General features: G+C 36.8%; 1 protein-coding gene and 1 pseudogene across 5 annotated transcripts; one reads left to right on the top strand and one right to left on the bottom strand.

Moving 5' to 3' along the window:
• Positions 1 to 16,505: 16,505 nt before the first annotated feature.
• On the top strand, positions 16,506 to 99,776 carry LOC140138685 (TNF receptor-associated factor 2-like). 5 transcript variants are annotated; one of them, XM_072160431.1, is made up of 10 exons: positions 16,506 to 16,675; positions 32,292 to 32,422; positions 64,477 to 64,518; positions 65,988 to 66,175; positions 68,074 to 68,152; positions 72,917 to 73,015; positions 80,107 to 80,271; positions 86,805 to 86,876; positions 90,791 to 90,877; positions 95,898 to 99,776. In XM_072160431.1, the coding sequence occupies exons 4-10, from the start codon at positions 66,024 to 66,026 to the stop codon at positions 97,050 to 97,052; spliced, it is 1,809 nt and encodes a 602-aa protein (XP_072016532.1). In that variant the 5' UTR covers positions 16,506 to 16,675; positions 32,292 to 32,422; positions 64,477 to 64,518; positions 65,988 to 66,023; the 3' UTR covers positions 97,053 to 99,776. The 5 variants fall into 5 exon arrangements, with proteins under 5 accessions (XP_072016532.1, XP_072016536.1, XP_072016533.1 ...); XM_072160432.1 differs by lacking the exon at positions 16,506 to 16,675 and adding an exon at positions 21,571 to 21,698; XM_072160435.1 differs by lacking the exon at positions 32,292 to 32,422.
• LOC140140177 (small nucleolar RNA U3) lies at positions 54,310 to 54,429 on the bottom strand (annotated as a pseudogene).
• Positions 99,777 to 117,876: the final 18,100 nt, after the last annotated feature.

The following is a 117,876-nucleotide window of genomic DNA, read 5'->3' on the forward strand; positions in this document are numbered from 1 at the left end:
TTTGGGCAGGTTATCAATTTTGAGGTTTTTACATATCTTAAATAAAGAGATATTTTACTCCACAACGCCGTTTTCCCAGATGAAATCGATCATTTCTAAGCGAAGATATTGTGTTCATAAGTTATGGTATTATAAAATTGGAAATTGAGATATCGGCCTTTAAAAATATTATTGACAATGTTGGGAATAGGAAGTACCTTGAAAAATGTCTCAAAAAATACCAGATGCCGGTTATATTCCGGTCTGAAACTATCAGACAATATTTTAAACATAAATAACATCACAAATTCGCAACAAACCCAAATTATGAAAAAATCACCCGGGCAGATTTTTTGGCTATTTCTCCATTTACAATCCTGCCCAAAAGTGTCTTCTTTTGACATGACACGTCACATATAACCCGGGCATATAACTAGCTACCGCCTGTGAAAGGATGACTCCGGCAATCGCAACATTATGTCTTATATGTTTAAAAAAACAATCATTAAGTACGAATCACGTTTTTATTTGAAACTCAAACCGCCTCTCAACACGCGATATTCAAGATTCCAGGCCTCCCAAATCATGACATTGTCGAGTGCAATGACGTTTTACCTGGCTGACTACAATTGAGCACAAATAACCATTACTTCATTGCACTTACACTCTTCCCGCAGAAGTTAAGATTGCGCTGTTTAAGAAAAATAGTTTACGATTTTAAGCAATATCTGTTTAAAGGCACACATTTTCTTTTAAACAATTTGGTTTAACAGGTTTAAACAGAAAAGTTTAAGATCCTTTAACTTTTCACAAGTTAAAGCCTTTAAGCAAGTGGGTTAGTTACGGAAAAATCCTAGTTGTTTAAAGGGACACCGTCACAGATTTTGTGGGCATGGTCAGCGGACATTTTTAGAATGTTAATATTTTGATCTCATAATATGGTGCAATAAACTTGAAATAACAAATGAAAATTGCAACAACATTTATTTTGACAAAACAGCATGATTTGTGAAAGTTATGAATTTCTCATCACTAGGCCTATACTCAAAACTATATGTTTGTGTGTGTGTGTGTGAATATATCGTTTTGTTGCCAGCGTATTCTGATACAAGATAAAGTATAAAGTCTAAATTTTATAGCGGCAAATGCCTGCAATCCTAATAAAGGAATATTAATTCATGTGATCAATTAAGGCAGGACCTTGGAACGACCTGGGCATAACAGACATGATCACTTGACGTGCCAAAATAGTTTTCTTCATATTTAACTTTTCTAGTTTGTACTATAATGGTCGGTCATTATACAAGTCTTTTTGCAAACATTGAAAATTTACAAGAACATGCTGAATGTCCCATTAACGATACATCTCGCCCCGCGGAATTTTAACCAATTATTGTTTAAAATGACATAGACAAATGGCGGCCACACGTATGCTGGTCGTGCTGCTTATGGTCTCCTGAAACTTCGTTCAAATAGGTAGGTTTGAGTCAATCAGCTTGCACCCAACTCGAGATTCGTTTGATAACTGTTGATAAGTTATGCATAGACATCGTTGAGACTTAAAAGATGGATATTTATGGGTTTATTTGCTAGATTTATCAATCATTGGGATTGACATTCTAGCGATACTGTACTGTACTGTTCTACGTGCACGGTGCATGTATATCACCAATGTGTGTGCCGCGATGATGTTCAGTATAGGGCAAACGTACAATAGCTTACAACATGTACAATGTAGACGAGATGCATTGAAATATCGGTATGTGGGATATACCGTATCGAGTGTGTGAATTTATTAGGGTTGATGCATTGTACCGGTACTTTGGCATTGTATCGTAATGCATGCGAGAAAGAAAGGCTTACTAGATTTTAATTTTTTACTCGGATACATAGCCTGGATACATAGCGGGCTGAACTGATAAAAAAGAAACGAAAACAAACCAAAAATAAGTTTATGCATGAAATTAGATTTTTGAACGAGTCTCACAGTTGACCAAGATCTGATGACTTCAAATCTATCATGAATTATGTTTCAGTATAAAATAAAAGAAGAAAGAAAGAAAGCAAGTCCCAATCCTATTGACATATTCATATATTTAAGCAATTATTGTTTAAGACGAGCGTATTTTAAACAATAAACGTTTAAAATCTTTAAACAATTGGTGGTTTAAAGTCTTAAACGTGCAATTGTTTCAAGCTTTTATTGGGTTAAGGTTAAAGCAATAATTGTATAAGATTTTAAACAGTGGCAAAGTTTAAGGCTTTTAACCAATTATTAGAAGAAAGGGCCACGTAAACAGTGATTGGTTGAGAGTCGACTGTTTTTATTCGTTTTTATGGTCAATGTGACCCGTTACAGCAAAAGGTACCTTAAGTCGGGAGCTACGGATGCCTTATTTTGCTAGTAACAAATGCATTCTAAACCCAATCATTAATCCTATTGTTGTAGAGGATAATAAGCTTGTACATGTCTATAGAACTGTTTGTTATACAGCTCTAGTCTTTATTTGATATGGCTAATCCCTGTTCAAGTGGCGTGAGTGGTGGGTTACAAAAGCATTGTATTGTATTTGTATAGGTATGTAGCCACCCACTAACAATGAGAGGACATTCCTGAACCTCGTTGACTTGTAGATGATTTGAAATGACCGCCACTTCAGATTGTCATTATTGTTTGATATTTTCTGCCAACATTGGGGAAAAAGAGACACTTGTAGCAGCCGACATAAGGTACCTTTGTTTTAAATACAACCATGTGATTCGTGCTTGATAATTATTTTTCTAACATACAGGGTGTCCCCCCCCCAAAAAAAAGAGGCCCCTCATTGCGCCCTCTTTTTCTCCTATTTCTGAAAAGTTGATTAAATATATTTTGATATATAAAGAAACCTTTAATCGTTAGCTTTAAGGGCTGGGGTATGAACGTTTGGACAGTATTTATTTTGGGACATTAGAGCACATCAGACATATCGAATTGCATTCTGAATACGAAGAATGTCATTCTGATATCAAATAATTTTGATTTTTGAAATTCGCAATTTAATACACATTTTATGGCAAATCATTAAAATTGATATTTTTGATATTTAACAGTACTTGAAGTAAACTTTATAAATCTGATGATTTATACTTAAAGTGTATGTAGGTGGGATAAAAAGCCGACGATCAATTAAAATTTTGACCTTTCGTATTGAAGATATGGATTTTTTTCCCAAAACACCAAACAAAAATAAGGTCTTTTTGGGAAAAAACCCATATCTTCAATATGAAAGGTCCAAATTTTCAATTGACCGTCGGCTTTTCCTCCCTGCTACATACACTTTAAGAATATATCATTAGATTTATATAATTTACTTCGAGGACTGTTATATATCAAAAATGTGAAAAATATCAAATTTTTATAATTTGTCATAAAATTTGTATTATATTGTGATTTTGAAAAATGAAAATTATTTGATATCAGAAAGACATGCTTCGTATTCAGAATGCAATTCGATAGGTCTGAGGTGCTCTCATGTTCCACAAAAAATACTGTCGAAACGCAATAAACGCTCAGTTTGGATCCCTTAATAAACCAAAACAAATATTTCAATCGGCTCGCAATTTTTGAAGATATGCCCTTTTGAATAAAAGTATCCGTTTTTCACTCTGTCCACGGATAGCGAACAGAGTGGTTGGGATGGCTCATGCTGTGGAGTGGCCTGCACGATCATCAGACCTCACACTGCTTGATTTTTTTCCTTTGTAGCAAAATCCAAGATCTTCGCAAACGTATTACTGAATTCATTTGCAAGTATCCGGCGCACAAGGATGGTACGCAACGCAATTGATGCAATGAGGACCAGGGCTGAAACCTGTATTCGCCAAGGAGGCAACCAGGTAGAGGGCAGAGCAGCACAGTAAACTCACTTCAGAAGAACCAAAGACAACTCAAACAGCTTTTTAGGGCTACCTTTTATCCTAAAAAGAGAAATGACTTATGTTGTAAATAAAAAATAAAAAAAGCAAGAAACAACAAAGTAAGAAAGTAAGAAACATAATAAAACAAAAAAGGCGTAAATAACCAAGAAAAAATAAGTAATTGCAAGTAAAGCAAAAGAAGTCCCATTCGGCATCCATTTTACCCACAAATTAATGACACTATTAACAAAGTCCATTGCCCATAAACCCACCGGTAAAGCCCATTCCATAAATAAAGTTATCATTTGACGAAAGTTTGATATTCATGCATGGTATGTGTACTCCTTTTCAATCTTTGAAGTAGCCAAACCTTCTCCGTGGACAGAGTGAAAAACGGGTACATTTCTTTAAAAGAGCATATCTTCAAAAGTTTTGAGCTGATTGATATAATTGTTTTGGTTTATTAAAGCTAACGACTCAAGGTTTCTTTACATACCAAAATATATTTGATCAACTTTTTATAAATAGGAGAAAAAGAGGGCGCAATGTGGGGCCTCTTTATTTTGGGACACCCTGTATAAACGTGTTTCTTGTAACCGTAGTGTCTTCAAGAGACACATCAGGAAACATAATAACTACACATCAAGGGTTTTGACTTATAGTCCAGGGCCTTACGTAGCAAAATCGCCTCCCGTAGGACTTGCATGTTTATTTTGCTTTTTGAACTGAAATCCAATCTACATGGAGACTTGCTGGCAGTAATGTGATACACTGGGAAACATGAATTGGGGTCAAGGGTTGTAAAATTGGTCAAAATACGTAATTGAGAATAATATACTGTTTATAATAGCTGAGGTCTAAGGTCAAACAGAGGTCATCAAATTCAGAGGCCACCACCTGATTATCCGCCTGATAACTGTGAGGCTCCAAAATCTTTCTTATATCAGGTGGATTATAGTCTGTCTGATATACTGCGAAGCACCGATTTTGATATAAAATTGGATGGTTTGAACCCAATGCACAAATTTATTGGTCGAGCTATGAGTTTTAAAATATTGGACGAGACGTTTTTATTAAAAATACAAAATTCAAATTTTTTTCCGTGATTTTTTTTGGGGGGGAGGGGTCAAAATCGACTGATCTTACATGCCTAGAGCAACAAAAAAAATTCCGGCCTATTTCCGGACTTTTTTGGCCCTACTTCCGGAATTCCATAAGTTTCCGTAACATTTACATCAATGGAATCCATTTCACCAAAATTTATGACGATTCGTAGGGCTTCGTAAGTCTCAAAATCCATCGTAACTTTATAACGTATTGTAAAATACATTTCACTAAAATTATTTACTAATCTGCACTTCCCAGAGATTGCCTACCAACACTAGAGGAAAAAATGGGAAAAAATCCTATGTCTCATGAAGTTACGTACTCGTTCCGAGTCGTTCGTAAGTTGCGAAATGATATAATTGAATTATGAGGGTTAAAAATATGAAGTAATAAAGTGTTTATAATGATATTTGATAAACTGATAAGTAGCGTAACTTAAGCTACAAAAACCAGAGTGCAAGCCTGCAGCCACTGCAAGAGCCAAGGCAACAGTGCACTTGGGTGGACTATATTTGCCGATTTCATAAGCTTATCTAAAACCCTACCGTGTCTGTGCTAACATCATTCACACCTTACAGAGTCTTAAATTAGTTCAAAAAGTGATATTTGGCACTTGGCAGGTATAAATCCCCTGGTTTGGTCAGAAAATTTGATAATTTGTGATGTCCGAGCGTGTGAGATTGCCGAATTCTGCAGCTTTTACGTAGTGGTTTAGCACCGGTTTTTACTAGTTTTTTGTACTTTTCACAAATATTTAAACAAACCACATTAATTTCTTCATTTCTTACCAGCTGAAACATGCATTTAGTACACCACAACGTTGATTTTCAAGCCTCGAATCATGAAATTAAACATCTCTTTCCGCGTCCGTAAAAAATCAAATTCTCCCGGTTTGACAGCAAAATAAACAAAATCGAGTTCATGAATGAATAGTCTCATTCAGTGCGTTTATGTTCGCTAGTCTCACATACAGTCGTTGCTGTTTGCAATACGTTAAAATTGGCGGCAAAACATGATGCAGTCATGTCTACAGTAGAATTCATCTCGACCTTTGCAGGACTTAAACCCCATTAAAAGCTATTAAACCAAGATAACACTCATTGAAACAGCTCAACTGATTAAATCGGATCTTCTCTGGTTGTGCACATGTGTCTGTTTTATATGTGCGGTATCGCTATGAGGTGCTATAATACAGCTTCAGTTGGGTAACTGATTATAAAGGAAACACAAGGAAACAATGGTATGTGGACCTTTGTTCACGAAATGAGACAATGGCCTGCTTTTTGTTAACCAGCAGTCTTGAAAATGAGCAACATAATGATTGTTGACTTAACACGGTTTGGAAATAATTTCTTCATATTTTTGGTGTTATCTGTCGTTTACATATCCTTCCTAAAACACAAAAGTGCGACTATTTCCAAACACCTAAATTAGCTAAAACTTTAGGACATGTTACAAAACTATATTTTCTAGAATTTCATAGAATAGTTTAAATGTAGCTTGTACCGTTTTTTGTGGCATCCTTCAGAACGGAGCGGTCCGTTACCAATATAGCTCAATATTTTCGGTCAAATCTCCATTCAATTAACGCGGCTGTGTACTCAAGACGTTGTTTCTTTCGCAAAATTGAGTTTTTTTGATATTGTTACTTTGTTATGTTTTTTATAAATACAAGGAAAGAAAATCCAGATTTATAAACTCCAACTGCGCTATTTTATGGATTTTATTTCACTATTTCATTCGTGTTTGCAATTTTAAAAGAGAGAAAATCTTTGTTGTATCAGCGAGGTACACGCGCGCAACAACGCTACGCGCTGCGTATCGCGCAATTTGTTAACGCACAGATACGCTACGCATACGCGACGCTTATCTGCATTTTTTTCAAGTTCTCTCCCTCGATTTGAATATGAAGTTATGAATGGATTTCGCTCAAACTTCTCAACGGGCTGTGGATTTACCCGATGTTCACGTAATATAAGGTAGAAAAACGAAAACTGCCGCATTCTCCTGTGAGATTCGATGAAAGGGCAAAATGTGACCACTTTAAACTTCAACGGCCATTATTTCAATGTTCATTTTCTCGGTAAAATGACGATTTAGGTACACGATAACTCAATAAATACAGCATCTATAGGTAAGCAAATATGATCATCGTAAAAAGCATGATCGACTCAAGAAACGGTTTTCTCATTTTTTTATATTTTGGTCTATTTCCGATTTTAGGCATCATTTTGTGCAATAGGCGTTTGTGAATTTTAATAAGTTCATTTTGATGCCTTATATGGTCAATATCTCAAAAACTAAGGCCAATATCAAAAAAATAAAAATACCGTTTTTGGAATGGAGCCTCAAGATTAAGCTAAAAACAAAATAAAATATTTTGGAAATAGTGTTTTTTTGTTATGATGTACCTAACAAATATTGCCAAAAACTCACTTTTTTGTGATTTTCTTCATAATTGTTGTTTTTACCCCAAATCTGTATTTATATTAAGATTTATTGCTGTCTTGCCTTTATAAAAATGTATACTTTTATATGTCTTGCGCGAATAATTACAAAGTTATTGCACTTTTACTACATGCATGTCTGAGAGTACACAGCCACCTTAACACGGGGAGTTGGCTAGCTATGAGCTAGCTATGCTTTGCCCTCACTCATATTCTACGAAAGTGCGACTATTTCTGAACTTCTAACCTAGCTGTAATTTTAGGTCATGTTAGAGAAATATATTTGCTAGAAGTTTGGAGAATAGTTTAAATATTGGCCGGTTATTTTTCACACAGTGATGTTAACTAGGCAAACGCAATATACTTATAACATACACTATTTGTAAAGGTCGCGCGTCAATGGTGAGAGCACTGTGTATTGTGTATAGGAAAACGGACAGTAACTGCAGTATGATCGGCGATTTTAAAAATCACGGTGGATTGGGATCCAGGTGGCGCTATAAAATTGGATTCGAAATGCATCCAATATGCTATTTTTTTGACGTTTTAAACTGTGTGGAGAGGTATAGGAAGCAAGTTTCTGAAAACATAATAATGACCAAACTTGACTACAAGGGCACTAAGTTCTACACAGATAGGAGTCAAAGGTCTTCTAGCAGTATTAGGGTCATTTCGTGAAAATCTTAAAAATGCTACCTCTCCTTTAAATTACATGCTATGACCACCAAACTTGGTCATTAGAACCGCTGGCCCAGGCTTAATATAGGTTGTACACCAGCTTGCGGTCAAAGTTCATGTAAGGCTTATTATGGGTCATTTTGTGAAAATCTTTGTGTAAAATTGTATAAAGCAGCTATCATTAGGCACGCATGTATGCAGCTTTTTTTGGTAATAAGAGCCAACTAACGTTTGTTATGCTTGTGGTTTTACAAAATAAGACGTTTGTTTTGTCTCTTTGGATTTCCTGTAGTTACTATGCTAGTATTTAGATCACAGGAAATCATGCCTTCCCATGATCGGGACCCTGCAATTTCGGTCGGTGATTGGGGAAATTGTGGAAGGGCCGGCAGCATGGCCAGTGGGGTGGGGAAGGGGTGGTTGGGAGTGATCAAAATGTGATTAAACTTTGCCCAGGTCAAAGGTCATGTTAAATTTAAAGTTGCTCCGATGGGTTTGTAACTCGGGGAAAACAATTCCCTGCACTTGGGGAGTATGAGGTCATGAGGCAAAGGTCAGGTCAAATTTAAAGTTGCTCCAATTGGGCTGTAACTCGGGGAAACGACACTTGACACTTGGGGAGTATAAAACCACAAATGACATCCGAGGTCAAAGGTCAGGTCAAATTTAAAGTTTCTACGATCGGGCGGTAACTTGCAGAAAATGATCCCTCACACTTGGAGAGTATGAAACCGTAAAGTTCATCCGAGGTCAAGGTCAGGTCAAACGTAATGTTGCTCCGATTGGGGAAATGATTCCTGACACTTAGGGAGTATGAAGCCGCAACGTTTATCTCTAAGATCAAAGGTCAGGTCACATTTAAAGCTGCTCTGATCGTGCTTTAACTCTGAGAAAAACAATCCCTGTCACTTGGGGAGTATGAAACCGCAAAGGTCATCTGATGTCAACGTTCAGGTCAATTTCAAAGTTGCTCCGATTGGGCTTCAACTCGGGGAAAATGATCCTGACAATTAGGGAGTATGAAACCGCAAAGGTCATCCGAGGTCAAAGGTCAGGTCAAATTTAAAGTAGTACTGATCAGGTTGTAACTTGCGGAAAATGATCCCTGACACTTGGAGAGTATGAATTCGCAGAGGTCATGCGAGGTCAAATATCAGGTCAAATTTAAAGTTGCTCTGATTGGCCTGTTACTCGTGGGAAATGATCCCTGACACACACATTTTAAGCTGCTCCGATCAGGCTGTAACTTGCAGAAAATAATCCCTGACACTTGGGGAGTATAAACTGCAAAGGTCACCCAAGGTCAGGTCAAATTTAAAGTTGCACCGATCGGACTGAAACTTGGGGGGAAATGATACCTGACACTTGGGGAGTATGAAACCGTAAAGGCCACCCGAGGTCAAAGAAGAGGTAACATGTAACGTTGCTTTGATTGGGCTGTAACTTGGTTAAAATAATCCTAACACTTGGGGATTATGGAGCTGTAAAGGTCATTCAGGTCAAAGGTCAGGTCAAATTTAAAGTTGCTCCGATCGGAAAAACGATCCCCGGCACTTGGGGAGTATGACACTGCAAAGATCATCGGAGGTCAAAGGTCAGGTCAAATTTAAAAATGTTTCGATTGTTACTTGGGGAAATGATCCTTGACACTTGGGGAGTATGAAACCACAAAGGTCAACCGATGTCATAGGTCAGATCAAGTTTCAAGTTGCTTCACCCGGTCTGTAACTTACGGGAAATAATTCCTGACACTTGGGGAGTATAAATCCGCAAAGATCATCTGAGGTCAAAGATCAGGTCAAATGTAAAGTTGCTCCGATTAGCCTGTAATTCAGGGAAAACAATCCCTGATACAGCAGAAGTATAGAACCGCAAATGTCATCTGAAGTCAAAGGTCAGGTCAAATTTAAAAGATGCTCAGATTTGGCTGCAACTCGGGGGAAATGATGCCTGACACATCTGGAGTATGAAACCGCAAAGGTCATCTGAGGTCAAGTATCAGGTCAAATTTAAAACTTCTCTGATCGGCCTGTAACTCAGGGAAAACAATACCTGACACTTCAGGAGTATTAATCCGCAAATGTCATCTGAGGTCAAAGGTCAGGTCAAATGTTAAGTTGCTCCGATCAGCCCGTAACTCAGGGAAAACAATGCCTGACACTTCAGGTTGCTCCAATTGGGCTGCAACTCGAGAGAAATGATCCCTGACACTTCCGGAATATAAACCCGCAAAGGTCATTCAAGGTCAAAGGTCAGGTCAAATTTAAAGATGCTTTGATCGGGCTGTAACTTAAAAAAAATGATCCCTGACACTTGGGGAGTATGAAACCGCAAAGGTCATCCGAGGTCAAAGATCAGGTTATATTTAAAATTGCTCCGATCGAGCTGTAAGTTTGGGGAAATGATCCTTGACACTTTGGGGAGTATGAAACCGCAAAGGTCATCAGAGGTCAAAGGTCAGGTCAAATGTAGAGTTGCACCGATCGGACTTGAACTGGGGGAAATGATGCCTGACACTTGGGGAGTATGAAACCGTATAGGCCACCTGAGGTCAAAGGTAAGGTCAAATGTAACGTTGCTCTGATTGGGCTGTAACTTTTAAAATTAATCCTGACACTTGGGAGAGTATGGAGCTGTAAAGGTCATCCAAGGTCAAAGGCCAAGTCTAAGTTGCTCCAATTCGGCTGTAACTCGGAAGATGATCCCTGACACATGGGGAGTATGACACTGCAAAGGTCATCCGAGGTCAAAATTGAAGTTGCTCCGATCGGACCGTAACTCAGGGGGGAGTATGAAACCGCAAAGGTCATGTGCTGTCAAAGGTCAGGTCAAATTTAAGAATGCTCCGAATGTTACTTCAAGAAGTGATCCCTGATACTTGTGGAGTAAGAAACCATAAATTTCAACCGAGGTCAAAGCGCAGGTCAAGCTTGAAGTTGTTTCCTCCGGGCTGTAACTTGCGGGAAATAATTCGTGACCCTTGGGGAGTATAAATCCGCAAAGGTCATCTGAGGTCAGCCTGTAATTCAGGGAAAACAATCCCTGACGCTGCAGAAGTAATGAAACCGCAAAGGTCATCTGAAGTCAAAGGTCAGTTCAAATTTAAAAGATTCTCAAATTGGGCTGCAACTTGGGGAAAATGATGCCTGACACATCTGGAGTATGAAACCGCAAATGTCGTCTGAGGTCAAAGGTCAGGTCAAATGTAAAGTTGCTCCGATCAGCCTGTAAATCAGCCTGGAAAACAATCCCTGACACTTTAAATTGGGCTGCAACTCGGAAGAAATGATGCCTGACAAATCCGGACTATGAAACTGTAAAGGTCATCCCAGGTCAAAGGTCAGGTCAAATTTTAAGTTGCACCGATCGGACTGAAAAATTTGGGAAAATGATACTTGACACTTAGGGAGTATGAAAAATTAAAGCCACCCGAGGTCAAAGGTCAGGTCAAATGTAACGTTGCTCTGATTGGGCTGTAAATTTGTTAAAATATTCTGACACTTTTACAGTATGGAACTGTAAAGGTCATCCAAGGTCAAAGGTCAGGTCAAATTTAATGTTGCTCCGATTGGGGTTTAACTCGGTGAAAATGATCCTGACACTTGGAGAGTATGAAAAAGACTATTTTATAACCAACAAAGACATCCACACCTATGAACCCGTTTTTCGAATGACCTTCACGTAAGCCTTACCAATACCAAGCTGGCTGAAAATATCCTTCGGATCCAGGGTGCCCTGCTCTGGAACTCCCTTGATCAATCATTGAAACAGTCTCCAACATTGGCTATTTTCAAACATAGACTAAAAGATTATTTAATCGAATCTTATACCATAGCTGATTAAACTTCCGTTTTAGGGTATTTTCAAACTGCCCGTCTTACTTGGGTATGTCCTGTCCTGTCCTGTCTTGTCTTGTACTGTTCAGTCTGTCCATACCCCATTAATTTATCTGGCACAATATATTTGATTCCGATCTTGTCCAAATTATCTTCTAAGTAAGGGAATCATACGCTTCTGACCTTTCATTCAGCCTTGTGTTAAAATATGTTATTTATTATATATTTGTTTTTATTATTGTACTTTTAAGTATTATCTGATTTATTGATTCCGTTCAATTAAATTTCATTTATTCTTATTTCGGCCACATGATACATTCATTGTACATATTTTTTTTTGTAGCGTAAGTTAAATTTCCATCTTGTTCAGATTGGGTGCCACAAGTTTCACGCTTTGCATCTTTGCGGCATCCACATCTCCTCACTTTTCTTGTTCTTTTTGTGTTTCTATAAGTTATTGAAACCGCAAAGGTCATCAGAGGTCAAAGGTCAGGTCAAATGTAGAGTTGCACCGATCGGACTTGAACTGGGGGAAATGATGCCTGACACTTGGGGAGTATGAAACCGTATAGGCCACCCGAGGTCAAAGGTAAGGTCAAATGTAACGTTGCTCTGATTGGGCTGTAACTTTTAAAATTAATCCTGACACTTGGGAGAGTATGGAGCTGTAAAGGTCATCCAAGGTCAAAGGCCAAGTCTAAGTTGCTCCAATTCGGCTGTAACTCGGGAAGATGATCCCTGACACATGGGGAGTATGACACTGCAAAGGTCATCCGAGGTCAAAATTGAAGTTGCTCCGATCGGACCGTAACTCAGGGGGTAGTATGAAACCGCAAAGGTCATGTGCTGTCAAAGGTCAGGTCAAATTTAAAAATGCTCCGAATGTTACTTCAAGAAGTGATCCCTGATACTTGTGGAGTAAGAAACCATAAATTTCAACCGAGGTCAAAGCGCAGGTCAAGCTTGAAGTTGCTTCCTCCGGGCTGTAACTTGCGGGAAATAATTCGTGACCCTTGGGGAGTATAAATCCGCAAAGGTCATCTGAGGTCAGCCTGTAATTCAGGGAAAACAATCCCTGACGCTGCAGAAGTAATGAAACCGCAAAGGTCATCTGAAGTCAAAGGTCAGTTCAAATTTAAAAGATTCTCAAATTGGGCTGCAACTTGGGGAAAATGATGCCTGACACATCTGGAGTATGAAACCGCAAATGTCGTCTGAGGTCAAAGGTCAGGTCAAATGTAAAGTTGCTCCGATCAGCCTGTAAATCAGCCTGGAAAACAATCCCTGACACTTTAAATTGGGCTGCAACTCGGAAGAAATGATGCCTGACAAATCCGGAGTATGAAACTGTAAAGGTCATCCCAGGTCAAAGGTCAGGTCAAATTTTAAGTTGCACCGATCGGACTGAAAAATTTGGGAAAATGATACTTGACACTTAGGGAGTATGAAACCTTAAAGCCACCCGAGGTCAAAGGTCAGGTCAAATGTAACGTTGCTCTGATTGGGCTGTAAATTTGTTAAAATATTCTGACACTTTTACAGTATGGAACTGTAAAGGTCATCCAAGGTCAAAGGTCAGGTCAAATTTAATGTTGCTCCGATTGGGGTTTAACTCGGTGAAAATGATCCTGACACTTGGAGAGTATGAAAAAGACTATTTTATAACCAACAAAGACATCCACACCTATGAACCCGTTTTTCGAATGACCTTCACGTAAGCCTTACCAATACCAAGCTGGCTGAAAATATCCTTCGGATCCAGGGTGCCCTGCTCTGGAACTCCCTTGATCAATCATTGAAACAGTCTCCAACATTGGCTATTTTCAAACATAGACTAAAAGATTATTTAATCGAATCTTATACCATAACTGATTAAACTTCCGTTTTAGGGTATTTTCAAACTGCCCGTCTTACTTGGGTATGTCCTGTCCTGTCCTGTCTTGTCTTGTACTGTTCAGTCTGTCCATACCCCATTAATTTATCTGGCACAATATATTTGATTCCGATCTTGTCCAAATTATCTTCTAAGTAAGGGAATCATACGCTTCTGACCTTTCATTCAGCCTTGTGTTAAAATATGTTATTTATTATATATTTGTTTTTATTATTGTACTTTTAAGTATTATCTGATTTATTGATTCCGTTCAATTAAATTTCATTTATTCTTATTTCGGCCACATGATACATTCATTGTACATATTTTTTTTTGTTTCGTAAGTTAAATTTCCATCTTGTTCAGATTGGGTGCCACAAGTTTCACGCTTTGCATCTTTGCGGCATCCACATCTCCTCACTTTTCTTGTTCTTTTTGTGTTTCTATAAGTTATTTCATTATGTTTTCCTTATCTTTAATTTCCATTTGTATAATTTTGTTGTGAATTGAGATGAAAACAAGACCTGATCAAAGGTCAGGCCAAGCTCCAACCGGGCTGTAACTTGCGGACAATAATTCCTGACACTTGGCAGTATGAAACCCTAAAGGCCATCAAAGGTCAGGGGAGGTCAAATGTTAAAATGGGCCCGATTGAACTTAAATGTGATGCAAATTATTCTTGATTGAAGCGTGAGTAGTCAACCCGAGTTCACCCGAGGTCAAATGTCAAATGAGGTCAACCAGAAGCCACCGCATGTAGTTCATATTCTATTCCAGTTGCCTTCAACTTGATTTCCGTTGTTTTTCCTTTTATTGTTACTGTTTTATAATATTTCCTGTTCTGAGTCTTGATTCTTTATAATATTCTCTTTATCTGAACTTTTCTCATTTTTGATTTTCTCTCTGTTAATCTATTTCGTCTGTCGTTTCTTCTTTCATTCATTTAAACTATTTTTTCTGCTTTGAAATTATCTTGCCGATTCCTGATTCTTGCGCTCTCAGTTTATTGAGTCTTTTATTTGTTCATGTTTGTTTTCCTGGCCTAATGATCAGCGTTGTTATGATCCCCGTTTTTTTTTTGTTTTACTGTCACCAAAAGGCCTGAATTTTGAACAAATTTTTGATAATTTCTCCCGAATAACCTGTTTTTTTTTCTTTAATTTTCCTCAAATTTTTCCCAGTTTCACGGAAAGATCCCCTTCTTTGGCAAACCTTTCTTTCACAGACCCCCATTTTGGTAAATATTTTCCACCACTCGTACAGAAAGATCCTCTTCGGGACCTTCTCACCAAATGCATATGGTGTCAAGTCCCAATAAAATGTTATAAACGTATTATTAGCATTCTTTGGTTTTATTCACAACGTTTTCAAATAAATACATACCTGACCAATCTGGAGCGTTGCCACATTGATAGTATCTGCCGTGTTGGGCGCCATTGCTGTCCGAGTGACAGTAAATGTATCCACACGCCCCCTATATGCACATCGTTATTACGTTGAATTTATTATTCCTACTACTTTGTACACGTTTCTCGTTATTTTATTATACATTTATTAGTTTTTCTCTCTGTCTGTCTCTCATTTTTATACATCTTTTTAAGGTAAATTTGATGCAGGCCTAACATTGCTTCGGTGGAGGCAATTTGTGTTGCTGCCGGTATTTATATTATTGAGCTCCCCGGTTGAGCTATACAGTATTATCATATCTCTTAATATATATACAGTAACAAATTATATAAATTGCATGTAGATGATTGTTGTTTTAAAGATGTGTAGCATAAAATGCTCAATCCCTAAAAGGGAGAGCGTGTAAATATTCATCTTTATCGTAATAGCTTTTTAAGTTTTTATGACAATATTGTTTTTCTGGTAAGATATTATTTTAGCTTTTTAATCATTGCTATAACTCTAGTTCACATCAATGTAATATGATAATGTGCTCAGATATTACAAACATGTCGTACCAATAACATATTGAAGCTAAAGCACGACGCAGCCAAATATGCATTTGCTATCAAACGTATGGCTAAAACGTTTTTATATTTATGCTATGGAAAGCTATGAACCTTTGTTGAAATGGGATATAAAACCCTGCATGCTCTGAATAAGGGTCTTGATAAAAAATAGTCGATTATAACTTGTTACACCATTGCAACAGTTGTAGAAATTACATTTAGTATAGTTAGAATCCGTAGAGAATGTACGAATGAAAAGAAGAGGGCGATAGGCCTACTAAAGCCATAATGTACGATCTTATAATATAAAAATATGGTTTTTTGGTTGGTTTTTTTTTCAAAACTGATTTTGTGCTTATTTGTCGCATTCATGCCTACACATGTCCCAATTCACTATGTTGGTAGGTCAACAAAGCAATTTCCAACATAATGTCATAATTCACACATAGAGCTCTACGTTAAACGGCCAAAATAGCCATTGAGGTTTCTGTCACTTTACCTCGTAATTTCTGCTTAAAATGGGCAGAATCCTTTCCCGACAGTTAGGGCCTATTACTAATATTATTTTAACTTTTCGGTAAATAATAACAACATTTTGACGAAAATCGTACAAATATGGCTTGATACATAAGAGCTGAACTTGTTATATGGAGTGAGGCGGTTGTGGGTGTGTCTACGGTTATGATCATGTCAACTACATATAGTTCGGCGTGCAATAATTGCAGTAGTCACTCTACGTCATGTCATAGTAAAGTATTGTTACCTTAGTGATCATGTGTATATACCAAGTCTTACTAAAGGAAAATATTGGTCGCTGATGGATATTAAAAGAAGTGATCGACTGAGGTGCCTAGTTTGTCTTTTGCCACAAGTTATTGCCATTGTTTTTTTCCAAAACAGGTATGTAGATATTAATCTATGTTGTTCCTCACACACATATCCCCACACACCCCTACATGTTAATCCAAAACAAGTATAATACTTTCATGTAGTCAACCAAATGTACCTTTTATTCGAATAAACTGACGTTGCGACTGGAATTTTTTGCGACTGGAGTTTTTAGTAGAGTTGGTACGCTATTGACCTTGGTAGCACAAACAGGCTTGTGATATCATCACACCTCTACTAAAACCTGATAATTTCAGTTGCAACATCAGTTCATCCGAAAAGTAGATACATCTGGCTGACTACATTAAAGTATTATACTAGTTTAGCATTAACATGAGAGCCAAGTTCAGTTTTAAATGTAAAATAACTTTTACTTTACATGTGCAATATATTATATATATATTATTTCTATCTGCCGGTTATTCTTTTTTTTTCTTTCTTATTTATTTATATTTATTTATTTATTTATCATTTATTTATTTTTCTTTCTTTCTTTTTCTTTCTTTCTTTCTTTCTTACTTTCTTTCCTTTCCTTTCTTTTTCTTTCTTTCTTTCTTTCTTTCTATCTTTTATTTTCTTATATTATTTATATCTGCCTGATATTATTTCTTTCTTATTTATTTATTTATCATTTATTTATTTATTCTTTCTTTTTTATTTCTTTCTTTTCTTTCGTTCGTTTCTTTCGTTCGTTTTTTCTTTCTATCTATCTTTCTTTTCTTTTCTTCATTTTTCTTTTTTTTTTTTCTTTTTTTTCTTTCTTTCTTTCTTTCTTTCTTTCTTTCTTTCTTCTATATTTCTTTCTTTCCGATTCAATTTTTTTTGCCAGTTTAGCTCAGTAGCTGCACCGTTGGGTTTTTTTTTTCACTCTTTCTTTCTTTTATCTTTCTTTCTTTTTTCGTTCTCTCTTTCTGCCTGTTATTCTTTCCTTTCTTCCGTTTTTTCTCTCTTTCTCTTTCTTTATTTCGTTCTTTCTTACTTTTTATTAATTAATTAATTAATTAATTAATTAATTAATTTATTTATTTATTTATTTATTTATTTATTTATTTATTTATTTATTTATTTATTTATTTATTTATTTATTTATTTATTTATTTATTTGTTTATTTATTTATATATTTATTTGCGCGAGTTTGCTAAAAGTTACGACTGCTGCCATTTAGTAGTAGGAATATTTTCCCCCTAAGCTTAACATTTTCCGGTTTGGGGAATATTAAAGGTTTTAAAAATATTTCATATTTCATATGATGGTCGGCTTTTCATCCCATCTTCATACACTGTAAGTATATAACATTAACTTTATTCTAAAACTTAACCTAGTTTTGTTTAAAATCTGCATTTTAGAAATATTCCTCTGATACAGGGACATACGATTCTTGATTACAACAGCAATAGGCTTTAGCCACAGATCCTATATCGCATCATGCATCATGTGAACGAACCGCATAGACTGCGCGGTCTATTGTGGTATTTATTTATTTATTCACTCTGTCAAACTATAATACACTTCATTGGTAGTTAATTTGTTATTTACTGATATTCTACGGTACTTCTATTTTGATTTGACATCGTATAGGCCTACAGCTGTATATTTGATACTGCAGCATGGATTTTTTCCACCGAGGTTATCAAAGATTTAAATCGCATTTTTTCTACATTTGTTGTAAAGATATGAATATGTGTTTCAATGTGAATTTAAAATGTCTTACTTTTTAAGGTATAAAGAGGTAACATATATTATATCGACTTATATGATTATTTTTACTTCATACATTTATGTTGATGAAAACACTCTCCCTCTGCATGGAATCTAACGGCGGATGGGTACATGGCAGTAGGGTAGCCAGTGAGTGCCTCCTGACAAAAAAATTAAGGGGAAAAGTGCCCCTCCCCCGACCATAAAAATGAAAGAAAAATCGGGAAGGCAAAGGAAAAGAAACGTATGAAAGGAGCACGTATTCCACCAAAATTGTCCCCGACCATGGGCGAACATAATGCAACAGGGAAATGTTTTTTGTCTTTGTCCAAAACTTTTAGTTTGCCCTTCCCCTATATGGAAAGGTTTGGCTAAAAAACGTTTTCTCTTATAAACGCAGCGCATCTATGCACGGTTTCCACCTCGATGCACATGAGCACACAAGCAAGTAGTGAATTGATTGTCCTCACAGTCTTTGTTTAGACAACACGGTTGAGTGTATAGCAGCATAAGAGTTGTGTGAGCTTCTAGCTGGTGACTAGTGGAAAATAGGCATCTGTGATTGGTTTTTATCAAAACCCCGGGGTCAATACCTTAGTGTTTCTTTCACCCAATCAGATTTTTTTTAAATATCGAACGAAAGCTAACACTTCCCCTTAAGGGGTAATACACCCCTGACCAATTTTGGGTCTATTTTTGCATTTTGCTGAAAAATTATAGCGCATTGGTGACAAGTAAGATATGTATATTATAGGGGCAAGGACTACAACTACTGCACTGAAAATTCAGCAACTCAAGGCAAGTAGTTATTGATTTATTGATCAAATATTGGTTATCCCTCATTTTTGACTCTAACTCTACAACTGTTGTCTGTGCTGAAATAAAATTTCCAGTGCAGTAGTTGTAGTCCTTGCCCCTATAATATACATATCTTAATTGTCACCAATGCTCTATAATTTTTGAGGAAAATGCTAAAACAGGCACAAAATTGGGCAGGGGTGTAGTACCCCCTTAAAAACACCTTTTCCCCATTACGTCAACAGATAACGCAATTCAATGTTTATAGCAAGGCGAATGTGGTAAATCTGTTGAAAACGACCTATTCAAGCACAAATTTTGACCAAATGTAGGTTTTAAAAGTCAGAACCTCAAGTGATTTTTACTATACTTTTTAGATTTTTAAGTCATTAATTGTCCATATACTAGCTTCATTTCAATGAGCAATGACCGATTCTCTTTAAATTGCGAATCTTGTGCGAAAAGTTACTAGTTTCGCCTGTTTTGTCATACAGGTGGAAATTCAATGAACCAAGAGCTTCCAAGCTCACAAATCCATATGAATGAAGACTGTTGGCTACGCCCATGGTACATGGGAGACCTCATAAGCAAATCGCTCGCCTATAGATGAGTTGTTTTGTGCCTGGCAGTATGCGCGCGCATCATATTTTGTTCAGAGCTCGTGTTTTTAAAACTCCCGCCACATCACATAAGACTATTGAACAGTGTAGTGGTTGCATGGGGTTCACTCAAGCATAAAGATACACCAGTCCCTTGTCTTTGTTGATAAACATTGAGGTCAACTCATCTATAATCGGCTTTGTTATTATGACCTCGATATAGCCGAGGTCATTCGAAAAATTTATTACAATTAAAGATTGTTTTTATAAAAACCAGTAGATTGGTGGTGAAATGATGGTAAAACTAACCAACTGACGTTTCATCCGTCTAGACCAGTTGAATTTCTTCAATGTTGTGAAGATCTGTTACGGCGGGAACTCGTGTTGTTGGTCCCTTTGTAGCAGAGGATTGTAAAGATTTTTTAATAGTTGCACAGTAAGAAACCTGATGAATCTCTACGGAAATGTATCACTAGTTTAACATGTATCTTTCCAATATCATTTCTAATGTGTGGTTGGTTTCAGTAAACTGTAGGAAATAATGTGGCTAGTTTCTTGGTTCCAAAGCTTTATACTTTTAAAAATATCGGGATTGACGCAAGCGACCTCTAGGGTGTGTAAAAGACAATGAAAAGAGTGTTCATTAGTCAAAATCACGAACAGTAATATCTACAATAAATATATATATAGATTCCAAGCTGAAATGCTTTTTAAAACATACCACCTTCAGTGGCGTACCGTGGCCGCCCCAACCCCGGGGGGCTGAAGAAGAAACAATTTTGCCGCCCCTTCCTTAACATCCCGAAAAGGTTGACCCAAATTTTTTCACGGTCGTTTGAAAAAGTGAAGAGCAAAAAAAAAAAAAAAAAAAAAAAAGGATTTCAGGCGCTAGCGCCCTAAAAGCAACATTTTTAAAAATTTTATATGCTTTTTCAATTTTTGCGCCCTTTTATTTCCTAATTCGTTTTGCCGCCCCTTTCGTTTTTGCCGCCCATGTTTTTGCCGACCCTTCTTCTTCCGCCGCCCCTTCGTTTTTGCCGCCCCCTACTTTTACCCCGGGGGGCTGGCGCCCCCAAAGCCCCCCCAAAATACGCGCATGACCTTTTCCCGGCAATCGTCATGGATCCAAATATGCAAAACCAGACAGTCTGTACAAGAGTTCGTGAGCTTTAAGTGGCTATTAACACGGGACATCACAACAAATGTTTAAATTATGTCAGACCTGTTATGTTATGATAATACAAAGTTTAGAATTATCCCTTAAAACGGCTTTCATCCTATTTATATAAAAAGTACCTTGCTCTAAATGAAAAGAGCCTGCAATTTAACAAAGTTACTAAATATATATATTTTTCGGAAAACTTGGAGGGGAAGCTTGAGTCAGCGAGGTTTTTGAAGTCCAATAATTTACTCACAGAGGCTGTTCTCTTGATCACAGATGTATTCCTCAACAACGTTAAAAACAGCCATACATGTACTAAGAAATAACATTCTTTCTTTCTTTTTTTTCTCTATTATTTCAATGAGAACATCGTATGTGGAGAATTTGTTCTTGGATACTTTGGATAAGTTTGTACGTTCTTCAACAACAGCTGGATAAAACGTTGTTCAGAATGTTTCTGATGATGATAGAAGAATCCTATCAGCAATGCTGTCATTTTGTGGTGACATCTGCTAAATCCCTGTCTTCTGTAATCAGAATACTACCTCCATGGTTCGATGCAGGTTCCCGGTGTAGGTTAATGCAGCAAGTTGCAAGTGAGGACGGTTGTGGTGCATTCCAAATATGTTAGTATCTTATGGCTTGAGGTGATGCAGGAACTTGTGGATAGACATTATGTAAATCTGTGATTGGGTACAGGTGTTCAAGGGTCCAATTCATCGTATGTTCCAAAATTGCAACATGTACGGATTTTACAAGCAACATATACCACAATGCGTAAGTAGAGTATATACAGGGGGGTCAAAATGATCTGTACCGAACTTTACAATTATTTTCTCTAGCATCTTTGAACACACTTAATAAAACTTAACATTTTCGCATGATGCAATGGTGTTTCATTTGCCATAGAAATTTTGAATTTTACCTACCTGGGTAATAATGTTATAACCTTCGTCAAAAATCACGTTATTCACAAATCATTACACTTATCATGCTGTTGCATCACTATCTGAATGTATTCGGGTAATTTCTTCGGCATAGTTTCGTTGAAACCGATCCAAATTCCAAAAGACAATAATAATAGATTATATGCATTTACATTTGTGTGTGTAAATATGAAACTGAAATAATTACCAAAATCGTGATTATACCATGTTTTTGCTTAAACGAGCAATTGATTAATGTTTTTTTAAAAAGATTTTTGTAAAGTTGGGTACAGATCATTTTGACTTGCACTATATCATGTATAGTACGTGTATTTAAGAGAACCACGCAAAAGTAAAGTAAATGTAGTTAAATTTTAACAAATTCAAGATTCTTAAAACAATACTTGCAAAACAGTATCCTTAACCTTTCCCTACACAACAAAATAATTATTGACTTCAGAGGTTCACATTAAAGGTACCTGATGCGGTTACGCATCAGGTTCACACTGATGCGTAACCGCATAAAACAACTTTAGTCGGCCACAACATAAATTTCACCTCTGCTGTCGCCAAATTAGTTCCTGGCAGAAATCGTAAGGGACGCATCATTTGACATCCATGCTGGAGGTTGAGATTGGCGCATTTTTTTACACTAGGTGTTTCTTTCTCTCTCTCATTGAATGGGCGATTTTTTTTCAACAAATGTCCAGCCCCTCGCCTTGGATATCGAATGGTGCGTCCCTAAGAATTTGTACATATAGGGGCTTTAAGGTATTCCAAGTACATTACAACAAACCTACGGAAACAAAAATCTAACCAGCTGTTTTGTGAGGAAAGGTCATGGCCCCTTATAGGGGTCAAGTTACAAACACCAAAAAACCACACCAATGTGTTCTCATTATGAATTACTATGTAAAGAGGAATAATATACAACCATTTGATAAAATATGAGAAAGTTGTCAAATTTGGCCCCTGTGGAGGTCAAACTTTTACCTCTTTTTGCTCATAACACGACAACGGTAGGCTTACATCACAGATTGGTCAAACTATTCTTTTCCTGAATCGTTATGACCTGAAGAATACCATGGTGTAGTTTTTGACACAATTTGAGCACCTCTGTTATTTGCCCCCTGAATAAGGGGCTGTGACTTTTCTCTGCAAAACGGTTGGTCAAGTTTTGTTATCGGCATACCTTAATGCCCGTATGTGCAAATTCGTTTGAATTATGTTGCGGCCGACACAAGTTACCGTACGTTGTAACGCATCATTACTGATCATTATTAAGTACCTTAATAATGTGTACCTCTGTAGTCAATAATTATTTTATTGTATTGGGAAAGGTTAACGGGAAAGCTCTGAAGGATTTTGTGGTAATGATCCTGGAGTATAGTAGAGTGATCAGTGATTGTGTCGGAGGTTAAGTTGCTTTACGTAAACATACAAATCGGTAAAAGATATATCATATACATATTATAATAACATGAACCCATGTTTAAAGGCCAGTATCGTGCGACGGTTTAAGTGTGTTTTCCGTTGCGTTGTTTCATTTTCGATTCTTCAAAAAAAATTTCACTGCGTGTGTCTAAAAAAATACGCCAAATGTCGAACTGAATAATTTTTCCAGCTATTTCAAATATTTTTGGAATCTGGTTTTAAAAACTCACAGTAGTAGTGTGAAAGTAACGTATGGATCCGAGAAGGTGAAGGTGTATTGTCATGATTGTGAAGTGTGCCGTGTAAAACTTGGCACTTGAGAGATGGGCCGGATGTTTGGTGGGATTATTTTACTGTACACTATTATTATCTGGTTGCTTACAGATATGCTCTAAATTTAGACGAGGGTCAGCCACTCTTTAGATAGCGTATCTTGCTTAAATTACAAGAAACGATTAGAAGGCAGTTTATATTTGTTGCTTTATTATATAAGTGATCTCAAATTATGTTTGCATGTGGCCAAAATATAGGTAACAATGCATTCATTAAATTTATTTGGCTGTATGTTCGAATACCTACCATTTTGACAATCACATTCGTATGTGCAAATACCGTTCTTTGAGAGTCCCCAATTTATTCTTGTTATACTTCCTAATTATTCATGAAGCCAGGGGCACTACTCGGATCAAGATGTGGAATGAGTTACATAAGATAAATGTTCAATCCCAGTTACACAAGATAAACGTTCAATCCCAGTTATCACTGATAGCCAGACTAGAGTCATGTGACTCTCTAAGTGAAGTAAACTAGCACTGATTTTCAAAAGGAGTCACCTGAGTGTCAGTTGACTCTACTTGTGGAGTCAGATGACTCTACCTGCGGAGTTGAAGAAATTTATGACTCTTTAAGAGAGTCAGACTCTGGAATAGTTTGGTTGTTGACACCATGGAATGTATATTCTCCCATTCGTAAATGATGGTGGTTCAGTCAAAAAAATTTCATCCTATCGTCTAACAATCGCCTCTATATGGGGTGAAATTCAAAGTAAAGTCTCCTATTCCGGTAGGAATATACTTTGAATATTTTATCTTGATGTGCACAGTGCATCTATGTGCATCATTATTTTGTGCTATTTCCGAACTGTCGGAGGACCCTGTAATGGAGTCAGGGTTACTCTACCAGCAGAGTCCAGCCACTACGCGACTCTTTGTCTAAAATGACTCCATATTGGGAGTTAAATGACTCCTGTGTAGAGTCATCAACGGTGACTCTTCCGTGGAGTCAATAAATTTATGACTGTTCAAGGGAGTCAGATGACTCCCAATATAGAGTCATTTTAGACATAGAGTCGCAGAGTGGCTGGACTCTACTTTTAGAGTCACCATGACTCCAGTTTGGCTTTCAGTGTACACAAGGAAAGTTCAATTTGCCTGAGGTAATTGGGGTAAATCTTGTATATGGCCAAGATATGGTAGTGAATTACATAAGATGTAAATCAAAAATCAAATTTGAAGAATTTTGGTAATTCGTTAAAGGCGCTGGTAACGTAATGTTCTGTTATATTGGGCGCCTGTATAATTGCACTTTGGTCATGTTGGTGTTTACTTTTTGGAAAGTAAATTGACTTAACAAAAATTTAAGACCGAATCAGGGCTAGTTCAACCTTAACGACACTGTTTGGCACGGTTCTATGGGTAATTCGGAATAAATATACTTGCAATTGTTTACTGAGTTGGCATACAAGTTGCCCTTAATGGTTGAATGGTGGTTTATATTATTGGTCTTTCGCTGCAAAAGGGTTTTGTCAGCGTATACACCAAAGAAATGTACATTAGGGTAATCACTATATCGGTTATTGTTTGGAATATTTAAAATAAGAAAAACCTACTAAATCAAATGATTTGCGTGAATCTTTGTGGGAAATTATATGGATAGCGAGTTAAACTTAGTTTAATTTGCCATTATGCTCACTCATAGAAAACTTTTCAATACTGTAATTGTTATAGCCTTTAATTTTGTGCTATATGTGGTCACATATGTTAGATAATTATCAAAGATCACCATGATCACGCTTTTCACAAATCACTGATCATGCTGTTGCATCAGTCTGAATATGGGGTAATTTCCGTTAGCATATTTTCGTTGAAACCGATCCAAATTCAAAAGGGCAACCTAATAGATTGCACTTTCCTGATACTTCTATATTGTTGGTGTAAATGTGAAGCTGATACCACAATCGTGATTATACCGTGTTTTGTAAGTGCTATAATCTTTGCGATAATTTACATTTAAAGATATAGTACGTACTTGTAAAAAATGTATCCAAGTCGAAAAAAAAGTAAATTTCTTAAAAATATTTCTGATGACTAAAAAATACCTTTAATAAAAAAAAACATCCAATAATATAAACAAAATTACACAAAATAGGCTAATATGCGATTTTTATACGCTACGCACGCGGCCTCTTGAGACAACCCAGTTTTGGCCTAAAGAGTGTATACTTTATAAAGGTAAAACAAGCATAATATGAACAAGTATAATAATTAACTTATGTAAGTGTAACTTATAAATCAGATTCGTTGAACACACATGCAATTTATATTATCGTAATATGAACAAGTATAATAAATAACTTATGTAACTTATAAAAAATCAGATTCGTTGAACACACGTGAAATTTATAATTATTATACGACGTACATGCCAGAATAACCCATAAAAATGGTTATTGTCACGTGTAGGGTAATTTATGTTGTTGTGGCAGTCTGTGCCTGTTGTCGTAAATGTAAAATACGCAGAATTAAAATAGTTGTGATGTAAACGGTGTATGACAAAATCTCAAATTAAAAATTGGCGTAACATTTGTTGATAAATCATATTAAACCGCAAGTAAAATCCAACACCAGTCATCCAAGACATAATTATTTTAGCAAAAGGGCGGACTCGTCGAGAGTTCAAATGTATGAACTTTGTTCAACATTCTTATTTTAATAATATTAAAGAAATGTGTAATAGTCCAGCCGCATAGTGCAATATAGTGTACAAATCAGAGGAAAAGCACAATATTTGCATTATGTGTTGTTTGAATATGCTGAATAATTCTGGACTTGGGGCCGAAGTGAAGTTATTTGTACTCAATTTGCTTTTATTAAACTTATATAGTTGGACTAAATTATAATTCTGTTCAACTTATAAACTTACTTTTAAACTCATAGTCATGTTGACATTTTGATTTAAAAATTGAGTATTGAAAAAGTTCACTCGGCACAATTATTCAGCATATCGAACTCTACATCTGTGCCTAATTTCGTATTTGTCCTTAAAAAGTGCATTATCATTACACCACATGTCATACGGCCATGACGTTTGAGTGACTATCAAGTATTTAAATAATAAGATGTTTTACAGCCGTTGTAATAAAGTACAACACAATGTGAAGATTGGATAATAAAGGTTGATAAAATTTTGACTTGAGTTTGATACTAATTATGACTAAGGGGGCTGGCATTTTCTTCGGAAGGGGGGGGGTCACAAATATACTGGGGGGGTCATAGAATTTTCAGACCAAAAATAGGGGGTTATAATTTTTTAACACCCAAAATAGGGGGGTTATAGAATTATTTAGGGCTGGTGACTTAAAATTTTCGCGCGCTGCGCGCGCACTCTTTAACTTCGCAGTCGAAATGTGCGTACAATCTATGCAAAATTTTTACACGCTCTGCGCGCCTTATTTACACTTACAATAAAAATTTTACCGCGCTCCACACACTTTCTTCACTTTGAAGTTTTGACGCGCTCCGCGCCTTAGTTCCAGCAATGAATAATTTTTCTTGAGTCTGTGTAGTTGGAAGGGGGGTCATAAAATTTTCGACCCAAGATGGGGGGGTCGTAAAATAATTTTGCCCGCGATAGGGGGGGGTCATAAAAATTGAATCCGGTCACCGACATATTTGTGACCCCCCTCTTCCGAAGAAAATGCCAGCCCCCTAAGTAGAGACAAATATGAGACACAACTCATAACAGTTGATGACTATGCTTTTTCAGGCGGGGTTATTGAGATATAATAAAACAAATAGGTTGATTAGTTTCAGAATCTATTGATAACTGTGTTGCTTAAATAAAGATAATATTAATATAATTTTATTATTGTTTCTAACTTCTCATTACGGCGGATTCCCGTGGTGTATTATTCTCCCAGTGGGCACACCTGACGTTGAAATCATGTTGAAATTTCCACGTTGAAATCAGGTTGAAATCATGTTGTATTTACAAATGAACTTCAACCTGGTGGACTTCAACCTGATTTCAACGTGATTTCAACCTAGAGGTTAGTTGAAATCAGGTTGAAATGTCAACGTTGTATCAACGTCGAAATTTTAACCTGATTTCAACTAACTTCTAGATTGAAATCAGGTTATAGGTTGAAACTTCGACGTTTTATCAACGTTGATTCAACGTCAAAATCCTAACCTGTGCCCATTGGAATCTTATTAATGTGAACGTTAATTGGAAAATGTATTTTCAAGTCACAGTTAACCTACGTCAGGAACACAATGTTGGCATTTAATGGAAGTTTCTTTTGCTACTTTTGGGCAAAAATAAGAAAGTCGCATTTAATTTTTTTTAAACGGTATGCTCCTCTTGCCAAGATACATAAACATTTTCTATCATTTATATATAATTTTCAAATCCATTTGATTTCTATAAACGTTGGGGTTTTTGTCTGGCAAAATAATTAACCAGATTGTATAATATGGTAAAGCTTTATTCCCAAACCATTGACCATTTCTATCAACCTTGTACCAATACAAACAATTGCGGAACACTTTCAAACCTGTAATTTTATTTCCTTATGCATAGAAGTTATAGAATTATGTTGTATGTCATGACCTCCGCGAAGCATAAATTTGCTTGCTAGGTTGTAAAATATAGGTCTACCTTTCAAACTAATATTACGCCTGAACAAATAAAACAATTTTCCTGAATCTCCATTACACTAGCAATGCCGCTTTTCAATTAAAGCCGACCATTGCACATTATACCCATGACATTTTACACAACTAACTTTGTTCGACTCATGTTATAACAGCAACAATTACGGTATTCGGTTGTTGATGCGTACAAGTCCGAACTTATGGTCGCGTAAATTCACATTGTTGGGCGCCAGTTATGCATTACGCAAAGCGCAACTAACGTTTGTTCGGATAACATGACTAATAATTGACTCATAACATCGTGTATTGGTATAGAATGGCGTGCACGCAGTTCGGCGCGGCACTTACGCTACGGTTGTGCGTTGCATATTGCGTGACTGGTGCGAGCTTATGTAAATTGTTGGGACATATAATTGGCGCTCACAGTAACAATTTTCGCCAACTATACGCTGAACAAACTATAGCGTAGGTACTGCGTCCTACTTCGTGTACGCCGTAATATTAAAGAGCTATTGATATTGATAAAGCACCAACAACCAAGGTCCCTGTGCTTTGTATGCTGAGGGTTCACGCATATTCATGAGAGCCGATCGTTCGATTGACAGTAGAGGGGTTGCGATGTTCCGTATACACTTTGCCCCTTACGGTACCATGGTTATAAAAACTGTTTTGGAGATCGGGTCACTACGTGCGTCATTATCAAAATTATACTTTTTAAGGGGACAAATAGTCACGTTGTATAAGCCGCCGGCCAGTACAAAACGATAATTTCAACGTCTTGCGGGCGTTACGCAGCTAAGTTCGTGTCAAAGATTCACATATTGTATTATACGGACAGATCACGCCGATACAAGTCAATGGACAATCTGCGCGTAGCCTTATGTACCAGTATCAATGAAGTCCAATTTTCACACTTCATTGTAGTTTCAGTCCTTCGTATATTCAGCGTCCTTGAATATTTAATATATGTGACGTGTCATGTCAAAAGGATACACTTTTGGGCAGGATTGTAAATGGAGAAATATACAAAAATCTGCCCGGGGTGATTTTTTCACAATTTGGGTTTGTTGCAAATTTGTGATGTTATTAATGTTAAAAATATTGTCTGATAGTTTCAGACCGGAATATAACTGTCATCTTGTATTTTTTGGGACATTTTCAAGGTAATTCCTACTCTCAACATTGTCAATAATATTTTTAAAGGCCGATATCAAAATTTGAAAGTTTAAAAAACCATAACTTACGAACTCAATATCTACGCTTAGGAATGTCCGGTTTCATTGGGAAAAACGGCGTTGTGTAGCAAAATATCTCTATATTTAAGATATGTAAAAACCTCAAAATTGATAACCTGCCCAAAAGTGTCTCCTTTTGACATGACACGTCACATATTGTAAAATGGGCACAAGCTATGAATGTTCTGCTTCGTCTGTGCGTTCATTTTGTACGTGCAAAATATACCACCTCGCTCCGTCACAGGAGAGTGGTTTTGAATAGTTTGATGGGCGTATGGAAATCGCAACCTTTTTAGTAGTGGCTGACAAATGATGCACGCGTTGCGTGCGTGTACTTACGTTTACGCGAAAGACGCGAACAATGGTCCTCATTAACAGATGATATTGGACTTTGTCAGTTGGTGAATCGTGTGAAGTTTAAACTAGTCTATGGTGCATGTGTACGCCTAATGATTCTATATCAATCCACGATGTTATGAGTCGTTGCCATGTCATTTATAAGTCGAACAAAGTATATGAAGACCTGAGTGCAAGAAGACCGTAAGTCAATGATGTAGGAAAACATAGATCGCTGAGCTCGAACTGGTACGTTGCCGTTTCATTGACAATCACACACTGAATAAGCCATTATGAAATGAAGGGACCTAACAAAATCAGCATCAAATACAACTAAAATGGGAACTGAATTTATTCTAGCATGTATGGATTAATAAAATTAAATAAATTACTTGTTTTAGCAGATTCAACTTTACTGTGTACCATTTTTTTAATCAAAAAATTGCTGAATAACAAAGGCAAGCACGCTCCTAAATCTAGTTCATTCGCCCGTTGCCATGAGGGCTCTACAGGAACGGCGACTGAAGGCGAAATTTCGAAAAGTGGTAGAGTTGTTTAGCGTGGCAACACTGGTGATATACCAGATTCAGGCGTGCTTGCCTTTATTCAGCATTGTTTTGATAAAAACAATGGTATACTGGGAAATTTAATGCGTTTGAATACATGATTTGTTCAACTTTGTGTATTTATACAGCACGCAAACCGGGACCCAAACCGGCTTTACAGATTCGGCGAGCGGGGCACTCTATCATTTCTACCTCATTACCGTAAGTCCACTTGGCCCCTCAACATGTATACACTAAAGTTTAGTTTCTTAGGGTTTTATAATGTTTAATACATGTTCCAGGGTGAAAAAATCATGAAAGGTTGTGAAAGATTGGTTTTGGCCCTTGAACATGTATAAGACATTACCAAACTATACGAAACTATACGCAACTTTAGTGTATACATGTTGAGGGGCCAAGTGGACTTGCGGTCTTCTTGGGCTCAGGTCTTCATATAATGTCGATATTCATAATAACTCTATAGCGAGAAACCCCGCCCCGTAATGATTCGAATGCTTCTAGTGCTCGCATTTGACTTTTTATCAACTTACCCGTTGCCCAATTGGACCTGTTGCTACTTTTCACGGCTTGTTTACCGGCACTTTAAGTTCTCTGATTCTTGACAGGGGTTCTTAGCAGATTCCTTCAATTTCCCAAAGGCATTATAAGATGGATAAAGATTAACGTTGGTATTGCTCAAAGTTTTTAAGCTAAATTTATACTCGATTACTTTTGCAGAAAAGCGAATCGTACGCATGCTCTTATATTTATTTGTTTAGTTCCGTGATTGACATGGTCGTGTGCAGTATCTTGTTAGCTCAAATTCGATACCGCATTTGCGACCAAAAGCTCTCTAAGACTCTAAAGTGACAAAGATTGATGAAATTTGATGCATTTTCAAAAGTTGCAAATCAAAAGCAATCACGCAATCAGAATTCTAGACATGGCCAAGCCCGCGACGAACCACTGTCGACTATCCTAAGTGCCAGGTTTATTCAATTGTTAATCTAAAACGCATGGATTATATTGTTACAGTGTATGGGGAACATGCGATCGATTTTATGTAGCGGTCGTTTCGAGATATGGCATGGTCACGCACTGCGATTCACCTCTACTACTCCTTTTTAAATTTGCAACTTTTACAAATGCACCAAATTTCATATAGGCTACTGGTATCAATCTTTATCAAAGTGGTATCAAATTAGAGCTAACAAGATGTTGCTTACGATTGTGTCATTCAAATCGTCAAATACCGGTTTAGATTTTTGGCGGATAATATAAGTGAGAACTTTCTTTTTTGTGTTGTGTTTATCATCAACTTTTGGAAATGAATTAATCAAAAAACAATCGTCGCAATTTAACTTGATTCGTATAAACATAAAGCGCAAGCAATGTATTGCTTTTCACGAGCGATATTGATGTCGCTTTTCAATAAGCTTTCGATCGAGTGTAAATTCAGCTTTAGACAAAGCGGTTGTTTCAACTTACCCAACACCTATGCAAGACAGAATTGACAACGTGAAAGTGCAAACACCTAGCCTAGTCCAAGTTCTGAATCATTGTAATGTAAATTCTTATATAAATCTACAGCTGCTACAGGTTGTATCAAAATGAATAATGTCCGTATGATGTGACTCTTATCATAAAATATTCTGCGTTTCTCTACCGGAAGTCAGTTTGTACCGAAATTCCTTCACACAAATGCGAATAATTGCATAACAATAGATAGAGCTTGGAGCTAATCCATCTCTTTTGTTGTGAAATACGCATATTGTACAATTGCGGGAAGCAACTTCGGTACAAATTGATTTCAGAAGGACAAACTCATGATCCAGGTAGATGATGTAACAAATTATGTAAGAAACTTTGGATGGGTACATGATCATTTTTATACAGCATGAGCACAAACACCGTTTACACATTTTCTTCACAAAGTTTATCTATCATATTTTACATACAGGATATGGGGGAATCGGACTTGTCACATTATGACGTTACCAACATTGTGTCAAAACTCGCAAGAGGGCAAAAAAACGAATCACCCAATAAATCGCATTGTGGTCAGTTGCACTCGTCTTTGTTATCAATGGGGTAAGCGCTATTTTCATAAATACATGCAAAATTTCTGTACATGATTTTGTGCCTTTGAAAGAATGCCAGTCTTAATGTTGACCCTGTGTGGAAGAATATATCACTTCCGGCGATTCTTTCTGCTGTGTTTCTGTTGCTCCCATCTCTCTTGTCTTTTGCATGCCGTATTACTTCCACGTGAGATTGTCTCCCAGAACGTATAATGTGAACAAAACGAGTATACACCAAACCCTATATTTTTAATTCGATATCTTGTAGCAATAATTAATGTTGTTTTATCAGTACCACAAATACCGTGGGTGATAAAACGTTCTATTCCAATTCACATATTGCTGACACATACTCAAATTCAAATGTGATATAACTGGTTATATACCACTATTAGGTCTGGGCGATATGCATTAAAATACGAGGCACTATTTGTTTGTGGGCCATCTGAAAAGGCTGTTTGAAAATCCCTGAAATTGACAAGTTAAATAGCAAAAAAGTACATTTTGGGTTTTGATGCTTTGAAATGGTATATTTTCTCTGTTGATATTGGTTTTTAGTAAATATTCGCCCTACTTAATTGTAACTTTCAGCTTCAAGGGCGATCTGCTATTTTAAGGCATCTCATCTAGCATCATCTGGTATTCAGTGTTGTCGTTTAACTGAGAGAGTTCTGAAAATGAGAAAATTCCGCCCGATATTATCCATTTTTTCATTGAAAACTGTGTAATAAGCATCATTTCCACCGGTTCCGAATGCCCATATCATGTTGCCAGGTTTGATAACAGGGCAATTATTGATTTATTTAATATTAGAATCGCCCCTGAACAATGTCGCTTAAAATGATAAAATGTGTAATTTTGTTGGTAAACCATTTGCCTTCTATAAAATGTATTATTTTTGTCATCTCTCATCCTAACTAAGTTATCCACTAAAGCCATTAATCTGATCCAGATAATATGATACAACGGTACATGTATTCGAGATGGTTTTATATATTCCCATTCTATTTCATGGTGATTGGAAGCTAGCTGAGTTGTTGGAGTAAGGCAAGTTGTTGGGTCTTGTCAGCAACATTTAACAACACGGAGTTATTTTTTTAAACAAAGCTGCAAGCTGGGACTGCAAGGTGTATTAGAAACTATGGTTATGAAACATATATACTGGGTACTTCAAAATTTTCTGCGTATTTTGATACCTCATTCTGCATTATACAACTTAATTTTCATAATAGCAATTTGACCCGGAAATGGTTCTTATACAACTGTTACTGAGCTATTAATTTGTTCTATTCTGCGTCTGTATGCACAACCGCGTTAGATCGGGTCTAAAGTTACATCTGGTGTAAGCGGAATTTAGTCCAAGGAGAGAAAACATTTTCCTTTACACTTGCTTAAATTATTTTGTATTATTTTTGATCTTTGCATTTAAATCTTTAGAAGTTGCCAGCTAGCTACTTTAGGAAGGAAATAAGAGTAAAGGACCATTCCTGATGGAACTATATTCCACTTAGACCACGTCTAACCTAACTCTTTTATGCGTACGGTAGAACACCATCGAAGTCACCTTCGGAGCCTTATATGATCACATTAGGCGTCCAAACCACTTTGGGCGCCGCCTCTAGAAGGTTTGTGTGCTTGTGCCCAAAGTGGGACAAATCAGCTCACCCTTGGGTTGTGTGAGAACAATGGTCCCATTTTCTCAAGTGGTGCGCTTAATAACTTTATATTTATCACTTATTGACAGTCACCTGCCAGGAAAAGCGTTAATATGCTGTCGGGTCAGTGACCAAAAGCAGAACTCATTTGTTAACCCCATAACACCATGTTTTGGGCCAAAATGGGGTAAATTGCACTTTTACTTGACATTTGTGAGCGAAGCGGGCGAAAAAGTCAATTTCAGTCTGTTTTCGCCCGCTTCGCTCACAAATGTCAAGTAAAATCCAAACAAAAAATATACTTGGCTCCCTCTAAATTATTATGCTTCCCCGCTTCTGTTGATGTTATACGTAAACCAAAATTTGCCATTTGAGTGCATATGCCTTCCAACATTGAGTTTGGGGGCCTCCAAATTTTGTCCGGGCCCAGGGCCCCAAAAGGCAAATCTGGCCCTGTTTTCATTGACGTATTATGTATAAATTTGACTTACCAAACAGTGGTAAATTTTCAAGTCCTAAGAAGCATTGTAGCAAAGTGATGGGCGATATCTGATGCGTATTGCAACTTATAGGGATGGGAGTATTGACATTATTCCTGATATATCACACTCCTCCTTTCATAGCTTTCGAATCCCGTTTATAAATCGTTAACTGCTTATACCATCTTAGTTCATAAGTTCTTCTTAACACGAACAGTTTATAAATTCTTTCAACTCCAAACATGTAGAACACCGTATAGTAACTTGTCTAACTTTAATTTTAACAATTGTAACGTATACTAGAGCAACTGTGCCCTTTGCAAGGGCACGAGGTAAGTTAGGCTGATGACTGTGACGATCTGATCAAGCAGCAATACTGTGCTGGATAGGATTAATGTTAATCAATTGCTGTTTTAATATACCTTGATCGCGAAAAGCTGACATTTTGAACACTTGACCTTTGTATGACCCCCTCAATGACCTTAAATGAATTTTAAAATATTTCATTGCATTTACATTTCAGCTCAATTGGAGCATTTGGAAAAACTTGACCTTTGACCCCTTTATGGCCCCTTAATGACCTTAAATGAATTTTTAAAATATTTTTAAAATGTTTAGAATGTTAGAAACATTTTAAAATGTTTAGAAGGATCATTGCATTTAAATTTCTGCTCAATTGGAGCATTTTTAATATCTTGACCTTTGACCCCTTAATGACCTTAAATGAATTTTATTTTTAAAATGTTTAGGATGTCATAAGGATTATTGCATTTAAATTTCAGCTCAATTGAAGCATTTTGAAAAACTTGACCTTTGACCCCTTTATGACCCCCTTGATGACCTTAAATGAATTTTAAAATATTTTAAACATGTTTAGAATGTCATAGGGCACGGTGTTTGATGTGATCATTTATTAGTTTTTTCAAACAAGACATCATGTACAACACAATTTTTAGGCTTAAACAGCTTAAAGCCGTATCATACTAATGTATACAAATGCTTTTGAGTCATTTTCAACTTAAATTTCCCCTTATTTACAACATTATTCACTTTCACAGCATTTTTAAAGCTTTTTCGGATATAAAATGTATCTATTTATGACAAGATTGGTGGCGCTATTTAGATACTGGAAATTACTCTTTCAGGCTTTTAATAAAAATAATTCCTTTTATTTTTTGATGAAATATGTTTATAAAATTTCTTTGTTGCTTGTTTCACCTATTCCATCTGTTTAAATGGCAGTTTTTATTACCTATACCTTAAAAATTAAGAAATATGATTTATGATAAATAGCGCCATCTATAGTTTGCATTTTCTTAATAATGAAGCCAATTCTATATAAATCAAAAAACCGTGAGGGATCATTGCATATAAATTTCAGCTCAATTGGAGTATTTTCGGTTAAAATGACCTTTTTTGACCCCTGTGACCCCCTGGATGACCTTCGACGTTAAACAACCCATAACTTTTGTAGCCAGCTACCCAATACTGCTTGTGACCGAGTTTGGTCGAAATCCGATTACGGATGTGGAAGTAGTAGCAAATTGTGAGAAAGAAAGAAGAAAGAAAGAAAGAAATGGCAAGAAAGAAATAAGTTAGGCTGCACGCCTAACTTAAATACATGTTGCTTGTAGTTCCGCCTTGAACTTCTTCTACATCTCTTCTACCAGCCTTTTGAGGAGGCTTTCTAATTCTCTGCGGCTGTCGCCTCTGAGTATCACTTGCTTGGGCCATACTAGTTGATGCTGGTGTTGATCTAGCTGTGTGTGTATTTTCAATTTCTGGAACATCAGACTGTGGACTCTGTGTAACTTCATTTCTGTTCTTCCCTGCACACCGACATCGCCCGGTTAATAATTACATTATACAGCCAGAGACACTGAAATGAATACCCGGGATCGATACACGTGAATGTGCTATGCACGATTGATATTAAGACGCTAAATATTTGGATACTGGGGTAGAAAATGATGAATATCTCCCGTAAATGATTTCGTATAAAGAAACCAGATTTGGTTCCTTGCACTTGAACATACATGTTCAACGGATATTATCGTCGTTAGCTAGCGTCTTGAGAAAGAAGCGAGCGTCTTGAACTCAAAAACTGACAGAAACATTTTGATTTTCTGATGTGAGCGCTCACTCACATGGCGTATACAATTCACTTACACACAGAGAAGTCAATTACCGAGCTATTGTCTCAAAGGTCGGAACAAAATGGCCATGCGTGGCTGTGGATTCAACTTACCATGGCGATTTCTGCCATGAAGATATCGGGGCGATGACACTGTGCCCTGGTTGCTTAGTCTTGGCCTTTCACGTTCAAATATGTTCTCTTTGTGTATGACTTATAGGTACAACTTCCTTTGGTGTTGTTACTACTTTACGCCTCTTCAACTGATCCACGTGTCTCTTCCATACTCTGCCATCTGTCAAACTGACGATATATGACTTTGGTGCTGACCGCTCTGCAATGTAATCAGGCCACCATGTTTGCTCCTTACGACAATCTTTCACCAGTACTATATCACCAGTAGTAGGTTATGGTAGACGTCACCGGTGGAAATTTAAAAGAGAATTCTTTCAAATCGATGAGAATTGGACAAAACTATGAGAATGAGAAAATTTTCAATTCTCATACTTTTGTCTAATTCACATCGCTTTGAAAGAATTCTCATTGTAAATTTCTACTAGTGCGTGACAAGACATTTGCTAGCGCGTTCTGCTTCGCTATGATGTCCTCGATCTCATATGTGAATGCTGAAAGCATAATAGCCCATCGTGGCAGACGTTGTGCAGCTAATGTTGGTATACCTGTCTTCGTTCCAAAGGCTTGTGATCAATGAGCATTGTGAACTTCCTTGCATAAAGGTACGTTCTGAACTTCTTGTGTCTAAACATGATTGCTAATGCTTCTTTGTCGAGTTTCGAGTAACCCTTTTCATGCTTGTCCATACTTTGTCTCGGACCCAGCCGGTTTGTGTTCCTCCGTCACTACACAAAACGTCTGGCGACAACCCGTGAAATGACGATTGCTGATTGGTTAATGACTTTCCAAATAAAACTGTTTCAATTGGCTATAAGACGTGATTTGTACAAGTGACACTAAACATCATAGACCCCCACTATTTGCAGCCCGGATTTGCAGATACCGTAAACGCAAAATAATGATATGCTAGCTAAGCAGCCACTGAGGCGCCAATCGTCTGATATCGCCTTTCATGTCAGCGAATCGTAGCCCGTACTCACGTACGTCGTGTGGATTTTAGTAACCGCATAGCTGTCCATCGCCGCTGCATGCGCTGAAGCCCAGCTCTGATTGACAACCAATTCTCAGTCTTAACATTTTCTGATGACGATGATTGGCGAATCAGAAAAGACGTACTATGAGGTTGTCGCCACACGGTTTGTTTAGTGACGAAGGAGCACAAATCGGCTGGGACGGAGATTAGTTCAGACTTCGTGATTAGATCGTCGTGATCCGTCTTTGTAAACATGCATGATCAGCGCTCCAACACCGTATGGCGACGCGTCCGCTGCCAAAATGGCAATTGTGGGTAGAGGTGTGTTAGTATCTTTTCAGATACCATGTGTTCTTCACTGTATCAAAGCTGTCGTGCAAGCATCCGTTCATTTCCATGGTTTATCCCGGGGGTTTATCACACCACATTTCTTTCAGTTGATGTATCACCGTAGCCAGATGAGGTACGAACTGAGCTTGGAAATGCACCATGCCTACGAATTATCTCACTTCTGTAACATTCTGCGGTTGTGGTGCGTCCTCAATAGTGATCCGTAGGTCGAAATACCTGAGCTGAGATTCTTATGCCCATGTACTCCACTTAGTACATTCTGCAGTCGTTGAAGTACTTTCTTCAGATTGTGAAGATTTTCTTCGTTGTTCCTTCTTGTTACTAAATTGTCGTCTATGATCGCACATGTGTAATCCAATCCTGCCAAAGCTTGGTTTATCATTTTATGTAACGTTACCAAATTGCAGGTAAAGAGGAGATTCCGAAGGTAATTCCCTTCCATGTGGATATTATCACAAACTCTTGAGATTATACATCTAACAACATCTGTTCCAAAGTACATTTCAGATCAACTTTGGTAAATTTCTCACCTCCCTCCATCTTGCTGAATACTTCTTCTGGCGTCGGCATTAAAATTTAGCTGTATGTATGGCTTGGTTGACGCTGACTTTATAATCTCAACATAATCTCACCGTTCCGTCTTGTTTTGGCATGCAAACCAGTGGTGTTGCCCACCCACTAAAATCTAGGAACGATAATACCTTCATCTTGAGCCGTATGGTACAGGTCGTACCTTGTTAAATACTGAAACACTGTATCCAGTCCTGATTGAAATACCTTACAATACTCCTTTGCCGGCATTGTTGTACTCATACATGTTTGAATAATGAAAGCGGTTAAGTAATTATTTAGACGATAGATCAATATTACAATACGATACAATACAATAGGCAACAACAACAACAACAACTTTCAAATGCATTAACATGAAATATACAGGCAAAAAAAAGAACTATTATGGAAATAGTTTGTTTAAAAGCCCGGAGTGATCTGACAGAACGGATGGCATGAGTTAAGAATATTCCACAATGATGGAGCTGCAAGGTAAAATGTCAATATCAGCAATAGATTTGAGAGTTCTGTTCTGGACCTTGTTCTCTTCTACGCGAGTGATGTCAGATGATAAACACAGCCCCTCCCCACGGGCTGGACAGTATAACTTCTATAAGGTAAAGGTAAAGGAATCGAATATGATTTTTCTTTTACAGGACGGAGTGCCCATCTTTCTTTCGTTAGCGATAAGTCCAGACTCGACCGTGAAACGTTCCTCCACATCGAGTCTGTTACCTTCCCAGCATTTAAATGCCGGTACTTGGGTGGGGAGGACTAATTGCTTAGTAGTGCCTTACTCAACTAGGGCACAACACGATGGCGTCATTATACCTTCTGTACACATACATAAGGGTGGTTCATTCCAGGCAAAAGAGATAACAAAACAAGCAGGTGCATTTTAATACATAAAAATGATCATAAAGGCGAAACGCTCCTTGACGTTGTCATATTTGGTGACACAGACGATCAATTTGGCACTCCAGTTCTGAAGACGTTGAAGTCCGGAAATGTCGGTAAGATTGACATCCCATGAAGATAACATTTCCTGTGCACACGACACGCCGTGGACCGTCGTGGACCAACGACTAGTGATGTCCCAATGCTGGAACTTCTTTCTTGCTTTTTTGAAATATGTGACTTAAAGCCAAGTTATAGTCCGACATCTTACGGACAATTTTCCGTCGGGACAGACACATCGGCATATTGGCCGCCAACGTCTGCCGCAGTAGTTGAAAGTTTCCGCCACTGAAAATCGCCTCGCAAAAAAGCCGGGACTATGTCTTTAACTAATTTGTCATCTAAAAAAATGCCATCATCGTTCCAACGATTAAAACTACCAACTTTAAAGCCCGGGCCACTCAAATATGAGAGTGTACCTATGCGTGACCATATTTTTTTCAAACACCCGCTAAACCAGGTTTCCTCTGTAACCCCATGCGCAAGTTTTTAGCGCGCTTTCCCCACAAAATTGACCCCTGAACAAGTTTTTGTCAAATTTTGACCCCTAAACAAGTTCTTGTCCAAATTTGACCCACTATAGAAGTTTTGATGAATTTTGACAACTTGGACGATTTTTTGGACTAACTAATATGTTATTATACACTGAACAAGTCTACCCCATCCGGGTATACCACTTTAAATAATAAATAAAATAATGACACGATGAATTCATAAAATACCATCCAGACCTCAGATTCGTAGGTTGTTACGTGAATCTGATGAGATTATCCAGGCCTGGAGGATATTGTGAACATTACTACGGGTACTTCCGGCAGGGAATACACTCCTTTCGAAATCACACCACTCCACGCCATACATAAATTCTCCCAGTCACATGTCCCCAATATGAAATTTAAAAAAAGGAAAATTAAATTTGGCAGAGGCGGGGTTCGAACTCACGGCGCACCGCTTTGGATACTCTATGAGCCTAGCGCCTTAGACCGCTCGGCCACTTGTCTTGTTACTTATTTGAACATAATCGCAACTTCAACATAGGTCTACCACGTGACAAGCAAAGGCAGAAAATGTACCATATTTTGGAATTGTATTTGCCTAAAAACATTAATGTGTATTAATAGCGCTCAATTGTTGTTAACTGCGTGTTCTACATACAGAAATCCACCAATAAATGGGCCTATACATGGACAATACATTATATCGATTTTGACTCGCCGGACACATGCGCTCGTACATCGTATATACATGTGTGTCAGTATGTTACTATAGTGGATCCTACCATTTTTCTCGTATAGATGTTTTTATCATTTATATAAAAATTCCACATTAGACCTCAAGTTTTTTCCAGGAAATAAAAGATTAGATTATCATAAAAACGAAACAGTAATCTTTGGCGGGGTCTAATGTAATTTTTACATAGAATTTTCAACGTTTTTTCTATCCTTATTCTTGCTCAATTAAAAAATATTTTGGCGTATAAAAATTGAAATAAAATTCTCTGCTTCTTAAACGACATCAAATGTGCCACAATTGGGTATACATAGGATGCTTCAATTTTGACACAAAAAACATTTCATTGAAAACCCTCTTACTCGGCTATTTAAAAAAAGGTAACCACGCTTCCCTGGAATGTGCAATAAATTAGCATTAAAAGTTTTCTTATTTTAGCAGCATTCCAGAAACACTTGTCGTTTGGCGAAAAGAGGAGTATTTCGAAATCGAAGTGTCAGCACATTTGAGAAGCGGACAAAAAAGATACCCTAATCCGGGCCATAAATGCGTTACAAACTACCCCTTTTCATGAAAATCAGTGGTTTTAGTTTTGCCCCCTTAACGCGTCACGTTCCCAACCTAAGAAAAACACCCCTTTTCAACGCTTCCCCGCGAGCCTTACCGTCCATACTTGGGCCATAGCTATCAAGTTACTCCCCTCAGGTTGGGCAGGGCCTCTGTTGTGTACATAGTCCTACAGGTACTTTTATAATAGGCGGAACCCCTTTTTTAATATTTTCCTTTCAGTGCAGTATAATTATTCATATCAGGTCACCATAGATGGAATAACCACCACATACACTAAGTGAGTTTTTCCATTTGAAATCCGAACACCTGATATGGAAGACATGACTTTAATCTCCCACACAGGGGTGTAGATTTAAAATGGGTCATCCACTTTTTTTCGCAATAAATCCATCCCAAATCCAGATGTCAGCGATCGTTTCTGCTCACTTTTGCACTGCGTACAGTACTTGCTGGACCTGGTCTATCAAGCTTTCGGATATTGAGGTTAGTATTTTTGCGTCTGTACATGTAATGCAGGATTCATATCAAATTTCACAAACGTGTCGGCAACATACCGAAACCATACATCTAAATCTAGAAGGCATGGATGAACTACACGAATCACCAAAAATATTTGACACCTATAATCATCCAATATATTAAAATATTGATTTAATATTTCAGTGCGCTTTATATATTTGTACATTATAGTCCTTTCTTATTAATAAATTCAAGGCTCCAATACTATCTTCTTGGTTCCTTTCTAGAAATAGAAGAAAACGTGCACCCGTCTCAAATTCCTACACAGAATTGCCATGGGGAAAATCTGATGAACATCTCATTGGCTAATTATGACCAGTGCAACTCAATGAAGACCGATTCACACACAAAACCCCACGATGAAAAGGAGATCACGATACATAATATGTATATAAATACAAAGTATCGGCTGACATCCTCCCCCATCAGGGTTACACTATGGTTTTGATTAGCAATTGGCCCAGATAGATGACATGACATGAAGAATGAGGGGTATCCAAGAGGGTGAGATGGAATAAGGGCAATTATGAGTGGGCACAAATAATGCCGACTTGGGATACTATAGACGAATCCAACGAGCCAAGTCATGGTCAGGATTTGGTCGGCCATTTGCGGGTCCCCGCTAGCACCAACCTGGTGTTTTGAGCGCCCCAATGCAAATAAAAGCCGCCTAACACCTAGAGAAGATGCAAGGACGAGGAGGGTTAATAGAATAATATATACAATAGAGATATTTCCGCAGGTAATCCCGTCGCATCTATTCATACATAGTCCTTTTGTTCGCAAGTACATCCATTTGTAGCGTTTGATATGGTGTATGAGACCGCCATGGTTGATCAATTTGCAAGCTGGAATTGTAAATATTTCCAATTATGTTTCTATAGATAATTTGTTGGAAAGTATTAAAGACCCCCCCTCCAAAAAAAAATTAATAATTTTGTAAATATAGGCCTATAAGTTTATGATTGTTAGCATTTTTCAGAGAAGTGATGATTATTGATCATTTTTATTTAGTTTTTTCTGTATTTTCGGTGGTTTCCTGAAGCCTGATAAAAAAGATATTCTGGTATAGACGAATCCAACGAGCCATGTCATGGTCAGGATTTGGTCGGCCATATTTGGGTACCCGCATGCACCAAACAGGTGTTGTGAGTACCCAATTGGGTGGATTAAACCCGCTTAAAATTCGATGTTAGATTATTTTGTGTTGTAAACTGTCATCATTCTTTTGTCTACGTGTTACACGGGTGATATAATGCAGTTTATAATACCCTTCAAGGCCGCATCATCCCACATTTTTGGTGGGATAGTTAATGGGTACCCGTCGCGGCCAATGGCTGTCATTGAGGAGCAGGAATGCGTGAAATTGGATTCGTCTATAAGCACTACAAGCAGGCTGCACTCATCACCTGTGTATGTCTGCAATCATAGATTGAATAAAATACCGCTTTTTTTTCAAAGATACTTATCGTACAGGTGCGAGTGATCAGAATGATATGGTTCAATGCATAGATACCGCGTGTAGTTAATCCGATTATTTACCACTTCAACAGCGAATAGACCATGTAGAAGCTGTGTGTTTTGCCGAAGGGAACTGTGTTGTAAACTTCAATCATTATTTTGTCTTGTTTGAAGGTGTAAAACGGGTGATGGAATGCAGTTTAAAATGTCCGCCAAGGCCGAATCATTTCACATTTTGGGTGCATTGTAGCCGACGGGGACCCAACTAAAGGCTGCTATAGTCAGGTGTAGGAATGCGTGAATTTGGATTCGTCTATTGCATGCGTGTTCGTCAACTAGCTTTAGTCTCCTCCGCCTTGGCAGCACGCCGGTTTAATTCCACACACTATGTAGAGTGAGCGCGGAATCACACTGACGACGGAGAATTATCTTGATTATACGTCTAATTCTATCAAGTATAATACCTCAACAATCACCGTCATATTCCATTAATTTACTACAGAATATATTGTAAACACAAAATGGTATAAAAAAAAAGCTCACTTTTGCACATAAAGCATGTAAAGTAGTTGCTGGTCCGGGATTATAAAACTCAAAACATTGCGTCCGTGTATGCAAGATTCATATCAAATTCACAAACGTGTCGGCGACATACCGAAACCATGCATCTAAATCTAGACAGTATGAATGAACAACACGAACCACCAATAGTATTTGACACCAGAACACACCTGGTGTCAAAATCACCCCAACTATCAAAATATTACTAGAAAATTTCAATGTGCTTTAATATATAATTGTACAATAGTCCTTTCTCATTAATAAATTCAATCTTAGAATTAGACCGTCTGAACTGACCAGCTAGTATTCTCCACCGCCGTCAGTGTGATTCCCCTGGGTGATTAAACGTTCTCCCAGGGCCGTCGCTAGACCATTTCCTCTGGGGGAGAGAAATTACCTTTGCGGTTCATACCCCCAAGTGCCGGGGATTGTTTTTCCCGAGTTACAGCCCGATCGGGGCTACTCTAAATTTGTCATAACCTTTCTCGGATGACTTTGATGGTTTCATACTCCGCAAGTGTCAGGGATCATTCAGCACGATCAGAGCATTTTCAATTTTGTCCTGACCTTTGACCTCAGATGACCTCTACGGTTTCACACTACCCAAGTGTCAGGGGTCATTTTCCGCTAGTTATAGCTCGATATCCGATCATAGCAATTTCAAACTTGACCTGACCTTTGACCGCGGATGACCTTTGCGGTTTTATACTCCCCAAGTGTCTAGGATCATTTTTCCCGGGCTACATATACAGCCCAATCTGAGCAACTTAGACTTAGACTTTGACCTGACCTTTGCCCTCGGATAACCTAAGAAATGCAAACGTGCTCTATCTCGGGCCAAGTCACACCTATGACACCAAGTTTGAGGACCATGCGACGACCTGTCAGTTCCGAGAATAAGACGAACATACAGACTGACATATAAAAAAAACTTCAGATAACTGTCGAAAGATTAAAAAAAAACTTCAGATAATACCTGTGAATCCTACCCTCAGAAATGAATGCAATCCGCAAGTGTCAGGATCATTCTCCGCAAGTTACAGCACGATCAGAGCAACTTCAAAGTTGTCCTGACCTTTGACCTCGGATGACCTAAACGGTATCAAAGTACCCAAGTGTCAGGGATCATTTTCCACAAGTTATAGCTCGATCAGAGCAACATCAAACTGGACCTGACCTTTGACCTAAATAACCTTTCCGGTTTCATACTCCCCAAGTGCCGGGGATCGTTTCTCCTGAGTTACAGCCGATCGAAGCAACTTCAAATTTGACCTGACCTTTGCCCTCGGATGACCTAACAAATGCAACTTGCTCTGTCTCGGTCCGAGTTACACCTACACACCAAGTTTGAAGAACATGCGACCTGTCAGTTCAGAGAATCCAGGTGAACATACATACTCACATATCAAACAAGAAGAGTCTTTCAAAAAGACACAGTTCACGGATCAGGCGTATAGAAATGTGTTCTTCCATTTTCATATCTAACCTGCTCTGCACTGATCTTACAATAAATTAGTGATTTGAGGCATAATGACTCCTACATCCTCTGGCTATATAACTCTCCATCCAGCAAGAAACTCATTATCACTATCATAGGCTTATTGAAATTCAATTAATATACCATGCAGATAATAACCTTGGCCCAATAATTATTTGGGATCCAATTAAGATAAGCAAACATTACTGGGTAGATAACAGGAATTAAGTTTTGTCAGTTGAAAGGAATTGAGTAAATCGCCTGTATCAAAATAGCAGTGTATTTTTCATATATGCAGTAATATGCTCAGCCTTATCACAAAATAAACAATAGCATTGACCTTACCCGCCAATCAGTAAAGCCTATTATAATCATGTGATGGCTCAATCCAATAGTAAACATGCTAAGAAAAAAAAAAAAAAAAAATAGTCCTGGCTGCCATTGTCTCAATACAAGATAAGATGTGCTAAAAAGTCCTTGTCATGTGGGGCCGGATTAGATAAAGGGATACAAACCTGGGTATGAGGCATTAGGAATTATTTCCTAGCCTCATAATCACAAGGTTGATGGGCTACAATAGTTATTCAAGACACAGTGTATGTAAGGGATAAACTGTGCATATGAGATATGGGTTCAAGTGGGGGAAATGTTCACTGCCGTGAACAAAAACTTATAATACCTGTGAATACTACCCTCAGAAATGATTAATGTAAAACCATTAACCAGTTAGTATTATCAGAGGCAATTAACTTTTACTGACATAAAAGAGTTAAAATACTGGCTCTGGAGCCACAGAGAGAGAGAGAGATACAAAGTTGGCCGTTTTAGTAGTATCATACATGACCAAATTAATGTAGTTTTAACACCCCTCTCACCCCTCCCCCTCTTCCACATCTCCCTCTCCCCCTCCCTCCTATCTTCCCTTCTGTTTCTCCATTTCTCCCTCTCTCTTTTGTTTTTTAGGGATCGCCAGGGTTGTCGATCCCCCGCCCCACTCCATGGTATGGCCCTGCCGGTACTTCACATAATGAAACGAGCCCGGCTTATCGCGAAGGCGTGATGCATCAAAATCTTGGAGTTGTCGAAATTCTGGATCTTGAACAATTTCAGGTTTCGGACGCAGCCTGTCAAAAACTTGGAATTGTCAAAATTCTGGACTTGTGTCAGCGCCCTTCTAGAATTTTGACAGTTCCAAGTTTTTGATAGGCTGCATCAAAAACCTGGAACTGTAGAAATTCTGGAATTACGAAGAAGGCGCTGTCACAAAATCTTGAAATGATGACTATTTGTATCATTTGACACGCGTCACGAAACAGGAACGAAATGACCTCCGTGCGTTTTGTGTAGAAGGTCCATGCTGTCAAACCGTGCTTGTCAATATATAAAAAATAATGATGTAGGATAAGTTCTTCTAAATTTAAAAAGTACGCAAATAAAATCTTGCAATAAAGGAACAATTTATTAAATACATTGTAGTTAGTAATATTATGTATCTGAAGTCCAGCATTGTTTGCAACCAGTCATCCGACATTTGCCTTAAATGACTCTTATGCTCCTGATTTAGAGTCAGGTTTTAAAAAAAGTGAGGGCGCTGTTTGCGGGCTCGTACCGAGAAAACGAGGTGAAGATTCACCCATATATTGGCTATGGAACATGTTCAACTTTCATCGATTCGCAATCGCGGCTGGTAATTATTATAAAATATTTCATTGCCAAGAATCATTAAATCAGGATATGACAATTGGTCATTAGCATGTGTCCAATTGTTATTAAAAACACATATTAAAATGATGATCTGACCTTGATATAGGGCGCTAACAATGTATACGGACAGAGCTTGACTCGAATTCTGTGTTGGGTTACGCCAATATGCGCAATCTGTTATATGATCGGTTTTCCACAGTAGAAGCATTTTGTTATAAACAAGAAATGTCTTTAAAAAAGACAATGCCTCAAGAGATTCCAGCGGGGAACCATCTGTTATTTGCCATAAGAGATACTTGAAATGCTAGCTTTAAGCCTAGTACAAGGAACTTATACGATGTCCTCATTCACAAACTGATACTATCTGTCCATCGTATAAGACTATTACCGTAAGGCAGCGTATTATGAATATTAAACAGTCAAGAATAAGCTCCGCCACCCGCTGTTTCGGATCCCTCACTGCCTCCCAAAACATCAAAAGCGTTGCACGTATACTTACTTAAGACTGTCCTTTTAATAAACAAAGATAATAAACAAATATTTAATATAGCGCCCTATGCAGAAAAGCCTCAAGGCGCTTTACACAGAAAATAATGCAAAACCTAAAACTGCCATATATAACTTAAACGTACACATGATTCAACATAATATAATACACACAAAATATAATAATATTACTAATACATAATAATATAGAAAGCAATTAAATATAGGCACATTTTAAAATCAGTACAAGTAGCAAGTATATATAATTAATACAATGTACAAAGTAAAATACAAAATAAGATATCATGAAAACACAATTGGTGATGTGACCGGCACATTAACATGAAAAGCGTGATAACCCAGGAGAGGAGAGGTTGCCAGCACTTACACTCTCAGCGAAGATCAACAGCATCTTGCTCCCATTGAATGGTAAGTTGGGCTGGGTGTTAATTGAAGTAACATATGAATTAAACAATAATATAAAGTATGAAAGTTAAGCGAATGTGACCGGCACATGAGGCGAAGAAATAACCCAGGAGAGGAGAGGTTACTAGCACGTGCACTCTCAGCAAGATAAAGGCAACAGCATCTTGCTCCCATTGAATGGTAAAGTTGGGCTGGGTGTTAATTGCACATTATGAAGTAACAATAAAGCTTTTTCACATAACGCAGACAAAGTAAGGCCAACTTGCCTACAAATGGTCAAATTTTGGCAAGAAATATCTGTGTAATCCTATGCAAGTCCCACATCACATCCATCACATCGATATCGGCGATCGTATTTTTTTTACTGAAGTTAGGCTAGGCTGGTTACCACCAGCGTCATGCACGTGACGTGACACAGCTAAAATAATCGACCGGAAATCGGGATCATTAAAACGTCAACAATTTCAAAATACGCAATGACAGTAAACTTAATGGCGAGCGGTCCGATTTTTGAGCCATACAAGTTTACGTGGTGAACTAGCTTTATTTAAGCCATCTTGCAATGGTAATAATTCTGATGTATTTAATGCAGGAATACTTGCATGCCGGGTGGTAATCCGAATAATCAGTCCCAAAACAAAATATTCATTTACTGACATGATCGATGGACCCTGCATTTTACAATACATTGATGCTGTAGCCTTCGTACAGAGTGAAGAAGGCTACACACAAGGAAGGCTATAATCACGTATCATGTGCCCCAGATGCGTATAGATAATAGAGGCCCTCCTTCAACTCCCAACTTGTGACCACGGAAATAGCTTAATAACTGTGTAGGAAATTTGAAATTTGGACACCAGAAACTTCAGGTTGAAAGTCAAAAAGTGTCAATTGGTACACCTTGATACAGAAGTTATCATACAGTGATAGTAAGATTTTTTCAAATAAAATCTCTTTTCTGTAAAATTGATTGCTGTGCTGAAAAATGTTGCATATAATGGGTACTTGCTTTTTTGTACAGTAATTCATTGTAAGGTACCATCAATGATGGTCACAGAGTTCGGAAAAATACATTTGTCCATAACTTTGCTAATTTTTTTCCTACAGATATGGTTGACCCTTCATTTTTCAAGTTAAGTAATCACCTTTCTAAACAAAACAATTTCAATGTGAAATATCCTACTTGCAGGGTTGTCACCAGGACCAAAAAAAACTAAAAAGGCTACTTGGAAATTTGATGATCATACCTAGCATCAAGGGCTTAGGCAGCCAGCCGTGTAGGGAGTGTTTTACACACCCAAATTTGTAAATACACACCCAGTTTTTGCCCACTTTGTACATAAATTTTAAATTTACACACCCCAGTTTTTTTAAATTTACACACCCAAACCTTCTGATCCTGCCCAAGACCCTGCCTAGCATGGAGGACAGGCCTAGGCAAAATAAACCCTTTTTCTAATAATTTCTCCATAGCGTCATTTATGTCGACAAATTGTTCGCAAATCCACAGCAAGGTTGCAAATATACCATATGTCACTCGGAGTGCGACAATTTGTACAGATAAATTTATCACAGGTATTTTTCTATTAATTTGGCCATTCGTCTGCATATTACCAAAAATATTGCATTTTGGGCGACTGTTTCTCCGCGAACGTTATTTATGTCAACTAATTGTTCGCAAATCCACCACAGGGTTGCAAATATACCACACTCGGAGTGCGACAATGTGTACAGATAAATTTATGACAGGTATTTTTCTATTAATTTGACCATTCGTCTGCATATTACCAAATATAACCCATTTTGGCCTACCGTTTCACCGCGAACGTCATTTATTGCGACAAATTGTTCGCAAATCCACGTTAGTTTTAAGAATATAATACATGGCATAAAATGTGACAATTTATCAAAATAAATTGATAATGAACGCTTTTGTGGATATTTGCCAATACAATTATACATCTGACATGTACATGGTATATGAATTATGATTATGTCTTCAGGCTGTCTTCAGTCAGTAGGAATTCAGATGAGTACATGCAGCTGAGACTAGTCTCAGGTTGTAGTAAGCTACAAATTTCAAATGTTGGAGGACTTGTTCTCATTGCTTACCTGTGTTTCACATCATATTTTGTGGTCAAAATGATTACAAATGTGTAATTTGCAATCATTTCCGACGGCTAGTAAGGATTTGAATGCACACTAAACCCCGGGCCGTGACACTCGTATTCAATCCCTGTATAAAAGTGAATTCACTTTTCGGCAGTTGACACATCGTAAGTTTGAGTGACATTTGCTAGGCATTTTAAATACACATAGTAACACTTAGCCTAAAATGTACGTACGTATGTACGACGAACGTATTGCGTACTACTTCAGTAGTGAAACAGACTTATCCCCGTATTTAATTGACAATTCCATATTTGATTGCACCAAACAAAGATGGCGGATGTCGATCGAGTACGTGCTAAAGTCCAGAATCAAGTCAAACATTTTTATAATCACTCTTCAAGGCAAACATTTTACTACAACCCCGTATAAAGAATTTATGACCGTCCCTGCCATTTTTTTTTCTAATGCATAATTCATTAGCCCGAAATGCAGACTTATTGAGCATTTTGTACCGTAAGAACTTCGTGGCAACATGGAAAACGTAGCCCAAATGTACTTGACAGAATGATTTGTCATGGCAATCCGGCTATTTTTTCGCCCAATAGTCGTGTTTCATGTTCCAATTCCAATACATACTGCTTTCGGCAGAAAAAATAAATGTTTTACCGTTCAATTTATCATGTTTATTGTGTGTAAACTTTGAAACGTGTACGTGATTATCAATGAATCTAAAGTCGACCGAGTTCAGGTGAAATCTAGCTAAATATGATGGTGTCAAATTCATCTGTGTCGCCCCTTTTGATTCCATGGGCAGGTTTTGGCTTGGGTTCCTTTTATACTGGTCGCGAGAGAGTCACCTCCTCCTTTGATCGGTGCGAGTCTGTCTTGATGCAAATTTGTATTTAGGCCATACCAGGTGAGTATATTCCTAGTCTGTAAGGAACTAACACAAAGCCTCACAATGTGAGTGCTTTCTTGTTCCTTTAAGACTGGGGAATATACTTTTTACTCACCTGGTATGGCCTACCCTCCCTCCCACCCGCTGACTCTCTCTCTCCGGGACCCTTATCTGTAGGGGGTAGAGAGAAGAGGAAGTAGGCTGGGCACGGAGGTGCATTGTGGGGCCTCTGGCACGCCGGGGGTGCCCTTTTTATTTATGATAGGGATCATATTGAAGCCTTAATTGCATCGGGGCCTGAGATTGGAATTCCAGTTTCCTTTCTCACGAAGTAAGGGCTAAGAGTAAAATTGTACAATTGTGTTTGGGAGTGGCCTTCTCTCTTTTCTCTTTTTCCTAGCTATTTTCTTCCATTTCTTGCTTTGTTTATCAAAGCTATCTAGGCCAGCATGCATATATTAGCTTACACTGGCTATCCAGGCTTGTGCATTTGTATGAGCTTAATTGGAACGGTCCATGGTTTTCCATGGATTAGCATGTGTTCCTCACGGACCAACCTGGGTAAACAAACAAACAAACAAACAAACATATTAGGTACTTAATGGAGGTTCTGTATCCCGGGAGAGGATGTAGGCCTAAACAGGCCTACATTTTAACCAGTCGCGAATCTTAAAATAATGGCCCACACGATTTCCTAAAGTCACTGCATCCTGTGACCTCAGGTAGACTTGCCCAAAATTTGGTTCATTGGTGCTTTACTTTGACGCCGTAGTCAATTGTTTCTTAAATTCTTTACATAGGCCTAGGGCCTAGGCCTACTTATAAAATCAATAATTAATGCCGGGAGCCAAAGTAGCATAGGCCTATAGGCCTAAACCTACCGCATTATGTCTGCAGTGCACGAGGACACCTAGGCCTATACGAACAAACAGACAAATACGACAACATGATGATGAGGTGTAAAAATGTTTGTATAGGCCTACTAGTTCAAATAGGCCTACTAGTTATATTTCGATCATATCTATATTCAGGGCCGGATTTACCATTCGGCCAGATGGGCCCGGGCCCAGGGCCCCCAAAATCTGGGGGCCCCCAAAATTGCCCTATAGGCCTACCTACAGTAGGCCTAAGATGGGGTAAGTGGGACAGTGGGGTAAGTGGGACTATAGATCGTCATTAGGTCTCACTGCAGCACTAAATCCACCAATACGATACCGAATGGTGACTTACCCCATTGCATATAGGCCCTATATGTAGGCCTATGTTATAATTTCACTGCTCAATATTGGAGTTTATTTGGCATTTGAGCTGCGGGAGATGCTTGAGACCAACACTACCTTGATGTGGCGGCCAACTTTGAGGAATTATACTTATTTATTACCAAATATTTAAAAGTCTTTGCTGAGATTTAGGAGAAATTGAGAGATAATATATTTCATTTATCATGAAAAAGAACGCTTTTTACAAGCAGAAAATCATGATGAAATCATGCAATTTAGCCAATTACGGCCTATTTAGCATGGTGTCCCACTTACCCCATCCACTTGGGGTAGGTGGGACAGTGGTTCTTGAAATTAATTTTTGATACAAAAATAACAAAATTACTAAGTTAAATTGCATATAATGCCGCCAACAAGCTCAAAAATTAAATTAATACTGAAAACGCATATTGAATGACTTGATTATTGATTTTGTGGCTGAAAATCGCAAATCATGTTTTTGGGGGGGGGTCACCAAAACCAAGTATCGCCCCAAAACTAACACCAGACATTGTCCTAGGTTTATAGGCCTAGGCCTACTTGAATTATAAAAACATATTAAGTCCGATCCGGGGTCCGATCTTCATTCACTTACATGAGTTTTATATCCAATAATATCCTTAAGTGTCCCACTTACCCCATCTTGTACCCTACATGTTCCTTTTTAGCCCGAAAACACCATGTTTTGGACCAAATAATGAAAAAAATTTGCGACCTTCGCGCACTGGCCTTTTGCACAACAAAATTCACTTTCATTGGGCAACCTAAGCCTATATGCAATAATAAGCCCTGGTGGCCGGATTGGGGGGGAAAGGAGAGAAATTCCATGGGCCCCAAGGGTTCAGGGGCCCCGAGCACAAAAGCGAAAATTAAATAGGCCTAAGGGCTGATAGTGGAGAGCAGGGCCGGATTTAAACCTACCATTGGGCCAGATGGGCCCGGGTCCAGGGCCCCTTCTTGAAGTTTCCTATAATTTTTTTTAAGGGAATGAAAAAACACCAACCGAAATCAAAACATGTGAAAAACAAACAATTGAAGAAAGCGCGCAAATTGAGGCCTACCGGCACCGTGGATAGGCAGGCCGCGTCGGCAAGGGCCCATCGCGGGTAGGCCTATAAAGCAATAAGCCTACCGTAGCTTTGATTTGCAATTTTTGAAAATGCACTCAACTTTCATGCCTACTGATAGGCCTAATGGTATCAATCTGTAGACCTCAGTAATAGTAGGCCTACGTTTGCCCGGGGGGTCACTCCCATTGTGGCCTGTAAGGCCTACACCATCCGCGATAAATTCCGATAATGAAAACACGTAAAAAGGGTAGTTTTTCGTGGGTAGGCCTAAGCACGATACGCGCGCGTTTTTAACGCGTTTAGGGTGTCAAAAACATGAAATATTGGAAAAAAGGGTAGCAAAATTGCAATTGCTAATAGGCCCTATGCTTAGGCCTACGTTTGGTACCGTATAGCAAATGAATTTGGTATGACACAGAGCTATAAAACCTAACCCGGAGCTCAACAAGATTCTGCAATCAAATTGTCATCACAAGATCAGGTTTTGGTGTAGGATTAGGCCTAAAAAAATTGTTTGATTGGCGTAACATAAAAAAATTTTAGGGTAGGCTACCCAGATAGCATATGGCAATGGTGGCCCAATGAAGGGCCAAGGTTTGAGTTCAATTGGCCCAACATTGGCTGACAGTATTGGGCCAATCATGTTTTGCTCATGGGCCCAAGGTTGGCTCAATATTGGGCTTGGGCCAATGTTGGCCCCAGCTTGGCCCAAACCTTGTCACAGTTATTGAACCAACATTGGGCCTGTACCTATTTCTCATTGGCAAACAATTGGCTGCCAATGTTTTAACAATATGTAATTTTAGTATTGGGCCAATATTGATGCAATGGATTACTTTAATTATTGGACGTTATTGGCTCGGAAAAGACGATATGTATCATCTCTTGCCCGCTTCGCGGTAAGAGAGGAACATTAGCGACTCATCACCGTGGTGTTGAATAGCCATCAAGAGTATTTGATAGCATGGTGACACATACTTTAGAAATTATCTTTAAAAGTATGGTCTTAGAATTGAAATTGCCGTGTATTTTCTTTAAAATAAATAATCCGTGGTGTTAAATAGCGTTTGCCCTGCGTTGTATCATCCGTGGTTTTGTTTCCTATTATTTCAACTTAGTATAATATTTAGGATTTAAATAAGGTCTTCCAAACACTAGTACTCATCACAATAATTATTTGTTACCATATTGTTACCCAATTTGTTACCGAAATTGGTGTGATAACCTATATTGGCTGCCAACATGATGCCAATGTAAAAATTGCCAATTGAAAGCCAAGATTGGCCCAATATTATACTGATGTAATGCCAATCAAACGATAGGCCTATATAAAAGGCCAACATTAAACCAATGATTGGTTTATTATTGGCCCGAGAGCAGCTGCCAATGAATGGTGAACCAATATTGGCCCAATATTATATACTGATGTAATGCCAATGCAACTTTTTGCCAATATTGGCAATATCTGGGTAGGTAGGCCTACAGAGTAACAGAGCTAGGCTAGGTAGGCCTAGGTCGGGATTCTTTTTTTTTTTAACTTTTTAAGCTGTAAATTTCGTTTGATAAAGGCTTTGGAAAATTTTTTTCTTAATTGATTTATTTAATTTTTTTTTTTTTAATTTAATTTTTTTTTTTGCAAAAAATAAATAAAAATAGGCCTAGTAGCTAAATAGGCCTATAGTTAGGGTCGCCTAATTTTATGGTAGGTCGGTACGCCAATCAGACAATTTTAGGCCTTACATTAACTGTGGACTCCCGATGCATGGTGTGGACTGATATTTGAGAATTGAAAGCTTAATGTCCTGGTTAGGCCTGTTCTATTGGCCCTACAGTGCAACAGTGCTGAATAAAGTTTGAACATTTCCCGCCATGATTTCATAAACCGGAACTTGACCTCGCATGACCTGACCTCGTATGACCTCAATTTGGGAATTCCCATCGACGCATCAGTTTTGCCTGAGTTTTGCATTTTGTCAGGAAATAAATAAGATTGATTTTGTCTGCAGGTTGTGTCACAAAAGGTAAAATATTCCATGCTTCATTGAAGTAGGCCAAAAAGGTATATCGAGTTCTTTTTTGACATAATAATGTACTAGGCCTTCGCTGGTGAAATGCAGTTTGAGTTTAGAAGAAGAAGCTTATCCCGGACGCGGACCGGGCAATGCCGGGAAGCTTTAGTTGTTTAGTACTTAGGAACTTATTATACGATGTCCTCATTCACAAACTGATACTATCTGTCCATCGTATAAGACTGTTACCGCACGGCAACTGGTTGAAGGAATATTACACAGTCAAGAATTAGTACAAGGAACTTATACGATGTCCTCATTCACAAACTGATACTATCTGTCCATCGTATAAGGCTATTACCGTACGATAATGTGCTGAAGGAATATTTAGGTATGCTAGGTGAATTCAAATTTGCCATCAAACTGCATCATTTTATATATCAAATCAAAGCCCTTGAGTAAACAAAGCCAAAACTGAAATCCATGTTTTCATAGCACTTTCCGTAGCAAAGTTACATCTTGTCAAAGATTGACTTTCATCAAAAAGTTTCAGCTAGCAAAATTCCCCAAAACGGCATTTCGGGGGTGTTTCTAGATCTTAGTCTCATTATGATAGCAGCTTTTTTAATGGAACTGCTATCCAAATCCTCTAAAATTCCATGTGCGAGTGACTTATCACCATAAAAATCATATATTTGGGTCAAGTGAAGTATAGAAAACATATTTATGTAGGTTTCCTTCTTCGCCAGTTGTTTTAAATTTCTATGTAAGGGCTATTTCATTATAAATGACACGTTCACAAAAATGGCTTTTATCATATCTGGTTGATATAATTAGGGTGATAATGCAGTGTTATTAACTTAATTCTAAGTATGCCACAAACTACAAGCTACATGAGCATTTTTACAGAATTCTGTCTATTTTTTGTATAAAAAATTGCCAAAAGGTACATTTTAACCCAATTTTGGAGTCCCATTTCATTTTGCCCATGTATTCTGAATTAATTCTTTGAAAAATTAGGTACATTCTATGGCAATGTGCTTGTTGCAATGAAAATATGATATGTGTGGAACATCATGCAAGTTGAATGGTGAAAATTGGTGCAAAAATGTTAAAATTCAGAGATTCTTGCAAAATTGGCATTTTATGTTAAATAAAAAATGAGTGTCCTCTCCAATTCATGCCTCCATTTTTGTTAACATTAAAGAGGAAATATAAACCCTTACCCTACCTGTATAATCTGTGTTATATTACCAATTGATGGGACAGGGCACTGATTGAGGAATTCATTTATTTTACATACAGTAGACCACTTGTTCTTGATACCACAGTTCCGCGTTAAAAATTTGTCCTCTCCAGAACTGAAGTTAATTACTAATTGTTGAAATAAGAAGGATTATATCATAGAATGTGAAATTTGTAGAGGAAGAGTGGTCTTCCTTCTACCAAGGTGGCACATGATTTGGTATTTGTTGCATTTTTGCAAGCCTGTATCCACGATTCTGTTTGCAATTTAACAAATGTCCTCTCCAGCACAATTATGTCATTTCCATGAATTGGTAAACAAACTAAAAAATAAAAATTTCAAAGAGCCAAACCCACAAGAAATTTTTGCATTTTATTGCAAATTATGCTTACAAACCACTTTAGTGTTCAAATTATTGTCCAGTTGTTGAGAACACATATGATATTATTCTGCATTGAAAAAAAAAAAAAAAAAAATTGCAATATTCCTAATTTAACCAGAATATTAACCCTGTTTGTAGTGGATTTTAAATGCTGGGGATCTTTTATGCAATAATATTGATGCAATAATATTGATGCAGCTATTTCTAAAGTTAAAGTATGCTTTATTATGTGTTAAAAAATGTGTCCTATCCAGAACAAATGACACAGGAGGGTCTTTTATTTTAGGTTTTCCATGACTAGTACAACAGATTGACGAGAATACTCACTTATGCATCAGTGTAGCTATTGGGCAGGACAAAATGACTATTTCATGAATTTTTCATGTGAAGATAAAGTTTATCCTTAAAATATGTAGTAATTTTGCACCATTTATCTGGATTAGTATCAATTTACTAATTGTTTTATATTGAAACTGGCATATTTAAGACACTGAAGTGTAAAGGAACATACAACAATTATTACAGACTAAATATGAATAAGTATGAACCCAATGTTGGTTACATATACTCTTTCAAAGTTGTGTATTAAATTGTTTAAAAAAATGTCCCCTCCAGACGGCAGCTATGTTTTACACAGCAAAAATTCAATTTAATTTTTTTAATGGTTCCTGAGGGTTTGACGCTCTAATATTTTGAGAATTATTGACACACCATCTGAACTTTGAAATGATAATGAATTTGCATGAAATAAATGAGTTTGAATTTTGACCCCTTTTGGGACTCAATGTTGTCATTTATAATGAAATAGCCCGTAAATATGCATTGACATTGTCGGCGCATTTGGCTGACTAGCAAATGTGTTAACTAAGGTTTGCCTGGGTTACCTAGAATATTACACAGTCAAGAATAGGCTCCATCATTTTTTGATTCTGAACCCTCCCAGTCTCCCAAAACATCAAAACATCAAACGCATTGTACATTTACTTACTTAAGACTGTCCTTTTTCATATAGCTCAGACAAAGTAGTGCCAAGCTAAATAGAAATGGTCAAATTTTGGCAAAATATCTCTCTGTGTAACAAAGGTCTATGACTATGACCGAAAATTCGTGTTTAATTTTGCTACGCAAATAAATTTATACAAATGTGGTTTGACACCAAATATTTCTGCTCTTGGACTCTTTTACTACTCTCTGTGTAATCCTATGTAAGTCCATTCGTCGAATTATGGAAATTGACCTCAATCAATGACGTCATGGACGTAGATGACCTGAATTCAGAAATATTGGGTTTTTGTATGCGTACAAAATATAATCTAAAATGTTTTACAATAATTAAAACAAATATAAAAAATATTAGTATTGTATAAATTAATTATTTAGTATTTTTAATGATCAACATTATGACAATATTAAGAAAATTAATAATAATTACGTCAATTTTTCCGATATATGTCAGAGGTCAAAGTGTCCCAAAACTGCTCTCAAAAACCGGAAGTTAGAATGGCGATTGGTCTAGTGCCGTAGAGTCATATGGGCACGTATTTTTCACTGAAATTTCTCCGTAATGAGAATTTGTTTTATTTTGTGAAGTAGCAGGATATATTAATGACTTTCTCTAGAACACCTGTGGACTGTATGTGAGTATGAAAAAAAACATCAACCGCCTGGAAATACACTATGTCAGTAAACTTATTGGCGAGCGGTCCGAATTTTGAGCCATACAAGTTTACGTGGTGAACTAGTCAAGAATAGGCTCCATCATTTTTTTGTTCTGATCCTCCCAGTCTTCCAAAACATCAAAACATCAAAAGCGTTGCACATTTACTTACTTAAGTCCAGACTGTCCTTTTTCATATAACGCAGACAAAGTAGGGCCAAGCTACCTAGAAATGGTCAAATTTTGGCAAGAAATATCTCTCTGTAATCCTATGTAAGTCCCATAATCACATCGTTAATATCGGCGATCGCGATTTTTTTTCCCTGAAGTTTCGCTGGTACCCAGTAGCGTCATGCATGTGACGTGACACAGCTAAAATAATCGACCGGAAATCGGGGATCATTAAAACGTCAACCAATTTCAAAACACAGAAAGCAGTAAACTTAATGGCGAGCGGTCCGAATTTTGAGCCATACAAGTTTACGTGGTGAACTAGGGAAGCTTATTTATTTATCGTCATACGGTCATCATTCATAGTAGACAGTAGGGGAGATTGGGGTTAGTTGAAACATTTTTCACAAAATTGTCTTTTTAACGCAAACCGATTACTTTCAAGAAACACTAACCATATCAGTATAAACATATACATACATGCTACAAATACAGCCTTAAACTTTATTGGACCTGCTTATGATTATTCATATAATCCAATTTGAAAATTTGAAAAAAAGTGTTTCAACTAACCCCACCCCTGGGGTAAGATGAAACATAGGGTGGGGTTAGTTGAAACACGGCTTGTAAAAATTTCAAAATAATTATTATGGTGTTGTTAGGGTTATACTTCTCTTGAAGGCACCCTTTAACATACAATCAGTGTGAAAAAATGAATAAATAAATATGTGGGAGTGCGGGTCAATACTTTGGACACAAGGTGACGAGTGTCACCATGGATCAAAATATGAAAAGCCTAAAATATTATAAAATGTACTTCCTGTGTGCACTTTTTGCTTGTATTATTGCTTTTTAGGCCGTGTAAAATTAATATTTTGGTTCTCGTCCCCTCCCTCCTCAATTTCTGGGATTTGTCCGATTTTTTTTTTTTTTTAGATTTTTCAATTTTTTAGACTTTGGAATGATTTATGAAATCTTCATACATATAAATAAGTTTATTAGAGAACAAGCATCACTTCCAAGTCTTTTTGTGGTACTCTAGGGGGTTTATCCCACAGAATCTCAAAAATAAAAAAAAAAAGGGCCTCATCGTTTCCTCGAGCACTGTTGGAGAAGACCGAAAACTACTGACAATGCTAATTTTACATTGAAAAAAACAACAACAAAAAAACACCTCCCTCCCTCATCAATTCATGAAAATCCTCTGGACGAGAACCAAAACATTAATTTTATACGGCCTTAACCATATTAAAGCAATATTGAAGAAATGGTAAACATGTTACAAATTTTTAAAAAGTCAAATTTTTAACCATATTTTTCTATGCGATTTTCATGTGTCAACTAACCCCACCTCAAAAGTTCCAACTAACCCCGATGCCTATTTTTACATTTCAAAGTTCATTACACAAAATAAGAAATACAATAAAACTTTTATTTAACATTATTCTGGGACCTACTACTAGTGCTTATGATACTAAAAAAATAATCCCCTGAATCTTCAAACAACATGGAGATAACGCATCTTTTCTGAGGGGTATAAAAATTAGTCAGTAAGTTAAAAAACAGATATTCCTTTCCCAAGCCAACACTGGTGGGGCATCAGTGCTGTTGCTAATTTGGTGGATGACCCTTACTAATACCTATTACTAGGTGCCAGTATTTTACCAAATTAATTTTTTGTGTCAGAAAAAAATACAATGTTTCAACTTACCCCGCGTTCCAACTTCCAACTAACCCCAATCTCCCCTACTCTCTGTGTTAGCCCGAGGTACTCACACCTCCATGCCTCCGTCACTATGATTTCCACTGTCCTTCTCCGTACGAAGGTCTGAGACTCCTGAGCATAGCTGGTCCAGGGTACACATAAAATACCACTTTTTCTCATAAATATCACTTCCTACCATTCCTCACATGAAGATGACAAAACATATTTGGTGCATGTTCGTAAATTTTGAGCACATTTGAGGATGTAAAAGACCAGACTTGTGACTGTTATCATCGCCGTGTTTTGAATTCTTCCTATAAATAGATGCCGTCAGTGCAGTGTGACGTCATCACCGCGACGTGAGTCAGTGCCCCGTTTTTACGTACGTATGGCACTCGTGGCCCTAGAGGTAGTGAGGAAGGAACAGGTGATGTTTCGGGCTAACTCTCTGTCTGACTTAACTTTCGCGAAGGCACCATCCATGTCAACAATGGCAATGCCTAGAAAAGTTGCTTTTTGCCTTGTAGATTCAAGATTCTTTTATTGTTGAAAACCTTTACTAATACAAGGTACAGAACATAAGCACTTTTATTAACATAAAATTTCAGTACGGCACAACAATTTCAGTTATTACAACATAATACAGAACAAAATTTTACATTTATATAAAAATAAACATACGCAATAAAATAGATTGGATTTGTACAAAATTAGGAAGATGATCTCAGTTGTTTGGAAATCAGGGTTCGGTTTTTGCCGGCAAAAACCTGTTTTTGCCGGCTAAGTGGCAAAAACCTGGCAAAAACTGTTTTTGCCAGTTTTTGCCCGGTTTAAGGCCAAGGAAAGTCGATTTTGAGTTTCCCGTCACCCGCCCTCACTTCATTTTCTGACCCTCGCTTCAATTCATTATTGTAATTTTCCAAAAAAATACCAATGAAAACTGGTTATATTTGCAAAAAAAATTATGAATATCCCGTTATTTTTTGTGCAAAAATCAAAATCAAAACATACCTTTTTGCTGTCAACCTTGTAATATACTTTTGAATCTCATTTGGGCTAAACATCCATCTTCAAGTTAGTGAGCGGCAAATAACAATACATTTTACATGCTTGTTGGTCATATAATGAAAGGCAGACGAATAATGAATTAATGAAAAAGTTACCTCACTTGTTTTCAGAAATTATGTGACGGGGAAACTCAAAATTGACTGTTAGGGGCAAAAACTGGCAAAAACTCACACATAGTCACTCAAATATTAAAAAGTGACACAGAAAGCTCATAATAGTAACACACATCTATCAACGAATCATTCAACATATTTTTTGTCTCATCAAGTCCTTAAAATGAAAAAGTTTTGAATTTGATACATGCCACATTTCGATTAAATGCACTTGAGCAATGAAAATGCATGCCTTTAATTTCTTAAAATATATTGCTTATAATTACAAAATCTGGCCTTGTTACACTTGGGAACTTATTTTTGTAACTTAATAATTTGTTTTGAGATGAAAAAATTGAACTATAAATCACTTTTTTAGTTTTGCAAAAACTGTTTTTGCCAAGTGGTTAAAACCTGCAGAAAAAACCTGTGAACCCTGAATTGGAAATATAAAATAAAAATTTACACAAGTTAATTAGCAGTATAAGTACGTAATTTTTCGCCATTCACTGCTATTCCTTATTCTCCGATTTGGTATAAAAAAATTGCTTAGTTGTCCACATTTAAAAGTGCGTTTCGTGATACACAGCATCACCCCCCCCCCCCCTACTTTTTTCAAAAAAGTTGAGACTTTTATGTCACTGGAAACCAGGGCTATAAGTTACATGTACAAAAAAAAATTGCAGATTAATTTGTGATATTGTGAAATTTGAATTTCTTTCTGGTATACAAGAACGAAATTACAACACATTGTCTATGGAGCAGTGTAATAGGATTTGTGACTTGATCTTATTTCCCTGAAAAACTTTCTGGAATGGTCATTTGACCGGTTAAAACCTGAATGAATAGAAATATTTTAAGCACAGATTTGTTATTCACACAGCACAGATTTTTAATCTCACTGCTCAAACATAGTGTTTCTGCATACATTTTAAAAATCAGAATGTAAACAAGTCAGTCTCTATCAAACACTATGTGAATCCAGGAAATGCATTCACTGGAACTGCAGACTGCAACTTGCGGCATGTGAACCTGCAGCATTTTGTCACCTCACTGGGTGGTCATGACTCTGTTATTTTCGTGATCCTAGCATCCTCTTTTTATGACATTTTTCAGTAGATATCCACGAAAAAAGCTTATTTCCAACATTTCAGTTGATTCCGATTTTGCGTTTGCGAGATATGCATGCATTATGTGTATCACACTGCTCCATAGACAATGTGATGTAATTTCGTTCTGGTGCACCAGAACAAAATTCAAATTTGGCGATATTTTTGCTAAACAAATTAATCTGCAAGAAATATTTGGTACATAAACATTATGTAGCCAGAGGTATCCAGTGGTGTAAAAATCTCAACTTTTTTGGGAAAAGTGGGGGATGAGGCTGTGGATCACGAAATGCCCTTTAAGTTTTAAACTATAGATGTTTTAATAAAAATTAATTACAGGTTTATATAGTGAGAAACATCCCACAGAACTTTGCATCCTTTATCATGGGTGTCTATTGCGCTATGGTGGGAACTTATTGTGTACATTTTACTATTAGCCAGTAGTTATATAGCAAAAAGTAGGTTACAGTTCTGATAACACTTGCTATTTTTGTTCCCCTTGGACAAGTTTGGACTTTGTTTGATACAATGTATACACGCCCACACAACTCACAAGATTTGTTCATTCTTCTTAATTTGCTTTTGGGCATGTAATATTCTATTTTTAAATAGCCCGTGAACCCAAAGTTATTTTACTTCCATTAAACGAGGTTGCGACTATGACTATGAACTGAGCACTGGACTATGAAATGTACACTGCCTAGGTATTAGGGCTGGACTTTTACCGGGACTTTTACCCGCACAGTGACAAGCCCCTAGATGCCAATGGTGTTTAATTTTGGAGTCTGGTATGCAATATTCTATTTTCACCAGCCCAGCTGACTTACATTTGACACTCATGTCATGGTAATTTGGTATCATGACATTATAAATTAAATAGGCAACAATATCATTTAAAATATAAATATTACTGCCTAATTCAGCTGGGATCTTACTTTAAAAAAAATGTAGAAACTTTTTTCTGTCCTGTACATGTACATGTTCCACACATACGGCCATCAAAAATTGCAAGCAAATAAATAGATTGACCTACTTTTGTGTTTTAAAATAGATTGATGACCCCTCAAACGTATTTACCACTACTAGTATTGGTCATATTGGTGGGGCTCGATTTAGAGGGGTTTTACATGTAAGGTATGCATGTAACTTTGGCATGCATGTAAAATTTTGCCTAGAAGAAGAGCTGCATGCAAAATTTTGTGCTATTCAGCCAATTTTGAGGAAAAAAATGTTTGTTGTGCATGTAAATTTTATTTTCTAAATCGACCCCTGGATAAAGGTCATGACTCATGACCAGTGGCTGAAGGACAAATTGAGACTGTCCTGAGGACTACCTTAATGGAAGCATTCTAGATTCTGCTTGTTCTCAATAGTTCAGTTGTCCTAAAAATGTGTGATTTCGCTTGATCGCATCACATTTGTGGGTGCTTAAAGAGCCTTTTTAATACATGTACCTGTACATGTACGTATGTTTTCAATGGAAAAATGAACAAACAAAAATACAAATTAGATGACCAAGTGTCTGAGAATAGACATGGGGCATCTGAGAATAGAATATGGTTTGTATTTTGACAAATGACAATTAAATTTATCAAGTGATGCTTTTCATTTTTCAGATTCAGTGGTTCAGTCGCAGCCAATCCAAAGAAAGCATTCAGGTACAGTAATTTTCTTTTGAAAACTTTTTTAACTAAACCTAACTAACTAATCTAAGGTATGTTTGTGACTAGGTAAAAACAAAGTTCAGAAATAGCCCATTTCCAGCATGGGGGCACTTGACATTGACAAGGGTTATCACCTGGGAACATGACAAAACTTGAAAATCACCCTTAACATGTACCGTACTTATAACATTGAGTAAAGATGCATTGACTGGAAAATTCATCCCTAAAATGTAAAAATGGCAGTGTCATTTCTATTCCCTAAACAAGTATTGGAATAACTTACTCCCTGGAAAAAACACTCATAAAGTCATAAAGTGTGCGTTATTTTCTTGATTTCATACTAATTGTTTTTCTCAAAGGACCTTTTTATGTATGGTTTATTGAGCAAGGAATACCCTTTTTCTCGTATATAATTCTTAAAAAATTAGTTTTAATCAAGATATTTGAGGATGATTCATATTCAAGACTGTGGTTTACCACAAATAGTTTTAAATAGGCAAAACAAATTCTTTGGTTGACAACAACTTGTTGTACTTCTCCAGTTCTCCAGTCGTGAATTGAACGCAAAGTTTTCAGGGCACATATATAAAAAAGTTTATATGGTCCCAGTCTTGCATGGTTGAATAACCCTGGCACCTGTTTCTTCATCAATCTCAGGGTAATTAACTCTGAACAGGTGATTCATGATTTCATGATTAATAAATTTGAGGTGCAAAATGTTATCAATTTTGCACTTGAATTCCCCATGCTAGGAGTCAGACCTATGACTATTCAAGCATGCATTTCCAGTTTCATGTTTGAGAAGTACTGGCATATTTGTGTGTCTTTATGCTAATTCACTGGATTATTTTGTCATGTGCTCAGTAAACTTTGACTGAATTGGTTGCATCTAATGAGTTGTGCCAATGGCGTGTGTTTAATGCTACACGTGTATAACAAAACCCAACAAATCAAGTGAACAATTTTGCTCTTAGCCCTAGCTTCAAATAAGAAATTAAGAATTCTTGTTATTGTCCATTTGGCTTCCAGAGCCAGTGACGTATTGTCTGACGGGTGCAGTTTTAATCAATTGACTTGAAAAAAAAGGTATATAGCCTACATGTTGATGTGCGTGATCAAAGGGGGTGCATCTGTACAGTTGGGAATTAACCCCTGCAAGGTAGTGACATCACTGCCTCCAGGAAGTCAAATGAACTATAGCAGAGGCTCTGGAAGATTTTAAATATGGGGGGGGGGGGGGATGGCACCTGGCCTTAATGGGGGGGGCTATGGTACATGTCCATAGCCACCAACATATTCCCCCATCCCTGGTTCCGGGGCCACTGTATAGTAAGGCCTACTGTATAGTAATGACAAAGCAATTTGACCTTCTTCCATTCAGGCATCAGTAAATAGTGTAATTGAATAATTCTGATTCTAACCTAATACAGTACATTTTGATATTGTCCAAATTTTGTTTCCAGCTTTTCCCAGTGTTAGCAACTGCAAAACTTGAGAAAATGCCGGGCTATCCACCTGAGGTTCTTGTAGACCAGACAGCATTAATCACCACACTGTTGTGCTGTATTTGCACTCAGCTTTTGAAATCTGCTGTACAGTCAACATGTGGTCATCGGTATTGTGAAACATGTGTGAAAGAGAAGATTGCCCAGTAAGTGCAGATCCATTTGAAACTTCTGTTTTTGATGTTAGTGTGTGAAGCTTGGAAAAATATCCATAGATTCCAAAATAAATGACACTGAAAAGTGGCTGTGATGAAATTTAAATATCATTTATGTATTTAATCCATCGAAATGGGGTTCACCATCCACAGATAGCTTTAAGGAAACCTGAATCCCAATTAGGTCCTGAGGTACTCTAGTCTAATCTCAAAGTTACTAGAACACAGCTCAAATATGAGATGATGATAAATGCTGGCAAATTATTACACTAGGAACCCCAAAAGTCAGGAAAGTACCTATTTTGTCTGGAACAGGCGAGGATGATCTGTTCTAGTCAGTAAAAGTCCAGATAGCCAACACCTAAAAATAATTCAATTAACTCTGGTTCAGAGTTTGGTCACTGTCCGCAAAAGTCCAGAAGAGCAGCCCTTAGCTAGCCACCCGTCTGGCCGGCATTTTAGACGGGGAGTTTGCTCCTGGGACGGGCAAATTTAATGCCTTTGACAGATGCTATTATAAATTGTATGTTTTGAGAAGCTAAATGACCTTTTTAGTAGACCCAATTTGTAGAACAAGACCATATCAGCAACTCTTTGAATGGTGAACCCCCAATGGACTATAGATGTCTGGTAAATGTTTTAAAGGTCAAATTAGGACAGGCAATTTTATTCAAATGACGAGCAACTCTCAATTTCTAGCTAAGACCCTGCAGAAGAGTCCGTAAAAGTCTGCAGAAACCTAGAGCTTGTGTTTAGAGCTGTAGACATGATGTCTGTGCTGGTCAACCCAGCAGTCTCATCCAGCTCCAGGCCATTGTTACACTATTGACTTGGAGGATTAAGTTTCTGGTAATCATGATTTTGTGTGCACTTGCAGTGTAATTTCCATGGTGCGGCTACTATTCAGGGGCGGAGCCTTCTTGACCCCTTCTCTTGTACCTTAAAGTATTGCAAGTTAAAGGGTTATACGAAAAACATAAATAGGATGCATGACAATAAGGGAGATTTATGTACCAAGTTGGAACCAGTCAACATTATTAATATTTAAGTCTTGGTCTTGGAAGAGCTGGTCTTGGTCTCTGTTCGGATTTGAAAGTGTAGGTCTCGATCTTGGACTGGGTGGCCCCTACTTACCCTGTTGTCTATTATAAATTTGAGCCTTGTACGTCCAAGTAAATTGCTGGTAGGCTAGTCAGTTGTGAGGCATCGACTGGGCCAAGGGGCTCATGTAAATGAGAGTCCTGCACTAGAATGACCTACATTTCCTACAAAACACCTGCAACCCTTCATCTCTCTTTCTCTCTCTCTCTCTGGGTCAGATGGTGCAGGATTGCGCTGCTGTGGTCTTCACAAGAGTACGCCATCTACTTCTATCAAAAGCCAAACGTGTTGCACCATACATTCTTTGTGATGAAACGTTCTTCACATCATTTGTCCAAGATGTTGATGGACGTCCCCTTCCACGATGGCCTTCCACAGCTCCCTGAAGAATCTGCTTCTCAACTCCACCATCCTTTCTTACAATGTGGCCAAAGTAGCGCAATTTCCTCTCAATGATGGACTTTCTGACGTTTAACCCTTCATCAGAGATTGCATAATTATGTGGGTAGCTGCTTGTTTAAGGTCACTGATGAAAGTGGTACTGTACATTGTTGATGGTTTTATTTGACCCAGTCAATTAGTGGAAAACCTCTAATCCTTGTGGGTATATCACACTCATTGTATACTTTTGAATCAAGTATTGCCGAAGATAATGCCACATACTGTGTATTTCATTTGGCTCAAAATTTGTAAAAGCATAAGCCCAAAAGAACTCTTGGACAACAACTTCCTACTGCTGCAATGCAGCTTAACTTTTGTAACTGTCAAATTTATACTTCATTTTACAGACATTCTGATCCAAATGTTCAATTACGCTGTCCTGCATGTCCACCAGATTCATCAGAAGGAATATTAAATGAAAACGAGGTAAGGAGGAATTGATAGTTTGCATTACGTAGATCATATTAGTTGCTTGCAAAAAGTCTAAATTCCAGGTAAGTCGGACAATGAGATGACGAAAATGGATGAAGTCATGCAGACATTGGGTACATGTAAGTTAGATATCAATACACCATGCATGTACTTGTATGCGTCATTACTTGACTAACCAATGGTCTCCATACATACATGTACTTTAGTATACTAAAGCACCATATGAGCAGGCTGTCTTTGCCCGTCACACTGGTAACCTTTACTGTTCCACATTATTGACTCCTGTGTTTCATGAGTTGACAACCTCATGGTAATTCAACACACACAACTCTTAAAAGCCAAGTTGTCATGCAAAATGATAGCATGTGTATGTAACAGGTCCTACACTTGACAACCAAGCAAGTACTGTTGTTACATTAATAACACAGAATTCCTGAGATTATATAACATGAAAAACTTCACTTACATAGACATGACAAACATAGCAAAGACTTTGCAGGAATTTATATCCTATGTTGTATTGCAAAGCTCCTTGCTAGACGCTGGCAGCTACGTGACTGAATGCTACATTATATACTGTGTAAACCACCCATGGTATTCTTCTAATCCTGGTGTCTGATTGGCTGGTTATTAATTAGTTTAGGAGAAATACATCAGGCGCCAAAAGGTCTAGACATGTACCTTGGCACAGAGCCAAAAATTGAAGTACATCAGGTAGAGAGGTCACACAGTATATGGGCAAAAATGAACCTTTATTAATACCGTATTATAAATTTAGTAACAGGATGCAGAAAAATTGTATTTTTTAGTATCATGTTATTGCCCAATTTACATGTATCTCTTTTCAATACTGGAGAAGTTATTGTTATTTTGTGTAGAGAGACAGGTTTGCCTTTGATGGCGTGCAGATTTGACTAAGGTTTGCGTCGCCTTATCTGTAAGCGTGTGAACCACTAATTGCTGCCCTCGTAGTCCGGTATGCTGAGGCTATATTTAGAACAGGGCAAATACTTTTAGTTCAGTTAGTCTAATTTTCCAGCCCATTCACTTGGGAAAAAGAATTTGGCCAATACTTTCCAAGATTCTAGTCACTTTGGTATGCTACAACCCTGGTGGTAAAGATAAACACTTGGAGTAAGATATGGTAACCACATAGTATTGAGTGGTTCATAGTAGGCCTATTGAGTGGTTAGCACAGAGTAACTAGGATACCAATTACCACGTAATATTATGTGGCCGCAGTAAAATGGTAAAGCATATTGATTTGCTAATTACAGTGATGCCGTCACTTTTTCTAGAATTTCTATTGTTTGCATAATACCTAAAGGTATACTAAATACCCTGTGAAAGACTTAAGCCTGAAGTCCATTAACCCTGCTTTAAATCTACGTGTATTTTTATCAATGCAAATCACATGTTATTGATTTTACTAGATTTGGATACTAATTTCTTTTTGGATTTTAGATTAATAGAGCTACAATTGCGCTATTCCATTTAAAATCCACACTACCCCTATGGAATATTTTGGAAATCTCTTTCACTGGGGGATTATGAATTTCAAGTGGAATTAGACAGCTCCATTTGAATTTCACCCTCCCTTAATTAGTGGAAGATTCTGGTTGAATTTCTCAGAGGGTGTATGAAATATAATTGAACTGTCTATTTGTATGTTTTTGGAAATGTTTTGGTGTACAAACCATGTAATTTATGTTGGTGGTATTACACCAAGATTTGTATGCATGTTCGGCAGTGGCATGGTAATCAATAAATATGGATTGTGTAGTATGTATTCACTTGTGTAAAACCATTGTAGTTGCAACAGCTGCTTGTTGGCAGTTGACACCACCTGTTTCACAGCTTTGTGAGTTTGTGTATTGTTCTTACATAAACTGCTTTTCACCTCACTCATTAAACATACAAGTGCTACGTGTAAATTAACATTAACAAGCGCCCCCCCAAATGATGCGACTAAAGCGTCTGGTGCACTAATTAGCTCATGCAGTCTTCCTTATTGAATAAGTACCATACAGAACAAAATTGCATATCTGTACGTACATATTATCCTTATTTTTACATGCATGCAATGAAATATTAGGGAGTTGTAAACAAAAGGAGGTTCTTCAAAATTATTATGTAATCTTATATTCTTAATCCGTTTCCCTCTTTCTGATTTGTGTTTGCTCCAGTGATCATGAAAAACATGTGAAAAGAAAATACTCATATGAGTGGTCATTACCACTCCATTCATTGCGAAGGTGGGTTATACAGTCGCAGCTACAGTAGGCTGCACAGGTTTATAAAAAATGAGAAACGAAACTGACCCCTACATAATCCATTCCGGAAGAAACCTATTTGAGGGTAGTTTGTGGTAAAATTATATAATCATATACAGTAATGGGTTGGCCATAAAGAGGATAACTATGACAGTGCCAACAACTATTTGCAGGTACTATGATCAGCTTGTAATAGGTGTGAATTTGTTACTGCGCTCGTCAATATAAGTTCAAACTTATGCCTGTGTAAGTTCTCAAAAGCGTGCATCAGTCAAGCAATGTACACAAAACGTGGCGCACGTAGGTGGTGCGCCAAATTCGCTATTCTATCCTTTTATTATAGATCCATGGTAATAATCATGGCGGAAAAGTGGGGAATCCTGCAAATTTTGACAAATTTCTCTCCTTCAAATAAAGACAAGATATTATGGGAACTGGGAAATATGGCTTATCTTCCCAGGAAATTAACATTTTTTTCCTGCTGTGGAATATTGTAACTGTAACCACGGTAACTGTAGACTGGACATTGTACAGGCTGCTTACTGACTGAAAAAAATTACTGTACTACATGAATTTCCCCTGTTATGTCATTTTAATTACATACATGACATAACAGGGGAAATTCATGTAGTACAGTAATTTTTTTCAGTCAGTAAGCAACCTGTACAAAGTCCAGTCTACAGTTACAGTTACAGTAAATGGCGGGAGATAAAAATGGTTAATGTTATCAGCATCATATAGCTAGAGTCTCAGTGAACTTTAAACCTTCATTTAATGAACTGTATGCCAACATGTGTTAACCACATGTACAGGTGTAAACCACATGTATGTGTATAAATAAAAAAAGTTTCAAGTTCAAGTAAAGTTCAAGTTATCCTCTTCACTACTATAATCACCGCATTCTGCACAATACTGTACTACGTCGGCCTTGCCTTGTTGCCTCCCCTTGGTGATCATGATGGTCAACATATACAATGGTCATAGGTCACCAACCAAACCTCTCATGAGGATGTTAGGATTATTTGACATCAGGGAACTTGAGTTAATATACCGTAAATGTTCGCCTAATGGCGCTATGGGCTCCTGTGGCATATAACCTGGAATTATAGACACAAATTTAAAGTGCCCTCCCATAAAAATAATCCCACCAGCAAATAAGGGCACATACCCTTAATCCTTGTTGGAATTTTTAGAGGAGGGAGCTATCTATTTGTACATGAAATTTACCCCAAGGCAAAGGAGCCCAGGTGCGCCACGCGTTTATGTGGTTTTGCAACAACAACTGTTGATGACAGTGCTATAGAAAAACAGTGCATTGCTTTAATGTATGCACTTTTTATGTATATCAGATCCTATACAGATTCATTTTGATTAATGCCTCGAACTCATACACATATACATCATACATGTATGACATGAATTTAACAGATCATTCGCAATTGGTTTATGGGTCACATATAGTTACTACGAATAGTACCAAAATATTAATGTCAAGTCAACTATTTATGTGTAGCACAACTTACTTTAGTTTATGCATTTGCCCCATGGACTTCTGATCCATTTGATAATTGGTGCATGTGTGCATGCAGACAAAAACATTTTTCTTTGGAAGTCACATGTGATGATAATAACACACCCTGGTATAAATCTACCATCATGAGACACACACATAATCTAGTACTGTATTTGTTGACACCGGATGGCGGGAGAGTTGTACCACACACAATAATACAGTTGATTGTTGACATCGTAAATGGTGGTAGAGGTTATACATGTACATGCCACCACAGATCCCGCTGAAAGATATCAAAGGAATGATGTGCTATGTTTTTGTTTCCGTTGGAAGATTTGGCGGGAACAAGACGATCATGATTCAAGCAGGTGCAATAAATAAACTTTGACCTCTAACACTGCGCTGTGACAGAAATGTTTTTTTCACTATGAGCATGGGTAACTTTGACACGCAGCCAAGTGTTGTTAGTTGTTGCCGTGGCAAAAAATTGCATTTATCAAAACAAATACGGGGAAGTCCCTTAATGTGTTGCCATGTATAACATGTATGTGTGCAATAGCGCATTGATCTGCGCTGTAAACACGCCCCCGCCGTGACACTTTAAAGGAAAAATATCAGTATGCAATGAATTGATGTTATGAACCCATGGTTACACTGATAACATTTCATAAATTATGAAATGCATGTAATAATTAAGGCCTTTAAATTGTGGTTATAATTTTTAAGACTATTTGAGATAGCAGCTTGTTGTATTAATGCTGCACAGGAATTGTTGGCATTTAATAACAAGATGCACTATGCCTTGGTTCACATTATATGTTTTCATATTGCACAACAAATAGTTTTTGGGGGATATATTTATTTTCATTTATTTTTAATCTTTCTATACCCAGGGTAGCCTTTTCAATGGTTAAATTTGATGGTTTTAATTTACCAATTTTTTGCCTTTTCTTTATTTCCCATTTTCTCTAGATATATCCAGACTTTCATGCAAGAAAGGAATTGAAGCTTTTAAAATGCAAGTGTATTAATGAAGGATGCCCTTGGAGGGGAAATTATTTACAATATGTTGTAAGTATACATTGCACTGGTGAATATTGAGAGTACATTATATTAATATGACCCTGTTCACATTAGAAATTTTCTTCCATATATGTTCACATTTTGATACTGCACCATATTGTACATAAAAACAAAAAGGTACAATTCTGGTTTACCCTGTGTATGTGTTTTATGGTTAGGTTAGGGTTATGGTTATACTTGTGCGCAGGGTATTCCAGAATTATTCCGACAAACATTCATGAAGATTGAAGTGTGTTGATCTTGACCATTAGAGCGATATTGGAAATTTGCTGTGATGGTAATTCTTCATACACCTCTTTGCTTCTCACGGACGGAAGCAGGTACACATTACAAAAATAGCTTCATCAAGGACAGAATTATTGGAAATAATTTTGCTTTGTTGAATGAGTTTATTTTTATATTATTCATTGAAGGAAGACCCAGTAGGAAAATCCCATTTTTAATATTTGTTCAAAGAAGCATATTCCATACAGGGTGGTTATAGTGGCTGCTTTTCTGGTAAATGTTTTTCCCTCTGTACATGTTTCCTTCCTTCAACCCTCTGTACATAGGTTAAACCACAACTGAAAATCATACCAGGAGGTTTAAAGGGAAGTCTAGATATCACATGTCTATTGTTAGTGCATGAGTGATATTTTTTGAGCATGAATCGTACAAAATTTATTTAACATTTTCAGAGAATTAATCAATCGCTATGACAAGCACCAGGAAAAGAGCGATGCTGGAAGTCACAGATAAAATTCACAGGGAGCAAGTTATCAAACAAACAAAGCCACAACCTCTCTATGCTTGAGGAAGTAATCATAACAGATCCACAAAAGATATGGTGGTGTCAGTCTACTCTTTGTTGTATCAGAGTTTCTGGTTTTGAATGGGACAGTGTGGGAGGAAACTTAACAAAACATGTATTTTCCTTTTCCACTATATACCGGGTAGCTCAGCCGGGTATAGTATGATCAGCACCAAATAGGCAAGAGTTTGGATGACAATTCTTAAATTTGGAAAATTTGAAGGGGGAATGGTTTACACAACAACAAATTCATTAGTCATTACATTGAAATCAATATTACCGGTAGTAAAATAACTGCTAAAATAAGTAAATAATAAATAAAGTCATTATATGAAAATTATGATTTTAAAAACATTAAATACTTTCCATTTATTAGCCCTCCTTAAATGTGATGGGGTAAAGTGTGTGTGTTAGGGTAGGGGTGTGTGTGTGGGGGGGGGGGGTGGTGCTGTTAACTAGCTCACTCAACTTGGGAAAATGCATGACCCTTTGGGTTGTTTTAAATGAATGTTTATGACAATATAATATTGATATTATATATAATAGACTTAGATTCGCATATTTCGGATACCGTGCATGAGATATGAGACCTTTGGAGAGAACCAACTTCCCAGTAGTCACCGGGCTACCGGGTAGTCACCTAATTCACATGCAAGTTAAATAGGTAGCAGGTGACTACTCTAACTTTTTAGGAAACTATATAGCGGATACCTTTAGTAGGTAGTACACCTAGGTTTCATTATCATTGAAGTATAGGACTTTTTATTTTTTCGGAGGAGAGCAGGTAGGGCAACTACTTGATTATATATCTACATGTTCATACTACATACTCTGAAAATTTTAGAAAATTCGCACAAGTCTGTTTTTTTTAAATCACATTTTTGTTCCTAAAATGGGGGTTCTAGCGCCCTCAACGGGTACTCTCTCCATAGGGCTACATGTAAAGACCAGTTATAGACAAATGGCCCTAAAATAAAACGGACTCATACAAATTTCCTCAAATTTTGCATATGGTGTAGATTTATGGTGTAGATTGGTGGAATGTAATGCAAGTGATGTCGTTGCTGCTCTTCTAAATTCATTTTTAAAATGTCCGCCCCAGACCAAGGTGAGTAGCTATGAGGTTGAGTACCCGATGACTTTTTGGGAAACTAACGGATAACTACCTGATAACTTTTGGGAGGCCTAGTGGATTAATTTTTTTAGTGGAAATTTCATTTGAATGAACACAGCTGCCAACAGTGTGATGATCGTCCGCGTACACTGTGTGATGAACGCCCGTCTAACATGAAAGTGAATCCAACCATGCCAACTCACTTGTGATTGGTTAGTATTTTCATGAAGTATCCAAGGTTGTGTATTCTCGTTGTATTACGTGCAGATAGGATCGTGGTCGGATCGCGTACAGCTGTAGGCAACTGTGTTCATTCAAATTAAATTTCTATTGAAGTGACCTCTTTGGAGACTTCAAATTCATGAGCATTAATTTATTAGGCAATTTAAGCTTATTAAATTAATTCTATGTTTTGGAGAAAAGGTACCACAGTATATGATAGAGACTTGAAAGTGTAATGTGCAAAAATGAGTTGGTTCACAGCATGTACTATCTAAAATGTGAACACACATAGCCTATTAACTATGGTTACAGTTGTATAATTTAATAAAATATTATAATTTCTTTGAAAAAAACAAATAGCATATTAGAGCTTGTATATCATTATATAGAGAATATCAGTTAATTATACACATTTGAAAGCTAGGTCTTTAGTTGATTAGTAGTAATAATTCACATTAATAATATTATCAAAATCAATAACATGTACCAGAACATTCAAATATGTCATGAGTATGTATAAAGAATGCAAAAGCATTTCATATAAATCTTCTTACCTGCATTGTCATGTGAATGAAATCAAGCATTCAATGCTCTATGATTCCTACAGCATGTTCCAGATCAATTTGTGAACATATTCTAATGTCCTAGATGTAAATCCATACAGTTTGGACCACAAATTGACTTGAATATATACTGCACATTGCACAAATATTCCAACTGTACAGTTACTCCATTTTGAAATCATGTGACCTTTGACCAGATACCCACAATGCAGTTTTTAGGATGTGTTGGGCTATTTTTCAGGATCAAAAATTAAAAGCATATAAACAGTGGGTAACTCCTTAAAGAATCTTGGAATCTTCTGGGTAACTAATTTGACATTTTTGAGAGTTTTTGGGTGATTTGCGAATGTCTATTTGGGAAATTTTGGATAACTTTCTCTGAAACTAGAAGCTAGGTATCCGTAAGGTATCCGCTAGCAGGCAGGCACTTTCGGATAACTCCGTAAAAGGTACCCAAAAGGTTCCTGATGATCATCAGATGGTCATCGGGTGGTCACCGGGAACCTTTTCTTTTTGATATGGGGGAGCAATAAAAGCTAATAAACAAGTGTATGTATGTTTAAAAAGTCCCCAGTGGTGATGATACATGTAGTTATTGGGGAGGGGTGATAACTAGGTTGAATGTGCAGATATATTGATGTGTGATAGAAAATTGATGTTCAGAACAAATTAAAGTCCATAATACATGTCCACACAAGTATCATAATTAGACACAAGACATTGTCTCTGCAAAATTAGCCTGTTTATTATTCAGTCACATGATGATCGATCAGATATTAACAAAGAAACACAGAAGGCAACAAAAAAAAGAAACACAAGAAAACAAATTAAAGCAAGAAAAAACCTGCCACAACATGCACAAACAAAATACAATGGAATTCCCCATTTCAAACAATAATTCACACTACAATCTAAAACTAAGTTTATAGCAATGGCGAAGATGGGATTTTCCAGCATAGTCTTAATGCGACATGTATGTGGCACGTTGCCAAATGCCAGTGGTAGTTCATTTACAGGGCATTTTGCCAAGTAACACATGATGTGGATTTCTATTAACTGTTTAAAGCCGCATTGCAATTTGCCATTTTGAAATAAATATTGTGTAACAGACTAGTATCATTTTGATGGTAAGAATTTGTAAACCCTACTTTTAATTACATGTATGCAAAGTTTGATTTTTTCCTCTCAAAAATTCAGTGTTATATAGCGCAAGTCTTATGGGGAGTTGAGGGGGAATTTTTGGCAAGCTGGAGGGTGAATAGCAAGCCATTTTTGGCCAATCAAAAGGCGGAGCAATTTTGAGCACAGGCACTCGCAATAGTTAGTTACCATTTTTAGTCCTACATATTTTTGTTTTATTTAGGTGGACTCCCATTACTTTCAGCACCCCTAGCATGAGCATTGGAAACAAACCAAGAGCCAAGAATGTACCAGTAATATACTTTGCATTAACATTGTAAACTTATATTGTTTCACCCAGTTTTAAAACAGTCTCTAACTTTATATGTTTACTTTGATCTGGTCATTATACCATTTTCTTGTTGCATTCAGTGACTCTACATTTCCATTATATTTTTCCTTTAATTTTTTTGCTATTCAAAGTTGCAATAAGAATTCCTGAATGTCCAATAAAGTATATTGATTGAAGAAGTACTTTAAAGTTTGATTTAAGGTTCATTGGGTGACAGTTTATGCTTGTCTGATAAAATAACAATGAGTTTCAAAGTTCATATGTCCCATTATATTTATCTGCATGTACACACTGTGACACCCACCAACTAGTTTGACTATTTTGGAAGTTTTTTTTTTTTTTTAATTTTGGGCTATTTGTTTGCAAGAATTCATTATTTGTCTCCAGCAATATTATTTGATCCAGGTGTCAATTAGATTTTCAATAAATGCATTATGTTACATTTACAATCATATTTATGGGAAATACCAGTATATTGTGGATGCCATGTAACATGCAGACACTGCGTGATAACTTGCATCAAGCGGGACATTTTGGCGGGGATTCCCTCATAATATTGCCACTTTGTCTATGGGGTCCCTATATAGAAGTGTACATATCAAAGCCATTATGATTGACAGAATGCAGATCACTGACATTGGCCATTAAAAAAACCCGATTTGTTTGCTGTATATGTGGGTAGGCTATGAATGATTAAGAGTGTGATTTAGTGAAAAATATCATTCGCCTCATGAAATGGAACAGTCAAAATTTAACCGAATGATATATTTTTACTATTGCACGAATTAAGGCAGTCAATATTTGTTTTATATAACGATTTCACACAGAATTTAGTCACAGTGTAATAGTGCCGTGCAATGGAACAAAATAATGCACTGCTCAAATCGCAATAGAGTAATAGCCAATAGCCTTGTAATAGCCAAATGATATAGGTGCGCACATAATCGGGCATAGCACATTACGCAAGTGCATTTTTCATGCTGTAGTTGTACTGTACGTATTGTGACTAAACTGCTTTTTCTGTGGTGCGTCTTTATGCCATCGTTTGGAGCAGGCCCGTACGCAGGATTTTTTGGGGGGTGCTGATGTTGAAAGCGCCTGGTTTGGAGCGAATGATTTGAAGCTCCCCCAGTGAAATGCGCACTGACTGTACTACTCTTGATTTCAGACAAATACAGCAATAATTTTTTTTGGCTTAAAAGAATATTTTCCTGTTTTTGCCAATTGAAACATAGCTAAATAATAATAAACAAAGATTTAATATAGCACCCCATGCAAAAAAAGGTCTCTAGGCGCTTTACAAATAAAGCATGCAAAGCAACTGAATAAACTGCATAAAACTACCAAATAGAACTTGTACATGGTACAACTTGACATATTTGGTAAAAAAGCTATAAAGTGCTATATGTTTTGTTGTTGTTTTTTACAGTCAAGGCACAATGTTTATGCATTTTGTTATAATATATTCAAAATCAGAAACATAGTAATACACCTACACAATGAATAGTTTTGTTTGTCTCTTTATTTTCCAACTTTCAGTTTCTGTTCACATGTATGTGATCCATATATACTGAACAGCATACTTCTCCTTTTTATTAATTCTAACTCTTGCAATCATGGCGAAATGTGTACAACAGCATTCAAGTATATAGCCACCATTAATGGCCAAAAGTGTGTAAAAAATATTTAGGGGTGAAAACAGTGATAAAGTTTATGTATCATATTTAGGGTAAAATTATGTGTAGATACATTTTTTAGAACTAAAAACCTGGTATCTCGTGTGTTTTTTGAGAAAAAATATAATGTGGGTCTTTTTTTATTGCCCAAAATGGGCATTTTTTGTGACAATATTTTTCACATTTCAAATATGCTATTGTACCTATTAAACCATTCAATATTGTTTATTTTAATATTTCAAATTATTAGACAAATTTAGTATGTTTATTCCATTAAAACAATCACTTTATGTATAACTAAACTTGTTTAATATTTTGGTAATGGTTACCCAAACGTTTGAGTCCCCATGACAAATGATTCCCAAAAATTGGCCACTTATGGTAAAAGTCTGGGTTCTGACATTCATAAAATTGGATTGGAAGATGCTAGAAGAATGATTTTGCCCTTATTTTGTTCACAAGCTGTAATTTTTAGAGGCTTGTAAAAAGTATTGGTATTTGGAAAAAATCAAAACTCAAAAACCGAACAAGCTGTTGAGATAAAAATGCAAACCTGTTGTGCCCATAATAGTTGCTTAAGTTAAATAACAAGTTTATCTTAATTTTTCCTGAATCTTTATTTGAGATTTGATTTTTTTCCAATGCTAATTTATAATATTGTGGCAATATTTTGTAAACTTTAAGTTAGAAGTTTAGAAGTTAGTTGATATTTTAAATTATAAAGACAACCATTGTGTCTTGGACCTAACCATTGCCCCCTTTCCCCTGACCAGATGAGGGAAAGTTCAAAATTCAGTCTAGGAAGTTATTACTGGGTTGAAAATGGATAGGTTTGGATATTTTGGACCTGGTCATTTTACAATTAGGAGAGAAAAAAGAAAATAACATGGACAGTCTGGGGCTAATGTGTTAACGGTCGGGCTTGTTCGGATCGGGAATTCAAAAATTATTCCCCACTCGCCTGTAGTTGACGTGCCCACATGCATTAACACACATAAGCAAATGATCTTCACCAGATTCTAGCTGAACATATATTGAAGTATTTAAAGTATGGTGGATGTGAAAATGAGATGATGATGATGGTAACAATGTTATAGTGATGGTGGTAATGGTATAATGATGATGATGGTGAATGGTGACAGTGATGATGATTCTGATGATCATGATGGTGCTGCTGAGACGAAGATAATGAGTATAATACTAATGGATTACCTGTGTGTATGTATCTTTTTCCCCATTACAGGAACATGACCCCCTTTGTGATTTAACACCAGTAACATGTCAGGCACCAGGTTGTGGTAAGCCATTACGGAGGGGCGATGTCCCATATCATTTGGAAAAAGATTGTCCTGTGAGGATAGTTAGATGCAGAAATTGTGGTGAGAAACTTGTCTACATGAATTTAAAAGTAAGTGGTGTTGGAATTTCATACATGTAGCATACAGTACATAGTGGCACCAGGTTATTTTAGGGAGGAGAGTTTTATCATTAGTTGTTAAACAACTACTCCCTATTCCAGAAAAACGCAGCACTTTTTTTTTTTTTTTGATTAAAAAAAAGATTATCCTGTTCTGTCAAATGAAACGTAGCTTAATCCTAATCTTTTAGCTAGTTGTAAATGGCAGAAAAGGTCGAATTTTAATATTTGGCAAATTTTCAGAAATAAGGGCCAAAACATACATTTTTAGGGTGGTTTTCGTATGCTGTAACAATCAAGCCCAAAGACTTGTACTAAGACTAATTTCAGGTTATGCATTCTTTAATTCTTAGTTTTGGAAAATACATTTTCTGATATCTTTATAACCAATTATCAATATTAACATAAAATATTCAATTTATGAGCAAACTCATAGCCTTTACTACAAATTTTGAAGGCTTAGACTTGTGCCAAGTCTTTGAATTTTGTAACTGAAATTGTAAGAAATCATGCAAAATTGTATGTTTTTGGGCCATTTCCCATCAAATTACGAAACTGTTAAAATTTTGCTTTTATTGCCAGTCAGAACTAACTAAAGGAATAAGGCTTAGCTATGTTTCATTTGGCAAAACAGGATAATATTTTTTTAATCCCAAAAATTTATAGTCCTGCAACTTTCTGGATGATAAAACTATAAATCCCAGAAATGTGAAGAGCAAAATGTAGGTTTTGATTTTGAAATTGCTAGGGTATGCCAGTTTTTACCCTTTTGACCATAAATTGTGTGGCTGGTGTGTTAGATTCTTATGTGGCAACTTGAATAATTTTGCCAACAATCCTACATAAAGGTTGATTTATGAAAAGAGTTCACCACAATTTTAAAGTTGGCAAATATCACCGTCATATATCCTGTGATCCTTTTTCATAGTCTAAGATGAAGTGAAATATATTAAAAACGTAAAACAAATGTGCTCCAAAAGGTATCATTTATTTGTGTTGTGGTTGATGATTAAATGATAACCATCGATTTATTAGTCATGAAATTTCTGACACATCATGGGTCTGCTGGTTAACTGATTCATCCATGTATGGGAGTAGTCTTGTAATATTATAAGCAGTGTCCTATTTTCATTCTGGCTTATTTGGTGGCATGGACAAGGCAAAACCAAGGCATCATATGTGCATTAAAGGCACTAGTACCAGTGATTCCAATAAAGGAGTGAAAATATTTGAAATTTTTAGGGATAGCTTTATAAGTAAAAGTGAATGATATCATTAGGCACTCTTTTCTAATGAAAATGAGAAACTTTGGGAAGAGAATTGTGGTCGGGTTGTTTCATCTGTTACACTTACCCAATTCTCACGCCTGTCAAAGATGACATCCTCACAAAATCCCTATTGATTTGTAACTGTAGGACCTTTCAGCCAAATTTCTCTGCATAGAAAATACTAATTTGCCTTTTCTTTTGTAAAATTTATTCAAAGTTCATTCCCCTGATAAGAAATCAAACTTTTTGAATTGTTTCACCAAGAGGTACTATTTTATGGTATGTCTTGTTATTCGCCCCATTGAGTACAACGATAAGTGTCCCTTTGTGTCAGAGGGTGTGAGATGGAACAGCCGAATCCCGGGAAAAACAACCAATGCAATCCATCGCAAGTGACGTCATGCAATTGCGGGTAGTTGGAAGTGTGTTGTTGCAGACAGGAATATCCGATATTGACTAAAATATCAAACTGTGGCTTTTGGCCTGTATACTAATTTTTCAGAGCATATTATAGCACACCTATATGCATCATACAAAAATACAAACATCTGATTTTATGACTTGTGAGATTTAGCAAATCACTGTATACCTTTAAATTGCAATCGGCTTTGATAGATTGTATACCAACAAACACCATGAAAGGACAATGCTTTATGTTGTTTACAAGCTACAATGTAGACCACTCATCAAAATTTCTAACTTGATAACACATTGCAAACTGTACAGGATGACGCATATTGGTACTTTCAATAATGAGTCATCATTACTTGGCCATAGTGAGAGGTTTTTTTTTTTTACAAATTCATTTGGCGAGTCTTGGTAGATGTGACTAAGTTAAATTCATTGATTTAAATACAATTACAAAATTTCATTACCTATAAAAAAGCTTTAAAAAATCTTAATAAGACCTGACGATACTATAGCTTTTAATTTCACATAAAGTTTCAAATTGTAGAAACAAAATATTTATTTATTCATAAACTTACCGTACAGGATAATTATATTGTCGGTGTAATATTTTACTAAAAGGCCAAATTTCGTGATTTTTAAGTGAAAAGTCTTTGAGCTCTTTTTCTTTTCTTGTTCGAGACATCTTATTTTTATAGTTAATATTTGCAAAATAAATCACAGATTATCAATTAATGGCTATAAATCATCTGGCAGGAACATTAGTCTATCATGACAGTATTCGAATTAACCGATGCATGTGAGTACATGACAGCCCTTTTTAGCATGCCTGTGAATATATAATTGTACATGCTCAGTACAGTTGCACGCTTCTTGTTGAAACACAGCACACACAACATTATAATATAAAATGTACATTCTGCATGTATGTTTCCTTGACCTTGGGGGATAATATATATGCAAAATGATGTTGAGCATTAGTAATTTTGAACATGCACAAAACAAATTACAGGGATTGCAGCATTGAGCACATTTAGAAATTATGGCTGCCATATTTAACCTAAATAGCAGCCTTGTGCTTTTAAAGTCAGTCATTTTAGGGGCACTTACTAAAATGATGAAATGACAATCAAAATGGGGAATTTGCACACAAAAATATTAAAAATACAGGGGTGCATCTGAAATCAAAATTAGTCGCAAGGTGTAAATGGTAAATTTATTTACACATTTGACCGATTTTATTTATTCAGGCACATTGAAAAGAGTACGCTTAGACACCAAGCCTTGAAATAAGCAGGCGCGGGGAGCAAATTTACCCTCATAAAGCCACCAATTGCTCCTGGTCCTTGTAAAATTCACATGAACCAGGAGCAATTTTTTTAAATAAATTGCTCCTGTTTACAGTTTTGCACTTGATGCAGTGCTGTATTGTATATGCAGAAAAGGATTTAATATTGAAAATGGCTCCTGGTTCTTGTAAAATCCCAGTGAACCAGGAGCAATGTTCAAAACAAATTGCTCCTGGTTCCAGTCTGCTTATTTCAAGGCTTGTTAGACACACTTGAAAAATTTCATACATAGGGGCACTAAACAATAAACTTTCATTATTCAGGGATCATCTTATTGTAGGATTTTTTCATATATAGCCATTTACATCATTACATGTAGAGTTGGGATTATGTGTAGTAACATAATTTACATGAGACCAGCATTATGAGAGCAATTATTAATGATCTTATTTCAGCCCGGTATGAATGAGGGATACTGTTAGGGGCTGTGCAATAGTTATCTGTTCGGGGATTCACAATGTCCTGACAAAAAGTGGTCCCCCCTTTTAGCATACCCCAAAAATATCCCCCCTCCACCTTCCAAAACTTGCTTTCCCCCTCCCCGCTTCGCCAGCCACAAAACCCTTGCCCCCCCTATCGCCAAATTTTTGGAACCCAATCACAGGCGTGTAGCTTGCGGGGGTTGAATAAAATCATTTATCCTTACAAGCAGAAAATGGTAGGTTGTCAGGCAGGCAGATTCTGAGATGAAGTACCCAGTCCAAAGTGTCACATAGAATTTTTTTTAAACAATAAGGTGTAATTTCAATGAATTTCATTCTACTTCAGTGTTCAAAGCTGTGGACAATAAATTTGCAAAACAGGCCTCATTTGTCTCTTGTGGTTGAATCATGTTTGCTCTTTTGATATCAATTCTTTTCCCCATTTTTTACCTAAAATTTTCCCCCATTTCTCCTTTATATTTTCCCATTTTCTTACCTTGTTTTTAAGAGTTTGAAAAGTTTCAAAGTTTGGCTATGGGCAGTGATCACAAATTTATGAAGTTATATTAATTAAGCTGAAACAATAACTTGACTCTTTTGTTTAAAAAAATAGCTAATATTAATAAGTGACTTGAATAAAAATTGTGATGGAGAATGGAGATTTTACTTTTCTGGAAATACAAGATTCTCATCAAACTGCATAGACACCTGATGTGTTTATTTAAATATGCAAGCAGAGTTGCAGATTATATTGACCAAATATGCTCAATTTCAACAGATACGACTGTTATTCATTTCAACAAATCATAGTGACGGATCTGCACTTTACGGTAAAATCCATAGTGACGGATGTTGAGATCTCAAAATAATTGCGCAAGACATAGTGACAGATAACTTTGGCAATATATTACATATGTGAGATGTACGATATTACTACATTTTAACGTTTTGAAAATATCTTTCAAGGGTCTTCTTTTAATAGACACATGATTGCTGAACATCTATGCCCAATACAATTTACCTACTCAACGTTTTCCCGATGCCCATTTTTTGATAAATTTGCGATCAGCATCCGTCACTATGTAAAACACCCTGGGTTTGACAACCGTCACTATGTAATGCACCCGACGAAATGATGATACTGTAACCTTATCGTTTATTCTGTGTACATTTGCCCATTATAATATGAAGAAGATTATTTAAACTAATGAATTATTTTACTAGCTACAGTGTGAAAGTTCAACATGATATTGGATTTGAAACCATCATAAGTGAAGGTGAATTACATATATCAGTTCTACTCAAAGATTTGCAGCAGTGATACTACCAGCTTCCTACTACTTCCTACCAACAGTAGGATGCAGTACTTCTATAGGAAAAGTCTTTACCACCAACGACAGAGTCCAGAAAGGAGATTGTCTGAGCCCTGTTCTTTTCACATTATCATGTAAAGACATTGGTTACAGAGCACCAAGGCAACAAATCAGATCACACATATACGAAGCCAAACACAGAATCAGAAGATATTCCACTTGTACTTCAACCATATCTTCAAAGTCACAATTACTCAAACAATCAAGACTACACCATGACCTTTGACCAGCAATATGCTGATGACATCGGATGGATAACAGAGTCACAATGGAAATCGGATCAGTTCAAAAATAAAATTTCAGAAAAGCTCAGAAGAAGAAATCTCCAAGTAAACAACATCAGAACCGAAGAATTCACCTGAAAAAACAACTGCTGCTAGCCGCTTTTACAAAATATGTATCATAACAAGCCATTTACCATTACCAACTCACACAAGAATCGTCAGTGCATGTCACAGCATATTCCTATATACAGTGAATCATGGACTAAATCACAGGAAAAAGCTCTATATTGACTTTATAAACGTCTAAGAAGGATATCAAAGATCATTGGGTAGAAATGGGATAAACAAACGTTTTAAACTTGAAAACTAGTGAATCTTGAACTTGGGATTATCAAATCTCATCGATACAGCAAGTTGTATAAAGGAAAGTTTGGAATTACTTGATTGACAGTGTTCATTTTTGCCAAGCTGAACAACAGCAGTGTAGAAGGTGTAGTTTGACATTTTTTTCATGATACCTGTTCTCACAAAATGCACAGAAAGTCACAAGGGAAGATAAGGAAATACGGTTCATTGAACATGTAAGAAAACAATATTATTAGAAGTCAAAAGAATTCTTCACTGAAATATTGACTTTTAAACACTAATTTAGGGAGAAACCTTGGCATGTTGTATCATTCATTCATTCAGTCATTCATCATTTTATTTCCATATCAAATAAATACACCAATACATCAAAAATTAGTAAAATAACTTAATTACAACAATTAACAAGACATGTTATGGAGGAGAAGACTGGAAGGCCAAATAGGCATGTAAGAAGCCTTCCCCTATAGGAGTAATAACAAAAACAAACAAGATCAATTTAAAAGCTTGTTGTCCAGACATTAAGAAACTTAACAAAATTTAGAATTAAAAATTGGCAAGTTTCCTCTCATTTTATAGGAACACTGTTCTGGAACAGGTCTCATATTTCTCTTTTAAGTAAAATTAAAGCAATCTTTTATAAGATGTAAATGGTATATAGTACTGAAGTGTGACGTCATAAAATTTTCTTTTTTTGCATTTCAGCATTTTCATGACCATATTTCAGTAGAACATGATGAAAAACATCCACAGTCCAAATTTGGTGGGAATCGGATCATGAGGGCCTGACATAATTAGCCCCATTGAAATCAGTGTAAATTGGCCTGGTTCATAACTGTTTGGAACCAGCCAATTTACACTGATTTCAATAGGGCTAATTAGGTATTCATGCTGCCATATCTTGGGCCCTCATGATCCGATTCCCACCAAATTTGGACTGTGGATGTTTTTCATCATGCTCCACTGATACATGGTATTCAAAACGCTGAAATGCAAAAAAAAAAAAAGATTTTCTGTGACGCATCACTTCGGTACTCTATATGTTTGGCTTAAAATGAGCCAGAATTATTTTGATGCTAATTCTAACTATTCTTTTTCCTGTTTTCATTTTCAGAGACATAACTTAATTTGTCCAAAGCTGAAAGTCACATGTCAACACTGTAATGCTAAATTAACAAGAGAACAGGTGAGAATTAAGTTTTGTGTGTATTACCCTTTTCCAAAACTCACGTGCCATAACTTGTTAAACTGAAACCACACAGTGGTGTTGTTCACCATGGATATTAACCAAGGAAGTATAGAATCAAAGAGTACCAAATCTGCCATGTTTGCATTTAAAGTTTTTGTCAGAGAAGACCGGCACTTGTTTACATTTTGAGAGCGTGCAGAGCGTATACACGGAAGTGGGGTTCTGATTGGCTAAATCAATCGTCTAACAATCATAGTAACATACCGATAATCTGATTGGCCGATTGTGCGTCAAATCGTTGGTCGACGCAGATCGGCGCCCTGGAAGTGAACACAACATAACAAAGCTCCGCGTATGTCACTCATTAACAGGGCGCTCGCGTCAATCTGAGCAAGGGACTGCCGTTCTTCTCTGAAACCCAGTGTAGCTAGGTCAAGGAGAAGAAATATAGTGTACCGCGGATAAAAACATGTATCGCTATGCGCCTGGCAAACTTTGATTCAAAGTGTGGTGTTTCATTGCGTTATGCATGTAATCTGTTGTGTCAAAAATGCGCTCTAAATTATTGTTCTATTTCAGACCGATTTTATTTCTTGCCGAAAAATGCAGTACATTAGGTACACTATTTGAGTATTTGCCATCCGTGAGCGACAAACCGAAATGGCTGATTTATGGCACAACCACAGAGGAGAAAGAAAACAAGAGCGTACCACCAGTCAAAGTCCCCATGTATTGTATGCGGTGAGTTCTCGCATATTCATGAGGGCCGTTCGATCGTGCCGTGTCCAACAATCACGCCAGCGCTGCGTGCCGCCTTGCGTGCTTTCGCGATTACGCGACAGACCATGAAAATACGCGGTAATTACTTAGCAGTCTCGTCTGTCGCATATCATGGAACAATCGGCCCTCATTATCGGGTGATGAGGAGACTTTGACTGGTGGTACGCTCTCTGTTTTCTTTCTCCTCTGTGGGCATAACACACAGGTAAGGATTCTGTACTCTTTGATATAATTTAAAACAGATGGCCATTTTGATATCAAAATTCAGTTATCAATTCAATGTCATGGTAAATTTTGTCGGTTATTTCAAAACTGGTTTGGTCCAGGCAATGTAGTCTTTAAATACAAAATAGCCAGTCCCCATGCAAGGCTAGCTAGCTGAGCAACTTAAACTGGGCTTCAGCAATCTCTTAATCAAATTGTGCAATTTTCATATAAGTGGTATGTGCAGTAGATGCCGTGTCAGTGCAGTGAAGCATACATTGGAGGACTGTAGGATTGTTTGATCAGCTCGACTCATATCTGAGAGTGAGATGTTTGTTTTAAAATCATTAGGTTCAACTGTCTATCCCAAGTGAGCATATCTTTGAGCATGAAAAAATTTAAAGCAACATGAAAACCAACATGAATATTTCACAATTAAAAACAAAATTAAAGTTGCATTATCTCAAAACTGCCATTGGTGGACTGAGTGAGTTTTGAAAAGGTGCAAGCGCCCAAAATTTGACCTTTTGCTTATTGCCCAGAGGCCAGAACACAACGAACCAGGGTTTAAATTATGCTATTGGTATCATTCTGCCAAGTTACAAATTTGCCACTGTGCATGCAAGATAATTATGATCTGTTAACAGATCAGCCCTAAGCTTACTGTGCTACCACTTCAATCAATTTCGGAAAATTGCAATGTGTATTGGACCATGCCCAATATGCGCTGTGTCAAGTAACCCCAATGCAGAACATGATATGAACAATCATACCATGCCACAGACTCAAACACACTGTCGCCAGTGTATGATTAGTTGCGGTGTTTTTGTTTACTGCACGGGACATCTATCTTTGGAAATTGCCATAGATGTCCGGTACGTGGTCCAGTACACATCACATTGAAATGACCAGAAATTGCTTGCTTGAATATATTTTGATGCTCTCACATGATCTGCATTTTTTGTAAAAAGTCATCCTGGAAAGGTCTATCGGTCTATTTAGAAGGAAATTGCTTTGGGTGCCCTATGCCTTTGCCTTGGTGCTCCAGCATGTCTATGGTTACATTGGACATATTCTTTATTAGTATGTGATTGCCTTTTAGTGCCCTTTTCAGCCAAATTGCCTGTCAGCCCTCGAATCGAAGAAGACAGAATTCTTTTTACCCTGTGTTTACTGATGTGACATCATACTGATGCAAACAAATTAGAATGATGCAAGTTTGTAATGGTTTTAGTTGTTTGGGATACAGATGATGAGGGGGGGGGGGGCCTACGTTTATTTTCATTGAGGATTTGACTTTGAAATAGACTTTTTGAAGTAGTAGCACAGTAAGCTTTTACACTCTCAGTTACAGTAATAAGAACTGGGGAAACCAAATCACTGCATTTATGAATATCAAGTCAAATAAAGCAATATATGTGATCACCAAGGGCCCATCCATACCTATAGTGCACAGCCTTCCCCAGACAAGCTTACTGCAGCCATAATGCTTTTAGCTCCCATTAAATGGGGGATTTCCCCAACCAATCTTTATGGGGATAAACTGCACTGGTTATTAGGTTTGGCCAAATAGATTGGTATATGGCGCAATTTCAAAACAGCGCTGTTAAATAGTGAAATAACAAATTGGTGAAGTGATTCCCATCTTGATATTTTGCTTTATTATTGCTAATTTGATAAAAAGCTTGATTAATTTAGTTTTCTACCACTACAGGAGTGAGTGGGGATTATTTTTATAGTTTGTTAAACAATGGGCTCTTTCATGAAACTGCAACAAATTGTCCTTGACCTTGACCTATGCCGTTCACTCCAACATGGGGTTGAGTGGTGTGGCATCTGTTTCACGATGGTCCTCCATTTCTGTCTGTTTTTGGATTGGTGAGTAGCCTCCACCACAGACTTCAGGTTTAATTTGGTGCAGTCAGCCTTGATGCAATCTTGCCATCATTTTGGTGATATACCTCTGGGTCTGTCCCCATGGATGTGAACATCGGTCAGAAGTTTTGGGTAACGTGATGGTGTCATTCTTTAGATGTGACCAAAGTAGCAGAGTCTTTTTTTGAGTTACCCTATCAACAACAGATTGCTCGATACCTAGGCGCTTCCTGATTGCTGTGTTACGGATTTTGTCCAGTCTTGTGACACCCAGTATCTTCCTTAAACACATTATCTCAAAGACAAGTAGTCTGTCCTCATCGACTTTCTTCAGTGTCCAGGTCTCGGCTCCGTAGAGCAATATTGAGAGGACAAGGACTTTGTAAAGCGCTGTCTTGGTATGTGTTTGGATGTCCTTGGAATTCCATATGTTTTGAAGTTTCTGAACGGCCCCTATTGCTTTCCCTATTCTGAGTTTTATGTCATCTGTGCAGGATCCCTGTTGGCTGATTGTTCCTCCCAGGTAGGTGAACTTTTCAACCAGGACAGGTTGTTTCTCATCTATATTGATGTTGATTTGCTTTGGTACTCTGCTGATGACCTGGACTGAATCAGTTTTGGCTAAGTTGATTTTTAATCCGAATATTGAACTGCTGTCGTGAACAAGATTGACAAGTGTTTGGAGGTCTTCTTCCTTCTCCGCAATAAGTGCAATGTCATCAGCAAATCGTAGGTTGGTGATGATCTGGCCTTGGACAGTAACCCCTTTGTTGCTTTCTTGAAGGGCAATAAATTATATTTTATATAAATGTTTTATATTTTCATGGTAAGCTTAGGGGTAATATTTTGGAAAAATGCTACCCTTGTGGTTCCCATTGTGAAGATATAAGATGAAAGAACAATATTAGCATGATTTTCTTTATACTATATATTAGATATTTTGTACCGTCTGTTTTGTGGTGAAACAACATCGAGGTTCAAAATCAAATCATGGCACTAGACTATTGAGTTCAAAAATAACAGTTGTACTTTTCACTTCCTGTTTATTTCAGCTTGAAAGACACCAAGATTTTGAGACAGGAGATTGCCCAAACAAGAAGAGGCCATGTCCATATACTACAATGGGGTGTACAACAGAGGTTTGTGTTATATGCATTTCTAATTATGACTTTTTTGCATAATTTACATGCTTTGCTTTTTGCTTTTTATGATGTTTAAGTGGGTGACCTGATTTACAGCCCCTACAGAATTGGTCAAAATGTTTTTAAAACATCTAATGTCAGGTTTAGGTCAGGAAAACATTAAAACATTTTGTATGTCAAAATTTTATTGCAAGATGTTTTTTTTTTTGTGCAAATGTTTACAGAATTATTTTATTTTGTCAACTCTTTGTACATAACAATATGTTGCCATGTTTGCAGCAACTTTTAAAATATTTAAACTAATGTTTAAAAATATAGACACAGATATTAATACATTTCACTGTGATACTTTTACTTCTTAAACTAATGTTTAAATATTTAAAAGTTGCTGCAAACATTAAAATGTTTAAACTAATGTTTTCTGGCACCCGTTTCTGGCCTTTTGAAGATGATATGATAATGTTTTGGTTTGCTGTAGTACTACCTAAAAATCTTTACACTGTTCTTTGGGCCATTGTTATATGGGTTTTTGTTTCTAATATCCATGCTGCTGTAGCAATTAAAGTCAAAGGCTGGTATCACATTATTTTTGGTTATTGCCCTACATGCAAGGTAAAAGTTGATAGAGAATCACACAATGAAAAAAAATCAGACCACCCACTTTTAATCAAAATGCATTTTTATGCACTTACTCATTGAAATCAATGCTTTCTGTCTAACAAAAAAATTATTGTGATAAAAAATTGACACAGTGCTGATATATGGAGCTAAAAGGCGGCACAGTGCTGAGACATGGAGCTGATATATACAATGTATAGATATCAGCTCCATGTTTCTGCACTATATCACTTTTTTTTCTTCATTAATTTCATATGTTTCTTTATTGTGATCAATCTTTCACTCACAAAAATGTTACGACTTACAGACTTGCAAAATCTCCTCAACTAGAGGAACTAACTGGTGTGTCTACATGAAATTTCTGCCGCAAAGATTTTGGATCATATCATAGCTGTTTTGCAATGAAGAAATCTATATATTGAATATGTTGAGTCTGCACAATAAGATATGGACCGTAGAAATCACACAAAATCACAGTCCCCTTCAACTATACAGACACTGTACAAAATTGTGTTATTCACTGGAGCTTCATTATGCTTTGCATTCAATTCTAATTTTTAAGCATGAAAGATTTTTTCTTGGAATACTTACAGCATCTGTCAACTTCACAACCTCAGATGGAAATAAGTTTACAAAATAATAGGAAAATTAATTGTCAGGTTATTGCACAGTAGGCCTATTGTATCAGCATCAGAATTAATATTTATGCTCACAAAATGTGGACCACTCATGAGGCTAGGGCTGAAGTCCCTTAAAACAGCATTGTAAACAGATTATTGCACAAGCATCAAATTTCTTTGCTCACAAAATGTGTAATGAGGCTAGGGCTGATGTGTCTTAAAACAATATTGTAGTTAGATTATTGCACAGTATTGCATCAGCATCAGATTTCTATAATGTGGACCACTCATGAGGCTATTGCTGATGTACCTTAAAACAATATTGTAGTTAGATTATTGCACAATGTTGCATCGGCATCAGATTTCTATAATGTGGACCACTCATGAGGCTATTGCTGATGTACCTTAAAACAATATTGTAGTTAGATTATTGCACAATGTTGCATCGGCATCAGATTTCTATAATGTGGACCACTCATGAGGCTATTGCTGATGTACCTTAAAACAATATTGTAGTTAGATTATTGCACAATGTTGCATCGGCATCAGATTTCTATAATGTGGACCACTCATGAGGCTATTGCTGATGTACCTTAAAACAATATTGTAGTTAGATTATTGCACAATGTTGCATCGGCATCAGATTTCTATAATGTGGACCACTCATGAGGCTATTGCTGATGTACCTTAAAACAATATTGTAGTTAGATTATTGCACAATGTTGCATCGGCATCATATTTCTATAATGTGGACCACTCATGAGGCTATTGCTGATGTACCTTAAAACAATATTGTAGTTAGATTATTGCACAATGTTGCATCGGCATCAGATTTCTATAATGTGCACTACTCATCAGACTAGGGCTGATGTACCTTAAAACAATATTGAAGTTAGATTATTGCACAATGTTGCATTGGCATCAGATTTCTATAATGTGCACTACTCATCAGACTAGGGCTGATGTACCTTAAAACAATATTGAAGTTAGATTATTGCACAATGTTGCATCGGCATCAGATTTCTATAATGTGCACTACTCATCAGACTAGGGCTGATGTACCTTAAAACAATATTGAAGTTAGATTATTGCACAATGTTGCATCAGCATCAGATTTCTATGCTCACAAAATGTGCACTACTCATCAGACTAGGGCTGATGTACCTTAAAACAATATTGTTGTCAGATTATTGCACAGTGTTGCATCAGCATCAGATTTCTATGCTCACAAAATGTGCACTACTCATCAGACTAGGGCTGATGTACCTTAAAACAATATTGTAGTCAGATTATTGCACAATGTTGCATCACATCAGATTTCTATGCTCACAAAAAGACTAGGGCTGATGTGTCTTAAAACAATATTGTAGTCAGGTTATTGCACAGTGGTGCATCAGCATCAGATTTCTATAATGTGGACCACTCAGGCTAGGGCTGGTGTAGCTTAAAACAATTTTTGCCATAAGAAAAATATTTCTTTTCCACAAAGTTTTAGTTTTCACTGTCAGGTAGTAATGTCCTCTTTTTAACAGCACCTAATTAAAGCCTTGATTTTGCAGGGTATGTTAGTTTATTAAAGTACATTACAATTGTGTGAATATCAGAATTTTGTAAAACATTTACACCAAAACAACTTAAGCTAATCGTAAATCCATCCTTTGTACTCATTTTTAGACTGACCATAAAAAATGACCATAGACGGAGGGGTTGGTGAGATTGTTGAGGATTGGGTCTGTGATTTTCATTTTGCGCTTGTAAAATTATTGCAAGATATATCAATTGCTAACTTGGTAGTTAGGTTGAAGTAGTCACTTCCTATATATTTTGGAGAAAATCCAGTGAAAATCATATGTTCATAGAATTTTTATCTAAAAATCAATTTTGCCTATACTTTTGTACATAGCCAGAGTTCCCCGATTTTGAGGGTGTGGTCACAATATGACATAGCAACATTTGTGTGGGGAATGTTTCACTGGATAAAAGATACCCATAACAAGGGTTCATTATTGGTGAATCATGATCACACATCACAATCACACACTGGAGTAATTTTTATTATGTATTTTAAGTTTCAATACAATTTTCAGTATTATTTGAATGCTGCATTCAGAAATTGGGTGGACATATTTAATGTCATATTTAACTAAGTGCATTTGTGTATCACATATCAGATGATCTTGAAATTAAAGCAATATTGTAACATTTCCAGAAAAAATAGATCTGTATTTTTTTTTTAATAAGTGCTGAGAGGTTTTAAGGAAAGAAAATCGCTATTTAATTCCTGCAGTGCCTGTCACAGTCCCCGTGTATGTATGAGTCCATTGATCTTTAGGGGTCGATCAGTTTAATGTGTTATGGACATCGCATATGCCATGCATGTACATAGAAATATACACAAGTTCCAAGTAATATTTTGATCATATGAATAAAACAACGGGATATCGATTTATTAAAAGTCTCAGATTTTGTCACAAATACAGCAATAGCATCAAAACTTTAATTTGAAGGGTAAGTACAAAAAAAAAAAAATTGAACACAACCTCCTCAGCAAATGTTACAATATTGCTTTAAATGTACATGTGTAAGAATATGTCCATTCAATCTCTGAAAATGTGTAGATTTCATAACAATTATTCTTAAGATGTAATACAACTTTTGCACCCAGCTTACTGATTCTATGGTATGGCAATGAGCATTCTATGATAGTGAAGCAGTACCCACCAGTGGAAAGTTTACCTGTATTGTTTATGTGAAGGTGGCGTAAGTTATGACTACTCAGTATGATAAAGATTGATTAGTCTCACTTGATCAAATTTCTCTCGATCGCTTTTCTTATAATAGTCGTCGTCATGCTCCCTCGTTGTCGTGATATTGATCACAAAAGAGTTTTTTGTATTTTGCAAGACCATGCACTCAGCTGCTGTATATTGGAAAATGGAGCAACTTAAGAATTTGGGTACACCCAGTCCGAACCACCGCTAGTCCGAATTTTAAGCTTACCTAACGCTAGCACTAAACCTAACCCTAAACCTAACCCTTACCCTAATCCTAAACCTAACCCTACCCTAAACCCTTTCACTAAAAATTTGGACTAGCGGTGGTTCGGATTGATGGTGTTTCGGACTGACGGGGAGACCCCTATGATTTTGCTTTTGAAACTTCAGCTACACATCAGCTGTTGCAATGAGAGTTGTGTTTAAGGGGGTACTACACCCCTGACCAATTTTGTGCCTATTTTTGCATTTTTCTCAAAAATTATAGCGCATTGGTGACAAGTAAGATATGTATATTATAGGGGCAAGGACTACAACTACTGCACTGGAAATTTGATTTCAGCACAGACAACAGTTGTGGAGTTACAGTCAAAAATGAGGGAAAACCGGTATTTTATCAACAAATCAATAACTACTTGCCTTGAAATGCTGAATTTTCAGTGCAATAGTTGTAGTCCTTGCCCCTATAATATACATATCTTACTTGTCACCAATGCGTTATAATTTTTGAGAAAAATGCAAATACGCACAAAATTGGCCAGGGGTGTAGTACCCCCTTAAAGTGACTCTTCACACTGTGCTCAACACTTAATCTGAACGAAGTAATAGCAAAAACCTCAAGGGTAAAAGGTGTGTAGCATCCTGGAGCAATACAATATTTTTATTTTACCAAATGTGTATGGTATTGCAAAATATTTGGGAAATTACTCTTTTATGTGGTTTATTTTGCATATCATCGTATGGAAAATTAACTGGTAGTCATTTATTGACATTTTTAATTTGTAGATAACAGCAGGGGATGCCTCTCAACACATGCAAAACCAAGCTTCTCTTCATGCACAACTACAAGTTAATCAGTTTGAAGAAATGAAAAACAAGGTTGAAGAAACTCTGGAGAAAATCATCATACGCACCGGCAGCATTTCTGAAGCAAAGGTGGGGAAGTTAGCCGTTGATGCTGAAGGAGTTGTACAGGATGAAGCCTGTGCTGAGAAAAGCTCTGAAGCAACAAAGAGTAAAGCAAGTGGTAATATCTTATCGGATACTTGTCTCAACTACATCTTTTCTAAACTGAGAGACTCAAATGTATTTGTACTGCGTACAGAGAATGATGCCAGAGTGCAGAAATCAGACAGAGCCAACAACGGTAAGGAGCAAAACCTTGAGAAAAGGGTTAAAAATTTGGAAGGAAAGTTGAAAGAAAAGGAAGAAGAATTGAATCAAATGAAAACATTGTATGCTGTGTTGGATAAGAGAAATGAAACTTTCCAAGAAGTTGTTGCTGTGTTGAATAACCAGCTAGAAGCATTGGCGGAAAAAATAGGCGCTTTGGAGCGTCAGAATCGTCATCTTCAAGATACCATTGAACTGCAAGAACGTCAAATTCATGCTCATGATCAGATGCTGACTGTGAAGAATGTTGCTCTTGCAGAGCAAGAGTTGAGGATTCAATCTTTAGAATCATCCTCATATAATGGGATCCTTGTTTGGAAGATAACAGAATATGCAAGAAGACGCAGAGAAGCAGTGAGTGGCAAAACGACGTCGTTCTACTCATCGCCATTCTACACCAGTTACCATGGATACAAAATGTGCGCCCGCATCTACCTCAATGGAGATGGCATGGGCAAAGGCACTCACTTGTCACTGTTCTTTGTTGTCATGAAAGGGCGATATGATAACATCCTTCGCTGGCCATTTAGGCAGAAGGTGACCTTCATGATGGTGGATCAGGGAAACAGGGAGCATGTTGTGGACGCCTTCCGTCCCGACCCGACATCCTCCTCATTCAAGAAGCCCACTCATGAGATGAACATTGCAAGTGGGTGTCCTTTGTTTGTGGCGCTCACCCTTCTTGAGAATGGCAACTATGCCTATGTCAAGGATGACTGCCTCTTTGTCAAAGTCATTGTTGATGTGTCAGATCTGGAGAGGATCTAGCAATTACAGAGTGAAATGAAGGTATCTATGAATGCAGATTCAAAAATCTATAGGCTCAGTGTTTATTTAACCATGCTAATATTTTACATATTTTTTGTAGTGGTAATGAAAGGTGGGAAATAATGGAAATATACATAATGTCAGCTATATCACATAGTAGCATAGATGTTATAATGCTGCCTTGTGATATGACCGACAGTTTATCAACTGGGCCCCGTTTCACAAAGCTTTGTGATCAATCTTACGATTTATCTGCAACATGTAATCCCCTTTCAAATCAATTGTAAGATCAAAAGTAAGTCTTTCTGAAACAGTCCCAGCTTATGAGAATTATGAAAGTTTATCTGCCTTTAAACATTGTGTAATTATAGTGCTTTGGGTGGCGGCTGGTTCGATTAGCGCAACTTCAAAATACCCTCTGCGCACTGTTCTAGGGTTAAGATTTAAGGTAAGTTTTTAAATTGGGGTTAGGATTAAAATGAGTGAGTATTAAGGTGCAGTCAGAGCTTGTTAAAGTTTCATAATTCTCATAATTACATGTGTGTCTTGCTGCTGTCACAAAATGAGCATAAAGTTGACAAATAACTTCCTGAGATATCCTGAGATATTCCAGATATGAAATTCTTAATATAAGCTTTAAAAAAATACCAAACATGTTCGAGTAGCTCATGCTTTGGTCTTCAAAAAATCCTTTTGTTTTTGTTTTTCTTTGTTTTTAATTTTGCTATGTTTAATGGACTGTATCTTTTTTAGTGCCTTGTCCACTTTACTCTCATTTTTTGGAGCAGGTCACATAATTATAGCAGTTGACAGATGTGGTTGCTTTATATGGGCATATCTCATTACATTTTGCTTTTGAATTCCAATAGATTTAAAAGGTACTTATTTTGTACACACTGTAGTATAGCTTAGGCCATTAACCACCTGTTCGCTGAATCTGTAGTGCAAACGACTGAGAAAGTGGTCAGTTGTAATACCTGGAAATTCAGATTTTTGTGTTTTGATGTTCCAATGGTTATTAATGTTACACAATTAAATGTTCACTATTGCCTTGGACTAAAAAAATAAAAGAAAGCAAAAGAAAATCAAATCTGTGTTTATCAGCTGTTGTTTTGGTCTTCCTGAATTTTGTCTTATAGTTAAATTAAACTTTGTAACAGAAGAATAATTTTACAGATATTGTTTAGACATTACAATAATGCGTTTTGGTTTTTCAAGTTGTCTAGGCAACAGTCTACTTTTGTCAATTGTGAAGGAAGTAGAACAATGACCTACAAAAGGAGAGTGTATATATGAGGTGTAAGTTTGCACCAAACAATGAACACATTGGGGGAGGGGGTGCACGTGGAGGGAGAAAAAGAACTGTATTTGTATATTACATGAATTCAGTAGATACTATGTATCTGAAAACTGTACATACATGTATTATAGGGAATGGTACTTTCTTAAAATAAACAGGAAGATTTGTCAGTGAACAGAGACATGTTACAGAAAGAGCTTGTTGGGCTTTAATGATAGTGGTGTAGGTAAAGATTTAATTTGTTCATAATATATGGGCTCATTCAAGTGACAGTCTGATGTTTAGGTTTTGGATGAATCTCAATATGGCAAGGCAGTATGACTGTTATAATTTATTAAATGTGGAGTGTTGTTAGATTCCCTGTAGAACAAAGTTTAAATACATATTTTCTACATCAAAGAACTCATGCTATTAAAATTATTTCGACAGGAACACATGCAGCTCATGTGTGCAGCAGTGATAAGACCACTTATAGTGGCTGATTCCTCTCTTATTTTAATGATTTAAGACTACATGTACTAGTGGCTGATTACCCCCTTATTGATTTGTACTCTCAAAACCTTCCTTCAGAAATGTAATATTTAGCTATCTTTGGGGAAAAGGAAAAACTGTTATTTTGCCTGACTGTCCTTTCAAGTGCAGTCGCAAAATTCGAAGACTTGGCTAGTCCAGTCTAAGCACCCAGAATATATTTTAGGTGATAAGATAACTTTTTATCAATTTTTTGTATCGATTTATTATATAGTTATAGAAGAAAATAAAAAGATTTAACTTTAAGATTATTTTGTACATTAAATCTAATACTGGAACTAAAATTTGCGACTCACTTTCCTACGTTGTGCCCGAAAAACTATGGACTTCGTCAGGCATCCGATTGATGATGTTGTGATGTCGTCAGGTGTTGTGACATCAGACAGCTAGGAATGTCTCGTAACGTCGGGTCCCGTGCGTGTGGCAACTGAAAGCAGAAGCCCTCTTTCTTGTTGATGGCAGGCTCCTCCACTCTCCCCAAATTGATTCCTTGCTGTCTGATGTCACAACACCTGACGTCATCACAACATCATCAATCAGATGCCTGACGAAGTCCGAAGTTTTCGGATGCAACGTAGCAAAGTGAGTTGCACATTTTAGTTCCAGTATTAAATTAAATTTACAAAATAATGTTTTGAATTATATCACTCATACATAAATTCTAGACAGTTCATTGGTTGATTACCATTTGCCATTTTTACTATCACCCTCTCCGTGTGATAGTCTTAAACATCATGTGCTCTGGCGTAGTGCGCCTGCGCCAAGCCGTGCGCTGACTCTTGGACTCGCCGATTTAGTTATGGGGTGGACCCCAAAATGTGAAATATATCACGGCAAAACATGGTGTTATGTTGATAAAAAATGTATTTCCTACCTTAAATAGTATTTTAGTAATAGAATTTATGCATGAGTGATATAAAACAAATATTAACTGTCTTAAATTAGATGTAATGGTGAAATATAATCACTTTCGGTGAAAGATGTATTCCACTCGCCGTTCCGGCTCGTGGAATGGAAAAATCCATCTTTCACCTCGTGATTATATTTCGACCATCAGACTCATAGACAGTTAATATTTGTATACTCACTACGTACTGGATGAATAATCTACATCAAGATAAAAAGATTTAAGATTCATTACCTCATGAATGTTTTTAATCCAGTCGCAGATAATAAATTTTAAATCTGTGGATGCAAATTATGCAGGTTATTAAGTATAATGTAGTATTATAAGTATGCTTTACAAAGACCGCATTGTGTGACGTGTTATGCATTAGAACAATTTACGCTGGCTACCATCTTTGGATATCACATGATTGCGCGCTAGTGTGATTGGTCACTAGCAGTATTTCCTTATAAAGAAGTTATTTTTGAAATTAAAATACAATGTTAAATTTTTCTTTCATTTTCCCTGTAAAGAAATCAAATAGCCGATTAATTGGCTATTCAAAATTTTTTGCTTAGACCTCAGTGTAAACGGGTTCAGTTGCCATTCATGTATGTATATATGTGATCCAACAGTGGATCTCCTGCAAAACTTCAAGTACCGGTAGTGGAATATGTGCACGGTGGGTCAAGTGGGGGGATACTATCTTTCCTTTTTATTATACATTATAATAGCGGTGGATCATTTCAGCGCACAGGCGTAGAGATTCTGCTGTCCGAGTTTCTGAACTTGGAACCAAACACTCTCCTTATTATATATATGGGTGGATCATTTTTGCACTCGGGTGCAGAAATCCCTCAATATTCTTTATATAAAATTGGATGTCAGTTTCTTAGCTCAGAAGCAAAATACTCCCTTTCCTTATTACATGTATATACAGCAGAAGCAAAATTCTACGCTCAGAAGCAAAAACTCCGTATTATATATAACAGTGGATCATTTCTGCGCTCGGCCGCAGAAACATTCATTCTTCATATATATATAGCAGTGGATCATTTCTGCGCTCGAGCGCAGAGAATCCACTGTCGGAGTTCTGTGCTTGATCCTTCAGTGGATCTTTGGCACTCATTTAAATAGATTGGTTGCGCAGATATTCCACTACCTGAAGTTCTGCATAGGGGAGTAGGAGATCAACCGTTGGATCACATACATAATTCAAATGTGGCACAACTGACTGTTTATACTAAAAAAAAGATGCAATTTCGATAGCGAGTAAATTAAATGGAATTCCATCAAATCAATTTGTGACTGTATCAGTTTAGACTATACTTGGTACTCCCTTTGATTTAAAATACATGTACATATATTGGGACTTCTTCCTTACAAGGTCTTACTGCTTAGATGCAAATTGAAATGTACCACATCAAAAACACCCTCTTTATTATAGAAAGCCAATTCAAGAAGGGAAAGTGCTATCTAGTGCATAGCTTTTAAACTTTGCATTTTAGCACATTTGTTTTCTTTTATTTTTGCTGAACCATGAAATGGTATCAGCCTATAAGAGTGAATGTTACTAGCTTACTAGCTTACTTACTAGCTTACTAGCTTACTTGCTTACTAGCTTACTAACTGACTAACCATTTGGTCTGAAATGGACATATCTCTAAATGCCACGAAGGTATGACCCCATGAGTGGTGTCATATGAAAGAGGAAAGCATAAAGAATATAATAAAAATATTTCCAAACGTCAGAGGTCATCCAGGGTTCACAGGGGTCAAAAAAGGTCATTTTAACTGAAAATGCTCCGATTGAGCTTAAATTTAAATGCAATGATCCTTATGACATTCTAAACATGTTTAAAACATTTAAAAATTTATTTAAGGTCATTAAGGGGTCATAAAGGGGTCAAAGGTCAAGGTTCTCAAAATGCTCCAATTGAGCTGAAATTTAAATGCAATGATCCTTATGACATTCTAAACATTTAAAAAATATTTTAAGATTCATTTAAGGTCATTAAGGGGTCATAAAGGGGTCAAAGGTCAAATTTTCCAAAATGCTCCAATTGAGCTGAAATTTAAACGCAATGATCCTTATGACATTCTAAACATGTTGAAAACATTTTGTAATTCATTTTAAAAGGTCATTAAGGGGCAATAAAGGGGTCAAAGGTCAAGTTTTCAAAATGGTTCAATTGAGCTGAAATTTAAATGCAATGATCCTTATGACATTCTTAACATGTTTTAAATATTTTAAAATGCATTTACATGTAAGGTCATTAAGGGGGTCATACAGAGGTCAAAAGTCAAGTTTTCAAAATGCCAGCTTCTCACGATCAAGGTATATTAAAACGGCAATTAGTGAAACAGTCTTATTACAATTAATACTTTCCAGCACAGTATTGCTGCTTGATCAGATCGTCACAGTCATCCGCCTAACTTATGGTACCTCGTGCCCTTGCAAAGGGCACAGTTGCTCTAGTTCATTTTATATTCTTTACTTTCATTAACAGGCGGTCATACCTTCGTAGCATTTCGAGATTATGTCCATTACAGACTCCGGGTGACAGTGGTATAGGCCTACCACAATATACTGCTGAGGCCACATGGTTCAGCTATGGTGCGGTTATCGCTCAATTTTTTTAGTTCAGTTCGTTGGCAGGAAAAAAAGTGGAGTAATAAATGCACTTAAGGTGGTACTACATCCCTGGCCAATTTTGTGCCTATTTTTGAATTTTTCTCAAAAATTATAGCGCATTGGTGACAAGTACATTGTAAGATGTATATTATAGGGACATGGACTAACTACTGCACTGGAAATTTTATTTCGGTACACACAACAGTTGTGGAGTTACAGTCAAAAATGAGGGGAAACCAATATTTGATCAATAAATCAATAACTACTTGTTTTGAGTCACTGAAATTTCAGTGTAGTAACTGGATTCCTTGCTCCTATAATATACATAACTTTTGTTACCAGTGTGTTATTAGTTTTTGAGAAAAATGCAAAAATAGTCACACATTTATCAAGGGGTGTAGTACCACCTTGGTCGATCAAAAGATCAAACTAATTTGGTTCTATTGTATACTGTATATTGTATACTGTGTCTCGTCTCAAGTGCTGTGAATGCATTTACATCATTTTGTCACCAGCAATGCAAACAAACTACTCTTCTACGCATGTGCATACGCTTTGCAGGATTAGGTGAGCACAAAAGATTTGAAGAGCTACTGCAAAATATGCGCATGACATTACTCTCAACTTGAGATGAAACGCATTAGAGTTGGGCTAGTGTGTGTCGTATTCCGTACTATATGTATTTGGGTTATTTTATTCAGTTAACTGTCACATTTTTCCATAGGTTTTTATGACAGTTATTACACAGATACTTACTATTATTATATTTTTTGTATAATTCCATTACATTATCAGCAAGACTACAATCCTAGAAAAAATAGTTGACACAATTGTACTAATTTTAAAATTGAAATGCATGCCTTATAAAAAAAATGGAGAGGCGAGTGAATCATGCATGCCATTATATGAAGCACAGACTTCCCATTGTGTCTCACCCTTCTCCACTTCCCATCTTTCAATGTTAAAAAGGTCTCACAGACATGGCTTGGTCAAACATTGAATTGAGGAAGCGGGGCAGAGGTATATCAAATGGCAGGCAAAGTATGCCAAGCTTTTTTTCCTGGATTGTAGCTTCCTGCAAAATTATTAGGAGGTACTCTACTTGAAAAGCATTCTAATTTTATTATGCTGTGGATTTCAAAATTATCAATTAAAATTTAAAAACAGCAAAAATGTGACACGGCAATCAATTAATTTACAACTACAACTAAACTATGCATAGAGCTGGTATCACTCCCTTGATAAAGAAAAGATTTGTCTTTTTGAAACGTTGGTTTTTTAACTTTGTGTTTTTGTATTTACCCCATTTGATGTTGTGTTACATTTTTGCTGTTTTTAAATTTACCCTTTGTTAGTGTGACACACATGTATCCATTTGGATTCATCCTTTGGTTCCCTGCTGGTCAGTTGGAATAGAATTTTTTTTCTAGTTTATATATCAAGTAAAAGAAAGATTGTCAAGCCTTGGAAGGGAATGCCATTGAAGGGCAGGTTTCAGGCCAAAACTGTCCGCTTCCGTAACTTTCTACAAATATGTACATAATTAAAGCTTTAAAAGCTCTAGTTACCCTGTACATTTTTTGTATTATATTTGTCTACATTGGTCTTTGACGTGTCTATACATGTAGATACTGATGTAACCTGAGATGAATATTTATTTTGGTATCGGTGGAGATAATGGAAGATCCATGAAGTATTAGAAAATAGAAATCCATAGTAATTTGATCAGGATGTGTAATATATTTGATGTGTTCATTGTTTGGTATGTATTATTGTTAAAGGAAGATGGTCCAATTTTGTTACCTGAAATATTCACCGCAAATGAATGGCTTTGATCCCCATTCTCCCATCTATGACGTTGTATGCTGTTCTTTCAGTCTGTTAATTTGATACAAGAGCCAAAACTGTATTGAAATATCCAGAAAACTGTGAAAAATAAATGGGTTAACCCCATTTTAGACACATTTTGTCTTACAAAATCCAAACTAAACATCTTTCAGGCTCAGCAGTAATATTTTCACGAGGTCAACTGAGAAATATAGTACCATAGTACATAGCTTTTTCTGATACCAAAGTGTTGACTACATGCGGTTAAAGCCATAATGTACGATCAAAATGAATTTGGTAAATGTTTTCAAACCTGATTTTTTTGGCATATGTTTACACATGTCCCAGCTTACACCTATTAATTGGAATCAGCCAAATTCACTGTGCTTGTATATGACATTGACAACACAGCAATTTTTAATTGTCTTAAGGGATGGGGTATGAACGTTTGGACAGTATTTATTGTGGGACATTAGAGCACATCAGACATATCGAATTGCATTCTGAATACGAAGAATGTACTTCTGATATCATATAATTTAGATTTTTGAAATTCCCAATGTAATACACATTTTATGGCAAATGATTAAAAATTGATATTTTTGATATTTAACAGTAATCAAAGTAAACTTTATAAATCTGATGATTTATACTTAAAGTGTATGTAGATGGGATGAAGTGCCGACGATCAATTGAAAATTTTGACCTTTCATATTGAAGATATGGATTTTTTCCCAAAACACCAACAAAAATTAGGTCTTCTTGGGAAAAATCCATATCTTCAATATGAAAGGTCAAAATTTTCAATTGATCGTCCGCTTTTCCTCCCAGCTACATACACTTTAAGAATGTATCATTAGATTTACAAAATTAACTTTGAGGACTGTTATATATCAAAAATGTGAAAAATATCAAATTTTAATAATTTGTCATAAAATTTGTATTATATCGTGAATTTCAAAAATGAAAATTATTTGATATCAGAAATGACATTCTTCAGTATTCAGAATGCAATTCGATATGTCTGATGTGCTCTCATGTCCCACAAAAATACTGTTGAAACGCTCAAAACGCCATTTCAGATCCCTTAATAAGACAATAAATCTAATGTCTATAAGACATTAACTCTAAGGTCTTTTATAAGACATAACATTCCCTTGGAACAACAATTTAAGTGGCCAAGATAGTAAGTTCAGTGGGTTTTCTTTCATTTTACCTCATATTTTGTCTTAAATGACCAGAAAACCTTCATGACAGCTGTTGCTAATATTATTTCATAATTTTAGGCAAAGAATAATCAAATTGAAATTTAATAGAAATCATATATTATGGCTTTAAGTCTTGGGGTTGATGTGAGGATGAGGTTGTTGATTGGACCATGTGCCTTTAATGTTGTTAAACATGCATGTTTCTATTATTTTTGCCTGTTGTTGCACCTTTGAAAAATATGTATGAGCATTAATGCAGTTAATCCTCCTTTTTAGAATCGAATCTGCATTCATAGGATACCAAAGCCTGAGCTTATCTCTTTTAAAGTGTTATTTATAAAACCTGTTAAAGATTTAAATTGATTCATGTTGGTAGAACATTATTATTATGATCAATATCATCATTATTCAGAGAGAGAATGATTATGTAAGTTCAAGTAGAACTTGTTTGTTTGTTTTGTTTTATTTCTTCTTTAACCTGGGACACTCAATCAGTTGAAAACACAATTGAATACATGAATACAAAATCCACCTAAGTCCATAGGAAGTGATTTTGAGAGAAAAACCTGTGTATCATTTTAATTCCTTCAGTTAGATTTACCTGGTCAATATGGTAAGTTTTACGTGCAAATGAGTGGATTAACCTGTATTAGGTATGACGATTAGCATTTCAGGGACTTCGTGGGGTTCATTTTAAATTTTGGACTTAGGTGGTTTTTTGAATCATATACAAAGACAACAATGTTAGAATGAGATTACCACTAGTAAGATAATACAAAATAAAACACAGGTATGTATAATGTTGATAAGCATTCTGCCATGTAATATAAACCACACACTTTCCTTTATTAAACCCATTTTTGTTCAAAAGTCACTCTCTAGCAATGAATGTGTTACAAGTGGACTTTTATACATAATGGATTTCAATCAATGTGTTACAAGACTCAAATTATGGAATTGGGTGATTCTTTCATACATGCTATTTTTCACATGCTTAATACTAGACACAGAGAATGAATTTGAGTTGTTCTTTCATACATATGACAGGCCTATGTATAGCAACAATTTCCCATGCTTAACTCAATTTGGCCAAAGTATGGACTTAGGTGGCTTTTGTATTCATATATTCAATTAATCATCTGTTCTTCCTTGAGGCCCAGAACTCATTCCTTTCTCTTTAAAAAAAAAAATTGTCAAATAACTTATTGAGTTATTGAGTTACTAAAGTGTTTTCTATTGTATAAGCTTGAATTGACGCGTGTGTATTATCATCAAATATGTTTGAAATTGAATAAAACATTTGCTGTCAAAATGATCAACACATCTCTGAGACATTTCTTAAAATACATGCTGTTCAAATTGTGGAAGTGCATACCCCGGGGGCATTTTTGAAATCATGTTAAAATAATATCCTTTTAAGGCCAGAGTAATGGAAGACACATTCGTCCACGCCCGAATTTGAGATTTCTTGATATTTATCAACACTAAGATGTATTCTTTCACTTGAAACTGATAAAATACAACTTGTTAATATTTACACATATTTTTGCTTGAATTATTTCACTCTTTTCAACTCTAAAAAGTCACATGGCTCAAGACAGCTCAGTAAATTGGCGGGAAATAATGAGTCAGAAATGCGCGAATGCGAAATATTGTGATTATGCGCGCGATACTCTGCGCTAGGGTGATTCACAAAAAATGAAATTAGTATTTTTCAACGGGACACCCCCTCATTTTGTTCATTTTGATAATAAAATCATACCTGCAAAATATGAAAAAAATTCAAAAAAGTTTAGGGGTGCTACCGGTCAATGAACTTTTGTACACAAAGTCAATGGGATTTATGAGCCATTTTCTTTACAACACAAAAAAGCCATGTTAATTTTCCCTGATTGTGCCAAAAATATTTGATCATAGTGTGAGTAATGTCCTTAAAATAAATGCTAAAGAAAATTGTAAAATGTTAACCCGCTTTCCAGAAAATTGCATTTTTGTGAAAACTGTTACATTTGGGGCAAGGCAGTTGCTGGAACAGCAAAAATATTATGGTACTTGGCTAATATACATTTCTTTTCAACCATGGTGAATCTAATCCTTCCTGTGGTCATTCAATTCAAACAATACAAATCTTCATCAGGTATGGCCATAATGACCACCCCTGATACAGATGTATGGATTTTGATAGTTACTATTACATAAGATTTCAAAAGCTGGTATCACCATTGGGGTAAACTAATATGTGAAGAATTTTAATCTTTTTTTTTATCAACAGTTCAGTTCAATAAGGTATAAATTTGGGGTGCCTGGTGGGATTCAGGGGATATCCCAGGGTATTCTTTTCTTGAGCTACACTCCCTCTGTCACTTTTGAAACATTTTTATTATTACAGTCAACTATGAACTTTAATTTGGTAAAAACCCATGTTTTCACAAAGTTAGGTATATCATTGAACATTTACTTCAGTTTTGCAAGCCTGGTAGACTTTTTAGGCCCTGAAATAAGCGTTTGAAATTTTTGACAACAAAATCCCATTGACTTTGTGTACAAAAGTTCATTGACCGGTAGCACCCCTAAACTTTTTTGAATTTTTTTCATATTTTGCAGGTATAATTTTATTACCAAAATGAACAAAATGAGGGGGTGTCCCGTTGAAAAATACCAATTTCATTTTTTGTGAATCACCCTACTCTGCGCGTATGTCCAACGCAGTCAAGGCGCATTCGGTATGTTTTTAACGCCGGCAAATGCAATGTAAACAAAACACAAATTTGCAGTCAAAATGCCACTTGGATTTTTTAATTTTGGCGCACTAAAAGCAGACATAAATTCATTGTTGCAAAAAGATGCATATTAAGACCATGCACCAGATACAGCTTTTACAAGCGTGAAAGTCTTGCCGTTTTAAAATATAAGGACATTTTGTGCATAATTTTGACATTTTTTTACTAAAACGTCGATTTCTCATAGGCCCTAGTTCATTTTTGACAATATTGCACGATTTTTGTGACAAGATAACTCGAAAAATATGCAAGCAAAAGGTAAACTTTTTGCATTATCGTTAAGAGTACATCAAAGTCTAGGGAAGGTTTTCTCATTTTTCAAAATATTTGTTTTAAACAAAAATATACACCATTATGTGCAATTTTTAGCTGAATAGAATGACAAAATTGCTTTTTTCACATGTTTTTTTCAATATTTCGAAAACAGAGACGAATAATTATTTCAAAAAAATAAAAAAACCTTCCCTAAGTTCATGTCTCTTCTTCATTAAAAGCTAACTTATTATTTTTACTCCGAACTGATTTTTTTTAAGTTGTCACAAAAAAATTGGGGTAAAAAAGTGATTTTTTTTGATTTTATCAAAAACTCGAGATTTTTGAAAAAATCTGACGTCACCATGGGATTCCTTGACTTATTTCCTTTCCAAAATGTATAGTTTTATATACTTTGGAGATACAATTCTGAAATAATGATGCTCGAAAAGGTCCATGTTCTCTCCCATTACTCTGCCCTTAAATAATAATCGTATCATTTATGAATAGTATATAATTTAGAAAAACATCTTGTATGCAATATTACATTCACACGCCCCCATACGCACACCAAAATCACGCACCAATACGCACAAACCTGCATATATCCGGGTATATATCCCCACGGCCCTCAGCAAGAAAATAGAAGAGGCTTCCTTTATTTTAAACTCAATTCACGTTGACGTCATTAGGCTAAAATATTATGAAATAAATCGGGAATTCCAAGTTTAAATTTAGCCAATAAATATATAAATAAATTTCCGAGGTCAGTCTATAACGTGCAAGTTACTATAGTGCAAATGGATCCCCGGTTCTGATATCTGCACTCAGTCTTAGGTTCCTGGAGAAGTTGGTGATAAGTAGGCCTACAGCTATTCTGAAACCCGGGTCTGAAACTGCCGACTCATCCAGAAGAAGATATTTATTACACAGCCGTGACGTTAGTCACGGCTGTGTCTTTTTTCTTTTATGGTTCTTTCTTTCTTCTTCTTCTTCTTCTTCTTCTTTCTGCCGACCACTACATTTGCTCTAGCACTTACATGCTTACACCGATTTTGACTTAACTTGGTCACAACCATCATTGACCATGCCCCTACATGTCATATGAAACTCGTGGGGTCAAAGGTCACGCAGGGGTCATAGAGGTCAAAAACGTGATTTCAACTCAAAATGCTTCTTCTCTCACAGATTACGTAGGACAGTGACACCACTTGCACACATGCATTGTTATTATCCAGTGTCTATGGGGTCCTCACAGATTTGGGGTCAAAGGTCATTAAGGGGTCACTTCCGGTATAAAACGAAAAAATTTCAAAATTTTTTATTTGCTAAGAAAAACATAGGACAGTAAAGATATGTTCACACATAAATTGTATTTACCCTGTGTATATGTGGTATTTTTTTATTTAGTGTCAAAGGTCATTAAGGGGCCACTTCCGGTATAAAACGAAATACCTTTAAAATGCTTCTTCTCCCACAAATTACGTAGGACAGTGACACCACTTGCACACTTGAATTGTTATTACCCAGTGTCTATGGGGTCCTCATAGATTTGGGGTCAAATGTCATTAAGGGGTCACTTCCGGTATAAAACGAAAAACCTTCAAAAATTTTTATTTGCTAAGAAAAACATAGGACAGTAACGGTATGTTCACACATGAATTGTGGTTACCCAATTCATACGTGGTATTTTTTTATTTGGGGTCAAAGGTCATTAAGGGGTCACTTCCGGTCTGAGACGAAAAACCTTCAAAATGCCCCTTCTGCCACAAATAACATAGCAAAGTTGTGCCACGTGCATGCATGCATTGACATTAGCCAATGTCTATGGGCGTTGTCATATATTTTGGGGTTAAAGGTCATTAGGGGTCAAAACACGGCTGTGTTCGTGGTCTTAGACCACAGCTAAGTCTAGTTGTATTTATATTTAGGGATTTATGCAGTTGAAGTGAGTATTTAAAAATCATTTTCTCATAATTTCCCACCTGCGCGCCAATTTCCACGGACATCTGGCTGAAGTTCGGTGTGAGGATGGGAAAACATTATGCGCCTGTCACACTACACCGAATAGGTCTTCCGTACAAGAAACGGATGGTATTTTAGTAAATCCGTTGTTGTTCGTCAATGATCGTTTTATGTTCTTTTTATGTCCTGCTATCATCCGCCATATGCGTTTCGTGTTAGGTGATGTTCGTTAAGTCCGTCGGCAAGTTTTGTGCATGCATGCACAAAACTTGAAACGGAGTATACGTTCCTCTGAGGCCTTTACCACCAAATATTCTTCCGAACTGGTGATTTCGCCACCGGATAGCATATTTTTGTATTCGGTGATGTAGGCCTACGTTGACCCAGTCCGTCTTAGTGTCACACTACACCGGATCGGTCTTCCGTACAAGAAACGGACGGTATTTTAGCAAATCCGTTAGTGTTCGTCAATGTTCGTTTTATGTTCTTCATATGTCCTGCTATTATCCGCCAAATGCGTTTCGTGTTAGGTGATGTTTTTAAAATCCGTCGACACTCCGTTTCAAGTTTTGTGCATGCACAAAACTTGAAACGGAGTGTGCCGGATACACATGTTCGGAAGTTGTCCGATGTGTGTTCGTACGATCCTGTATATATTCCCTGGGTTTGTTCGTTATTCTTTCGTTTATACCGCAGGTGTTTGGGAGGTTTCGCAGGTGCTTGTGCCGGATACAGTAGGCCTATGGCGAACATGTGCAACGATCATGGGGGGCTCTTTCTGAAGGGTGTGGGACGCAATATTAATTTCCTCCCAGTAGTTTTAGTGTGACTGACAAGTAGAAAAAAAAGGGGCAAAGGAGAGAAAAAAAGAAAAGAAAGTGAGAAAAATTGAACAGAGAAGAGAAAAAGTTAAATTGCACGTAATTTAGTAGGCCCATGCATGTAAGTAGAATTGGGGGAGGGGCACTTTCTGAAGGGTAGAGGACGCGATATCAAATTCCTCTGGCTACCAGTTTTAGTGATTGACAAGAAAGAAAAAAGAAGAGAAAATGTTAAATTGTACGTTATTGAGTAGGCCCAGGATAGCAGTAAGCTTAATATAGGCCTGTGATTATTATAGGCAGTGCTTAAAGGTGGGTCCTTGGCCCAAAAGCCTGTGAAAATTACTGCCGGCCCGTCGATATGTAGGGCCCGTGACATTTTGTCACCAAAGTCAGTATTTAAGACGGACTTAGGTCTATTACTGACTTTAACATATCAACTCATGCATGCTTTACCTGAAATTACTTATATCTAAGTGTCAGTGGACCAGTGTAACATTTTAAATTTTGCAAATTCATTTCGGGCCTTTTTTTTTTTTTTTTTAAGGCAATAATAGTGTAAAAATGAGGCACCAAAAAACAATTTTCCAAATTTTCCATTTTTAAACTAAATTTTTACACAATAGGCCTAGGCCTAATAATGTAAATAGGCCCTACAGTCCCCATGCAAATGGCTTCAATTGAACCTTCATTTTGAAAAATGGACAAGTCTTCCTTTTTTTTTTTCTGCTATGGACATCCACGTGTTATTTTTAAAACAATTGTTTATATTATACAATAATGGTGAAAACTTTTCAATGGCTTCAAATAGGCTTTCGTTTCATCAATTTGCGGCTGTTTCAAACTAAAATAGTACCTATTGATCCAAAAAATGACAAATGGCTTCAATTGGGCCTTCATTGTCCAAAGGTTTCTCACCTCTATTGCCCCCGGACGCTGGTTGCCCTGATATATAAGATTTGTAGCCTTTTTGTACTTATTAGCCAATATTGACAATTTTCGTCAAAGTTTTCCCCCTTAAAAGTTGTCTTTCCCCACTATGTTCACCCTCTGAAAAAGTGCTTGCTACGTCACTGCCTCTAAGGGATCAAAAACCCTCTCAAACACCCTCTCCTCCCCCACTTTTCTGATAGGGTGGACGTCCCTGTTGGTGCCACATGCGACGGATTCGCCGGTCATTTGTCGGACGTTGAACGATTGAATATAAGACGCCTGCAGGATTATTAGCGGCCACAACGCATAGAGAGACGAACGAATCGGACCCTAAATCCGGTCATTTGTCGGACGTTGACCCCCAAATCCGGTCATTTGTCGGACGTTGAACGATCGGATATAAGACGCCTGCAGGATTATTAGCGGCCACAACGCATAGAGAAACGAACGGAATCGGACCCCAAATCCGGTCATTTGTCGGACGTTGAACGATCGGATATAAGACGCCTGCAGGATTATTAGCGGCCACAACGCATAGAGAGACGAACGGGAATCAGACCCAAAATCCCACCGAATCTTCTGCCGAACTGGTGATTTTCCACCGAATAAAATATTTTTGTATTCGGTGATGTACGTTGATCCAGTCCGTCGTAGTGTGACAGACCTATTACAGTTGCACGGAAAATCATCAACATCTAAATTGTTTGCACCTTGGTTAGTCCCGGTATAGCATAATTATCGACATACTTTTAAAGTATGATGTTTTGCATAGACTTTTTGTATCGAGTTTGGTGATAAATTACGTGTTCGTAACTATAAAAATATTTGTCAACTTGTGAATCAAATGTGAATTAAGAAATATATTGCATTATATCCTAACAATTTTGATTAACCTTTTGCGTGGTTCGCAAATAATTTTAAGAATTTGTGCAATTTTTAGGAAATATCCCACCCAGTTATGTATCACCACGTGGTCATTTTTTAATTCAAGGGCTTATACCACTAAATCAGACTTCTGCCAGCTTCTGCCCAAGTTTATCAGTCATATAGTGCCATCTTTACATTCAAAATGTGACAAATTGATATAATATTAGCAATTTTAGTGTTCAAAATCGTGTTTAAATACAATTTCTTATTGTGAATGTCACACAGGTTAAAAAGAAACGGGAATATTCGGGCAATATTTAAGACTATCTGCGCATGAATACACAAGGGAAAAATGTAGTTAGCAGTCGTCAAATCGGTCTTTTTATGTATCGCTGATTTTCTCAACAAGTAGCCGAGCAATGTTAAAGCTAATGCATACCATGGTATGCAAAATGTTCTTCTCTAAGATGATATACATAATTTATACTTTAAAACTGGGAAAATATCTACTTTTGCACATAAACGTGAACTCTACTTTCATAACTTTGCGTGTATAAAATCAATGCGAAGAAGGTTTTTGTGGTGTGTCTCTTTATCATCACACAGCTTGTCTCCCTTCGCAATGATGAAAAATTTCCACACGACGGTGTCGCTACAGCGAACGGTAGTGTGTTGTTTTGCAGCGTATTCGAAAACATTTCATTTTCTCAAAATTTTTGAGAATCTATTACAGTCAAGCCAGAGAAGTAATTGGTGTGGTTGATGCATTCCTAGCCAGGTAAGCGTTTGAGTTTCTTTGCAAATTTCATGCAATGCATGACATGGTACATGATTGTGTACAGCTATGCTATGTACATGTACAGTACACCCATCGTGATCGTATGGCTCGACATTACACAATTGTCACACTATGTCAGGCTGACGAGGCTGTGTCAGTGTTCATTCAATTGAAAATGTATCCTTGCTCGAGAAGTCAAGTCACAAATTTGTGCACCGCAGTGACCGATGAGCTTCACATTCGAGGCTACACTGGATTTCAGAGAACAACGTCAACAACGGCAATCCCTTGCTCAGATTGGTGCGGCGCCCTGTTAATGGTCGACGACGCGGAACTTTGTGTTCACTTCAAGGCGCCCGATCTGCAATGAGTAACGATATGATGCACAATCAGCTAATCAGATTATCTGTCTGTTGCTACGATTCAGCCAATCAGTACCCCACCTCCGTAAATACATGTACTCAAGACTGTGCACACGCTCTCAAAATGTAAACAAGTGACATTCATACATTTGTGCTATATAACGGCGCGCCGATTGGTCAAGAGCCGGGCATATTCAGCGTTCATACATTCACACTATGTAACGGCGGCGTGATTGGTGTCCCGGATGTGCGATCGCCAGGTAGGAAAAATTAAGGAAAATCATGATTTTTGATATACGGTAATGTTGCTTGTACGTTTTTGTTATTATTTTTATGAAATAAGAATCACAAAATGTACTGGTATGTATGAACTGGGTTCAGTCATATATTTTCATGACTAAAAACCATTTAGTCATGAAAATATATGAATGAACCCCTAATTCATGCCCGGCTACTTCAGCGTGATGATTTCGGTATAGAAAAGAATGCAAGAAAATCGCGTTAAGAATCTTACATCTTATTTTTGTTATTATTTGATGAAAAACAATCACTGAATGTTTGGGAATGTATGAAAGGGGCTTAGGCCAATGGAACTCGATTATTAGTTTCCGATTGGATGTTTGAAAAAAAGGACGAGGTCGCTATTTCATTATTCATTATTCGGTCTCTTTTCATTATCCATTATGTCAATGATTTTATGAACAGCTTTCTCCAAATTTAGGTACCCCACCAGTACCAAAGTATATATTGTTGATGAAAGACCATTTCAAAACAGGTATTAATGCTTAGATCATCATTACAGACATTTTGCAACAGATTGAGAAAAGATTTTATTTTTTAAATTAAAATGAAAAGAAATTTGCAATTTTTGTAATCACCAGAAACATGATGAGGTAATCCGTAAATTTCCATTATTTACCACATCCTCTACCCCTACAACTAAGAAAAACTGCTGATTATGATTTATAGCAGGGTATGTCAGACATTTTGAGAGTTTCAATTTTGATTAGTTCCATCTCAATTTTCAAATAATTGACTTTTTTATAAAAATAATGAAAGTTTTGGTCAAATTGAAACGGTGATGCGGGAGGTCAATAGGAAACTAACAATCGAGTTCCATTAGCCTTATTCATATGCCTCAGGCATAAACAATCAATCATGCGGGCCCTCAATTTCATGAATGAACCCCTAATTCTTCTCTGACAAAAACTTTACGAGACCATTGCATTTGAAATCTAAGCATGAATGCCATGTACATGTACATTGTACTAAGCGACAGTTCAAAATAGCCAATTCTCTCGGTCAGGGTTGTTCCATCCATTGCACTTATTGCGATTCTGTCGGTCAACATGATGTCACTTTTGCCATGATTGGGCTATTCCATCTTGCCCCTAGTGTGACACAAAGGGGACACTTACCGTTGCACTCAATGGGGGAAACAAAACATGCAACAAATAAATACTCTTGATGAAATAATTTTAAGATCGATTTCTTAACAGGGAAATCAACTTTTAAATAAATTACCATACTAAATTAATTGGTATTTTCTGTGCTGAGAAAATTTTCTTGAACTGGAAGGCCCTGTACAAACCAATAGGGATTTCGTGAGGGTGTCCGCTTTGACATACGTGGGAAGAAGTACATACTTTTACTAAATTCCAAAAGTACGGTATGTGTTTTTGTATACAATTTACAAAATTTATGTACATACAAAAGTACATACTTTTGCAACATACTTCCATGTGTGTACGTAGTCGTTCTCCTGCATGCAATTTTACATACAGTAACCACCAGGTATAAGCCCACCCCATTTTTGAAGTGAAATCTGCCATCTAGGGGGTGGGCTTATACCCGAGTGGTTACTGTATATGCAAAATGCATACTTTGTATAATTCAAGTATATACATTTGTATATTATGTCATTATTGACTGAAAACTACCTCATGTGCTGTGTGCAAAACTACAATGTACATAGTATTTAATACATACCCGGAACTTTGGCAAAAGTATGTGGTTTTGCATATGCAAAAGTATACAGTACTTTTGCAAAATACGCAATATATATAGGCCTATACGCCATATAATGCAATTTCTACATACATGTACCGTATAAGCACCCAGGGCTCTTAACAAAGTCATTTTGGGTGGACAGTTATTTTTAACCTGGTTTACCTACATGTAATCTTTCGCAAGGGCGTTTATTAGAGACAATTACGTATGTTATAGGTCCTGAGACGTTCTAGTAGCTTTTCTGGTGCAGAAAATGCATTGCAAGTTTACACTAGACTTGTCACTTCAACATTACATGTAATGTTACCCTTAATTGAAAATACCCTACATGTAGGTGGGTGCTTATTGGGGCATGGGAGCTTATTGGAACAAATTTATACGGTTTATGCAAAAATACATGCTAGTTTTTTTTTGTTTAGCCAGGGCTGAGTATCCCCATTTTGAAGGACTTTTTTTTTTTTTGCACCAATTTTCGTTCAAATTTTGGGACTTCAGGCAGAAATATGCCTGTACAGTGTCATGGGGAAAATTTTCAAGTTGATAAAAAATGTTTATGTCAGATTCAGTTTCTACACAAAATTTCACCCTAGAAAATGTTCCTTTTTAATTAGGATATCTTTCACTTAAGTTTCCACCATTCTGGCTGCCAAACGTATAGTCAAAGCTTGAATGCTGTTTTATGAATATTAATTACGGTACAAATCAATGCATCAACCAAAAACACGATGGCAATGGACTCTAGCATCGAATGCGTAACTATGTGCCAATTTGAAGATTCCACAGTTCACAAGTAACTCAGTTCAGGTCACGAAGGCGAAGCCCGAGGCGAAGCATATCAGTAATGCTAAGTGCACCTGTGTAGTCGTTCTTCTATAGCCACACCACATGCAATCTATTCAAAAATGCATACTGTGCAAAGTATTCAAAACTGCCTTATATCTGCATACAAAACCATGTACAGTTTGATGTACAATGTACTCACTACTAGCCTGTATTTATTTCATATTTTTGCTCAGGTACACCTGAGTGAATATATACATTCAGTTTAGACCTTGACCTTTGAACCTAAGTAGCTCCAAGTCAGGCTTCTTCTGCAAATGCTTTTGCTTTGTCTTCACTAGAAATATTTTATAGTATAATATTTGATAGGATAATGCCTGGTAATGGAAATGCAGACTATAAATGCTAGCTACTAAATTAACCTCACTCCCTATGACATAGTTCATAATATATATGCAGCAGTGAGATATCTAACTTGAGGTGGACATAGAATATTAGCCTCATTTCCCATGAAATTATTTATAAAACTGTGTTCTGTAGCCCATAGTGGAGGGTTTTTTTTAACCTGGGGATGATATTAATCATAGGTGTTGACAGATTGATAGTGGTCTGGAAGTTCAAGTTAGTAAATTACATACTGCTCATGAACTTATCAGATTTTGTTTGCCAGCTAGGTCAGTGTACATGCATGGCCAATACAATGTACAATACCAAATACCCATGAACTTCTTACTTAAATTTGCATTGAGAGGTAAGAAGGCTTGTTCTGACCAGGGTATGGATTTGATATAATCAGTCCAGCATTTAACAACATTATTAACAACATTGAATTTTAAGGCCAAATGTTTACCTTCTCCATTACATTGCACACAGTATTTTGATGCATTAC

The sequence above is a fragment of the Amphiura filiformis genome, chromosome 18 (genome assembly GCF_039555335.1).
Source record: "Amphiura filiformis chromosome 18, Afil_fr2py, whole genome shotgun sequence".
In the NCBI taxonomy this organism is placed as follows: Eukaryota; Metazoa; Echinodermata; class Ophiuroidea; order Amphilepidida; family Amphiuridae; genus Amphiura; species Amphiura filiformis.

Coding starts and splice junctions, on each gene's coding strand:
- LOC140138685 (XM_072160431.1), top strand. CDS start 66,024: ATGCCGGGCTATCCACCTGAGGTTCTTGTAGACCAGACAGCATTAATC. Junction 86,877..90,790: donor CTAAATTAACAAGAGAACAG/GTGAGAATTAAG, acceptor TGTTTATTTCAG/CTTGAAAGACACCAAGATTT. Junction 90,878..95,897: donor CAATGGGGTGTACAACAGAG/GTTTGTGTTATA, acceptor TTTAATTTGTAG/ATAACAGCAGGGGATGCCTC.